The 144,179-nt window shown below is 34.3% G+C and overlaps 2 protein-coding genes across 2 annotated transcripts; one reads left to right on the top strand and one right to left on the bottom strand.

Moving 5' to 3' along the window:
* Nucleotides 1-34,496: 34,496 nt before the first annotated feature.
* On the bottom strand, nucleotides 34,497-113,673 carry LOC149566699 (uncharacterized). The gene is made up of 13 exons (XM_089820020.1): nucleotides 113,238-113,673; nucleotides 102,070-102,331; nucleotides 101,871-101,968; nucleotides 101,694-101,743; nucleotides 93,449-93,510; nucleotides 90,398-93,327; nucleotides 90,022-90,154; nucleotides 89,692-89,828; nucleotides 82,376-84,930; nucleotides 58,315-58,348; nucleotides 38,454-38,565; nucleotides 38,122-38,272; nucleotides 34,497-34,936 (listed from the first exon to the last, which is right to left on the bottom strand). Exons 1-13 carry the CDS (start codon nucleotides 113,359-113,361, stop codon nucleotides 34,838-34,840), a joined length of 6,747 nt encoding a protein of 2,248 aa, XP_089676146.1. The 5' UTR covers nucleotides 113,362-113,673; the 3' UTR covers nucleotides 34,497-34,837.
* On the top strand, nucleotides 78,806-80,302 carry LOC149566700 (uncharacterized). The gene is made up of 2 exons (XM_089820021.1): nucleotides 78,806-79,235; nucleotides 79,360-80,302. Exons 1-2 carry the CDS (start codon nucleotides 79,030-79,032, stop codon nucleotides 79,910-79,912), a joined length of 759 nt encoding a protein of 252 aa, XP_089676147.1. The 5' UTR covers nucleotides 78,806-79,029; the 3' UTR covers nucleotides 79,913-80,302.
* Nucleotides 113,674-144,179: the final 30,506 nt, after the last annotated feature.

Here is a 144,179-nt window from a genome sequence, read left to right as displayed (position 1 = left end):
ATTCCTCTTACATCCCTCTTACATACTCAACCCCACTCATCATGCCCTTAACCAACCCTTAACCCTACCCTCTCACACTCATCCTCCTTGTGACAAGTGTCACCTTCCCATTGGTGCTAAACAAGCACAATCCATGTGCTCCCCTCTGAGTGCATCTTAGCCCTCCTTAAGCCTTCATCCATCCTTGCATCTAAGCCCTCCATCCCTCTACCCCTTAGCCTATAAATTGAATCCCATCCCAAGCCATTTCATCAACAATATTTGAGCTAAAGTTACCATGCTATTTTGAGAACCAAAGCCATCAACCATACCCTTATAATGCCAAATTGAGAGCTCACAAAGCTACCAATTTGCCATTACCCATCTCTATCGAAGCAGCTTCTGAGCATCTTGAGCATACATCCACAGCAAAAGGACACATCTACAGAATCAAGAAAGCATGGAGTGTTTTCTCTTGTCAGGTTTGCACTTCTTATTTTCTTTCTTAGTCTAAGCATATATGTGAATTTAGTTTTTGGTTTGTGAATGTTTACTTCATTTGTTAATGTTCTTTGCATACTGATTCTGGTTCTACACCACTATCTTCATCATGAACTTCAATATCAAGCTCGAGTCCCACTGTCTGTGACTCAGGTCCATTAGACTCAGTTTGAACTAGCTTAGTAGCTTTTGACTGTGACTCGGGTCCTTCAGATTGTGACTTGGGAGATGAAGCCTCCTTTCTTTCAGATAGTTTTGGCATGGTATTAGGTTCATAGTAAACAAATATTTGTAATCCTATATCTCCTTGTTGCTTTCTTCTTCACTCTTTTCTGCAAACTCATCAATTCTAACATGTGCACTTTCTATTATTTTATGAGTAGATAAATTCAAACATTTGTATACTTTTCTTCTGCAAGAGTATCCTAAGAATATTCCTTCATCACCTTTTACATCAAATTTTCCTTTTCTAGACTCTTTCAAGATATAACATTTGATGCCAAATATTTTCAAGTAACTTACATTTGGTTTTTAGCCATACCATAGTTGATAAGGAGTTTTATTTGAGTCTTTCTTCAATGTACTCTATTCAAGATATGAATTGTAGTGCTAATAGCTTCCTTCCAATATTTGATAGCAACATTCTTTTCAATAATCAGGATTCTTGCAGAATCCATTATAGATCTATTTCTTCTTCAGCTATACCATTTTGTTGTAGTGTACCAGGGGCTGATACTTGTCTTTTAATTCCTCTTTCAATGTAGAAATCATTGAATTCATTGGAGATGAACTCACCACCTCTGTCTAATCTTAAACATTTCAATCTCTTTCTAGTTTCTTTTTCTACTCTTGCCAGATACCACCTGAACTTTTGGAAGGCTACTAATTTTTCTTTTAGATACATTACAGCCATCATTCTAGAATAGTCATCAACAAAAAGAATGAAAAAAATTTCTCCACTATAACTCTCTGTTCCAATAGGTCCACATAAATTTTTATGAACAATTTCTAAGACTTCTTTTGACTGATGGTTTCTGCTTTTGAAACTAGTCTTTCCCATCTTACCAATTTAGCAATTCTTGCATAGACCCATATCAGGCTTCTTCAAACTAGGAATACTCGTTACTCTTTTATGTTTTCTTATCTTAACCAGATTATCAAAGTTTACATGACATAGTCTTTTGTGCCATAACCATCTTTCTTATACTTGAGCAATAAAACACAAACAATCACTGAGATCAAGATAAAATAGATTACATTTTGTTTACTTGCCAGATCCAACCAAATTTCCTTTTCCATCCAGTAGTTTGGCCTATCAATTCATGAATTCTAGTTTGAATCTAATGTTATTCAACTGTGCCACACTCATTGGATCATCCTTTAGTCCTTAACGCAATAAGCATTATCACAGACAAGTTCTTTAGTCAATGAAATACAGCTTTTTCCTTTTATGTTACAAGGTTTATTATTTCCAAATCTCACACTACCTCCATTATAATATTCCATGTGCTCAAATTTTGTTTTATCACTAGTCATATGATGTGAATAGCCACTATCAATAATCCATATATCATATTTTCTAACATGATAGATAAGTTCCATCTTATCTCCTTCATCGTTAGATTCATCTTTTACAGCAATATATACCATTTCATCTTCATTGTTATTAGAATCTTTAGCTATAATAAAAGATTTATGACCTTTGTCCTTGTAGTTCTTGTAGTTCTTAAAATCCTTCTTGTCTTTGTGCTTATTGCTTTTCTTTTCATCTTTTATTTCTTTGTTTGGACACCTTGCAGCAATGTGACCAATTTCTTCACAAGAAAAGCATATCAAAGGAACTTTACCTTTGAACTTTCCTCTCCCTTTGGAATACTTTCTTGCAAGTAGGGTTTCAAAAACTACAAGATCATTGTCTAAAATTTCTTTTGATTCTTCTTCTTCACTTCTTGATTAACTAGACTTTGATTTGTTACCCTTTTCTTTGAGTGGAGTTTAGCTTTAAAAACAAACTCAATAACCTTTGAACTAGGAACATAGTTATCAAAGTTATCTAACTCAAAAGTTGTCAATCTTCCAACTAGAGCATCCAAAGTTATTTTATTATTTGGATAACATCTCATCTCTTGAATAGAAAATACTCTAATTGCATAAATAGGATGAATAGTTATAAGTACCTTGCTTACACCTATTTTCTCTTCAATATCTCCTCTAGATTCTTTAATTGCATTTACACTTGCTTTGATTTTTTCCACATATTTTTCAATATTCTCATCTTCTCTCATTTTCATCTTATCAAAATGACCTCTAATACTTTAAACCTTAGCTCTTCTTACATTGTCATCTCCTCATTATATGTCTTTTATTTTGGTCCACATCCCATGAGTTTTTTTGCAATCTTTGACTTCATCAAATTTAGCATAACTATGAGTAGATGCAATATCAATCATCATAATGTTATGATTTTTCTTTTTAGCAACATCTTCAACAGATAATGTTCCAATGGGAGTCTTGTATTTAGTATCAAGATATTTTCATCCTGAATCACTGATAGTAGCCAGATTTAACCTCATAAGTCCTTGCCATGCTGCAAAATTATCTATGTTCAGCTTGGGAATCTCTCTTCTATAAGTCATACTGATCTTTAGCTTAGGTCCTTGAAACCTTCTCTACAAGCACCAAAATCTCTAATACCAATTGTTGGAAATATAAGAGGATTAACTATGAGGGGAGGGGTGAATCATTTACTAATAAAATAAATCCCAGATCCCTTAGATGTTAATACAAAATAAATTATAAAAATTGAATATTGTTGATGCTCGCTAAACACACATAAAATGAAGTAACTCAGTAAGTGTTGATTATAAAAATCTTTAAATGTTATATGTTATTAACATTACTTTAACTTAGTTACAAATACATAAAATAAAATAGCATGAACACATTTGACACCAGGATTTAACATGGAAACCCAATTTGGGAAAAACCACTAATTGCAACTAGTTATTGTTTTCACTCTTCTAAAGTGTGCCCTATTAGGAGCCAACCCTATTAAAGGTTACAAAACACACTATTAGGTGTGACCCTATTAAAAGATTTAATCACCCTATTAGGAGTGGCCTTGTTAGAGGTCTTAAGACACTTCAATAGAACTGCCATCTTATTAGAGGAGATAATAATAGTAGTTAAGCCAAGTTTGTTAACATATTTAGATCACTACTACAATGGTTAGAGAGTAAAAATGAGATGACCTGATTTGAATGCAACTAAATTTTTTATTACAGATCTCTATTTTGGCTTGTACTTGATCCTTCTTAACCAAATATAGCTATTCTGCTCCATAAAGATATTCTTCGTATCCTTCAAATTTTCTTCCTCTCTTCATTAGTAAATCTTCAATACATTCATCACATCTTCACACTTGCACACTTTAAAATTCACAACTTGACCTTATATCTTTCATATTATCAAGTCGGCTCATATGCAACTTAGAATAACTAAAATTCATCATCATAGTCAACTAGAACCAATGGATAAATCAATTAAGCTTAATATGCTAAAACAAGGAAATCCTTTGTTAGCTGACCCAGCTTGGTAGACACTAACTAAGAAGTGATTTCCTATGTTAACCAATAGAAACTCATTTAACATACATACTTGCAAAGATCCTTTGGTAATTGAGTGAGCTCGGTTAACATTGGTTTTGTCCAACTTTTCTTCATTAACAGAGTGAGCTTGGTTAGAACTCATCTTTTAGTAGACGTTCCTACAATGCCCGAGTGAACTTGATAGACACTGCCTTCTGAACTAGGTGAACACAGCAATGCTTGGTAGACACAGAAAATTGTCTTCAATGCTCGAGTCTTCAACAAATTCTGCCAATAATGATATGAAATTTATGTAACATCAAAGACAATACAAAATTAATCAATTGTATCTAACAATTTCATATGCAATGAAATGGATCATATGAAAAGATATTGCATAGGTAAGTCTTTTAAACCTATTACTAATTTCTATTGTTATAAATGTCATGGTTATGGAAATAAAGTAGTAGATTACAAGAAACATAAATTTGATAGTAATAATGCAAATAGTAGAATGTTTAGGAACACTAACCCTGCAAGTAATGAAAGAGAAAAATCACAAAGTAGATCTAATGCTAGAGGAAGATCTGATGGAGAAAAGAAACAATTTTTATGTTACAAGTTTAACAATCTTGGACACACTGCAAGGAATTGCAGAGCACCTAATAGTCAGAATGGAACCAATCAAACGAAGAATGCACCTATACGTTAGTTATGCAATAACTTTAGACACATAATGAGATATTGCAGAATGGACAGAAGAAATTTCTACAACAATGCTAATCACCAAAGAAACAATAATAGAAATGAAAGAAGGAATAATAACAATAGTTATAACAATCAAAAGGAAGCAATCAAGGAATGTGTTGATGAATTTAAAGAAGCATTTGTGAAAGCTAAGGATTCATAAAGCTCTTATACAATTTTGGAGCAGTGGTATTTGATACACCTCATGAGAGATTGAAGTTAGAAGTTATTTGTGACTCATCCTATCTAAATTAAGAAACTTTACAAAAGGTAGAGCATCATTTAATCAGAATTGATGTCAGAAAGAGAGTTAGAAGTTACACAATTAACAGAAGGTAAAGGGCATAGAGAGAAGGTTGTGGTCGAGTACATAAGCTTAGATATGATCATGGTAAGCTGGAAGATTAAAAAAAAAGTTTACTGGTGATAAATGTCGTCAGTATTTGAATTTTTGGTAGATATGTATTTAATGCAGAGTCTGATTTGAAGTGATTTAAAGATTGCAAGCAAGATTGTGTGTACCATTTGTTCATGCGAAGAGTGATTTGACAGCAAATTAAGTGCGCAAAGAAGTTCTTGAAGTTGAAAGTTATAGAAGCCCTAAAATGTGATATTTTAGGTATTTTATGAAGTTCAAACTAAGTTTTTACTACATACAATTAGAGATTCAATGGCTAGTCAAATAGTATATAATTTTAGTGAAAGGTTGAGGTACAAGTTCAAGAAAAATCTATGCATTTCTCTTGTGGATGATGCATTAGGCACATTTTCACAAATCTCATAGAATGTGCTTTATGTAGAAGATGTAAGGAGTTATATTCACTATAAAATTGAAAGTATAGGAAATGAGGATATACACAAGAACTTAGGAGTAATGTGTAATAATGATTTATCTTTGAAATCTAAGTACGCACACTTAAATGAGTTAAACCTAGTGAACAACATGTTCTATATTACGTTTGGCAATCATGACTAGACCAGAATAATTCTGAGTAGGGTTCATGATGAAATTTTTTGGCTAGGTGATGTGCATGTTGCAATTGAAAATGGCCTAATTCATTAGGTTGTGGGTCTAAGTAATGAGGGGTGCAACCCTGTAAATGAAAGAAATGTAAGTAAGTTGGTTGAGACAAACCTATTTACTCAATTTGATGGAAGAAACATGAAGGTAGATACAATTCAGGATAAAGAAGTCAAGCTATTGAACAAGATTTTAGGGTATAAGTTTAACCATGGTTCAAGGGTTAACTCAATACTAGCTAGATTCTTGCATACAGCCTATGTAATGGCAGTTGAGAGGAGAAAAGTGAATTTATGTGAGATAATCTTAGTATAGTTATTAGATAACATTTCAAAACTAAAGAAGACCGATAATGCATTCTTCATATTTGAGTCCTTATTAACACTTTTTTTTTCTATACAACATAGAAATTCCCAAGGATGACAAATTTGGAAATTAATGAGTGCACAATGAAGTTGGTGACATGGTACTACAGGGAAAAGAAGGAAAATGTCACAAATAATGACATAGATATAATGGTGAAGAATTTTCAAACTAAGATGAATTAGAGGTAAAGAATACCTCCTTCTATGGTAGAGAAGTGCAAAGGAAATTTTTGCTTCATGGTGGAAACTGATAGCACATGCATAGAAGTAGTAGAACCCAAGGTGAAATTCATTGAGCCCATGGGATATGAGATCAGTGCAAAACTTGTAGAAGGGTATGCACAGATTATACTCCAGCCAAAGAAGGACACTGAGTGCTCTAGATGGGGTACATATGAAGGGAAAGTGAGAGAAGTTCATTCTGAACTTCATAGCAAGGAAAAAAAGAAGAATGTTGAGAAAAAGATATATTCTATTCTTAAGGAATTTGGCATGACTAGAGAGGATTTCAATGAGGTCAAATAAATTGCACTAGAAATGAAGGAAAATGGGCAATTTGAAGGTGATAGCAGCAACAACTATTATTGTTGCAGCACCTTCTAATAGTGTAACTATTGCTAAACCAAGTGTTCATACACCATATGAAGCAGTTGTGCAAGTGAAACTAGTAACAGTTTAGCTACCTCAAAGGAAATCAAAGGTTATCTCACCTATTGTGCAAAGGAAGTCTAAAAGATTGGTAAAAGTGGAACAAAAACCTACACCACCTACCAAGAAAAGTGTCAAAAAAACTACTAGTGGACCTAGAAAAAGAAGAAAAACTCTACAAGTTAGTGATTCTGAGGAATTAGAGGATGAAACTAAGTATAGAATAGTAGAGCAAGTAGTGCAAGAAGGAAGAACACCAGTAGGAAAGAAAGCATGGAAACCAAAGATAGAAAACCTTAACATGAAAATTATAAATGTTGATAATTGTGTACAATTAAATAAGTACTATAGCTTGTATAATAATATGGATAGAAGGAAACTAGAGAATGCCATAGTGAGGAATATGATTTTGAGGAACAAAAAATTTGATAAAATTCATAATAAGATTCTAGAGGACCTATATAATAGGTTATTGAATGGGAAGAAAGGAGTGAAAAAAGAGGAAAGTAAGTTGATAGTATCAATGATTAACAAATTGTGTGAAGTTAACTCTAAGGATGAAATGGACCTAACTTTGAAGGGTATTAAGCCCTTGTTGAGGAACAAAAGGAGAGAAATTCTTCTGATGGGAGAAAATTATGAGGATGTAAGAAAGGAAATAGAAGAGGCCATAGTGAAACATATGACCCTAGTACCTTCAATATCAAAGGAGAGTGTGCAACCACAACCAGATAATCCAATTTATGTTGAAGCCAATACTCCCACCGATGATGAAGAAGAGGTTGAGGAGACATAGTAGGTACCCTCACCACCTCACATAACTATAAGTATTGAATCCATGCAAGTGGATAGTATGCATATAATAGTGGATGAAAAGGAAAATCCATTTGTAGGTTTTAGCACATCTATTGTTGGCAATATCACAACCTACACTAGCTCTGATGAAGAAGATTAGGAACAAGAAAAGAAGAAATAGGCAAAAGAGAAAAGGAAAGAAGAAGTAAAAATGCAAGAAGAAGAAAAGAAGAAATAAATAGAAAGGTTAGAAGAGGAAAAGGAAAAGAGACAAGAAGAAAAAGAAGAAAGAAAGAAAAACCAAGAAGGAGAGGAAAGAAAGAAGAAATGAGAGGAGGAGGAAAGGAAGAAAGAATCTGAGAGACTAGAAGAAGAGAGGAAGAACATTGAGGAAGAGAAGAAGATTGTAGAACTAAAAGCAATTACACTCATTCCAATAGTAACTGCAATAGCAATAGCAGAAGTAGTAGTAGTACCATCTAATGATGATGATGATCAAAAGGGATTGATGATTTCTTTGAGTAAATTGCTTCAAAAGAATAGGTTAGTCAATTCTTTGGAGAAGACGTTATTAGAAGTCTTGGATAGGATGTAGAAGATAGTTACTACAATTGTAGTTAATAAAGGCTTGCAATCGAAGGCTAAATAATTGGTGAAACTCTTTGATGAAGAATTCACAACCTTGTCTGAAGTAGCTTCAGCACAAGCACAAGAAAAGCATTATGTAGCACTTTTTGACACAATGTGCATAAATATAATAAATGATTGAAAGGCACTTAATGTATGTGTAAAGGAGTTGATGAAACATATTGATGAGAGAAAGAAGTTGTATGGATAGTGTACATTTTCGTACAAGTATGTAACAGATTTTGAGAATCAAATAAAGGATCAAATGAGTGAACTTTATACACTCACTACAAAGTTACAACTCCTCGAGGCTAGTATTAAAGACTATGGGAAAAAAATGGAGAAGATCCATAATACAAATAGAGGTTTGGAGCATGATAAAGAAAAGGTAGTAAAGAGGTTCTCTACTCTTAGAGAAATCTTGTCACCTAAGATTAGCATTTTGCAGAGGCAACTGGAGGAATGTCTTGAAGCAAAGACTTCCTATGATAGGTTTGCCTATACTGATTTGAGTGTAGTCAAAGTGGCATCCTATGCGCTATGTGCACTGATTAGTATTTCTGATATAGTTAAGGAGAACTAGATGGAGGAAGTGGAAAGGTTGAAACTTGTATATGTAAATTGTTTTTCTAGGATATCAAGTTGATTAGCAGTAGGCTACTCAATTTTTGTATACAATTTTAGACAACTTTTCCATTGATATCAAAGAGGGAGTAATATATGTAAGGAAAATTATATGAACTAAGGAGAAGAAATAGTATATGTGAAGTAAATTGTATATGTAAGTGGGAGTACACTTATGTATCAATGTAAGGAGTGATAAGAAATGTAATGATCCATCAAAATATGAATAAAATGGTTATTTTTTGAAGGCAGTTTTGTGTAGTTTCTTTTATTTGTTTTGTTTTGTATGACATCATTTTGGGACTTAGCTAATTTTCCCAAGTGTTGCCATCAATGCCAAAGGAGGATATTTTTGGCAATATGGTCAGTTAGATGTCTAGTGAGTTGTCATTTATGGCAACATGTATTCAGCATTTCATTTATGCATTTACATATAGAAAATTATCTTAGTGTTAGACAGTTTGCAGTAGTACAGAGATAGATGTGATGTGTACACATGACACACTTCGAGTTAACTCACACACAGCTGAGGATAGTTGTATGAAAATTTCATGATGATGTAGGTATGTGTGTAGATGTGTATAAATAGTATGACACAAGTCATGGATATAATACCAGTTCAGGTATTTGACAGAATAGAGTATATTAGAAATATGAGTTGTACGACTTAAGGAGTTTTTTGTTAACAAAATAATTACTAATCCATGATGAGCCAACTTTTTGGATATTAATCCATAAGTGATTTTATATTATGTCAAGTGTGTGAAGACATGAAGGCTGACTGAGTAGAGAATTATTAATGTGCGAGGTATAACTAAATATATTATCTTATGCAAAGAATGTGAAGTTGATGAGTAATTGTATGACATGCGAACTATTATACAAAAAGATTAAAATATATATGAGCCTTATGTGATGTGAGATTCGATGTATGATCAAAGGAAGTGTGAATTATAGAAGTGAAAAAGCATTGTATGTATACCTATACTTGTGAAGAACTTAATTGTATAATTGCATGTTAGGGTAGTGGGCTCTTCTTGCATACATTGTATTTGATCTACAAACTCATGACAAGGTTGAAGAAACTCCTAACAAGGTTGAGGCTTCTAACAAGGTCTAGTCCTATAACAAGGACTCAAGACATTATATGTACTTCATAGACTCCTAATAGGGTCAATATCTTTAATAGGATTCTTTTGTTTAGTGTATCATCTAGTGGGCATCAACCCCACTGGGGTTTTCCCTTGGCCAGGGTTCCCCTAGTTAACAAATAATGGTGTTATGAGTTCTCTTTGTGTATGGTTATTTTTACTGTTCAACATTGTTGGTTTACTTTCATATGCAAGTTATAAAGTAATTAACAATATTTAGTTGTGGGCAAAATTTTGTAGAATACTGATTCACACCCGACCCCCTCTTAGTATTATCTATTTCTAACAGGACAAGGTATGAAAAATCTTCAATTATCTAATTTTGACTCATGTAAAATATGTCTTGAATAACTCTATTTCAAAACAAAGTTTTGAATTTCTATAAGAACTGAGTCATAGGCTTAGGGGGAATAATATTATTTTTGTAATGTAAAGATGTAATCATGACAAAGTATTTTTTCTACTAATGTCAAAGGGGGGATTTTTGGTCTCTCTAATTTTTGTTGTCTATTAGTGTCAAACACTTAGTCATAAATAAGGAAGAGTTAGTCGGTCATTGTTGCGAACAAGTTACTCTATATAGGTCAAGTCATGTAAAGACTTGTAAGTAATCATGTATAAGTTAAGCTCTATAGGAGCTTAGCAAGTCTTTAGTCACGGGGTACTTTATATACAAGTTGAGTATAGTTAATGCCAAGAAGACAAGTGCATATAGATATTGAGTTATACAGAATGAGTCGAGTCGATTAAGGTTGAGAAACAACAAGAAGAACAGTTATGACCAAGCATCGAAGACAATATGTGTCAAGTAACACAGAGTGAGTAAAAACGTTTGGAATGGTACAAAAATTTGAGGTAAACTATTCCGAGATGACTTGTACACAATATCTAATGATTGTAGAGTTTTTTACAAAGGTTGTTAAGCATTTTGATGTGGATCATCAATCCCTATTAGGGATAAACAACCAATCGGATGAGGAGGCAAAAAGGGAAATATCTAGATCATTGATCTTAATCTAGAAGAATCTACATATATCTTGATATAGGTAGATCCAAACCCTATTTTGATATGTGGAATGTGATATTGCATAAGATAGTGTGAATTGTGCAAAGAATGTGAAGGAGTTAAGTTTTGGAGGTTGCAAGAGAAAGTTATGAAGCAAATAGAATTAGTGACCTAATGAAGCAATGAAGGACAGAGAAAAGATATATCAGATAAGAGATCATATCATAGATTGGAAGGAGGACATCCATAACTAGCAACTGTAAGATCATATTAAAGGATCAAGTACTAAATCGGTTTTGACAAATTGAATTAGGAAAAATCTCTTAGCATTTTGGTTTTAACAGACCTTTGGAAATCTCTTAACCAAGTCCTTACTTCAATTTAATTATTAAATCCTTTAATCAAGGTAGACCTAACAATCTTAAAGCTTTTAATAGGGAAAACCCCTAATAAGGTAGATCATCAGAAGTGATCAAAATTATAGTCCTTATAGGCTAACTTTGTTGTTGTAGTAGTGAAGATTTTTGGGTGTCATCCCCACCCCAATTCTACCTTGACCTTGGAGGGTTTATGGGTTTCCAAATCTTTGTGTTATGTGTTTTCATTTCACGAATGTGATACTTAGCTAGATTTATTTTAGCAAGTGATATTTCAAGTTTTATGCATAAGCTAGATATGATATGGTTAATATGGTGAGTTTCATTAAGTTATTTTAAAGGATAAAAAAGTTTATAGATCCTAATACATGCCTCCCCCCCCCCCCCCCCCCCAATCTCAGCATCTTGTTTCCCAAAAATACTTCCAACAACTTTATACCATGACAAGGCCTACTACAAAGGGCAACAAAAATTGTTACACTAGGAATAACTCCTACTAAGGATGTAGGAACAAGTGAGTTTATGATTTCTAATGATTAAATAAGAATGGTTAAGGAATAAATCACATTAGGTAAGGGAGATATATATCAAATACAAGGAGATATTCAAAGCATGGGGTTAAATTTATGCAACAAAAATGTTAAGAATGGTTAGTGAAGACATCTCATTAGTTAACGGAGCTATATAGCAAATGCAAGTAGATATGCAAAATATGGTGTTAAATTTATGAAAAAAACAAGTATGTTATCTATGTGTATATGAATGCATCAAGAAAGGATTTTCCAAGAAGAGAAGGTGAACCATCTAGGTCAGAAAATATTGATTCAAGTTCTAATATTCTTTTGAGATTTAAGAACTAGATATGTGAAAACTCAATTAAATGGTCCACTAAAATGGATAAATCAAATTGACAACTTTTTAATGTGCACCAAATATAAAATAGGTGACTATTTCATCCTTATATTTGGATCTAAAACAATTCATTTGGTAGCAATCACTATGTACTCAACAACACAAGAAAGGTCACTTAGTCTCTTGGTCTATTTTTACAAAGAAGATAAAATCACAATGCAATAATACTGTGGTAAATAAATTCTTCATCCAACTAGATATGAACTACAAAAATTGTGATGCATAAAGGATTACATTCAAAAAAATCAAAATATATCTATGAGAGTGGATATGATTACAAAGAAGAACTTGAATGGCTAGGGGAGGTCTCAAAGACCACATTCACCGTAAGGTGTGTATCTTTAAACCTATCTCTACAAGCCAATCTTTTTTTGTAGCACATCAAAGACCACATTCAATGTAAGGTACACATCATTTCAATTATAAAATATAACATTGTGATGGAAATAGCGATGGTAGGCATTTTAATTTGGTTAGCTTGGACAATTGCTCGTCCATATGTGATTATTTAGTAAATAATTATTTTACTAACTAATTAGTTAGAGTAAGGACAATTATTTGTTAAATAATTGACCACTTTTATAAGAAACTAGAAACCAATTTATTTATTGGTTGTTAGGTTGTTTTAATCTCAATTGTTGATTGAGAATCAATCTCGGATGTTGGTTTTCCAATAGTAGTATAAAAAGGGATCAAGCGGGCATTTGGAGAACACAATTATGTGAAGTATTTGCAGTGATAGAAAATAGTCGTGCAGTGTTAGCAAGGCTATAGTGATAGCATTGGAGATAGAAGTGGGGAATATCAGCAAGAGAAATTGGGAGGTTGTCGGAGTTCTTCTAGTAAGAGGCAAGGAATTTTGCATCTCTTCATTTGTTGAAGATTAATATAATTCCTCATTTGTAGAACCAACTTTCTCTTAGGGGTTTTTCCAAGGATGATTTGTTTGAAAATATTTTGTCATTGTGTTGATTAGTTCTTTCGATGTTTTGTTGGTGGGTTGCAGTTGTGTTATTTTCTATATTAGCTATAAGTTAATTTTTTGCAGTTAAATAATTGTTTAAGATAAGAGATTTATAATCAATGACCGCAATAGTAGATTTCACATAGTATCAGAGAAATGTTGAGGGTAGAAAAGTTTTTCCCTAGAAAGGAATTTGAGGGTTTATAAAACCTAGTTTGATCTCTTTATATTTAGTCTTGTTCTAAACCCTTGAGATGGCTTCAATTGGTTTGAGAGATTAAGATAGATTGGATGGTGCCTTGAATTTTGGTGTCTGGAAGGCCAAACTTTCTTTATTGTTGGAAGAGAATGGTATCAAGGATTATGTTACCAATGTTGTAGTTGTACCTATAGATGCAACACAACTTGCAACATGCAAGAAGGATGATGCTAAGGTTAGGAGGAAAATCCTTGATGGTGTCAAGGATCATATTGTTCCACATATCTCAAATCGAAACATGTTGAAGAAGATGCAGGGTGCCATTTTGAATCTATACCAAAATGCTACCGCCAATAGGAAGACAATTTTTAGAGAGAAGTTAAAGAATACTCAAATGAACCAAGGATAAGATGGCATAGACTTCTCAAGGATGAGTTAAAAACTATTGGATATAGTCACAATGATGATGAGCTAGTATGAATAGCCCTAAATGGATTTACTAATAAATAGAGTCTGTTTGTTCAAGTTGACGATGGATGAGACACCTTACCAAGTTGGGATCAACTATGGAGTGATTTCACTCAGAAGGAGTTTAGACTAAGTCTTGTTAATGGGGACAACAAGAGTTAGAAAAGTGAGGTGAAATGGGAGAATGTTTCCCTAGTAGGGAAAAGGAAAGCAAAGAAAGGGTCTAGCAAAGGATTAAGTTTAGAAAGTGAGAAGAAGAAGAAGGACCTTTATAAGATCAAGTGCTTTGGTTGTCATGAGTATGGTCACTATGTTAGTGATTTCCCTGAAAGGAAGAAGAGAAAGGGGCGGGTAGAAGCTCTAGGAAGTGTAGGAGAACTCTCTAGTATAATGGAAGATGAGTTCTCACTCATATCTTGTGTGGTTAGCTCAACCTCACAGTGTGTCTAGTATATAGATGGTGAGGTTTCATTTCATGTGACAAGAGTTAGAGATTACTTCTCCAGTTATAAGGAGGAGAACACCAATATCCAAATCTCTATGGGAAACTTGTCCAAACTCAACCCAATTGGGAAAGGGATTGTTTAGTTTTAGAGGGAATGGAAAGATAATTCCACTTCATGATGTATTCCATGTGCCAAGCTTAGGTACGAATCTATTATTTATATTTTTCCTTTAGGATAAGGGGTATAATATACTCTTTAGAGGGGCACATATGTTGATCAAGCATAAGGACTAGAAGTCACCCATAACTATTGGAATTAGGGGTGGTTGCCTTTATAGGTTACAATTTGATATTCCTAAGGTACTCATGAAAAGAAGAAATCCTAGAGATCTTGGAGAGCTATGGAATAGGAGGACGGGCCATATTCATCATGGAGCACTTAAATTGCTTCATGAGATAGTCACAGGTGAGCATAGAGCATGGCAATTTATGTAAGGGATGTGTGTTGGGGAAGTTTATGAAAGTGTCTTTCCAAGGAGTGGCATTGTCTTTCCAAGGAGTGACACCACATCTAAGGGTGCTCTTGATCTTGTATATTTATATGTTTATGGACCAATGTTGACAAAATCTATTAGAGGATATTAATACTATGTTAATGTTATTGATGACTTCTCCAGGAAGACCAAGATATACTTCTTGAAGACCAATGATGAGGTTTTTAGTCACTTCTAAGAGTTCAAGGCTCTTGTGGAGAACTCGATAGGAAGATAAATTTTCTTCGTTTAGCCAATTAAAATGATTACAAAGGAAATATCTTCTAGGAGTTCTATACTAGGGAAGGAATCAAAACAGAGTGGATTGTTCCTTACAATCCACAGTAGAATGGAGTTGTTGAGAGGAAGAATCATTATATATCAAAGGCAACGAGGAGTATGCTACATGACAAGGACATGCCTTATTACTTATGGGAAGAGACATATAGTATAGTAGTTTACATTCATAATAGGTTTCACACAAGGTGCTAAGGAAGATGACACCAAAGGAAGCTTTCACGGGGAAGAAGTCATATGTTGGTCACTTTAGGATATTTGAGAGTTTTGCATATTGTCATTTTCCAAATGATACACATACAAAGTTAGATCGAGCTATGGAGAGAGGGTTCCATGTTGGGTATAGTGAAACCTCAAAGGCATATAGGATTTTTATCCTTGGGTCCCAAAAGAATTATTGTCAGACGTGATGTCAATTTCATGGAGGTAAAGACATTTAGAAGGTCCAAATAATTTCCAATAGATGATTAGAGTGAGAACATAGCAAAGATCAAGTATAGTTACCAATACAAGTGTAGGGTCAAGTGGTGAAATAGGAAATGCATCAAGAAGACATAGAGGTTGATATTTCATCCTCTATAGTTGGCATTAGGAACCATGAGGCTCAAGATACACAAAGCAATACTTAAAATTTTGTGGGAGCTCCTCAGAAGAGTAGTAGATAGTAGAGACAACTAACTAAGTTCAAAGATTGTGGCATTAGTTAGTTAGTTAGTAGATAGTGAGTCTTCCAACTATCAAGAGGTTGCAAAGCATCAAGTATGGTGAGATGCTATGGTTGAGGAATATTCCTCAATTTTGCAAACTAGTGTGTGAGAGGTACTGCCTAGACCAATAGAAGGGGAGTAGTTGGATTGAGTTGGATCTATAAGATAAAGCACAGTGTAGATTGTAGCATTGAGAAATAAGAAAGATTTTTGGAAAAGGGTTTCTCTCAAAAGTAGGGATTAGACTATGAGGAGACATTTGCTCCAGTGGCTAGACATACTTCTAGATGAGCAATGATCTCATTTGTAGCACAAATGGGATAGAAAATCCATCAAATGAGTGTCAAGACAACATTTCTTAATTGTGAGTTGAAGAAGGAGGTATACATAAAATAACTAGAAAGATTTGTAGCACATAGCAAACAAACCCACATGCGTAGATTGAAAAGAGCCTTGTATGGACTCAAGTAGGCTCCTAGAGCATGGTATGAGTGCACTGATACATACTTGCAGGAAATGGGCTTTGTGAAAAGTGAAGTAGATGCTAAGCTCTACTACTTGGTGATTGGGGGAGAGGTTCTCATTCTTGTGCTTTATCTGGATGACATGTTTCTTATAGGTTCACTAAGTCTTATAGAGGGTTGCAAGAGGGACCTTATAGAAGAGTTCAAGATGAAGGATTTGGGACTTATACACTACTTTCTAGGCATGGAGTTGTGGCAGACAGATGGAGAGATTTTCCTTGGTCAAGGGAAATATTGCATTGAAATCTTGAAGAAATTTGGGATGGAGGATTGCAAAGTCATGTCTACACCCATGATCATGAACTAGAGGAAGGTAGATACATCTAGGGAAAAGGATATAGATACCACCTTTTATAGGTCGTTGATTGGTTTTCTTATGTGTTTGGTCAACACTAGGTCAGATATAGCATTTGTAGTAAACTCTCTTAGTCAATTCATGGTTGAAACAAAGAGGTTGCATTAGATAGAGGCTAAGCAAGTGTTGCATTACTTATGTGGTATAGTTGAGTATGGGATCAGATATGTTCGAGGTGAAGGTATTAGGTTGATAGGCTATACTAATGCAGATTGGGTAGAAAGTACAACAAACAAAAGGAGCACTTCAGGGTGTTGTTTCAATTTGGGATCATGAGTTGTATCTTGGTTCAGTAGGAAGTGGGAGTTTGTGGCTTTGAGTTTAGCAGAAGAAGAAAACATAGCAACTAGCATGGTAACATGCAAAGCTATATAGCTTTGGAAGTTGTTAGTCACCTTGTTTGGTCAGAAAGTTGAGACTATTGTGATACACAACGATAATCAGAGTTGCATCAAGTTGTCTAAGAATCCAGTGTTTCATGATAAGTCTAAACATTTAAAAATCATATATCACTTCATCAAAGATTGTATACAATGGGGGGTTGTTCAGCTATAGTACATACCTACAAAGGAGTAGGTAGAAGACATTCTAACTAAGGCATTGGGGAAGGTGAAATTCTTCTTCTTCAAAGATAAGGTTGGTGTCATACAGAATAGCTTCCTTGTTAAGTGGGAGTGTTAGTTTGGTTAGCTTGGATAGTTGCTCATCCATATGTGATTATTTAATCAATAATTATTTTACTAACTAATTAGTTAGAGTAGGGAAAATTATTGATTAAATTATTGATCACTTTTAGAAGCAACTAAAAACCAATTTTTTATTGGTTGTTAGGTTGTTTTAATCTCAACCATTGATTGAGAATCAACCCCTGATTGAGAATCAACCACGGTTGTTGGTTTTCTAACTAGAGTAGTATAAAAGGGGGTCACGGAGCCATTTGGAGAACAAAAATTTGTGAAGTATTTGTAGTGATAGAAAATAGTCTTGTAGTGTTAGCAAGGACACAATGATAGTGTTGCGGATAGTAGTGAGGAATATCAACGGGAGAAATTGGGAGGTTGTTAGAGTCTACCAGTAAGAGGTGAGGACTTATGTATCTCTTGATTTACTAAAGATATACCTCACCTATAGAACTAGTTTTCCCCTAGGGGTTTTTCCAAGGACAATTTGTCCAAAAATATTAGGTCATTGTGTTGCCTATTTATTTTTGTGTTTTATTGGTGAAGTTGCAATTGTGTTATTTTTTGATATTAGTTGTGAATTAATTTTCAACAGTTAAATAATCATTTAAGATAAGATACTAATAATTAGTGACTATAATAGTAAACTTCCACAAGGCAAGGGAGTTTCTAACCCTATTGAATATGCTCATAGCAAGTTTGCAGCTTCACTAGGATTTTAAAGAATTCAAAAAAAAAAAGGCTCTTGGATTAATACTTAAAAGCCAATCCAGGAGGTCCTGTTTCTGACTTTGATTGGAGCACAAGTTTTGATGTTGTGTGCACTATAGTTTTGATTACCAAGGATCTTGTTTCCATTCTAATGATGCTCGTGGGGATGGCCTTGCTCTAATAGTGGGTCAAGGTGTGGTGATTAAAGTGTCTACGGCTTTCATTTTAGCTAGTTTTTATGTGTCAAATATTGATAGATCGGCTAGGGGGGATGTTGTGGTCTATCAGGTGTCTAAGGAGACCTCTTCTTAGGAGGGAGTTTTTTTGGGTCTCATTTTGCTATGAACAAAGTTATCTTGCAAAATTCTAGGTCTTGGAAGGCAGTGTGAATTTTGCATGGGCCCTCTTACACCCACTCCCTACGTAATGGTGGCAGTTTGGAGGCCCTCACTAAGCTAATCATCTCTAAAACTTTTTCTATATGTAGCCCTCTTTTTGTCAAACTAAATAAAAATACATTTTTAGAAATGCAAAAATGTACTTGGTCTCTTGAAGTGGATGTGCTCATTTGTTGATTCAAGGGATTTTGGTCCTCTCTCAAGGAGCTCCACACTTAGATCTCAAAGCACTAGGATCAATACCTCACTAATTATATCTAGGTCTTTCTTCTCATAATGGGTTTCTTTATTGCCACATTTTATAATGTGAATGATAGGAGAGCAATTTTATGTGATCTATTTTTCACTTAGGCTAATTTCTTCCATTTGATGGTTAAAACTTGGTGCAAGGACTTTAATCCTATCACTAAAACTTTTTACAAAATGCCCATCTAGGTTCGTCTTCCTAATCTACCTCTTCATCTCTCATAATTTGGTGCTTGAGGAAGTTGGTGAGGCTAGTTTAGGTGATTTCTTAATGGTGGATTGAGATTCCTCTAATATTTTGTACTCTAGATATGCAAGGCTACTTGTTGATATAGATGCCTCTAAGGGCCTATCGTCGAAGGTCAAACTTTGTACCCCTATTGGCTCTTGGATCTAGTCATTAGATAATGAGGATCTCCCATTTAGATGCAAAAAATACTTCAATACCAAGCATGTAGCAAAAAATTGTGTGATTGGAGATATCAAATCCAAGAAGCCCATTTGGTGGTTGGGAGCTCTATGGAAACATTATACAATAGTCAAAGAGCCTAATTTTGATGTGGATATTTTCCAAGATGTTGTTATTCTTCAACATCAGGAAGTTGATTGTAATATCTAATTTTCCCAGGTCTAAATTTACAACTAACACACTCATAGAAAATTAATTATTACTTTATTTCATATGAAGACAGTTATATCATTCATATTCATGTGAATAAGATTTACCGTTAAAAATAGTTAGACAAAATTTATTAACTAACAACTTGAAACACCATCAAATGAAATTACTACAGAAATTGAAAACCACATACCTCAAAAACTAAAATCAAAATCAAAACTAGGGATGCTTCTACAACCACCCAGGTTAGTCCACAAATACCTCTATGATAATATCACGAAGCACTACTATTCAATATTGTTAAAACAAAATCAAATGACGATTATCATTAAATACCACTTCATAAAATTAGGGCATCACTTACCACCAAAATTATTAGGGCATCAATTACCATAGAAATCTTTTAGGGCTTATGACACTATTGTATCACATAGGGCTTCCAATACCACTGATTCGAATAGGGCTTCTGATACCATGGATTCAATTAAGGCTTTTGATACCACTGATTCAAATAGGGCTTTTGATACCATGGATTCAATTAGGGCTTCTGATACCAGTGGATTCAATTAGGGCTTTTGATACTATTGTATCATTTAAGGTTCCAGCTATCACTCAATCAATTAGGGCTTCAGATTCCTTTCCTTATGATTACTTAACTATGATAGTATCTCAAGATTAGAAATATACTTATATTCGATATTCATATAAATGAAAAATAATCCATGAATCTATCTCTTATATATAGGTGTAAAATAACAATAACAATGAAATAACGCAATTTAATCTTACCTAAATAAAAGTGATAATACATATTTTTGATAACAATTGAATGCATAGCTTATCTCTGTTTGATGTACGTCAAACATCTTGGGGAGAGGTGAAATATTTTCAGGGGTTTTACCACCCAACCTCGGACCACAACTTATCCCCACACGATCTCTAATGAGAAAGGCCCTCCCTACCCAGAATAGACAGGGGACATCTTGCCATCCACTAGTCATTCTGGTATTTAACTCGCCATACGACTTGGCAGCAAGAGATCATAAAAATAGGAATATGCATGTGTTATTGATTTATTTATATTAAAAATGATAATTGTAGTTATGTCATATCTGATACTAGTTCATATTATTACAAATTTCTCTCTTTCACTTCGTCACCCTTTCTCTTTACTACACAATCGGGTGAATTCTAGGTGTTAGGAATTCTCAGAACAACCAGTTCTGTCAATTATACATGCGTCCCGCATTTCACATGTTCTTAAAAGATTTCAAAATTGAATGTTTAATTAATTAATTTAATCATAATAGATTTATCTTCTGTGTTCTTGCAAATTAACTCCACCTCTTCAAAATTTCATGGCTTCTCTACCAGTGGGTTCCTCAGTGTTAATAGTATTTTAAATTTGTTTGGAAAATTGTGATAACATATGCATTGATGTTGATTCATTTAAACAATCAAGTTTTTAAACACTACTATTTGAATTCATAAATGATGTATTCTCAAGGATACTCGAAGATTGATCTCTTATGGACATTAGGAAACCAACAACTAGTATATAATTTGTTTTCAATTATTATTCCTAGCCGACTAGGGATGGATATCCAATCAATAAAAAAAATTAGTTGAAACATATTTGATTCATTCTTTGATCTATAATTATGTACTGATTGTAAATAGATCTAATACTCAGTGAAAAACAAATCAAGAATTACAATACTTTACATGGTGTTGGAAATGATTTAAACAACTCTACATAACATGACGATAACAAAAATTGATGCAGTCATATGTAAAAGACATGGGACGGTAAAAATAAGAATTTTACTGTCATGAACTATCATTAAAGGTAAACATACAAGCAGAGCACTAACTTTTGGTACAACAATGAGAAAAGAGAGTAAAGAAAGACTAAACAAACATCAGATTGGACTTATCAAGATTCATGTGAAATGTTTGTGCAGACTCTAGACACTTCCTCACCATTTCAGGCTACCATGTCGATGATTCCTAGGTGCTCACGAATTTATATCCACTATATTGATTAACACCTCTTCACCTATATTGGCATCATTGCCTAGTGAATTCCTTGGTGTTTGGATTTTAATCACATCTATATATGGGTATATTGAATGAATTAATTTCAGAGTAGAGTAAATTGTTATCATTGCAATTCCATCCTTTATGCACATGGTTGACACTCTAATAAGAATAAATATTATCAGTGAGATATTGGACAGATTAATTGGACTAGAATCTTCTCATAACCATCTCGATTTCATACTGAAATATAAGTGGCTTCAGTATTGAATATAATACAATAGATACACAATTGGAATAGAAATATTATATATATATAGGTTCAAAGTTTAGTATATATAATAGACTCTATGTATTCCAACTGGAAAACTATATAAAAGTACACTTCATTCAGTCTGTATTAAACTTGGCAACAGTATTTAGTTTTTTTATGAAACATAATGAATCTAGCAGAACACCAATTGGCAAGCATTATGAATAAAACATTTAACAGATTCCATACATGATTTGACAGAACTCAGTATGTCTTACGTGACTCCACAGTCTGCTCCTTGCTTTCTGCAGTTGGAATGATAGACTTCGTCCTTCCTTGCACTAATCCTATGGAATAAGGAAGCCATAATGGTGAAATGGAAAATGAGGAAACACATTAATGAATCCAACAATCATATTCAGGTTCTCCTTCCTTTGTTCAAATGTATATGCAGAGAAAAGAGAGCCACCAAATGCAGGGAGGAAATAGACTATCCCCAATGCGCTCATTGAGACTCTATTAAAAAGATGGATTTGGCTCTTCGGCTATCTTCAGTTATAAAGAAAGCCATTCGAATTCCCAAGATGACCATTCGAATACATAAAAAATTCAAATTAAAAGATAAAAAAAAAGGTTGGAAAAAGATTGAAAAAAAAAACAATTCGAATTTGCCAAAATATTAATCGATTAATCATGCCAAATATTAACTGCAAGGATATTAAAAAGAAAGAATAAAGTTGGAAGATAATAATTTCATTATTATTAAAATTTGAACGTTATAATTCAAATGTTATTATATTTCAATTATTATTATAATCTTATATTTATAAATATACATGAAAAGCATCACTTTATTAAATTATTAAAATATAAAGATGCCAAATCATTTTTATATTTAAATGTACGTATATAAATAATTATTTAAAATAATATGACAAAAGATAAATTAAAATCCTTTAAGATATGTTTTATATTTTAAGTCAATAATTTTAATTAAATTATTTATTAAATAACTCATATGAGTCCCACAGATGTATCCTATTTCAAGTCACTAAATCCTCTACCCTTCTGCCCAATGATGGTGATGCTCCTACCTAATTCTTTTCTGACAATGCTTCCACCCCCATTAACATGTTTCCTACAAGAAAAATCCCTGCAATTAAATTATATTATCATAATAAATTATTTAATCTTAAGTAATCATAACGGTTAACCATCTTCTCAATTCCATGAGTTCATGATTAACAATCAACTAACATGTCATCTTCACTTGAAATCACAATGACTATCTTACCATTTTGCCAGATTATAACAAATTAAACTACCAACTGACTTCATGCAAACCACAACGGCTATATTTCAAGTTAGGTAAAAAATGGGGACATAACATACCATTCCCCTTGTGGTTCATCGTCCTCGATGAACTTGAAATTGCAACAAACATTATATAGGAGTATTTTAAAATTGGAATGTAAAGTACCATTCCCCTTGTGGTTCATTGTCCTCGATGATCTCTACAAATTAGACACTAAAAGAATATTCCATATACAAGATATAAATATAACATTGTGATATCATCTCTTTTCTCAATTAAGTTAGAATCATAATCATAATCAAAACTCAAGATCCATTCTTACTTTAAAGTTTCTAGAAAGATACTTGCATGCTCACATAAAATTAAACACATATTCACCTAAGTTCACTTTACCGTACTTGTGGTTGTCTTAGCTTCATTTGAGTTGATTCTATTTCATGTTCTTGTCATACTCATGTAGGTACTCACCATATCATTAGTTCAATTCCATATTGATATCTTCGTTTAAGAGAATTTTCAGGGTTCAAGGACAGAAAGTAAGATAAACATTCCAAATTGAAATTCGTCAACTAACAAGTTCTCAATCTTAATTTAAATCACTTATACATACCATTTGGCATAAGGCACTTATTAATGGGTAGATCGTCTTGGTAAACTTACAGATCACCTGAAAAAGATTATTAGATCCATCTTTTTCCATTTATGTAACCTCGGCCTCTTTGTCCATCTTATCACAATAACATATCATTATAATAATCATTTCATGATAGAATATACACTTCATCTCCAAAGAAATATACAACACCTCAATATGTAAAGTCATCATTGCATGTGTATTATACATGTATAGGAGTGTGTCAAAGGGTACAAACATGATATACTATGCAAGATCATCATACATCAAATCAAGATCATAAGCATCTGAAACAATTCATAAGATTCTTATCGAGTGGTTCATCATTCATCTGTATTATTTGGAAGTTAATCTTTTTTGTTTCTGTGATTTAGGCTTCCATGCCCATCTCGTCAAGGTTTACATCTGTAAACAAGCATTGATAGTTCCAATTATGCAAGTGTGTTTACTCCATACTAGAGCACAAGATGATCTTGTCGTTTAATCAACATCAAAAAGGATCATGGTTCATAGTTTTGTTTTCATTCAATTCAAGTTCAAATAGGTAACAATTTATTTATGTCATTAACTACATAAAGAATTATTTAGCCATCATGATGGATTTTGATAACTTTTTATCAAGATTATATAAACTGTGTTTGGATTGCACAAGTCTCGGCCTTGAACCATACTCATCCCTCACACATTCTAACCTTTTAGAATGGCTTCCTCGGAATGTTTATATGTTCAACAGTTATTCTCCAAAATAAATGAAGCATCTGGACAATCAACAAAGATCACATGTTTGGCACATCTGCCCATATCTACCCTGGCCAAGGATATCAAATTGGGTCTACAAACCTGATCTCCACCATTCAACTTGCCAATCATTTTTATCTTCTTAATTAGGTTTCTTCTTTATGATATTATAGTTTATACATTTGTCCATTTTATATCATCTTGGCCTTCCTGGCTATTCTGAAAGATTTTCTAGTGTGTTTTTCAAGTTTGATTGCAATATCCGTTATGCAAAATAAATCTTTTTTAACATTTACATTTTCAGTTTCTTAGAAATAGTGTTGGACCTAAGGTTTCAGCATTGAACCTAGTGCTCTGATACCATATGTAACATCTGGTTTTCCCAGGTCTAAATTTACAACTAACACACTCATATAAAATCAGTTATTACTTTATTTCATACGAAGACAATTATATCATTCATGTTCATGTGAATAAGATTTACTATTAAAAACAATTAGACAAAATTTCTTAACTAAAAACTTGAAACACCATCAAATGAAATTACTACAAAAATTGAAAACCACATACCTCAAAAAATGAGATCGAAATCAAAACTAGGGATGCTTTTGCAACCACCCAGGTTAGTCTACAAATATCTCTATGACAATATCATGAAATGAATACTATTCAATATTGTTAAATCAAAATCAAATGATGATTATCATTAAATACCACTACATAAAATTAGGGCATCACTTACCACTGATATCATTAGGGCATCGATTACCATTGGAATCTGTTAGGGCTTCTGATACCGTTGTATCACTTAGGGCTTCCAATTCCACCTATTCAAATAGGGCTTCTGATACCATGGATTCAATTAGGGCTTCCAATACCACTGATTCAAATAGGGCTTCTGATACCATGGATTCAATTAGGGCTTTCGATATCGCTAGATTCAGTTAGGGCTTCTAATACAGTTGTATCATTTAGAGTTCCAGCTATCACTCAATCAATTAGGGCTTCAGATTCCTTTCCTTCTAATTACTTAATTATGACAATATCTCAAGATTAGAAATATACTTATATTTGATATTCATATAAATGAAAAACAATCCATGAATCTATCTATTATATCTAAGTGTAAAATAACAGTAGCAATGAAATAAATCAATTTAATCTTACTTCCTCATAAATAAAAGTGATAATACATGTTTTCGATAACATTTGAATGCATAGCTTATCTCTGTCTGACACACATCTGACATCTTGGGGAGAGGTGAAACATTGTTAGGGGCTTTACCACCCAACCTCGGACCACAACTTATCCCCACATGATCTCTAACAAGAAAGGCCCTCCCAACCTGGAATAGAAAAGGGACATCTTGCCATCCACTAGTCATTCTGGTATTTAACTCACCATACGACTTGGCAGCAAGAGATCACAACAACAAGAATATGCATGTGCTATTGATTTATTTATATTAAAAAATGATAATCATAGTTATGTCATATTTGATACTAATTCATGTTATTACAGATTCCTCTCTTTCACTTTGTCACCCTTTCTCTTGGCCACACATGCGACTGAATTCTAGGTGTTTGGAATTCTCAAAACAACCAGTTCTGTCAATTATACATGCATCCAGCATTTCACATGTTCTTAAAAGATTTCAAAATTGAATGTTTAATTAATTAATTCAATCATAAAAAATTTCTCTTCCACGTTCTTGTAGATTAACCCCACCTCTTCACCATTTCATGGCTTCGCTGCTGGTGAGTTCCTCGGTGTTAATAGTATTCTAAATTTGTTCATAAAATTGTGATAGCATATGCATTGATGTTGATTCATTTAAACAATCAGGTTTTTAAACACTACTATTTGAATTCATAAATGATGTATTCTCAAGGATACTCGAAGATTGATCTCTTATGCACATTAGGAAACCAACAACGAGTATATATTTTGTTCTCAATTATTATGCCTAGCTGACTAGAGATGGATATCCAATCAATAAAAAAATGAGTTGGAACATATTTGATTCATTCTCTGACCTATCATTGTGTACTGACTGTAAATAGATATAATACTCAGTGAAAAACAAATCAAGAATTACAATACTTTACCTGGTGTTGGAAATTGTTTAAACAACTCTACATAACATGACAATAACAAAAACTGATGCACTCATATGTAAAAGACATGGGACGATAAAAATTAGCATTGTACTGTCATGAACTATCATTAAAGGTAAACGTACAAGTAGAGCACTAACTTTTGGTACAACAATGAAAAAAGAGAGTAAAGAAAAACTAAACAAGCATCAGATTGGACTTAGCAAGATTCATGTGAAATGTTTGTACAAACTCTATACACCTCCTTGCCATTTCAGGCTACCATGTTGGTGATTCCCAGGTGCTCATGAATTTATATCCACTATATTAATTAACACCTCTTCACCTATATTGGCATCATTGCCTGGCGAATTCCTTGGTGTTTGGATTTTAATCTCATCTCTATATGGGTATATTGAATGAATTAAATTTAGAGCAAAGTAAATTGTTATCATTGCAATTCCATCCTTTACGCACATGGTTGACACTCTAATAAGAATAAAGATTATCAGTGAGATATTGGACAGATTAATTGGACTAGAATCTTCTCATAACCATCTCGATTTCAGACTGAAAAATAAGTGGCTTTATTATTGAATATAATACAACAGATATATAATTGGAAAGGATATATATATATATATATATATATATATATATATATATATATATATATATATATAGGTTCAAAGTTCAATCAGTTCTATTGTATAATCAATATGTAGCCGACAGCAAACAAGAAAGAAGAAAAATTGTCAAACAAAAACGTAAATATTAAAATTAGTTAGGTTCTTTAATTCATGGTTATCATTATTGTTTCGTCTCCCATATCCATAGTTGATACAATCTCATAGTTTAAGAATAACAATGACAAGAAAATAGACTCTATGTATTCCAATTGGAAAACTATATAAAAGCATACTCCATTCAGTTTGTATTAAACTTGGCAACAGTATTTAGTTTTTTTATAAAACATAATGAATATAGTAGAACACCAACTGGCAAGCATTATGAATAAAAAATTAAACAAATTCCATACATGATTTGGTGAAACTCAGTGTGTCTTATGTGACTTCACAGTCTACTCCTTGCTTTTCGCAACAGGAATGATAGACTTCGTCCTTCCTTGCACTGATCCTGTGGAATAAGGAAGCTGTAATGGTGAAATGGAAAACGAGGAAACACGTTAATGAAGCCAGCAATTATATTCAAGTTCTCCTTCCTTTGTTCAAATGTATATGCAGAGAAAAGAGAGCCAATGAATGCAGGGAGGAAATAGACTATCCCCAATGAGATCATCGAGACTCTATTAAAAAGATAGATTTGGCTCTTCGGCTACCTTCAGTTATAAAGAAAGTCATTCGAATTCCCAAGATGACCATTTGAATACATCAAAAATTCAAATTAAAAGATAAAATAAAAAGGTTGGAAAAAGATTGAAAAAAACAAATTTGAATTGCCAATATATTAATCAATTAATCATGAAAAATATTAAAAGCAAGGATATTAAAAAGAAAGAATAAAGTTGGAAGATAATAATTCCATTATTATTAAAATTTGAACGTTATAATTCAAATGTTATTGTATTTCAATTATTATTATAATCTTATATTTATAAATGTACATGAAAGCATCACTTTATTAAATTATTAAAATGTAAAGATGCCAAATCATTTTTATATTTAAATGCACGTATATAAATAATTATTAAAAATAATGTGAGAAAAGATAAATTAAAATCCTTTAAGATACGTTTTATATTTTAACTCAATTATTTTAGTTAAATTATTTATTAAATACCTCATGCGGGTCCTGCAAATGTATCCTGTTTTAAGTCGCTAGATCCTCTATCCTTCTGCCCAATGATGGTAATGCTCCTAACTAATTCTTTTCTAACAAAGCTTCCACCCCATTGACATGTTTCCTACAAGAAAATTCTCCATAGTACAATTATATTATCATAATGAATTATTTAATCTTAATTAATCATAATGATTAACCATCTTCTCAATTCTATGAGTTCGTGATTAACGATCAACTAACATGTCATCTTCATTTGAAATCAGGATGACTAACTATCTTACCATTTCCCCAGATTATAACAAATTAAACTGCCAACTGACTTCATGTCAACCTCAATGGCTATATTTCAAGTTAGGTCAAAATTTGGGATGTAACATTGATGTTGTTCCTTCTATTGTATAGGTTGTTGAGGTTAGCCAAAAGGATGATTTTTTGGTTCTCTTTGTTAGTGCATCTTCTAATGTTTCTATTCCTACAAATCAGATTATGGCTAATTATGTTGGCTCATCCCATCAGGTTGTTGCGATTGGTAGTGGTTGTATGGTGGCTATCACAAATCAAAGTATTGCAGCTAGCCTTGTTTGTAGTGGGACTGTAATGGGCGGTTCATGTGTTGTTGGAGTTTCTTATGTTTCTGTATATGGTTATGTTGAGCCATTGGCCTAGCATTTTGTCATAGCTAAGATCGAGGAGGGATGGATCATGGTTACTGGAAAATATTCAAAAAAACTTCCATCTCGTTCTTCTTCTAATCCCCACAAGTTGGGGGTTAAGGGTAATCTTAAAATCTAATTTCCTAATGGGTGGTTTGATTATTAAGTGTTTATCATCTCTTGGACCACCATGTTGTTTGTGGAATTTGTGAATTGTTTTTCACCCACTTTTGGTTTAAGTTTTGTTGTGTATGTCTCATTTCTCTTTATAGTGTGTAATGCTATCTTTCAAGTTTGGTTTGCTTGTGTTTAGTTTTACACCTAATTGTATTCGGGTCTCAAGGCCCCTTCAAAACATATTTTTGTAATCAAAAATGTAAGGTACACATTTTTAAATCTACATCTACAAGCAAGTCTTTTGTCTTAGCACATCATGCAAAGGAGAAATATTTAAGTTCTAGAATGTAAGGGGTTAGTGGGATAAGAGAAAGGATCCTTGACACCTTTCCATCCTCAACCCATTAGATTAACACCACAACAAAGTGACGAGAAGATAGAAAAGGTCTTATGTTCTAGCTATGATAACAAATAATGTCAACATAAATCCAATGAGAGGAAGTTGTTTATATTGAACTTTTGAGTGTGGAAGAAGAGGAAAGAACCGTTATCCAAAGTGACAAAGAATTAGATGATTCTCAACCAATCATTTCTTATCATGCACTATTTTGTGGCACTTGTCAAACAATAAACTAATGAATTTCTTGAAATAGAAGAGAATAATAGTTTTGATAAATTTGAGTAGCACTACTTCATCAATAGAATTATTTTATATAGCTATCCTCTAAGTTTCATGTTTTGATCAAAAATGGCAATATTGTTAGTTTTTGAGGAAAATGTCATGGCATTAAGTTGTCCATGGGAGATTATCATCTTCATTACCTAATGTATGTTGGTTGTATGGGAAAAGTGTATATTAGTTTAGTAGTGAAAGTATTAACACTTTGAGAACAATTGAGATAAACTTTAAAGAACTATTCATGAAACTTAAATTAGAAAGAAAAGATAGTGGAGCTAAGTGCGATTTGTGCAAAATCCCTAGAAATGATAGTTTCTTATCAAATGTAATAGGTGTTCAAGAAAGGGGTTGATGGATTTGTGGCCCAACTATTCATTGGAAACCTATTAATAAAATATCTGTATAAATTTATAGATCTACAAAAGAATATTGATCGTTAACATTTTTTGGATAGATTCTTAAAGAACTTTCCCTGGAGAGGGATCATGGTAATATTGTGTAACTAGCATCTAGCAACCAACCTCCCAATATTAGGTCTTACATGAACCTATATATACAAAAGTTGAAATGAATGTTTGAGAGATCTAAAAAGCATGAATTACATGATATAACCAAAGTGTGTACACCTCATCTTATGTAGCAATGCATAAAAAGGATTATATATGGTGCATTTTCCTAGACAATAGAAAGGGTAAGAATCAAATCAAATCAAGCCTATTTAGAAGGAGATGTTAGATTCTTCATGCTGTGAAAAAATACAAGTCATATTTAATGGGAAGACACTTCAAAATAGAGACGGATCATGATAGCCTTAAATAGTTTTTGGAACAAAGAGTGTCTTCCAAGGACCAACAAAAATTGGGGACTAAGATGTTGGGGTGTGACTTTGACATCATATACAACAAAGGAAAGGAAAATATTTTAGCAAATGTATTATCTAGAAAAGATTTAAAAAGATGAATATTTATTTTGTGTCAATTTAATATTACAAGAAAATGGGTAGAAGAAACTAAATATGAGTGGCAATTTGATGTTACTACTACCAATTACAAAGTGATTTTAGTAAATCTAAAGTTTTGTTGGAAGGGATGTGTTTTCTTAGTATAAAGAGTGGTTGCACTTATACAAGAACTCCCCTCTCAAACAAAATATTATTTTGAAACTTCGTGAGCCTCCAATAGGTGGTCATTTAAGATTTTTGAAGACGTCATGAAGTCAATAAAGGCTTCCTAGGACAGCAAAAATAAGGGATGTTCAAAAAAAATTGGTTGAATATGTGGTTTTTCAAAGAAATGAGTAGGGACAATTAAAACATCATATCTCTTGGAGCTCTTAGCAATTTTTAGCTAGCATTTGAAAGAGGTCTACATGGATTATAATATAGATCCCCCAAGATGTAAAGATGAAGGTATCATTATGGTACTGACATATTGCCTTACTAAATACGCATGTTTTGTCACATTATCACGTCCTTTTATAGTAATTACGATGGCAAATAATTTTTGGAAAATACAAAAGTTACCTAACACGCCTAAGGTTATCGTTAGTGACCATGATACTGTCTTCTAAAATGGTTTTTGGAATTCTTTATTCTCATGTTTGGGATCTTACTAAGTTCATAATTCTTCACATCATCCTCAATTTGATGGACAAACTGAGGTTGTTAATAAATATTTGGAAGGATGTCTACATTGTTTCTTTTTAGATAAGCAACCACAATGAGTAGATTGGATGCCTCTAGCAAAATGGTGGTATAACACTTTCATAGCTCATCAAAAATGTCTCATTTTATGGAGCTATGTGGATTTCATCCTCCTTCCATTACACCATCATTTTAGGTTTTACCGAAAGTTCAAGATGTGGAGGACCAAATAACACAAAATCAAATGAAGCAACAAGAAAATCAACATTGTAGCAAAAGAAGTTTTGAAGCAGGGGATTGGTGCTCTTGAGATTGTAGCATTATAGGAAAATATCATAAAATCAACAGAGTAAGTTGTTACCGAAATAGTATGATCCCTACCAGATCATGCAAAAGATAGTGTTGCCTACCAGTTGGACTTGCCTCCAACAAAGATACATCCAATTTTTCATGTTTCTTTTTTATTATCAATAATTTTTCATGTTTCTTGTTTGAAGAAAGTGAGAAATAACATACCTACATAGACAATATTACTAGAGCTAGATGAAAAGGTATGGATCATTTTAAACCAAAATTTATTCTCCAAACGCATATAAAGAAGCTAAGATCTAGAACACTCAAAGAATATCTTATTCAATGAAAGAATTACCAGTTGAAGATGTCACATGGGAAGGTGAAGAACTTATACAATAGAATCCTCACTCAATTAGAATTTAGGACAATGCTTCTCTAAAGAAGCAAAGCATGCTTACACCCTAAATCTTAGTGGATGCATATGTCTACCTTAACTCTTAATTGAGGCATTAACATTATTATATTATTATTTAGTTAGATGGGTCGGATATATGTATGTATGTATGTATGTATGTATGTATCCTATTCAACATATTGAGTATTGAAGTCTTATTGAAGATTATTGCAAGTATCTGCCTTGAAGTGGATAATGAGGTTACCCACTCAAAGTGGCATATTATTGTTAAGTATATGAAACATACTTAATATTATATCTCGAATTGTGCAAGTTAATTCATTACATAAACTAATAATAATCACAACAATTAGCTATATACATTAATCTAATTTATCTCCATGGGAGTTGAATTCTTAGTTCAACTCAATGGCACACAATAATTGGGCTACACAACAAACATAATTTAAAGGTTCAATGAGTAGGTTTAAGTCTACAATAACCATTTTAGACAATTTCAAACCCAAATATAAGATTAAGGAATGGAATTAAAAAATATATGCCTTCCAAAACGATTTTATTAAATGGCAATCAAACTATCTATTAAATAACAATCTATAGAGATTTGATGAAATAAATGTTTAATTAACGTGAAAATAAGAATCCATATAAGACATGTTGGAGTCACTTCTGTTGTCTATGATCCATCTCCTTCGCATACTCTCCCCCACAATATATCTAGAACTTATCCTTTGCGTATACTCTACCTATAACATCAAGATAACCTAGAGTCTTCTTTGCATATTCCACCTATTCTATCAAGATCATCACTCTCCTTACCATACTCTATTGATTATTATTATATCTAGATTGTCCAAACAAGAATAAAAAATAAAGTCTAATTAGCCCAAAGTTCTAACATTTCGTCATTAGTTATTTGTTTGGATTATTCACATCAATGAAAGAATTTGTTTGGATTGATTGCATTGATGCAAGAAATATAAACAATTTGATCATTCTTAAGAAATTTTATAACCAAAGACCTAATATCAAGAACATGAAGATGGCTTAAGATATGATTCTTAGACTTAAATTGTTGGCCGTGTACATTTAAAATTTATTCCCTCAATCATTCATCTCATATTGAATTATTTGACATTGCTACAAAAATCAGTGCCCTCAAAACAACGATGAAAGAAATATAGACTATGTTTGAAACGATTGTCATACTGCACCTTATTCGTAATAGAGCATCTTATTTAACATTCATTTTAGACACAAATTATTTTCAAAAAATATAACAATATTACCTTAAGCTACATCTCAAGTCCTCTGTAATTGTATCCAATATGATCCTTATGTTCAATAAAAATTTCATTAAAACTAATATTATATTATTGTGACACTAATGAAGCCATTTTCTTATTGTGCCACTAATGAAGCCATTTTCTTATTTTCCAACATTTATTTATAAAACACATAACCCTCACCAAATGACTAATATGGAATATTTGATTTGTCTATCTTTTCCTTCACTCTAATTACGCATATGTGCAGAGATTAATGCAACTTGAAAGTCAACTGTGTTACGTTATGTTAATTTTTTTAGATTAAATTTGCAAACTAAAATCTGTTTTATCATATTTACATAAACCAAATTTAGATCTGAAAATATGCAATTTATCTCATTTTTTACGTTGTTTAAGTTCTGTTTAAATTTAAATAGCTAAAGTATTTCCATGCAGATTTTCTATTATGAAAAAGGATAAATTAGAATATTGTTCAATTATAATTGATTTTCCTCCATTTAAATTTAGAAAATTCATTATTAATAATTAAATACTAACCTTAAAAAAATAAAAATAAAATTGGTACCATATTTTTTTCCTTATAAAAATAATTACTCAGCTTATGAAATTTTGAAGGCAAAATAAAAGGACAAGTAAATTTGTTGTTTAGTGGTTTCAAACTTTCAGCCGCCTCTCCTCGTCGAAGACAACTATTTAATAAAAAGATTCCAAATTAGTAATATGCAGTATGTACTAAATAACATTTAAAAATTGGAAACAAAAGTTGTGGGGGTAGTAATGCAAATCACTGCCATTTTATACAAGGATGCCATATTGCACCCAACCAATTACTTACAGAATTCCAAATATTTAATCTTACATACAGGAAGTTCGTCAGGAATTCTTCCAAGATGGCGTTTCGAGGATGTATGAACATGCGTTGCATAATTCAAAGTGAATCTATTAATCAATAGAGCCAGTTTTCCTTTTAGTAAAGTACAATACAACACAGGAGCATAAAAACAAACTAAGGTCTCGTGCAAAGTGGAACATCGAACAATCTGATAAAAACATACAACTGATACATTACTTTCTGAAATAATACACATTTATTATATATGCTACATACAACTTGTTTTAATAAATAAATATTTGATCAATTGCATAATTGAATTAAAGATCGGCAGAATCCATTTCCTACATTTTTGGAGTACAAATTTTTACAGAGGATATTGTCCCATAGTACAAATTGCAAACTGCAAACCTTATTAATATCAAGGTTACTGCAGTTGCAAAATATGCTACAACAAACCATTTTTGATGGCATGTATTCATTAATCATCAGGTGCATGATGTGATGAGAATAAAATGTAAAAGATCTAAGCGGGGGCGAACAGCTTTCTTCAAAAGTTTGTTTTCATGAGCTTTTCCCTTGGATGTATTCTTATGTCGTCATAAGAATCCTTCTGGTCCACATGGACATAATCCCTCGTCTTCAAAACCTGAAGTAAAAGAAGTTTTCTTTAAGTTTTCCCCCATTGAGAAATCTAAGTACAAGAATCAAGTGTCATGGCTTATAATATGAGCACCCATAAAATTACTCTTTTGTACTCAATGGACTCTTACAATGTCAATACAAATTCAAATTCATCATCACGTGACTTTTCTAACCCAGTAAAGTACATTTTGGTAGCAAGAATATTAAACTCAATTTACTAATGAAGCTTTCATTTAGCTTAAATAATATCGGCTAGTTGAACCATACCAGATGCAATGTCACCTAACATATATGGTCATGAATGATTCAAAATTTATCCTACTCAAAGAGATCTGTTATTTTGAAAATAAAATAACACCACAAGCTCATTGCCTGCACAGTATGATGATACAGTTTGCACCACTCTTACCAAATCCGTAGACCTAATTCCTTCTCATTTCTAGATGTAGTCCTTATTGCCTTCAATTTCTACCCTACACATTTCAGTGCTAACTCATCTCCTACAAAGCATTTGAAGGATAAAGAACCTACTAATACACACCTCCTGTATCATTTTTTTTCTGAGGTCAACAAGCGGAGCCACTCTTTTTCTACAATATTATTATTTATATTATCGATAATCACTATTATCAATAGTTTCACAATCAAGGTTCTTCGCTCAATATGAGTATAACAAAATTTTGCATATTTATCTTAAATACTGGATATAGCTTTATTTTTCTGTTCATCTGATTTTCTGAAGCACACATCTTCTCACCTCAGTATCCTTCTGCAACAACTCTAGAGGAACCTCATTTAAATCAGGCAGAAACAGTAACGTATTGAATGTCGAGAGACATTTAACTGTGGAAAACAATAAGATGAGCTCAAAGTAGTGCTGCAAGCTTTCCTTGAACATAGTGTCATTAGAGATAAATACTACAATAATTTAGCAGGGAATAATCTATGCACCTCACAAATCATGTACTAGCCTTAATGATTTTTTGGGGTAATATAATGCAGCCCCTAAAAATTCGGATACTTTGACTACCAGTAAACCATGCATCTCCAAAACACGGCAAATTTCTGAAATCTTATTATTATTATTATTTGTAATGGTTTGACAGCTTATTACTCCTCATTCTCCCTCATCAAAGTTCCCTCTTATTTGAGTACGTGAATATCTAGGGTACGCTTCAACTTTTGCAATCAAAAGTTCCGCTACTCCCATAACACTGCCTTCTTGTTTCTCCTTGAGAAAGTACCAATTTGATGTCACCGTCCAATATCCAATCACATGTACAACAAGATAAACTGTCAGTCAGAGAGTGAGCATTAAACCAATGCCTGACAACAGCCAAGTGCATGGAAGCAAACAAAGCTAGGGAACTAAAGAGCTTAGCAATGGAAGATATTCATCATTTGGTATTCCCCATGATCCTTCTCCAAGATGCAAATAGATTCATCATGGATTCATGATGCATCTAAAGGAATGGCAGTACCATTCTAGCTTCCACATTCATCAATTGAGATGAGGTTCAAGAATCTTTGATCAATAAACGAGGATAGTCCTGCTGCTGCTTGCCAGCTACAGATAAAAAATTGACTCAATAAACAACGAAAATAGTCTACTCAAAACTCTTTGATACGCCTGAACGCGTGTCAACAGAAACGAATTACCACTAACAATGTAGTAGACAGCATTCGAAAAACATAATAACATGAAAACAGCAAAAGGAAACGTGAGAAAGTACACACACGGACTAAGAATAGTATGCCTACCCTGGAGAAACTCTAGAAAGGGAAAAGATCAGAAAGAGTGAGTAAGATGCTTCTCAAACTCCTACAATCCAGTCCAATATATTTTAGTAATAGAACATATGTCGACGCAAGCCACAAAAATGTTTACTTGGCAACCTTACAGGGTTGGCTTCTACCTCCAAACTCTGTTCCACGAAGCTGAACCCTGCAAATTGAGTTTACAAGAGAAATATAAGAGGTAAGAAATTTTTTACTTGTACAAACAAGAATTATATACCTCATACGACTATAGTGGGCACTGAGACATGTTCTTCAATGATTAGGAGCAGAAATGAATCGAGAAAACCCTTCAAATTCCACTTTACGTTCTGACAATGACAAATTTGTCACTTCGACTATATCAGTGTTTGCGCACATGTTCATGCATTCGTCTATTAAATATTTAACATTGGTGTATTTTACTGTGATCATGACAATATCACTATGTTTGTGACCTCGCAAACTGCAAAACTCAACAAAATGCCAAAATTGGAAATTCAAATTGCCAGTTGTCTTCTCGAGGATCGTCCAGTCTGGACCCCACGTCTTCATGTGGCCTATATACAAGGTCCTATTCTCAACAAGTCAAACCCAATCAGACCCCATCTCCATATTAAGGCATGTCCCATTCATCTCTCCCTAGTAATATTGAGTCAACTACCCATTTTCACGGATTATCGTTCATACCTCCACAATAGGGATTACTAGCGTCCCAGAAGTGTTGGGGCTCATTAAATACCCCACGTTCTCTTTTAGGTGCCATTTCGCTAGTTGGCCCTTCAAGCCAATCAGCTAAGTCTCATGAATCCGTCTATAAGCTTGTCTCTCCTTTCGGAGAGTTACATCATACTCTAATTAATTCAAGACCCCAAGAGAATGATCCCCAACTGAAGGCAACACATCTTCCTTGTCGAACAACATAGAGGGCTCAAACAGACATGAGTTTTCAACATTCACAACTACATAAATCTTCAGGTATTGTGGTAAATCAACGTGAAAGCAAGTTTCCCTGTCTGATTCAGACTAAGAAATGGGCCATATCTCAAAGGTTTCAACTTCTTTGCTTGCCCATGCTTTACGAAACATCTTACAAAGCACTGTTCTATAATAAAGTTTCCCCTGTTGCAATATGATGTTTGCATCATTTAAAGATTAACATAGAAATCGCACAATAAATAAAAACTTAAGCAAAGTGCAACTATTATGACTGATGTACAGGAATGTGTGTACATGATCTATAGATAATCCAACTTTGCACCACATTTCAAATTATTGAATATGCTTATGGATCATAATGATGAATATGATTAAGGATCACAAAGATACATATAGATGAATAAGGTTATCCTGCTTCATCCTACTAATTTCCGAAGAAATGTGAGAAGAAATGACAGGAATAGATGTTCTTACCAAAGTCTCAAAAAACATGCGGGCTGCTTCCTTGCGTTTCTTCCCCACAAGAAGTTGATCAAGACTAAGGTTTTGTCGATTCTCAGCTTCTGATTTCTTTAAATCATAATCCATGCTCTCAAAGGCAAGTTTCAGGTATCGACTAACAGCCCTGCAAAGAAATAACTTCAACATAAGAATTTAAAACATGTTGATAATTTGCCACTAAAAAATTCGTGCAATGCATTTGCAACTTCCAGCTATACGCTGCAATTCAGTCTGAGTACCTTTATGAAATCAAACTGATCTACTTAGAACTTACTGTAAGAATACACAAGAAATACTGAACGGACCTTGTTCTTGAAGACCATCCACTATTTTCCTGAATCTGATTCTCTTCTATTTCAGGAGCTTTGCTCTTACCATCGAACTCTTCTTGTGCAGTATTATCAACTTGCAATAAGTCTACAAGTAAAGCAAGAAATGCCATGATTCGATAATTTAGAATCCATTTCTCACAATCAACAACTGAAAAGTAAAAGCTCAAGGAGACGTAAAGGAAGATAAAAGCATTAAAAGAAGGTAAAGAAACAGAACCTTGATGTTGTTATTAGAACACATAATTATATATTCTCTAACTCAAATAGACCCAAGCCTTAGCTCACAAGTTACAAGCAAGTTACTGATATTGATACTGGTCTGGGGTCGGTTTTGGCAGTTCGATTGGCAATTCAATTAAGAAATTAATATAAAAGAAGTTAACATATCAAAGACATCAAAAGCTAATCTGGGACTCAAGCTTTCACGAATGGATAAAGGTAAAGCATAAGACAGTAGAATGAGTTGTATGTAAACAAGAAATAATGGAAGACTTTAATTGTAAATTTACTAAATTGTAAATGTATCACCTTGCCTTGTTGGAAGGAGATGTAAGATCCACTCAGTAATAGATCATGAATGTAACTAATCATCCAGAAAAATAGATGAAGGATCTGTTTATGTAAAATTAAAAGATTGTACAGGAGGAATTCTAGTCCTCATCTGATACTAGCACCTCTGCACCTCTGATTAAAGAGGTTCAAGGGATACATTTATAGAATACTAAATGTAACTGTCATTATTATAATATTAGTATATATAATTATAATATTAATATATATATATATATATATATATATATATAGTTATAATAATAATAAATTATTATAAAATAATTTATTAATATTGCAATTCATTTATAATAATTCTATATTATAATTATAATCTTAAGATATTTTAAATATTATAGTAGTCATTTAAAAGCTATAGGAACGATGGAACCTGTGACTGCATAAGATTTTATAGAAATCTTAATCATTCATTGGATAGGATGGCGAAATAAACCAATAAAGAATAAATTTTATTGGAGTCCAAGAGTAAACCCCAAATAAATAAGAGTTATTATTATGATTATAATCTTAAGATAATTTAATTATTATTACTAAGTTGTCAACTTAAGTTCAAGTTCAAATACGGGTTTGCAGAATCGGTTAATCTGTATGATAAAATTTTGAAAATGGGTTTCGGTACAAAAACATGTTGAAATTATGTATATATGTATAGATTAAAATGTTACATAATATCATATAAATAACAAAAATACCATAAACTTGTAATCATAACATCATCATTATAGCATCGTAGCATTATATACTTCAAGTTCAACATCAAAATATTAAAATGATAATACCAAGTGTCATTATTTCTACTTCCAACAATTGATACTTTATACTAAGATACACAACAAAAGGAGAGCAACTTGGAGAAAGTTCAGCAGGCTGCTCAGCTGTCCTTTTGGTCTCTTAGACCGGTGGTCTCGTGGAAGTCATAAAAACCTTTCATTTCAATCATCTAATGGATTATTATTTTTCTTCTTCTTCAAAAGTAATCAACAAATACTGTCAAGGCCAATGGGATCAGCTGCACCAATAACATTCTTGTTGTCCAAGTCCTAAAATGCTGAAACTACAAGCTGGGAAGTGGAAGCATCAAAGCCTGTGTGCTCGGCATTTATATCCCCCATCTTCTCCTTCCCTTCCTTGTATCCATTCTGCATGTGTGAAAGGAGTCGCTATTTGGAATGCACATATACTAAGTTGTCCACTCTCTTTGATTACAAGCTATTGCAGCATCCCCTTTGAATTTTTAATAGTGGTCATATTTTGTATGTGTGTCTCTCTCTCTTCTACTTCTCCGTGCTCCATGATATATTTTAATGCTGTCTCATTTGGGTGAGCATTGCATTTCTTGACTCATATTCCAAGGAATCCACACAAATGGCCTACCCCCTATAAATATGAACTATTCCTTTCTACATCACAACTCCAACATTTCCAATAGAACCCCTCACCTTCTAGGAGGAGTCTTACAATATCAGCATACTTCCACAAAGGACAATTAGAATTTGGATCTGCTCTTTGTTGCTCATTATTGCCTATGGAGGAAGAGGTAGATGCCTCATAGTTCCTATGGCAAGAAATTTTATACACATTCAAAATTTAAAAAACAAGAGAACGGAAAGAAAAACAGGTAGATTTTATGGACAATTAAAGAGTAATTAGAAAAAGTTTGAAAACTTTAAAAAGAATGAAATCCAGCTTACCTCTTTCACCCCAATAGAAGTTTGTAATGGAGTAGGAATGAAACATAAACACTTGATCAAGCTTCACAAATCATTTGTCAACTCCCCTTTGCTCGAACAATTTTTTGCATTTGCTCCACCTCAAGAGAAATAATCCATTTGCACACCGAATGAGACATAAAACCCAGCATAAGTAGTGTTAAGAGGGAACACATCCCCAGCCTAAAAACCCACGTCCCTATATTGGGGACATTTCCACGATTGGTGAATAGCCACAGGACATCCCCACCTCATTCCCTTTTCTCCAAAATTTTGTAGGGGGTGTCAAGAATTTTATGGCGAGACGGTCCAGGACGCCTTGGAAATGTCTGTGATGGATGGACCGTCCCCAATAGAATAGTCCAGTGACAATTACCTTGTCCATACATTCCTGTCCATTTCATCACATATTTCTTCCACTGCAGCCTCTAAATTTGCTTTGGCTTCATCCTTCCACGTCTGCAGTGTCTTTATCTTTCCATTCTTGTCCAAAATATAAGACAGAAAAGTCTCTTTCATCTCATTGAAGTTACTATGTAACTCCCTGATTCTATCTTCAATATGATCAAGCAACATATGAAAATCCTGCAATGTTTTCACAAACTGGAAAGTGGGTTGGATTTTCAAAAGCTTCTATTTATGGTGCTCTGATCCTAGATTGATCAATCTCATCTTGTTAACTCTTTGGATCCACCTATCATAAAGTGGGCTTGCTACCTCCTTGTCTTTATCAAAATTGTGAATTGCTTCAAAAAGCCGAGTATGGCAGGCATGAATACCTACCAACTTCTCATCAACCTTCTCATTCAGATGTACAAAACTGACTGTACCATACCGCTCTTTTTCTTCTCAAAATGTTCATGGTCTCTAACAACAGACCTCTCCAACTCATCAATCTTTTGATATAGTTGAGCTCTAGTAGCTTCAAGCCTTCAACAGAGCATTCTGTCTCTTCTGGTAATTCCCATGCTAATGGTGGTGGGGAAGTGGCCCTATCAATCACATCTGGCTGAATTGTCAGTTCTTTTGTCCCCCTTTCTGATGTAGATGATAATGTAGTACCTAATGGTGAGGCCCCCTCCAAATCCTTGATCCTTTGTTGCAACAGTGCAACTTGTGTTTCCAGCTCTGCATACATCTTGGATTTTCTGACATATTCAGGGAAAAGGTGTTGGTTTCTCATTGCAAGGTCCTCCTTTTCTCTCTCGTCTTTCTTTGCTACATCAAGGATGAACTTAGAAGTCTAAGTTTTGTCTGGCTGCCTGCATACCTCTTGTGTCTGCAACTCTCAAAATCACATTGCCCTTTAATCCTGGGTAGATCTCATACATGTCCACTCTTCTTGATAGAGGTGTGAGGGTCCAAATAGCCAGGGTGGCATAATCTTTACTTTAATGTGCACCCTTTAATGCCATCTCAACTAGCTCTGCCTCAGTGCCATGTAAACTCTTTTTTTTTTCTCAAAGCATCTGCAATATCCTCTCAAGCAAAATTAGGACACTGACCTCATTCACAATTCTTCTTCCTTCTTCTGGTGTCAGAGACTGGAACTCCTAATGCATCTCTAATTGACCTTTACTAACAAATCTCTTGTTCAGACACACTGTTTTATGAGCCTTTCTTTCTTCCAAGCTCCTTTAATACTCCTTAATGTTCCTTCACCACATGAATTGTTGGAAGGCAGAAGAATTGACAAGTCCCTCATCATTCAAGAACTTTGCACATACCTCCATCCTCAGTTCCCTATGAACTAGGCCTTGTATCTCTAAAAGATGTAAAATCTGGGAGGGGGGTGATAGGAAGGGGAGAAACATCAACCTGCAGACCTGCCTCAAGAACAACAATAATGTCCTCCTCGTCGGTGTCACTACCACTAGACACTTGCACAAGTGGAGTAGATTTGTCATCTTTGCAATAATCCGCTCTGCAATTACCTCTGCAGGGGGAGATGGTAGCCTTTTAGATGGTGGGGATGGCTCTATCCTAGGAGAGTCATGTGGCTCCGAAATACTTACTCTCTTTAATGGCTTGAGAGGAGGGGAAACTTGCGTATATCTAGTCATGATTTGCTTTCCTTTCTTTCTCCTCCTCTCCTCCTCGGAGTCGGAATCGCTAACTTGTTCACTCCTTACTCTCTTGAATGCTTTATCTAATAGTGGGGAAATCCTTGTGGGAGGTCTCTCTTCTTCTTTCCTGCCCTCCCCTGTAAGTCTGAAGCTTTTGTAGCAGCAGAAGATGCTAACTTATAAGCTCTGATTCTTCCTCGTTTTTCCCTCAATGTGGCATATAGATGTCATTGAAAAAATTCAACAAAGTTGTCACCTTTACAGTTTTACTGCAAATACAGTTAAAGGCTTGAGGGGATCATAGCTTGGCTCTGATTTCTTTGTTTCAACCCATTCTGCTTTAAAAGCCAGCCACTTCCTCTTATTTTCTTCGTGTTCCTCCTCATCATAGATTTTTCTGACACAATCCTCTGGAAGTGGAACTGATGAGGCATATCCTTGACTCTTATTCTTCTTCTGAACAAATTATGGAAACCCTCTAGGTCACTACATCTTGGCAAACTTACCCTTATATTGTAAGGTTGCAGAATCTTCATTAAGTGTGACCATCCTCCCTTTGTGAGTACAAAATGATGAAAGACCGCAAAATCAGGGAACAAAGTACCCTTGCCCTTGCTCATAAGCTCACTATCCTAAATCCAACCAATCTATCTGATGATCTCCACAAAACCCAGTCTTAATGTAACATGAAATGGAAACACAAAAGGATGACCCAAGAAACCATATACTCTGATGAAAATGCTAACTTAATATGGGATTGCATTCCCCAAATTATGCTCAATATTCAAATCAGGGCTTTTTTCCTTTGGCCTCAAGAAATCTAGTAATTCAAAAGGGATTCTAGGAAGGTTCAAAACTAACCTTGCCCTAAGCCTAGATGCAAAGTTATTGTCAAAGAGAAGATAACTGGACCCATCCCAATCCTTGGATATCATAGTGGTCAAGGTCTGTACAGGCGTAGGTTCTCCATCCAACTCCCTATTCAACTTCCATGTATTTTGCAAAGTAATCAGCATTTTTAAACAGAAGCATATGTATCAAGAAAGAATACCAGAAAAACATCTAATTTCCTCTTTTCTTCAGATCTAACAAACCAGCATGAATCTTTTCTGCAACATAGGTTGGATAATCGTATATTATTACAAAGCCAAGCTGCTGGATCTGGATGGCCATATACATATATTTTGGTGGCATACTACATGTCTCCCTAATAATTAACACAGAGAACAATATGTATCTTGAAGATGCTTAGCAAAGGCCTCCATAGAAAAAGGATCCCGACTGAACTCCCTTACAAAATATTTGACTGATTCTTCCTTGGCCAAATGAGTAGGGAGGAGTTTACCCGACTATACCTTTAGTTTTAGTATATTGGGCCAGAAACCTATCCAAGTCTATATCTTCCAGAGTGGAAGATAACAAAGTGGTGTCAAACATTTCTCTAATTTCTCCTCCTCATATGCTGAGCAAAGCTTCTCCACTTATATCCCTAATAACTCTGGCTACCGGGTCATGTTTGTCTACAATGATCAGGAGAAGATCCACATCTAAATACACATTTAGAACAACTAGCTTACCCAAGTCAAATTGCCACGCATTTGATTCAGGATTAGGCAAATTAGCCTAACCATACCATTGCCCAAACAATGCAAGCCTTGAAACCGGAAGTCTAGCATCCTCTACATACCCAAATCTATCATACAACCCTTCACCAATTTTCTTACCCCTAATCAACTTTGTGCATGTGGGCTTGTTATTCATAAAGAGTTTTCACTGGTCTAAGAAATCATCGTAGGGGTTCCTTTCAAAGTAATTGATCTTCCCAGAATGCTCTCTAGCCTGCAGCATGTTGGAATTAGGGATTGGACTATAGTTTTAAAAACAAATGTATTTTTACTGAAAATCTTTTAGTTAACAACGAAACCCCTCACAATTTCGACAGCACTACACCAATTACTTCAGCCTAACTAGGCAAAGAAATTCCCCACCAAAACCAAGCAGAAAAGCACCCCATAAACATCAGAAAAAACTTGTAAAAGAATGAACAACTTACGGGTTTCAATTTTGCCCTCAAAAAGCTCCTTTAAATCACTTGTTGGTTGCAGAGCATTTCAACAATTCTTGGAAAATAGCAGAATGAAGAAAAACATTAGCTTGGCGCCCTTTTAAGCTCATTTAGTGCAGTCTTGTCCGACATTAACTTCATACCAGCAACAAACGGCTTGAAAATACAACTTCTGCAACTTCAAATTCTAGTTGTCGACCTTCATCTACCTTGCTCCATCAGACGGCAACAAGAGGTCCAACTAACTTTGACTTACAATGTGTCACCTAGGTCCACAAATCATATGGGAAATTTTCAACAGCAGCAAAAGCCCACAAAAGAAACTCTGGCAATATTTCTGTGTTCTCCAACGAGCACAGACACGTGTCATCATCATGTGATCCCGCAGTCTAACAATCGAGCATCTTGGTTCACAAGAACACGATAACAGTTGATCTTTGTAGGAAATTGATCTCCATCAGCGCTAAAGGTAGGTAACTGACATGTAGCATTTCTAACAAGATGAAGGATCGTCTCAAATGCTCAAAGATGAAACTGTTAGTAGCGTGATGTTGGAATATTAGGAAAGGTAGGATGTTGAGAGGGGGGGCGGTGAATCAGTATCCTCAAAAACTTTTTACATTAAACAAATTCAGTGATGCCCTTATCCTTTTCGCAACTCAGTAAGCTCATAACTATAACCAAAATACTTTGTAATTGAAATAGTTTTATCTAATCTAATTTGTATCAACCATGTAAACCATAAACATAGAATCATAACACATAACATAAATATTTGGTCACGCAAAAACCCTTGGTTAGGGGGAAGTTGTGGCAGGGATGGTACCCGCAAATTCATCATTACTGCAATAAGAGGGTGCCTTGTTAGGGCTACAATGTCTTTGTCACTTTTGGTGACTTACTCTATTAAAGTATACAATCAGATCTGCTAGGATCTACCTTCTTCAAGGATTTTACAACACTATCCTAAGTGTGTACTTAGTTAAGAGATTTTGCATAAGACTATTAAGTCTACCTTTTTCAAGGCTACTAAATGATTAGAAAGTAGTAGAAAATTATTCGTATGATAGCAACTTACTTTCTTTGTTCAGATCTCACTTTTGCTCATCTATTTATCACCTCCTATGACTGATCTTCAATTCCTCTTTACACTATTTGAATCACTGACCTTGGATATACTAAACAGTTCACTCTGTCATAAACTTTTCTCAATAGCAGTAGCAATGGTACCCCTCTTTCTCACTCCAACTTTATAATGGTTCCTTATAGGTCTTTTTATAGTTTTCTTTGGTCTCTTCGATCTCTGTCCTAATTAGGGTTCAAGAACTCTCTAGAATGTATCATTGATCAAAATCAACAATCAAGAATAAATCGCATTCCATATTTTTCCTTTTGCTTTATCATTGGCCTTTTCTTGCCTTGAAATCATACAACAATCAAATCACATTCTTCAAGAAATATTTTGAAATCTTCTTCTTGATCTCTGGGAATCATGTTTCCCACTCGGTAAGATCATTACACATTGTTTTATGTGCCAATTCATTTAGATGTCCTATGTTTCACTCGGTAAATGCTCTGATCTTTATGTTCTCACTCGGATGTATCTTTGCTCAGTGATCTTTGTCTAGCTCGGTGATGTCTTTTGTTCAGTGTATATAGAAACACTCGGTAAGTACTCAGCTCGGGTATAACTGTAAAACTCATTCTGCTCCTCCTTCATTGCTCGAGCAATATAGTGACTCGGTTACTATGCTCACCAACTAACATATTCACTTCTTCACTCTTTTTGACACTAATTGGAAATGTGATTATATATGGGAGTAACACATGAGACTTAACCAGGGGAGCCACATAAAATAATATAATTCTGAAAACATAGAACTTGGTCCCACTAGAAAACACAGGCGGTAGCATTTTGTGTTCTCGCAATCAACCTGCAACATAGAATGACATCATCACAAAAGCATGAAAAATGACAGATAGCCCACACTTGGAAAATGTAAGAAGCCTTAGTTTGGTAAATAATAAGGGTCGATCAACTTAGGACAAAGATGTGGAGCTTAGGGAAAATAAAGGGGGACATGACATTAACAAAGATAAATCGTTAGGAAAGTGAGTCCATGGCCCAAACATATAACAAGACAACCCTTAGCTTGAGTGCCCAAAAAAGTTATGACAGATTGTAACATTGAAGGATAAAACAAGGGTGGTGCGGGATTTTCAAAGAAAATAACTAATAACCCTAGGGAAAACTAGGTTGCAAACAAAGCAAGACCGGGAAGAAAAACTGCTCAAATCCCTACCAACAAATTGGGTGCACATCAACACCTCATTGCCAAGGGTAAAGTTGTCTAGACCAACTCTTATGTTGCATGAAGGTATATTAGAGCTTTGAATATACATCTTGTTTTATTAATCATTTCAGCTCACACGCATCAAGAAACTTGCATATTTCATAAGGTTGTTTAATTGGAGACATTACAAACTTGGAGAGATACAACACTACAATTATAAAAAAATGTTTGTGACTATATAACTAAAAGCATGCCTAAAGCAACAGGCACAAACTGCAATATCAATTTGTATCATATGAAGAAATAACAGGACACAATATGCCATCAGAAACTGGCTGAGTAACAAAACTTTCAGATATGACCATGTCACAAGGTTCAAGTTCGAGTTTGAATTCGACAACCATGAAGTTCGGATGAAGTTAAGCAAGATCAAAAAAAATCAAAAAAAAAGTAAGATAATAATAAATAAATAAATAATAATATATAAAGTATAAACATACAAAATTTTAACATTTTGCTAATAAAAAAACATAAATAAAATATACATTAAAATGTTTTACTATTCATAAATAAATAAAAATTACATATATTATAATAAAGTTATAAAATACAAGAACCTAAAAATAAAATGAAAATGCCGCTGCTGCTAGGAAATTGTCGGGACATACAGTAGGTTATAGATGGTCGGGAGTAACTTTTTAAATCTGACAAAGGTCGATTCAGTGGATATTGATCCAAATCCAGCTGTCAGAGGAGAAACTGCAACCTTTAATATCACCGCAATTTCTGGTTTTACAGCCATGCCAAATGATATCAGAGGAAAGACAACAGGCTGCAACCACCAGAAGCTGCAACTTAAATATGATTTCTGGAAAACGACAACCAAACTGTTTTCTTACGAATTTTAAGCCAAACTTCAGCGATTTTTTTTCGTTTTTTATGAGTTCGCCAAATTTTGAACCTGAAGCCGAAAATTCGGGCTAACCCTGTGACTAAGGTTACAGTAGAACTAAATAAGTGCATAAAGTTTCTTAATTCATAAGCTTTATCAGAGATCCAAGAAAGATTATTAATTTCCGAGGGCTTCACCTAATTTTGATGCACTGTTGAGAGATGGAACTTAGGGACAGAAATGAAATGCACTTTCTTTTTTTGTAATTTCATATTATAATTGAAAAAGAAACTTGTAGCCGTTGGGCAATTTGCTGTGACTCATATATGATTTTTTTCATTTTAGATGCTAATGCATATTGACATTGAATTGAAAGTAGTTTGAATTTAGTTCGACATTGTCACATTTGCTAATTGTTTGACTTTGACTCTCATGTGAACTCTCAATTAAGCACAAATGTATTAAGGTTCTGCAATGTATATGTGGTTTTTTTCACTCGGTGATGTATATACTATATAAGATTTTTTTATAATGTTTTCATATAAACATTTAAAATTTTCCTATATAATTTAAATTATGGGTGTTTTATATTGGATTCCCCTTTGCCATCCCCTTCTGTATCCAAAAATGGCCCAAAAACTCAGGGACCTTGAAACGCAATCCACTGTCATTTGTCATGCCTGTCCAGAAACTAGGGGTAACATAGTTAACTGGTCATTTTGGGGTCTCCAAGATACAGCAAACTTCAGTTGTGTCTCTTGGTCAGACATGCAAAATGATGTCTCTAAAATCAATTGAAATGATTACTGATGTAGCATTGAGCAAGCCAAAAAAACTGGAATTTCAGACTGAGCCAACCACTATCAGTTTCTATATGTTCTTGGGAAACATCTCATTAAATATTGTAGGAGGGTTACCTGTAATGAAGTAAGGACATGATTATCTTTCTTTGGTGGTGGATCAGTTTAGTGAGATGTCCGAATGTACTCTAATTTCAAGCAAGAAGCAAGACATAGCTGAGTTATATTTACACATGTATGAGTGATTTTAGATGGCTAAAAAGCGTCATTTCAGATCACAACTACACATATATGAGGAAGTTTTAGTTTGCGTTCAGGAAAAGATTGATTATTTCAGTGAAAAATATATAAAAATTCCATGGTCAAAGCAAACTGATGAACCAAATATTGTACAGCTGTTAAAGGAGTATAAGTCAAGGCACCTAAGAATGCAGTATGCAAACTTAGCATATAGTAAACACTCTTACAACAGGGTAATTCGTATCTACACTAATTTAACAAATTCTGAGAAATGCTATAAATGTCTACCACATGGTTTCTTAGATGGTTTGCAACAATCACACAAATGAGTAGAAAATGTAGATCAAAGGACTGCCAAATCAAGAAGTGCATTAACAAGACTTCATAAATCCATTTTTGAGTTCAAGAAAGATTGAGGGAGCCACAAGCAAAGTTTAGAATGGCATGACCAATACTGAGCTGAGCACACGTTCAAAATCAGAAACCAGGTGTGGTTGTACTTGGGCAAAGCAAGAGTCCTAGGCGAACAAGAAAACTGAATGTTTAGAGTTCCATACCTAATGAGGGAGGAGTATTGGTGTATCTAATTGAAAAAAGTCACTCCAATCATGCAAATAGAGTTGAAGACTTGAAGAGGGTTACGTAAAACTTGCTTGCTTGGTCCCAAGAGCCGATTTCCAAGTGAGGTGAAATGGTATTATTTTGATGGTGCGAAGAAGAAATTTCCTCACATATTGAGTGCCTACATAATGGGGAAGTGTAATCTATAAATCACACAAAAACCAGTGGTAAGAGCAGGTTCCCAGACTCAGACTTGGCTCAAACTCAACAAGGCTGACTCAACTCCTGACTCAGCTACAACTCGGCAAAATGATAAAACCATTGAGATTATATAATTTTATAATTATATATATATATATACGAAATTATATAACATATGTAAGTTTTCTGCAAATTCTGAAGATATAATACTGATATAGTATTATTACCTTGCTAAAAATCAATCTACTATAATTCTGGGCTGAATGTTATTGTTCTGGAGGTCTGCAATAAATTCTGGAGATCATATTTTATTTCTGCACTAAATAGCCAAGGAGTAGATTGCTAGAAAAGCAGACTTAAGATTGTATTGTGTGTCTTTTATCCACAATCTTGCTCCTACTTATATATTACCCAAGAGTCTTGCCTTTTCAAATAGACACAACCCCTTCTAGGTCGGCCCTCCATGAAACAAATTACTCCTCCAAAAATTGGCGCCCTTGCTCATTAACTAATAGTTAATACTTAGTTAACTACAATAGTCAATAGAAGGCATATAAATATGCCTAGCGAATCACCAATCTGTTATAAGGGAGATGTCATTATCATGACATCATATATAAAGGAAATGACATGCATTTAGATCTGTCTGATCTGAAAAATCAGAACATTAATATGATCAAGTTATCAGGATTTAACATCATATTCCACGACCCAGGCAGTGTCATAAAAACTTGGCAAGGTCTGCTCAACTCGGTGACTCAAACTACTTGCACAACTCGCAAAGAGTCATGAAGCTCTATGTGTGAGCAACAAAATTTGTCATTTTCAGTCAAAATTATCAAAAACTTGTTTTTCCATGTAATGGTTTCAAAGAAATCATTCAACACTCTGGGGTGGAAGTGACTTTGGGTTGGTTCAGAAGATCTCATCGAAGTCAAACAATCAAGGGAGCGGATTTAGAAATGAAGAATTTTACATTTGGTTACAAAACCACCAATTGTGGCGAGGAGCAATTTTCTTATCCCCCTGAAAGTTTTCTACAATCATCATCTCATGCAATAGACAATTGCCTAGCCACCCCAACAATTGATTAAATGGCCTAGCAATTTTGTTTCCAACCCAACAATGACATAAGCGCAAATTTGTAGGAACTGACAATATCTTTATTTTGTCTCCTAAGACAATCTAATGACTCGTGTCGATAAGTCTACAACTCTTCTATTATGTATATGACTATTCAATGGAAAAACCTATTGAGAAGCATGACTATTTTCAATGCAGTGCTGGGCAAAAATGCAAAGCAGATTGTAAAGGTAAGTTAAAAAGTTAAGTCCTAAACTAAGTTTTGTTAAGTGATTGTTTTTTATTTAAGTTGTCAATCTCCATTTGGGTTCGTATGCAAATTCGGGTTCGAGATGTCGATGTTATTGTAGCTATGGTTGGATTCCTTCAGGTCAACATAGGTAACAAAATGGTTGTGAATATAATTATATTGTTGTGACAATTTAATTATATTGATAATATATAATTATTGTGATACAATTAATATAATTATATTAAATTATATTTTAATTATATTATTATATTGAGTGGTGGCCCTTGGTGAAGGGGCACCACAAATAAGTATAAAGGAGGAAATAATTTTTCCTCTCTTTTACCCAAGAAATTTATACAATCCAACACACATACAGTCTAAAAAATAGCATGGTATCAAAGCAGGAACAAAACTATGCAAGGCGATGTAACAAGGGATTTTTCCATCTGCAATTGCCCATGTTTAGCAATCATCAAACCTAAACATTGTTTCAATAGAAGTCAAATATATGTCCGCATTGCATTGGTGAAGAAATACTAGCGTGAGCGATCTCTTATTTGGCATACAATCGGCAGCAATACAAGGGGGGAGGGTAGGTCGCAGAATCAGGTTGATAGATCTGCAAAGTTACAGATGGAGAAATTAAGTTTCCTATAGAATCACTCATGTTGTTCATATATATTATGTGTAATCAACGTCTCATTCCTGTGTGATTCAATATGCGTCTATATTTTTCATCAAAGGTTGTATTCTCGTACCAAGAATCAAAAGCCCTCTAAAACTACTGGCTTGGCTAACATGAATATTTCTTTTTCTTCTTAACAGTTTTTGGTGATAGAGAATTGACTAGGCAAACACAATGCACACAATGAGTTGAAACTGACCATTATCGTATGTGTATTGGGTGAGGAGATTCAAATTATTTGGTTTTCATATAAGAAAACTCTCAAAGAAAGTACCTTCGGGTTGTCATGACAGTTTTCTTCCAAAATACCATTCCAACAGCACTGTGAGCCTTAAGGTTGTTTGAACAATTCTTGTTAATCTAGTGGTGGCAGTTGTGTGTAGATTATGTGAAAATGGAGACGAAGTTAGTTTTGTTTCCTCGTGATAGGGGTAAGCATGAATAATTGGCAGATTACCTCAAATACCAAAGAATTCATTAAGTAAGAGTTTTTTTTGGGGGATACGCATGCTGAAGGACACAAACTATTATCATCGCCTGCGAAGGGGGTGGGAGCTAACAATTGATTGAACCAAGGTTGCAGTGGAGTATAGGTATATAATAGAACGATATTCTACTCATTCTCATACACCACTTGTTGGGTTCTTTCAAATTGTTGGTCCTCTGAAGTTGACACTCTTTGCCCTTTTTAGCCATGAGAACTTGGTATTCTAGATTTAAGAAAAGTTCTTCTAACATGAGCAGCTTATAGTTGAATGATTTCATTGTGGTAGTTAAGTTTTCTGGATTGTTGAAGCCAATTTCCCAGCTCATAAGTCTAACCAATAATTCACTGTTAATGTTATATTGAGGAATCATTTGAAGAAGAAATCATTTCTTAAAACTCATGGCCCTATTTACAGTAACACTCGGCCATATGAGGAATTAGAGATTGCCTAGAGTCTCTGGGGCTAAGCAGTGCAGAATTGAAGACTCGGTCTTATCAGAGAGCATCAAAAACACTGCACAACAGTCTAGGGGAACTAGAGTTATACTAGAGATGGAAACTGAAGGAAGTTCTCATTGTATTACGCTATTAAAAGAGCCTTCTAAGAAAATTGACCTCAACTCCTTGTTAGAAGAAAGAAGCAAATTACATCAAGAAGGATGTTGATGAGGGCTTGCTCCAGAATAGCGAGATAAGTATCCTCTCTTGAGTACAATTTTCCATATTTTATAGTTAGTCTCTTATATGTATCCCTATATGTACTATAAGAGTCATTTGCCTTGTTATGCTCTTGTCCTTTTCCTTGGTCCCTGGGAATGTTCTGCAAGAAAAGAAGAATGATGCCTTAGGAATGTTACCGAGGTAGTTATGCAGGTGATGGTAGCATCAGGGATTACAAAGTAAAGTCAAGACAAGAGGGCTCTCTTAGTGCAAGGGAGTAAACCATGTCAAGATGGTTTCTCTACTGATCCAAAGAAACTATAATAGTCAGAGGACTATGATTCATGGGATGTAAGTTCCATATGCGTAGGTTGGAAGGTCGTTATGTGGACATCCAGATCTTGATATTCCTGGATAGATGGATATTTGTTGGATCAAGAAAAGCATTCAAGCGAAGAGTCTAATGCACCCTGTGTGAAAGTCATGCAACCTGAAGACTAAAGACACATCTAGCTGCCATGAAGCTGAGTTGGCAGCAAATATCTAGATCAGTTATTTTCAAAGAGGAAGAATTAACATTCAAAGGCAGTCCGACTATCCATCATAGGCAACCCTGGACAAGGAGGCCAAAAGGTTGCTATCTCGTAGGAGATAACCAATGCCAAACCATCTCTCAAATGAACCCTCTAGAACTAACTCATGTACGATAGCTCAAGATCCATATTAATGAAAGATATGCATAAACATAATGCACTTGAGATAAACAATGGGTTATACCTTTCAAGTAATAAATTGCTGAATATACCAAGAGTGGGAGACGATAATGCTCATCAAGATATCGAAGTCTCCAACCAAGACTAATCTAAGAACAATCTCCTCTCAAGCCCATATCAGGTGAAAGCCCCTCAGACTTTCTGCTGAAACAATCAACTGTCCCAACAAATACATCTCTAATCACAAGAGAAATCAACATCACCACCATCTCTAAGTATCTATGAGCACCTAAGTCAGACCATGAGCATTACCACCGTCTCTAAGTATCCATGAGCATCATTGACAGTTTCAACAGGAAGTCTAAGGGGCATTCTTCTGATAGGGACTTGAGAGGAGATTGTTCTTAGATTAGTCTTGGCTGGAAACTTCGATATCTTGATAAGCATTCGCATTCCCCACTCTTGGCCTACTCGGCAATTTACTACTTGAGAGGTATAGCTCATTGTTTCTCTCAAGTGCATTATGTTTATGCTTATCTTTCATTTATATGGATCGTGAGCTATGGTACGAGTTAGTTCTAGAGGGTTCATTTGAGATATGGTTTAGCATTGGTTATCTCCTTGTTTAGCAACTTTGGATTCACTTCTCTAAGATGTTGTGAGTAGAATGGTTATAGATTTGACATTATCGTTTGCAGTGAGAGCTTCTTGGTGTATATGCGGCAGGTACTGCTCTTGATGCTTGTGATTGCAAGTTACAGATTAGATATGTTGACGTTGTGAGATTCACTCAATATATCTTTGGAGGTATGGATAGTTGGATGGGCTAGCACTTGTTATAGGGGTTATTTCAGCTATGGATTTTGATAGCTATGAATACATGTGATTACCTTGGATCAAGTGTTTGTGCTTGGCATTTCAGTTGGTACAGGATTTTATGATTCTTATGTGATAGGTTTGTTGGCTTTCTCTTTGGATGGCTTCTCTGTATGTCCAATGTTAGTGTCATAATAGGAGGTGGGATCATTCATGTTTGACATGTTCGATACTTTGATTTTGTTGCTCGTACCAGGATGGAGCGCATAGTGTACTTTGATCCATTATGGTGGATGTGCTAGGAGGCACTGTTTCCTTGTTCATTTATGTGTCTACGGATTGACCTTATGCAATGTATACAAGAAGTGGGAGATTGTTGAGATTATGTGTGTTGCAAACATTGCATTACATTGTTTATATTGTATTATTTTATTTGGTTATGTAATGTTACACGTAGGAGCACTTAGATGGTCGTGCAACATGTAGAGATTCCCATGGGATATAATGAGTTGTATTGTAATATTGTGATAATATTTGATGTAATTATTTAATATTGGGGAAAAATATTAAATGTGGGGTCAATAGGGGTTAGGTAGCACATGGTTTATGTAATACCACTTGGTGGTTTTGAGGGAGCTCGGTACTATAAAAGCAACCACAGGGTATTGTAGAAGCAAGCCACGAAAAGGCAAGAAAGGAAAGTTGAGCAAGACAAGGGGAGACAAGTTAGCCAAGGGAGCATTTGTGAAATTGGAAGCATAGCATGGGATGTGTGGATTCGTGCTTGTTCACATGGATTACTTGGTCGTGACTATGGCTTTGAAGGCTTCCATGGTTGTATTGCAAAGAATACATGACGATGGATGTTTTTGGAGGATGGATTTTTTTTCCCTCAATGAGGGTTTCCCAAGATATATCTTGGGTCACATTTTGTGAGTATGTTGTCTATTCTCTTGCATGTGGATTTTAAGTGGTTTTTTTTCAGATCTATTATAGGTTATGTGGAAACCTAAGTTGTCGATTCGGGTTCGAGGACGGATTCAAGTTCTTGGGTTCGGGCAATTTTTTTTTCCCCATTTGAGTTTGTGGGTGGGTTCATGAGTATATATATTATATATATGTATGTGTGTGTGCATTATATATGCAAAAAAATAAGAGAAACCCGCGGGTCCTCCTGGGTTCATCGTGGGTCCTCCCAAGCTCACTATGGGTCTTCCTAGATTTGCCACGGATCCTCCCAAGTTTGTCGTGGGTCCATATGGATTCGCTACAGGTCCAAGCAAGGTCCTTAATTTGGACTATGTGTCTGCTCGGGTTTGTGCTAGGATCCTTAATTTAGACTGTGTGTTCGCCCAAGTTCGCGCCAACGCAAACATAGGCGGACCCACAGTCCAAAATAAGGACCCTACCCGCACCTACAACGATCCTAGGCGCGAACCTGGATCCGGATCCAAGCAGCAGGTTCCGAACCCGGTAACAAAGGTGGAAACACTAAAAAAAAAAATTGTTGTGATTTTCCTTACATGAATGAGAGAAATTCCACAACTAAGTTTAAAATTATGTACTTCAAATCTTAATTATACACTTTTTTGATAAATGCAATTTCAGTTTTAACTATATAATTTGGCCCATAGTTTGCAGACTCAAACTCAGAGAGTACTCGGCAAGCCCAAAATTTTCAACTTGGCAAAAACACACCATATACTTGACAAAAACTCAGGAAAAACTTGGCAATTCAGAATGTACCAACGTTTAAAATCTCTTAAAGAAACATATATTTTTTGTAGACTTCAATTACAAAAATGTATTAAATTAATATTTGTCATCTCAATAGACAAAATGCGTAATTTTATAGCATTATCATCATGTGAAAAATGCATCTAATCTAATGTTTTCTCTGCATCCATACTTTTTACCCACATTTTTTTACATCTATAAATACACAAGAGTTAAACTTGAGAGTACTCGGCCACCAAAAATGATTGAGAGTACTCAGTAACTCTGAGAGTACTCGGAGAGTTTGCAAACTATGATTTGGATGCTAAATTTGTAGATTTGTGATGGCAGAACTATGGCCCTAGAACGCCAAATCTTCAGAGATCTGTTATTTATGTTTTGTTGCCGCCCTATGGTGCTAATGAGTGTGAGCGCAAATAGACCTACTTGATAACATTCACACTAAAGGAAAAAAAATTAAGCTAAAAGTGACTCAATGAGCTAGTCTTCATCCAATACAACCTTCCCAAAAAAACAAAAAAGGTAGCAGGTCTTTCTTAAGATGCCATCAACTTTAATGGCCTTAAACCATATTCAAATTTGACTGTCAAAGATGCAGATGCAATGTTCAGTAAGGAAGATCTTGCTGAATTGAAGAGAGAAGAACAACAGCAGAGACATCGAAGGAAGAGCTGCCTGAGAAATCATTCACTCCAGATTCTAATTCATCTTCTAGTTCAAGGCCAGATAGTACTAGTAGCAGGAAGTGTAAAACATAGTAGATGGATTATTAGTAGCTGCCTGTTGTACTTGTGAAATTTTTTAATTTGCACATGTTCGAGAATCAAATGTATTATAAATTTATGACATACATATTTTTTTATTAATGTCCTCATATCCTTCATTAGGATACTGATGTACTAGCAGTAATGCTTCTCAAACTATATGGGACTTTAAAGAGGGGTAGGAGGATGCAGGCAATGCAAAGAAAAATTATCTGACAAGGATTGATAATATAGTTTTTGAAGTCCATGCACCCATAATATATACAAATTATTTGTTTATGTGAACTTTACTCATGAATTCTTTACAGCATACATTGATGAAACAAAATTGCATGGACACATACAGATATGGTATTGGATACAGATACAGCCAATTTTTAAGACCCCCAATATGGATATAGCTCGATACGACATTCCTAAAAGAACAGATACACGTATACTTAACACAATTTTCTAAGTTATTAGAGGGAATTTACATTACTTCAAAAATTATATAGACACATTATTGCAAAATAAGTAGAGTTGCATTGGAAGATAAGCCAAAAAAATGAGTCACTGAAATAGAAGAACATTTCATTTGTCTTTTTCATCTGAAATAGATTTTGGTTACACTAATTTTCTTTTCAACTGCATGATAGAAGATTTTTTTTCTAAATTTAGTTTAGGAAGATTTATGTGAAATTTTAGAAAAATATCAAAACACAATCTAGCATGGTTGGAAAATCTAGGTTTCTTAGGCATGCATGGGTCCAGTATCTGACATATATCCAAACCGTATTAGATATGAATCTGTTTTGAATATGAAAATAAGCATGTCCAGGGAGGGACAAAGGAGTCTCTGGCTTGTGTGAAGATAACAATTAAAATAATAACAAATGGCAATGACATGAAAATTAAGTGGCCCACAACCAACAAAACAAAAGTACTGTGAGGAATCTAGTTCTCAGTAGAAGACATAAGATCATCATATTATGCAATAAATTTTATGTTTCCACTTGATTGGAGTAACTTACAAATTCCCTGCTTCTGTGAACTTAGTTAATGTACTATAGACATTATTCAATTATGAAACTAACGACTAACACGTTGAACAAAAATAACAAATGGCAATGACACAAGAGCATCAAATGACCCACGATCACAAAAGAAATGTACTTTAAGCATGCTAATTCACTGGAGAATGTATAAGATCACCATATTATGCAATAATTGCTTCTTAATAAATTTAAGTGCTCAAAGACACAAGTAGACCAAGTTACCTGTATCATCTGCATCTCCAAGGAAGTCGAATTCCTATATCACAAGCAAAAATTTAAATAGAGGTCAATAAAAGACTACAACAAAGAATAGAAGCGAGAAAAAAACTCCTATAAAATAAAGATTTGAATTCTATCACAAAAATACAATCACATGAATTGATTAGATCAACAATAGCAATTAGTTTTCTAAGCTTTAACATTCCGTAAGAATGAGATTGAACTAACAAAGCATGTCTTTAGCTAAGCTGTATTCTCCGCACACTTATTACCATCTATAATAAGTATCACTAGAGTCAACCGGCTCTTGTCATGATACATGAACTGTAAATAAATAAATAGTGTAAGATATAGGCTTGCTTCAATAATGTCTTCCACCTCATTTTCTTGAGAGATTTCAAAAATTCATGTGGTGGTGGTAAATATTGCCAGTGTCTGTATGTTCTATCATTATTCCACAACATCTATCTTATTATTGATGTTAAAACAAGGAGTTTTTGCTGCTAACCTCTAATAGAAAATATATTCAAAACAAGAACATTAATCCCTTTGAACCAGCTGGACATGCTGATAGAAGCATTTTACAAGTTAAGTAGGAGAAATATTTTTGAGCAATGAATACATGATAAATCCAACTAGAAGCTAGATGACCGTTATCTTTAATGGCAGTAAAAATGAAACTGTATTAATTTACACAAATGACAAAAACAGTCAATGAAACTCATAAGGTACATTAAGCTATACTAGACAAGTACTACAGTAAAAAGTGTATTCCTTATGAGCCAGGTTACCGGTCACGGCACAGGTGCAGGTGTGACTGTCTGGATGCAGGTACCAGGCAATAGTGGTATAGCCAAATAAAAGATTCCTTGGGTATAGGTACCGATGCATTACACACACAAAGTGTGTTGAAGATTGTAGCTGTGATAGAGAGTTTTATCTCTGATTTTATGAAATAGAATTATTACCATTATGGTCATCTTCAGCCGAAGAAGACACTTGTAATAATATTTGAAATAGTATTTAGTAACATGTGTCATGTGAAGAGGCATGTGCATGGAAATATGAAGTGTTGTATATTTGGAATTATTAAGTGTTTTGTATTTGGAATTTCAACAGACCTTCGTGTGTAATATGAGGGGTCTCATTTCAATCTATTTATGTGATTGCTTAGTGTATTGTCAAGAAATCAAGTGAAAGCTTTGTACATGAACATTTCTTTATCAATAAAAGATATATTTTGTTGATGTGGCTGGGTTTTTCCCTCTAGTTGGAGGGTTTTCCCAGGATAAATATCTTATAGTCTTTTGTGCATTGTTTAGTTTCCTCTTTATTGTTGTTTATTTTTATTTTTTGGGCAAAAATTAACATGGTATCAGAGCTAAGGTAGATAACAGCATTTGAGGGTTCCTGTCTCTATCCTTATTGTTCATTATTGGATGATTTATTCATTTTAGAAGTCGTTGATGTAGTTTTCTTTGTGCTCATAAATGAGCACCATATTCTCTTTACCTCTTAAAATGGTGTATTTTTTTCGCATGTCATCGATTTCTTCATTTATAGATGACCACATCTTCACAAATGATGTTAACTTCTTCTGCAAAGGATCATGGTTGACCAATTAAAAGAGCACCATTTGTAACTTCGAGATCAAGTTGACAGTCAAAATGAAAACCGCTTTCTGCCAGACGCATTGTTAAGTTGAATATGAGCACAAAGGAGCAAAGCGGATGGATCACAATCACTACGCAAAACAAGCATATTCATTGTTCATGCACATTGTTTTATAAGAATGCACACATCATGTGAAAGCTGAGGAATATTAGATTTCACAAACAACAACAATGGCAACACATGCAATATCCTGTCAGGGTTTTTCTTCACAGGTGATAAATGTGTCAGATTAAGTGAAACTGCCTTTGAAAAATCGCATGCTTTCCTGTTTAAAAATCAACATGTTTTCTCGGGCTTATTGATTGCCCCTTCCACACTTTTATGTGTTGGGTGGATATTTTGCAACTGACAGTTTTGTGAAAATCCAATTGCAAAATAGGTAGACCAGCCACAGCATATGAGACCGAGTCTCACTTACATTAAAGGGAAGGCTCCCCCTTCTCACCGATCCTTGGATCAACTCAAGGTAAGCAAGAAGTTGAGAGATTTTGTAAGGGGTGTTACCAATATTCTTTCCTCTTTAACTTTCAGGAAAGAATCCACTTACCCACGAAGCGAGTAATGGGCAAGATGAAATCTCTAACTAAACTTTTCTCTGGTAGCTGGAAACAATGATCCCAATAAACCAACACCAACTCAAAGGCTGATTGAAAGCGTATTGATTTGGCTCTAAGTCCTGTTTGTCTAATTTATAATAAAAATCACTAAATCACTACCATTGGAGCGCAAAGACTACCAGAAGTAGATGATCTCTATTCTATAAGAAAAACCTATACCATTGGGGCACAAAGACTTCCAAAAGTAGGGAAGTTCTAACTATTTTTCGTGAATCTGAGATGGTAACACAAGCTACAATCAAAGCTTCTAGTCTATGTATTACCATAACCGCTCCTAGTCAAAGCTTCGGCTCCAATTGCTTCTTAACGCACTATGCTCTATTATTGAACACACAATTATAACATGAATCAAAGACAATAAGCACAAATTACAGTCAAAGTTTCTAATTTGATCTATCACAATTGCTTCCAATCAAAGCTTTGAATCCAATTTTTTTTTATTCACTTTTCTCCAAAATTGCTACTACACAATCAAACTTCTGCTTGCACAAGTTTGGCAAAGTTGTCTTGCATACAACAAAGATGATTTTTACAATGAGGGGGCACTCCTTTACATAGGAAAAGGAGTTGAGAAAAAGGCGGAAAAAGTGGGAGCAACTCAACCAACTTTGACCGGTCTAACTAACAAGAGAAATTATTGGATTACATGTCATTACACGCGTAAATCGTATTACATGTAATTACACATATTCATGTAATACATCCTCTTTAATTACAAACATGAAATAAGAAGAAAGATGGAAGAGAAATGAAACAATCCTAGGGATTGTTCTAAAGGGCCTTGTACTTGGCGATGCTATACTAGATGATCATAGGATCGGGAGTTCTAGTATTTTGTGTCGCTGCATTCACCTTGATAACCATGGTGTTGCGTCTTTTGATAGCCTCTGACTCTATTTGATGAATTGTCCATTGTCATTTGAAAACTTGATGTGATCAAGCTTTTCTCTATCAAGTTGTTGTGAATTCTCCTTTGTAGATTGGCACGTTCTGGAATCTTTGACACTTTGAAAACCTTCTTGAAGGTGTCCGGATGTATACTCGAAATAACTTTCTATTAGTGCCTTTAATTTTTTTCTTTTTTTCTTTTTAAGTAAAGTGCTTGGCGCATTCCCACACAAACTCAAGTTCTCGAACAATCATTAGGAAAATGGTGACCAAATGAATTACCACTTCTTTGATTCAAAGCATGCCTTCTTTACTAGAGTCTTCACTCTTTATAGAAATTTTGGCATATCTCTACTTGCTTCAACTTGAAAGTTTCAATAGGATTGAATTCATCATTGGAAGATATGGATTCTGATTCCATGAGAATATTGGCAAAATGGATCTCTGAGGAACAGTATATTCGAAGTATTGATTAGATACTCATGGAACATAAGCAATGAATTGGACGTAATATGGAAAGTACATGTGAAGGGCTAAAATGGGACTTAGGAAGATGGATGGCATGTAAATGCATATGGGAAAAGGAAGAGTTCTTATAAAGATGCCTTGAGGAATGAAGGCTAGGCACATGGGAATGTGTGCAAATGATAAATTTTGACTTTAAAAGTGTGAACTTTAATCAAAAACAAGTTCTTTGGATGTCATTATACATAAAGTGAATTACATGTAAAATGAACATGCATTTAGGTTCGGAAGATGGAAATGCGTGTAATTGTAGATGAAGGGTGAGATTACATGTAATTGCATATTACGAAGTAATTGGAAAATATTTGCTTGATATTAACAAAGACCGAGATGTCAATTTATACAAAAGGTTGAACAATGTTTCCGTAAGAAACAATCGGAAAGAATAGAAACATTCTATTCTAAAAACAAAAAACTAAATATTAGAAACATTCTAATATTTATAGAAGATTACAATAGATAACCATTAGATACTAAACAGAGATAATAGAAACTATTTATTATCGTAATACCCTCCCTTAATGGTTAATCTATCCAGAGCACAAAGCTATCAAAAAATGTAAAAGGCAGATTTTGTCTACTCAAGGGGCTCCGCACTGTTCACTATGGGCTGCGAACCAGATTGCTTAGATAGGACAGCTAAGCACTTACAACATTCAACCTTCAGGTGCCCAAACTTGTGGCAATAGTTGCATTGAATGTTCTTCTAGAAGCCTTCTAAATTTGGAGCATAGGATGTCTACTGAGAAGACTGCTAATAGTACTTTGGATAACATTCCAAAACTTTGCAGATGGGTATAATGCTCCAAAACAAACTACAAAAAGTCATGATTGTCAGGAGAAAATCGAAAGAACCAAACACGATTTATGGGGTGAAAAATCAATCAAAACCGAACATGATTTTTGAGGTGAAAAATCAATCAAAACCCAACATGATTTTTGAAGTGAAAAATCAATCAAAATCTGATATGATTTTTGAGGTGAAAATTCAATCAAAACCCAACATAGTTTTTGAGGTGAAAAATCAATCAAAACCTAACAAATAATTTTTTAGGAAAAAATTAGAAACCTACACACAAAGGAATTTGACACAACTTTGTAAATTACAAAATCATAAATTTTTGAGGGAAAATTTATAGAAACCCACCAGAATTTTTGTTTGAGGAAAAAAATTATAAAAACCCATCAGAATTTTTAAGGGCAGCAAAACACAAGACTCTACATGGTAAAGGAACACATGCAAACAACATGCAAGTACATGCAACAAAAATGCGAGTACATGCAACCCCCAAAAAGTAGAGACCCATAAAACTTGAAGGATGACCCAAAAGAGAGCTCAAAAGTTCCAAAGAATATGTTATCGATTTCTGGATCGGCTGGCTCGAAAATTGAGGCACAAAAATCGAGGCACCCAGAAAAATCTGACAACCTAGTTGAGCTCTCGTAAAACCCACTAAGAATTTGGAATTAGAAAAAAAATTCGAAGCCAAAAATTAGGGTTTTGAACAAAAACGGCCCTGCTGCAAAAAAACCACAATGGCAGAAAAAATAGATGAATCTGGACAAAAATGGGCTGCAGAACCGAACCAGAAGTTGGTGAATTAAGATCTCTCAAAACAAAAACCCTAGTCGAATTATAGAGAGAGTTGGAAGCAAATGTGCATGTAAATAATTTCGAAAATAAAAGGTAGATAATTTCAACCAAGAAATTATAATAACTTTAAAAAAAATTTAAAGTGCTAGATTTGATACCATATTACGAAGTAATTGGAAGATATTTGCTTGATATTAACACAGACCGAGAGGTCAATTTATACAAGAGGTTGAATGATGTTTCCTTAAGAAACAATTAAAAGAATAGAAACATTCTTTTCTAGAAACGAAAAACTAAATATTAGAAACATTCTAATATTTACAAAAGATTACAATAGATAACCATTAGATACTGAACAGAGATAACAGAAACTATTTATTATCATAATATTGCATGTGGAGAATGAGATGCAGTGTGTCATAACATGGGAAGTGCAATTAGAATTACATGTAAGTGCTCTTGAAGTGTAATTGCATATGAAAGGAATGGATGCAATGTGTCTTGGCATGTAATGGCGAATATGGAATGAAACAATGCACTTGCATGAAGAGGTGGAAGGTGGAGTGAAGTAAAACATACTCAAGTTCTTGGGAAAGAACTTGCAATTTCTTCCAAACGAAGAAAAACGAAAAAGCAAACAAATAAACAATGAAAACAAGCACAAAAGAAACACGTACTTTTGATTTTAGACTCAAAAATGCCAAGAGGCAAGTTTCTTCAATATGCAAATTCGAATTTTGAATTTGGAAAAAAACCATAAGTATGAAAATGAGAATTTTCATCATATTTAAAGGCAAAATGCACTTTTCATAGCATATATATGGCCAAGTGTACAACTTCAAGCCAAAATATGCATGGAAATAACAATATAAGAATTAATTGATAAGCAAGTTTGAAAAAGTCCATTTACTTGGAGATCAAAGAGCCAAAATAGCAAGAATCATAGACTTTGAAGACCAATTCTTCTCCAAATTCAGGTTATCAAACAATAATTTGACTTCTTCCACACTTGTATTCAACAAATATTAATGAGCAATGAAAGGGTCGAATTTGACATGAGAATGCCAAAAATGTGGTCTCCAAAGGCAATAATGTGCATTAAAACTCAAAAACAACCTCTATTGATCCAAATATATGGGCTGGAAATGCAAAAACGTGGCTCACAGATGCATATAAATTGATCGCTTTTGGCTTGGGAATGCGAAAACGACTTCCCCAAATGCTAATACATGGATCCAAATGCAAAAAACGTGGCTTTAAAACACATAAAAGTGGATTAAAAAACCCAATTTTCTAGGCTTTTTTAGCAAAAACGTGATTCATAGAAAGAATGAAATGAAACATTTTTGACATCTAAAGGCAAAAATGTGTTCTTCAATAGCAAATATATGGATCAAAACCTCAAAACGACTTCTATTTGAGCCAAATGTGATCAAAATTGCCCCAAATCTAGACGTTTTTAACAAAAAAGTGGCTAAAAAATGCAAAAATCTTAGTCATTTTTGTTTTGGATATGCAAAATCATGAACCCCAAATGCATATATATGCATTAAAACTCATAAACACCCCCCTTGTGATAGATTTCAAGCCATTATATGGACAGATCTAAGTATTTTTTATGAAAAACATGTTCTTGGAGGAGGAAAATATCAAGTTTTTTGCCCTTGAATCTTCAATTTCGTGTTCTATGAGGGCATATGCATGTATTAAAGGCAAATCACACCTTTGGGAAGAGATTGCATGTTTTAAAAACATATAATAGAGTCCAAGAGCAAAATCGCACCTTTTGGGGTGCATTACATATTTCAAAATATGCTCACAAATGATCCTTAACCCCCAAATTTTGGAATGATAAAAGACTAGTGTAAAATCGCACTTTTTGGGGTGCATTACATATTTCAAAGACATGTAATAGAAGACCAAATGCAAATCGCACCTTTTGAGTGCATATGCATATTTTAAAATGTGCTCATAAATGATCCTTAGTGCAAAATCACACCTTTTGGGGGTCACTACATGTTTTGAAAACACTTAAATATGCATGTCTCACCTTTTGGGAGTCCCTACATATTTTAAAACATATGTATTTACATGTTTTATATGTTTTAAAATTGCCTTTTCATTCAAAATCATGGTTTCTAGAGGCAATTACATATTTTGATGTAATTATGCTTGTAGACATGTTATGCACAACTTAAGTGATGAATTAAGCACACATGCCAACTTAATTTTTGAAGAAATATTACTTAAATGGGTCATAAATAATATTTACACTATATAGATAAATATATAATGTGTAAATATCATTCAAAAAGTAATATTTACTAAGATAGTTAAATTTAAATTCAAAATTTAAATCAAATTATATAGTTAATATACTCAAGTGAAAAATTAAAAAGCAACTAAACTTAAAAATATAACATAAAGTGCTCTATAGTTAGTTAAGTGAAAAAATTAAATGATAAAGTAACTTAAAAACATAAAATGAAGTGTATTTATGCTATATTTTTCAGAAAGTGATGTCAACTTCAAAATATAACATGATATTTTAATTCATGCAGTTGCACCTAGAAAGCAATGACTTGAACAAAACCAAAAGACTAAAAGCCATCAAACACACTAAAAAATGCGAAAAGGGCTCAACAAACAGAATAACTAAAAAGACTTGATGAAAGCCTTCAGTAAAAGGATTCATTATATCAATTGGAATCGATTGGTTGATCAATACTAACCAATTAAATAATAAACTAAACTTGGAGAAATGAGAAACTAAGTTGACAAAGTTTCATACTATTACCTGCATTTTGTGGTGACAAAATGTAGGACAACATTATGAACAACGATGGTCATTGTCGAACTTCAGTTGCTGCTGACTTTTCCGTTGCTATGATTTGAGCCAAGAAAAGGCCTCTTGTTTCACATCAAGGTTTCTCTCACTATGTGGGACAATTAATTTTCCTTGCACCATTGGGTTTCTTCTCTTGCCAGTTCCAGTCAGATGTTGACTTAGCATCATCTTATAATGGCCATTTATGGATCACCGATTAAGCATTGTACATGTGTTTCTATCCTTGTTGTCAGTGTCCTTTATGATGGTGACCATTCGCAGTGGATTATAATCTTGCATTTTTGTAACTGACATTCATTAAAGTGATCGAACATCTCTTCAATGGTTGAAATTCATATATCTTCTCTGTTATCCAATCTATTCTTTTCGGCTCAGTGTTGAAGGCTTTGGAGAACTTTCTTCTATCTACTTGACTTTTCCAACAAATCAAATTCAATCCAGAATTGTCCTTCATTTTCAATTGTTTTTTTGGGCCAGATTTCAGGGTTTCTGCTGTAACTAGAGCAGCCAAAATGATGTCTATGTTTGGAGAGAAATTAACAACATTCGAGGACTCCGTGAAGGAGAGCAAGTATGGAATGTTCGGAAGGTATTTTTATTCTGATCCATTTTCTTCACTGTTTTCTATTCATTGGCTTTAAAATGTTTTGTTTTAAGTGAATTATAGATGACAAGTAAGGATTTGGGATTGAAGTTTTAATGACCAGTTTGTGTAGAAGCCAATGAAATATTTTTAGAGGTAAAATTTGATTTGATCTAGAATGGTTTTCAAGATTTTTTCTTTCCTCAGGGTATTTGCAATGCTAAATAAATGAGTAGAAGCAAGGATTCCTTGGTTCATTCAACAAAGTCATTCATCTAAGGATAAGCCACAAACATCCTAGCATTAAAGAAGCTTGGAAATATAATTGAGCAGTGAAAGATCAAAGTAGCAAATTCCCTTGCGATTTATCGTTTCAGTTTGGATGCTACACTGTGGGATACATGTTTTGAGAACAATTAAAGTTCTTTTGTAGTTTTGTGTATAAACTTTTGACACTGCCATGCCTCGAGCATAAGTTTCATGTAAAGTATAAGAGCAAGTCTGAGGAAATCCTTTTTATCAGTATCTAATGTGAAGTTGAGCTATATATATTTTTTATGTATCAGCACTTCTGTATCAAGGTTAATTCTCAACAGGGTCATTTGACGAGCATCTTTATGATTAGTCAATCATAGCTTGTTGCATGTACGACATGATTATCAGGAAGGATGTTTAGAGGTTGTTGACATATATTAAGTTGTGGCTTATAGGCGACAAAGTTAAATGGCAATCTACAGGTTACTGTGGTGCTCAAGTACTTGCGAGTAGTTTGTATACCAGCAAGCAAGAAATTGTTTGTGGTGAATTTCCCATTACTGAAGGAGATGCATAGTGTAAACGACAGGAGTTAGGTGTTGGTGGAGGCTTTGCATCTTCATTGGTGCATCTGCATACACAATTCAGCTGACAGTGATTACTCTGTTCTTCTTCTAATGAGAGGAAGAAAAGTTCAACATCAATGTTTGTAGCAAGATGGCTACAACGGTTGTTAAATGGCTTTTGGTTTGGCACCAACATAAAGATAAGCATTGTATTTTGTATAGTTCATGAATTTTATATAACTAAAGGTAGTTTCCTTTTGACATTGATATTTATGATAGGCTGATTTTATCTCTCTTGGCTGCAGTACAACAAGAAGCAATGAGATGAGGATATTGCTTTGATGATTTAATGGGAGATTTTCAGCTTCAGAAGAGGGTTACATCAGCTATTTTATTGTGGTGATCAAAAGTTGTCCCTGCTGAGAGGGAGTCTTTGTTGAGAGAAAATCTCAGTCATTCTTATACATGTTGTTAATGAGTTTTTCTCTATGACGAGTTAGGTATTGTAGAGATTCTTGTTGGAAACAAGTCTCAGCTCTGATTTTCCTTCTTGTTAATTATGAGTTCTTATTCATGTAAAATTAACGAAGTTGTATGGACAGCTATGATAACTCTTTCAATTATGAGAGAAATCATAGTGAACATCATGTAGAAAGAGTCCATGATGTCATCACGTTGAGAGATTCCATGATGGGAGTTGGATGTCATGTTGAGAGATTCCATGACAACATCACGTTGAGAGTCTATGATGTAAGTTGGTTGTGATTCTTGCAAGCCTATCATGTTGAGTGATTCCATGATTTTTAGATATTAGTAAGTTAATTGTTCTTTTATTGTCATGTTGAGAGAGTCCATGACTGACAAATTTAGTAAATTTCATATTTGCTAAGAGGAAAAGCCCTTGTACCACCCTCTGCATGGTTGAAGTTATGACTTTAATTTTATGTGCTTATAAAGTAACTATGGTGAATTATGTTAAGCTGAGATAACATGATTTAATGAGAATCTATATGATGGAAAAATTAATATTAACATCTTTGGTTGCAGCTATGAGTGCCTGCTTTACTAAAGATCTCACATGTATCTTATAAATACCTGTTGTATAAATTCTATCCATCTACATGGCCCAATCCACTGGAGCATTTTAAGCGCATATATACTATGCATGATGCTTGACCTTATCCTACTAGTGACAAAGCTACTTAAAACCCTCTAAAGAAAATGTCTTTATACAACTTGGGCGTGGTTCTCTCTCTCTCTCATATATATATATATATATATATATATATATATATATATTCTCCCAGTCCAACTGCATAGCTATAATATAGGTACTATTTGATCCAACAATAGCTCGCAACTATGCCATGTAACTATCAATTCTTGCACTGTTGGAGATGTAACAACCTCTTTAAAATAAGGCTCATCAAAAGCAGTTATTGTGTTATCATCCAATTCTACAAGAACCAAGCCTTATTGATGTTTAACTCAACACCAGACGTCATTCAGTCATTGACGTTATCCAATCTTATGACTCTAACATCTCTCCAGCATTAAAGTGAGCTTCATCATCAAAAGCTTCCTCCTCTTCAATCCCAATACAACATGTTTAGCATAAAAGAATGTTTTAGCACCACATTAGCATTTAATAGTACTTTTCACCAGCATTTATCGGTATCCAAATACTTAAGAGTTTTCAAAGACCCAATGCTTCACAAATTAAAATGTCTGAATACACAGAAAATGAATGTACCATAGCTCTATGAGCATGTCTGAAGAAAAATACAATCCAAAAGCATCTAAATTGTTTCAAAAACAGCAAAGAGCGCAACTAAATAAAATCCCTCCAGTATGAGACTAGCGATCTGTGGTAAGCGTGAAAAGAGATGCTTATTGCCTCTCTTCCATCTCTTCATAACTTAAATGAATTTTGCAATTCTATCTTTAAAGTTCTTTCCCATTTCCCTAGGATTTTTTGTGGGCTTCAAATTGGATTTAGTACCAATTGTATAATGAGCGATAAATAATAAAAGCTATGGAACTATCAGTATGCTAGAGACAAAACTTAAGTTGTTGATTCAGGTTCTAGTTTGAGTTCGTGGGTTCGGGCAACACACAAAATTCTCATTTGGGATCGTGGGTGGGTTCTTGTGTGTGTGTGTAAATAAGAGAAACGTGCCTAATTGCAAAACTAAGTCATTTCGTAGTATGAATATATGTTGCTTGATCATTGATCAATGCCAAATGTCAAAGATAAACATTACATATTCACTCATTAATCTATGTTCATGATAGTAAAGAGAACATTAAATACTCCCTCATTAATCTATGTTCATGATTGTAAAAAATATTATTTAAAAAAACATTCATTTAAGTTGTTTTATTTCACTTTTTGGACCTTATTGCCAAGGGCCCTCTCAGGTTTGTCGTGGATCCGCCCGAGTTCGCGGTAGGGTCTAAACCCAATATAGTGGGTTGAAACTAATGAAAACAAATATCAGTACAAGATCAATGTCATAAAACAAATTAAACTAGCAGAGTGGGTTTAACCGTTGAGGAAACTCCATAGTTACGCGTACTCGAGCTAGAGTAGAACTGAGATGGGTGACCTCCCAAAAAGTATTGGTGCTTCGCCTCTATGAGCATCACCTAGATGCAATAAGCGTTGAGTGTTCCAATTATTCTCATGCGAGATGTGTTCATATGAGCCACTACTATGAAACATAGGTCAATGAGTTTAACTCGATAAACTACAAAGTTAAATCCTGATGGCGATATCTCAATTTGACTTTTTGTGGAAAATATCTCTGACTTATCAATTGATGAGCTTAAGGGGCTTTCTACTGAATGGCTAATAAGGCACAACACATGTTGAAGGTTTTGCAACTGGGGTTGCAAGTAGAGTGGGTTCAACCATGGAGGAAACTTTGTAATTAAACAATCTCGAGCTAGAGTAGTACTGGGATAGGTGACCTCTCGAGAAGTCTCGGTGCTTCACCTCTGTGGGCATCGCCTAGATGCAATGAGTGCTAAGTGTTCCATTTATTTTCATGAAAGATGGGTTCGTATGAACTACTACTCATGAAACAAGGATCAATGAGTTTGACTCAAAAAACTACACAAGTGATTATGGATAGCAATATCACAATTTGGCATGCTATGGAAACTATATCCTACTTAAAGACTAGCACTACTAGAAATAGAGTTGATGAAAATAAATATCAATACATAATCAATGTTACAAAACAAATCAAACTAGTGCAAGATAGCACAAGCACAGTTAAGCAATACATGATTGATTGTACTCAACTAAATACCCCACGAAAACAAATATCATGGCCAAACAGTATCAACAAAAGGAACTCGAACAATATTCTTAATTTCATAAACTTCATAATCATCCCTCTTGTTGTGAATCTGCACTGCATCACTTTTGCAACACATTCTTATCAAGAATTATTTTTAGAGTCGAACCAACTAATTCAAACACATAAATTCTCCCAATTACATAGCATAGCTTAACCTCTAATCTTAACAACATTTAGTCATATCCAAAAGAAAATCCATCCCAAATGAAAATGGACACTGTAAGTAAGAAAATTATTTTCCTCAGAGCAGATCATCATATCAGAAATTTCAAAATAGACGGGTGAATCTATTTTAAGTGCCAATGTTTTATTGCTTCCATATATGTTTCACACATTTGTTGTTGTAAAACTAGATTAGGCTTTCTATGCTTCCAAATGCTAAGTAGTTGAATCGGCCCTCCCTATTGATAGACTTTGGAAATGAATCAATTCAGAGTCTAAAACGGAATCAAATCTCTATGGGTACGAACAGGGTTTGATTTTTTGGAGTATGAAACCTCTCAAAAAAATTGAATCGAACCAAAATGATTCACAAATTAATGATGTGATTCAGCATCGACTCAAAGTCAGTAAAGTTGTAGGTTTGACTTTAAAAGGAGAAAACCTTGAAATTTGCTCTTATCATGCTGCTGCAATTTCCTTTGTTTCATGCAGCTGGAGATGACATCGTTGTTTCACATGACTACAGACGACGGACATACACAAGCAACCACAAACATACATCCGCAAGCAACCATAGCAAACCAGCACAGACAAAGAAAAGCGAATATCAAAGCATACAAAGGATAGCAGAGGATACGCAGAGGTGACGAGTATATCAACTAAGCTATTTCATTTTAAATTTATTTTGTTTACATAAACTTTAAACATTAGAATATATTATGTAGGAATAATAAATAGGGATGCATAATATGATAATGCTATGAATTATTTTGTTTATAGAAACATTGAGCTTAAATTTCATATTAAATATTAGGTATTAAGATGACAAGGAAAGAAATTGCTCTAATAAATTTCTTATAATATAATTTATTTTGTTTATTAAAAAAAAAATCCAATATTTGTGATTTTAGTAGTATTTCTATATAGTAATATGATATATATTAACAATAAACTAATAATTAATTTGTTGTATATTTTAGTCTAAGATTTAAACTTAAAAATTAAAAATAAACTTGAAATATTTTAAGTTTATAGATTTCCATTATTTTTCCATGTAAATTGTAGTATTACATTTATATATCAATAATTTATTATGCATACTTATTTAAATTTAACTGAAATTATTTGTTTTAAAAGCTTTTCTAAATTTATTGCAGGGTGCTATTTTTACAGAAGCTATTCAAATTTACCATGGCATTCACTACTACATTCACTATCAATCCAGCTTCACCAATATGGAGAAATACAAAAATATTAGAACATGTTCCAAGTGGAGGGACATGTATTTCGATATGTTGTGAGTGTGATGTGATGTGATATGTACAAGTTCCTAAAGCCAAGTGAAAGGGCACTTCTGTGAAATCATTGGAAAGAGAATCAAATTTTGTCCAGGAAAAGATAAAGTACATACACCAGCTTCCAAAGTAGCAGCATCCATTAAGGAACACGAGGACGCAGATGAAAGGGTTTAAAGTAGGTTGAGGCATCCATTGCCTAAAGGAATGGGCTCACAGAAGTCACATGCTTCATCTTCTCATTGTCACACAACTAGTGTTGCTCCTGATATTGTGATAGAAAGCCATCCATATATGAGAATAAATGAAGATGAGGCTAGTTATCCAAAGAGATCAAAAGGGCATTAGAGATAGCATTTAATAATCATGCTAGAGATATTGTTGACCAAGCAATTGTTAGGTGCCTCTATGCAACCAGTTTATCATTCAATGTTGTTTGATCACCCTAAACACAAGACAAGGTAAGAAAAATAAATGAAACTCCAAAGGGGTACGCAAGCCTAGGTTATGAGGTGTATACCACTTTATTGACGATTCAAGTCAAACACAGAGAAACTTCAGTAGCTCCCATTAAGGCCTCATGCAAAGAAACAGGTATCTATTACTTCCTATGGGTGGAAGGATGCAATTAAATAGGTCCTGCATTAATGTGATTGCAATGTGCACTAAAGGGGCAATGTTTCTAAAAGTTGTTGATTGTGAGAGCCAAGTGAAGGATGCACAATTTAGTGCTGACATTCTTATACAGTGAGTAATGAAGTGGGTCCACAAAATGTTGTCCAAGTTGTTACGAATAATGCAAAGAACTGTAGAGCAGCTGATATTTTAGTTGAGACACAATTCCCACATATATTTTGGACACCTTGTGGCATACCTTCACTCAACCTCATGCTATAGAAGTTGGGTACTAAAATATCTCGGGTTAAAGAAGAGTGTGATAAAGCTCAAGAGATCCAAATGTTCATAACAAACCACCACTTCTCCCAAGCTATTTGTAGATCATTCTCACGATTAGAGCTATTGAAGGAAATTCAAATTTCAAACAATCCAATTTTATATAATATTTTAGTAATTTAGCTCAACAAAATTATATAAATACATATTATTCTTTATTTTTAGTTACTTACTTTTCTATTTTCAAATAGGTTGCTGAGACTAGATTTGCATCAAATTCAATTGTCTTGAGACAGCTTGTTAATGTTTGAGAGGCACCTTATGCTATGGTCATCAACCAAGAATGGAACATATGGAGGCAGTCCATTACTGAGAGAGCAACAAATGTCAAGCAAAGGCATTTGGATGACACTTGGTGGGATTGTGCAGAATACCTTCTTAGTTTAACAAAGCCCATCTTAGGTATGATTCGCTTTACTGACATAGATAAGCCACACCCCACTCCATCTTCTTGCTTTGAGTCCCAAAAGTTACATTGAAGAAATTCTTACTATGCCAACAAGGGTGCCACCATATCATGATGCAAAAGTAGGTGACGAGTTTAGGAAAATTGTTACAGACCTCTTCCTTGATAATGAAATGGAGGATGCAATTACAAGTGAATTTGTTGATTTTGCATCAACCATTGGTCATAGTCCTACCGCTCTTCGTAACAAGTATAGGAAGGATGCTCACTCTTGGCGGTACCTGAATGGCCACAAATCGCCACACCTTCAACTTCTCGCGATCAAAGTTTTATCACAAGTTTATGAATTTTTATCCACTCTCTTAACGAGGTTGTCATTTTGAATTTACTATTTGTCATTTGATTTACTAAAATTTTAGAGACTTTAATGAGATTCACCTTTTCTTTAAAAGGTTGCTAGTTCATTTTCTGCTGAACGAAATTGGAGTACATACTCCTTCATCCATTCAGTGAAGTGCAATTGGTTGGCATCAACCAAAGATGAGGATTTAGTCTCTGTGCATTCAATCTTGCACCTTCTTACTCACAAAACTGATTAGTACAAGGGGCAACAAAGTTGTGGCTTGTAGAACCAGAGAGTCCTAACTTGCATCTCTCTATTGCTGCACAATCTTTAAAATTGCAGGATTTAAGTAGCCAACATAAGTAACAGTGAAGTTCAATCGTCTAATGTCAATGTTGAGGACAATCTTGATATTGATGATGACCCATATGGTTTTTATTAGCAAACCAATTTGTTGCATCCCAAATTTTGACCTAATTTTAAATTTATTTATAGTCGTTAGATTGAATGGATTTTCTTTCATAATCATGTGAAGAGGGTAGTTAAATATATCCGTTGTATTCATTATGTTAATTGTTTAATGAAGATGGTCGTTATCCATTGTTTGTCATGTGATGTTTAGCAGTTGCTTGATTTTGGAATTATGGTTGATAATTAAATTCTTTATCCATATTAAATGGTATTATAGAATTATTATGGAACTTGTTACTATCGTAGAAATATTGCACGGGTGATTGCAGGAGAAGATGAGGGGGAGAAGCCTTGCTAAACGAGATCAACAGAATGGGATACTAACTTAGTCCAATTATCAAGTTGACAGGTATGACCTTTAATTGCCATGAAAGGTCCTAAGAACTTGAACATCAGGATAGAATCGATGGAACCACATGAGCTATTAAATAAACATTTAAAACATTAATTATTTTAATTAAAAATAATGCATACCTCAAATGGTTTTTTATTGATTTTTCCACCACATCATTACAATGTATACCTATGTACGTGCACATGGATATAGGAATAAAAGTGACCATAATATTATTTTAATAAATAATATGATACCACCTCATTAGTACATCTACGTGCAAGTAGATAGATATATATTATAATTAATCTTGATTTATAACCTTCAAATCTTTTTCCATATTTATTCAATTTCATTATAAACCCAAAATGCACATTTGGCATATTCTTGGCAATCAAGAGCCAAGTCTTTTCTTTATAAGTTAAGGCTTCTTGGAAGCCAAAGAGACTTCAAATACCTTTTTATATTATGAGCCAAGAGAGATCATGAGCATATAAACATATCACCCAATTTCTTTTCATAGCACCCGATTTCTTTTCATATCATCTGATACTCTGCATATATCACACGATATTCCTACAATACATCACCTGATAACTATTGCATTTTTCTTTGCAACGTTTTGCCTTTTTATTGATATTTTGCTGAAGACGTAATTAATAATCACACTGAGTTTGCGCCTGAAGATTTATTCCGTGGAAGAGCTGATTATTAGCATCCAGCAAGACTCCATTTTATTTCCAGATTTTACCAGGTTATGTGGTTGTCCATATCCCAAGCATTGCAATATGTTTTATTATCAGATATTACTGCATTCCGAATATTATAGCAGTAAGATATTGTTCCAAATTATGATATAAATCATCTTTGCTTAAATATCATCAGTTAGACCCTCTCTAGGACAGAACTATTTATGGTGAATAAAAGTCAAGTATCCATGACATGATATCATAATTTATTTATGCCATTGAAAGTCAGAATCAAATGATATTTATTCTGTAAGTCTTAAAGATTACATTTCTCAAATCACAGATTGTGATAAGCTAGAAACATATAATATTCTTGTATTAGTTGAGTATCAACAGACAAAGCCGACTGCTTAGAGATTCGAGCACCTAGGACTCATCGACTGTATATCCATGGAAAAGGTGAAGAGGTGAGATGGAATCTGAAATAACATTGAAATAAAAGTTAAATATGACATAACAATTTTAAATTAAATTCATTTAATAGCTCTTGCTTGTTCATACTATTGTTTCCTTGTTGTCAAGTCGAGCGGTGGTGATCGGGTCATTGAACCCATCAGAAAACCTTGGCCAAGGTCATTAAAGGCATATTTGTCATCTATGATCGCTTGATGTCAGTAGTGTCAATTATTCAAACATGTCCGTCCATACTTGTGCGGACATTCTAAGCATCGAAATGCTCAGGTGGTTGGACTAAAAGTATTTCAAGCCTGATCCTAGGGTAGGGAGGGCCTTTCTATTCAATAGATTGTGTGGGGATGAATATAGTCCGAGGTTGGGAGATTAAGCCTAAGTTAATGCTTCTCCTCTTACCGAAAGCCGAGGCTTGCACAACCAATTAAAGACTCACCAGACACTTCTCGTATATTCTTCTTTCTATTTCATGAATGCATTTACTTTACTTGTATACAAGGAAAGATAGTAAATCGTTATTTCAGTTATTATAGTTATTATAGTCGATCATTGTTATAGTTATTTCAGTTGATCATTATCATAGTTATTTCAATTAATCGTTATTACAGTTGACCATTGCTACAATTATTTCAATTGATCGTTATCATAGTTATTTCAGTTAATCGTTATTACAGTTATTATAGTTGATCATTGTTACAGTTATTTCAGTTGATTTTTATCTATGTTCCCCGGGGACGCGTACCCGGCCTAAAACCCCCCGTTTCGGAGACGGGGACGTCTCGAGGACAGGGGGACGGGTATGGGACGTCCCCCAGCCGTCCCCAAATTCCCTTTTTTTGCAGGGGACGTCCACAAAACTTGGGGACGTGGGGGGGACAAAAGGGGGACGGCCAATCGTCCCCGGTACGGAAAGGGGACGTCTAGCCGTCCCCCGACCATATCGGGTACGGCCGGCCGTCCCCCTTTTTTGCAAACTCAAAACATTAAATAAAAAAAACATTTGTTGTGTCTTTTTTGATCGGCTAGTGGGCCCCACTCCTCCAAAAACCCTAAAATGTATATAACTCAACACATTTAAATTGTTTTAACCATTCTTTGGTTTTCATTTTATGTTGCAACCGGCTGAAGTTTTCATTTTGCAAGTAGAGGAGGTAATAGTTTTGCTTCCAAGAGCTTGACCAAGGGTTTGATCTTCTATTTTGTCCACCAAGTAAGTATAAAACTCTTTGTGCTTTCATTTATCATTTTTTTAATAAATTTGTAGCTTGCAAAGTCTGATTTATTTTTATTTTTTTATTGTTTCAGCTCATATATCTATTCAATTGCATATTTAAACACAATGAGCAACAGTGAGAGTACAAGTAGTAGTAGTGAAGAAGAAAATGTAGAGGTTGATGTTGTTACTAGTGACACTAGGCAAAAACCCAATCCTAAAGCTGATTTGTTTAAATGCCCTTCCAACATTATGAAGAATTTTACAAAGGGTCCTTTCAATAGAAAAAAACCTCTTTTCCAATATGTCACACCTAGGCCAAAAGATAAAAAGAATTCGGGAGGGACTAAGGTGTGGGATTGTCATGTTTGTCTTGATGATTTCAGGGGCAGCTATACAAGAGTGAAGTCACATTTTTTAGGTGTTACATGCCAAGGAGTCGAAGCTTGTCCTAACCTAACCGATGAACAAAAATTAGAATGTCAAAGATTGCACTTAGAGGCTGAAATGGAAAGGCAAAATTTGACAGTGACATCACCATCCATTCCCTCACAATCATCTAGGCATATTTCATCCACCATTGGTACTAGTGGCAGCCCTAGTGGATCTAGAGGGAAGAGAAAGATAAGTAGCAGTGAGAACGGCTCGGTGGAAAGTATGTTTAATGCACAGGCAAAGGAGAAGTGTGAGGCATCCATTGGTAAATTCTTTGTTGCTAATGGTATCCCATATAATGCAGCCCGTTCCACTTATTATAAACAAATGGTGAAAGATATTATGAGCATGAATTCCTCATTTGTGCCCTCCGGTGAGCATAAGCTACGAACCACTATCCTAGATGAAGAGTACTTAAAGGTTGTTTTATTATTTGAGGATATGAGATGCACTTGGGTTAGGACAGGCTGCTCTATTGTGATGGATGGGTGGACCGATGTTAGACATCGGCCACTCATCAATATCATTGTCACATCCCCTGTTGGCTCTTATTTTTTGAGAGTCATAGATTGCTTAGGAAAGAAGAAGGATGCAGATTTTCAGTTCACCATTTTGCGAGATGCCATAGAGGAGATTGGGCCCTCTAATGTTGTACAGGTTATCACAAATTCTGCACCTGTGTGAAAATCAGCAGGTTTGATGATAAAGGGTGCTTATAGGCACATATTTTGAACCCCTTGTTGTGTTCATTCCTTGAACAATGCATTGAAGGACATAGGGAAGATTGAATGGATGAAGCAAGCGGTGCTAGAAGCTAGAGAAGTGCAAATATTTATTTGCAACCACCACACTTCACTTGCTCTATTCAGGTCCTTCTCTAAGAAGGAGTTCCTCAAACCAGCCGAGACAAGGTATGTCAATTATAATTATAGTTTACTTTTAGTTTGTTTTAACTTTAAGTTATTTAAAAAAATTATTTATAAGTTTACTTACATGTGATGCTTTTTGTTTTAAATTTTAATCATTAATGTTTAAGTTTAAATTTTTAATTTTTAATTGTTGCTATAGGTATTGCACATATTTCATCTTGATGGAGAGGATGATTGAGGTGTATGAGGCCTTTCAATTGATGGTAGTGAATCCAAAGTGGGGACGATGGCCTCATTCTAAGTCCACTGAAGGAAAAGCGGTGAGGCAAAGGATCCTTGATGAGAGTTGGTGGTCCACAATGAAGTAAGTTGTTGGTTTTTAAATTTACTATTAGTCTTTTGCTTGCTGATTTTCCTACTAATAATCTTAAAATTCTTAAAATTCTAATTCTGATTTTTTTTTTTTTTTTGGCATTTTGATCTTGCAGATACATTTGCTCTGTCATAGCACCCATTGTTGATGTCATTAGATATGCTGATACTGATGCTCCTAGTTTAGGAGAGATCTATGAGACTATTGACAGCATGTTGGGTAAGATGAAGAGAATTGTTGCGGCAAAAGATCCTACATTGGACTTTTATGAGGAGCATATTAGGCCTATTGTGACGCGGAGGTGGAACATAATGAATGCCCCGCTTCATATGGCAGCATTTGCTCTAAATCCCAAATGGTATGCACAGTTGGGTGGAAAGGGCCTCCCATGTGATGATCCTGAAGTTTTGGATGGCTTCACAAAAGCAATTGATAAGATGTATTCAGCTCAAGATGCCTCTACTCTTCGTGCACAGTTCCTTGACTTCACCAACCTTCGTGGCCCAAACTTGGGTAAGCCACAAGCAAGGTTGGATAGAGTTGTTTTGGCACAGAGGAATCCTATTGGATGGTGGACTTGGCATGGGAGAGATACACCTGAGTTAAAGATACTTGCCGGTTGCCTCCTTTCACAGGTTGCTAGTTCTTCAGCTGCAGAGAGGAACTAGTCCACATATTCATATATCCACTCTATCAAGAGGAATAGACTTACCTCTAAAAGAGCGGAGAAGCTAGTGACAGTGCATCATGCTCTTCGACTTGCCGATCACCAGACTCCAGAGTATAGGCAGACACCAGCTTTGCGATGGGATGTTGAGTCTGAGGATGTGGCCCAGATAGATGAGGATGACATAGCACCAGGACTGGTTGGGGTTCCATTAGATGAGACTACGCTTCCTGTGGAGGATGACAATGAGGAGGATTCTGATTTTGATGCCATGGATTAGTAGAGGCAGAATAAGAGCAGCAGTTTGCTTCATTTTCTATGTTTTGCTTTTTATGTTGAACATGAACATGATTATGATACATTGGTTATATGATACTTATTACTTTATGGCAGCCTATAGCTTTGGACATATTTTGATTTTGATTTTCAGATTTATGATTTATCATGCTTATCATTATGAGTCTTATGATATTGACAATGGTTAATAACTTAATGTTCATTGTTCAGTGTTCTCTGATATTGTATTGATATGCATTTTGAGAATTGGATACTAAAATACTAAATAGTAAAATACTAAAACCGGATATTATTTCATAGATGGCATTCAAATGTTGGATGTTATGGTTCTATAATGTTTAAATGACATGCTTTGTGCTTAGTTTCATATGGATGACATGTATATTTACAAATTTCAATATATATACTATATTTTAAAATTTTCCTATATATATAGCCGTCCCCGTCCCCCCCCCCCCCCCCCGTTCCCAAAATCGCCAAAAAAATTTTCCGTCCCCGAAACCCGTCCCGCTGTCCCCTGCCGTCCCCGTACCGGAAACTTGGGGGAACATAGATTTTTATCATAGTTATTTCAGTTAAGTTTTGCTGATCATTGGTAGTTAAAAGCAATTAATGTCTCATGAAAAGGAATTCAATATATTTTGTTCAATAATTAGTTGAGAAAAACTCTTTCTAGATCACCTTTATTTTATTATGAAAATCTGTTTGTTACATGATCAGTGATTACTAGTATTATTTCTATGTTAAACAACAATTATATATCATGACACTCTAATTTGATCTTTTTGATATCGAAAACTGAATTTCAATTTAAACTAGTTATGTTTCAAAATCTGAAATTTGTAATGGTTTTGTTTAGCTACTAGAATATCTATTGGTATGTGAATTCAAAACTTCATTTGTTTTTTTGCAGCGCGTATATTTATAATAACCTGCCATATACATGCATTGGTGTTGGTATGTTTTCTAACCACGCGTACAGTCACACACACACACACACACATTAAATGGATGTTCCCAACCCCCTAAAAATATTTCTGCCGTAACAGTGTTTCGTACCTGTTCCCGTTCCCGTACCTGATTTGGCTATTTAGATCAAATGTAATAATAATCTAAATACAAACTTCAGTTTTAGACTCTCTTATCAGCAGGGGATTACCACTTGATATGCAAACTGCAGATTGCAAACTTCTCTTACAAAGCTAAATACATTAAGTTGCAGCTTAAATTTACTGTGCATTAGTTCTGACATCAGGTTTCATATTTCCAAGCAAAACAAGTTTAAACTTCTCTTTTATGGATTTGATCATTCACACTTATCCATGTTATCTCAATCTCAACTCCCACATTGTGTAGAATATTGAACGAACAAAGAAGAAAGAAGTAATTTAAATATAGCCCTTTCTCTTTAAGACACAAAGTTAGGTGTGGAATTGGTTTGATAGATGTAGAAAACTTAATTGCTTCAGTTTGATATTAACCAAAGTTCAATATTTTTTATGAAACCAGGTAGACATTGAGAAATTTCATCACCTTATAATGAAATTAGCAACATCTCAATGCTTTTGAACAAAGTTAATGAAACATGGACGATAGGATAGAGGTACACTATGAGATGGCAAACAAAAGAAACAAACCATACCAAAATCAACAGGAGACATGTGGTTAGCAGAACAGGAAAAGCCAGCTTCATATTTGGTATCAAGGAATCTTCAGTCAAGGTTGCCCAAGGTGCATTAGAATTACATGATTAGGCACTGGGAAATGAAAACCTAATTGGCTAAAAAAAAATAGCACTCACACATGTAGTATGTCAGATGAACTGTTCACCTGCATGTCTAAATCTTCCAAACAAAAAAGTATTACTTTATGCTTAGCAACTAGGTCTATAAATTATAACATCAGAAAGAGTGAACTGCTGAAATGGATTTGAATGGCTGGATCTCTATTTGATTGACAGAATCAAGACAAGACAGTGAAGCGGGGTGAGGTGTTGTGAGTCCTAGAAAATTAATATTTGTTTATCAAAGATCAAGCATAACTAACAACAGCAAATAGTTGTTAAGTTAAACCAAATAAGTAAGCTGAAAATGATGAACATTTGAATAAGCAAAATAAGAGGCTTACACAGCCCACTACATCATCAGATATTAAACTATATCAGTACCTCATCATCCTCTGGAGCAGTACGATCTACTTGGTTAAGTCCATCTTGCTCTTCTCTATCCATCAAAGTCGCATCTCCAAGAACTTGTGCTTGATTGAAAGACATCTCTGTTGACTTTTCATATGATAAAACATGCCCATCTTGCTTTGCATTTTCTGCTTCAATATTATAAAGAGGGGCTTTTCTAGACATGTTCAAATACCCAGGATCTCCATTATGAACACTACTATTTGGAACAGAATCTGTTCCTTGCACTGGTATAAAAGCACTATGCCACACTGTCTGCCTTTGGGATCCAAAGTTGGTTGTTTCTTCTATTCTTCCAATAACCGGCGAATTTTCAAGAACAGCAATTTCTTGACTTTGATTTTTTCCATCTTGGGCAAAGTTTGGTTCCATGTTCCTTTGTTTACTTGCAGGTTCCAAATCAGCCCCATCTTTGGCATGTGCCACTTGATTTTCTACTATGCATTCTGATCCATGTTTCTTCATCATGGCTAGTTCAAGAGATTCAGAGAAAACAGTTTCCCTTTCATTCACCATACGATTTTCACCAAGACTCTGTGATGTTTGCAAGTCCTGTACAGCTCCTCCATACTTTTCAGCAGGGGCATCTGGCCCTTTTTCAACCTCCAATGGCATCTCATTGTTTTTATAAAAGCTGCTTGATTTCAAAGGATATTGCTGACTTGCCAAATTAAAATCTCTAGTACTATGAAACCCACTCTCAGGAGCAGAAGAATCCAGTGGACCTGGCACCGGACAACCTCCAAAGCTGTCATTCTGTGGAGCAAATATTTCTTTAGAAAATGCACGAACTTGAGGCACCACATTTGAGACTAGAGAGTTGATTATAACATTAGTAAGATTTTCTGGCAAAGCTCCCAAAGAGGCTTGCTTCTCCTCTGGGACTGGCACCTGAGGAATTCCAGAAGTATTATCCTGTGACCTAAATACTTCATTACTAAAAGCATGGCCTTGGGGCACTGCAGAAGATTCGATGGATTTTTCTATATTTGAGACTTCAGATCCAATTACAATGTGGTTAGGGTTTTCTGGCAAAGCTTTTACAGATACATGCTTCCACTGAGGGCCTGACACCTGATGAATTCCTAAAGTACTATCTTGTGTCACAAATATTTCATGACTGAAAGCATGACCTGGTGGTGTCCCGGAAGATCCAGGAGTCATTCCCACATTTGAGATTTCAGAACTAATTATAACATTATTAGGATTTTCTGAGCCTTGTGGTACTGCAGAAGTTTCAACAGCTTTCTTTACGCTGGAGACTTCTGAACTAATTAGAATGTGATTAGAATTTTCTAGCAAAGATTCTATACCCTGATGACCTGACACCTGATGAACTCCAAAAGTATTATCCCGCATCACAAATGCTTCATGAGGTAAAGCCTGAGCTTGTGGCACCCCAGAAGATTCATGAGTTTTCCTCACGTTTGAGATTTCAGAACCACCTGCAGCATTATTATGACTTTCTGCCAGGATATTTAGAGAGGCTTGCATCCCCTGCAGGCCTGGCACCTGACAAGCTCCAAAAGTGTTATCTTGAGGCACAGAAACTTGATTAGAAAAAGCATGGCTTTCTGGAACCACATAAGACTCAAGCGATTTCTCTACATTTGAAACTTCAGAACCAATTACAACATTATTAGTATTTCCAGGCAGAGCTTCTATTGGGACTGCTTGCCCGTGGACATCATATGAATACTCTCCATTAGATTCTGTTTCTATTGGACTCTTCTCAGGCCTCTTTTGTTCCTGTCCTTGCTTCCACGGATGTTCAAGTGTATGAGCTCTGCTAGATTCTGTCTCAGACACCACAACTCGGGGCTTCCCTTGATCTTTTTCATGAAAAGCAACTGTAGGAATGCTGCTTGATTGTATGCCAGATAGTCCTCTGTCTGATTCTCTATCAGAGACTACCATCCATGGCATCTCTTGCTCTTTTTGCAGCTGACCATCACCTGTATGAGTTTGATTTGGTTCTGCCTCAACTACCTGAGGTTCTTGTTCTTGTCTCTGGTGAACATCATAGGCATGAGCTCTGATTGATTCTACCTCAGATACAGACTTCTGGAACCTCTCATGCTCTTGTTGTTTGTGGATATTAGCTCTGGTAGACTCTACTGCAGTTCCCATTTCATCAGGCTTCTCTTGGAGTTGTTTATCATGGACATTATTCACACGTAAATTGCTTGATGCTATTTCAGACACAGTGTCAAAAGGCCTATCATGTTGTTTTCCATGATCATCACCCTTATACACTCTGTTTCCATAGTTATAATCCATATGCATTGCGTTCACATGAAAGTTACTCGCTTTTTGTACACGAGATTCCGTCTCAGATGCCAACCCACGCATCCTCTCCACTTGTTCCAGTTGTACCACTTTAGAATTGTTTACTGGTACCGAGCTGCCAGTGGGCTCTTTTTCTTTTTGCGTTTCCATCAAGTTATCAATTTTGCCAACTTGGGGAAGCTTCGTCTCAGCTGAACCAAAAACCTGACTGTAAAGATCACGCAATTCCATGCATAGCCCTGCAGAATAAAGCTCATGTTTATCAGTCAAACAAGTTAAATGGCACAAGCTAATTGAAAGGAGAGTAGAAAGAATGTTTATTATTATAACTTTGATGTAAAACACGACATCAAGGATACAGGGTTGAATATTTTAACCAGGTGCATCAAATAAATACATCTTTTAAAATTTATTTCAGTGAAGAGATCTTATTTTCTACCTTAGGCAACAGCCCATATAGCATTGTTATTTAGATATGGAAGAAAATACATCTTTAAGAGAAAAAAGATTTTCCTATTTTATTAACGAAAGATCCTAACAGAGAATTGTTACAAAATCATATTGATGCATTATGCAAATAATTACCAGATTAAAGATATGTGTGAAGACAATCTATAGACTAGATGATTACATAATGACGTTGGCAAATTCAACCATTCCCTATAAGTCCTAATCACATATAATAAAGGAGGAAGCAGTCAATGTACTTTCATCAAGCCAAATTATCATCAGAAACAACTCTTCTAGAAGCTTGTTCAATAACACATCAGATATAACTACCCACATTAACATGAATAGATACACAGAAACATATATTTTAATGTGCATATACATCAATATAAATGTATACACACAATTCAAACTGGATACTCATTTTATTATGAATCATCCACTGAATTGCTTGAACATAAGGACAAATACAAAGAAGTCCTGACTACACTAATGTCAGCATATAAACCCAACAATGTTAGAAATTAAAACCTCAAAGAAACTATATGTAAACAGAATGCTCATTCCATTATATAAAGTCCAATTGATTAAAGAGAAAGAATTCCAATCAAATTATGCAAAGAAGCTGTCCTAGCATAATTTTAAATGTGTAATGTCCCCTACTAGGTTTAGGCCTGTTTTAACCCAAATTTAATCGATTTAGTCTCTTTAGTCAATTTCTAATCAATTTAGTCTCTTTTTGTATCGCTGCTTTAAATGTGCCTCTTCATTTGTAATCATTGACTACTTATTGATATAGTATCTCCTCACCACGATAACAGTTAATATTGTTGATTGTTGATAAGATCACTTACTTTTGTGCATAGCACATACTGAGTGTGATCACCATCTTGCATATGTCAAATCAATACTATATCTCCTAATAATTAATGGCTGATGCTTAAAAAAAGTTGATACTCTTAATAAGTAATAGTCAGTGCTAACTATAAGAACAATACTCTATCCACTGTCATTATGGTGTATTGATTATATGGCAGGTTATGACCTAAGGTCGTAAAGAAATATTAGTATCATTGACTATTGAATAGTCTTAATAATATTATTATTAACCATTCAACATACATATGTTATAAGTCGTCATGACTTATTCAACCTAGCTATTTAATATTAAAAGCTTGTATTTGATAGTTTCTATTAGCCTTTAATTCCTTCAACCGTCTGTGTGTATTGGCAGGCAACTGTCTGGAAAATATCGTCAACAGGAGCCCCTAGAAACCCTTTATTTATTGACTTTATTCATTAATAATTGTTTGTTTATTTATTGATTAATATTTATTTATCAAATATATATAATTTATATATTTAAATAACTACTCAATTATTTACTTGATGTTTGATCAATAAAAATCAATTATCACTAAAGGTTTTGGCTTAGGCTTTATACTGATCACACAAAAAAAAAAAATCAATTATCAATTATTATTTATCACATAAAAAGGACAATAACTGAGAAATGCCCCACCTATATAAGCCATCCCAAGAAAAGCTTTTTCATGAGAATTTAGAAGTTTTTCACATTAATAGTGGTTCTGAATCCTGATATCTAAAATCCAAATGATGGTATTAAAAGAGCATTATTTACAAATGTATTTTTATACTATCCTGCAACTTTGAGATATAGTTCTGATTGGAACTACAGGGGTTCTAACACAAGGAATCTTTTATTATGTATAGGGTCTAAAAAGATAGACTATAAAGACGGGCAGATCAATGAAAGGAAAACATATGAAGAGATGCAGATTTCAGACTCTTCATCTCAAAAGATAAGGTAATGATACAATTGTATAAATGTCTATGTAATCTTTTAACACCCTCGTTAAGGGTAAATTTCAATGTAAAAAAATGTATGCCTTTGTAAAAAAATTGTATGCCTTCTGAAGACCCCATATAAATACAGGGCACTTGTACAATCTAGAACAGGACTTTGGTCCCAGGCTATACAGGGGGTTTTCTTCCCCATTATTTTCACTCCAATGCCCACACTTTGAACAGGGAAAAACTGTAAATTTGTTAGAGGAATATAATATGTACAGAATATTAGCCTTTTACTGATCCAACATAAACAAAACAATTATTATTTATTTATTTATTAAATAATTATACCTATTTTAATTATTATGATTTAATAACGAATTTTATAACTTGATGGAGATATTACAGTAGTGATAAAGGAGCAATGTCTAAATCAAAATTCAATGCTATTTTAAAGTAACTTAGATGTGAGCAATTGAAATTTGTTTGTTTTTTTTAATTTCGCATTGTTACAAATTTCAAAATGAAGTGACAAACTTCATCAGTAATAGTCTAATAGAGGATTATTGCTTTAGGTCTTCACTTTGGTTGAAAATGAGGAGATAAAAAATTCGGTTCATCTAGCCTGTACTATAGAGAAGACTCGACTACATTAAGGTTTTAATGTGCTTCGAAAAGTTCCAACCCAAGAAAATACATAAAATAGAACAATATACTACATATCCATAGTCAAAATCATTTCCAGATTTTTTTAATTAAACAAGTTATAGGTTATTGCAAATGTTCCAACAGCGAGATTATAATTTTTTTTGTTTCGTACAATTATTGTAAATACGAAACTTACAAAGAATACCCTGGTTCTGTGTATGAAATGATCTCTATTACAAACTTCCTCCCAGGAATATAGATGCCTTCCCCACCCCTTCCACCCTTGTAAGGAGTACGTAATTATATCCCCAATCTAGACAAGTGCAAGCAATCTCCTGCTATAGGAATGGAGGATCGAGTTGTAACTATATTTGTCTTTGTCACCTAGTCTTGGCTGAATTCTTCTGGTCCAAATCGTAATTTTACTCCTATGTGATCTTTGTTGCTCCTCTGTTCTTCATGACTCCCCACAATTCTCTTTCAACTCAATCAAAGTCCAGTGTTATACTTCTGCTACAAAATAGGAAGAATCAGGAATAATAAGGCATCAACTAATTAGAAAATCTCGTAGCAAGAGCAGCAACAGTGTCCCACCTCGCCAAACCTCCAAGATTATCATCCCAGTAGATCAGAATCATGTGCAAGGCATTTTCCAATTTATCTAAGCCTCTCTTCACTTCACACAATCTTGGCATATAAAAATATTATGTTTTGCTAAATTAGCCAAGTCGGCTCAAAAAAGAAAAGAATTAATAAGATTATTCTTAAGTCAGCTAAGGCTGACTCTCACAAAACTATTTTTATTTCATAAATATTAATTATAAAGTACTAAAATTTTGTTTATTTAATTATAATATGGAAGGCAAATAAAAGGGGTGTTATAGAGTACCATATGGCTGGGTTTACCGGCACGATCAATTCAGGCTCATCACAGTCCTCCCATCCTCTAAATTGCTTGAACTCGAGCAATTTCGAGTTGGGATGCTAAAAGACTTCAATCCCCTCCCATGTTGCACCTTATGGTGGTAGCCCCTTCCACTTCACGAGATATTATCAAATCAGCTTAATTCATACCCTCTCCTCCCTCACTTTAAAGACTGTTTCAAGTTCTAATATCAATTTGCCCTCATAGTCAAGTGATAGCAATTCTGTTGAAGGCAAATTGATATTAGAACTTGAAACAGTCTTTAACCTCTCCTCCCTCTCCTCTCCTCTCCTCTCCTCCCTCTTGGCCTCCTCTCCCTTTAACCCTTTTTGTGGTCATTTTTTGGACGTTAATAAACTTAACTCACAACTACTCTTTCTGCAAACTACCAGTTGTCCACTCTTCTTTGCTAAACCAAGGAACAAACTGCCATGAATGCTGAAATATTGACTAATATATTAGTATCACATCTGGCTTTGGAGAAAACAAAAGGATGAACAAATACAATTCCATTCACCTTCATCTATACCTGATATTTATCGTGGGTGCATGCATGTATTATTATGCTACATCTACCTTTGGAAACAACAAAGGGAAGAACAAAAAAATTCCCATCAACCTTTGCAAATACCTTTCAACAAGTCCAGGATAAGAAGGTAAATGTTCTTTCCTTTAGAATTGTATCACCACAATAGTAAGTAAATATGTCACTGAATTCATTATAGCATGCATGCAAGAAAATTACTTCCACCAGAGGCAATCAAATAAAAGCACAGCCTACTGTAAACATTGTTAGCTGCCAAACAAGGGATAATGAGTTCAAAAATAAGATAGAACCTAATGCATAAACAGGTGCTTCTGATCAAAGATACAGAAGCAAAGAGTCGTTAAGTGCCATGCCAACTAACCTTAGGGCAGTGACATCTACTACCAGTCAGCCATTTGTGAAGATGAATCAGATGTCAAAAAGGCAGAAAAGGGACTTCATTCAGAATTTATGAACAAGTAACACTACAAACACAATAATTTCTTTTACAGAAATTTAAAACCAACACATTTTATCAATATATGTCTGCTCTGTGGCATGCACGTGAATCCAAAATTCAACAGCTATAATGCATTGGAGATAATTTAAATATACTGGTTGTTTCTCATCAAGTCTCACCAGGTATTGATGGTTCAAAAAATATATCATGTGCTTGTGATTCTTTTTGTATCATCCGAATTTCTTGTGGAGTACAAGGAGCCTTCTTGCGCACACGACGAATGTCTTCAGTATTTGCCAACTGCTGCCTTATCACACTAGCAAAACAAAAGAAAGTAATTGGCCATAGAATAAATATATGGAGTCTCTTATAACCAAATGGAAACAACTCTAATTCATGTGTGCCAGAGTAACGAGTTTCAAGAGGAATGTAATTTCACAACATGGAAGCAAACGACAAACATAAACACAAGAAAGTAAGATAACTATAATCCAGATTGGTTTACTTACTCCCCATGTATGACCATGGCAATGTCAATCAATGCCTTCCTCTTAAGTCCTGTTCTTCTAGGCGTAGGTTTACGACGCTTTGCAGACATGGTTTCAGCTGGAGTGGGCTTAAGTTTAAATGATGGTGTTCTTCCTACACAGCAATTTTATCTATTAAAATGAAATATTAAAAATAACAACCACCAACATGGTCAGTCAGATTTACCCAAATCAAACAAACAGAAGAAGAGATGAATCAGAGAACTGAAACTATCTGGAGAAATAGCATTAACACTAAAAAATTAGCAATTTGAGCTGCCACAAAGACTAGTCACGTATACATAGTCCTGAAAACAAGTATTTGATGAGATGTTTCTTCTACAAATTACTGCAGTACCTAAAATGGAAGCCAAAACATCGTCATCATGTGGAATGTAATCCATGCTTCTGGCCGACAGAGATAATCCACTTCTTGATTTAGCAGTGGGTTCTCCTAAAACAGGTGTTGTGTCAACCATACGACGTTTCCTTCCAACACTTTGCTCTGAACTTAATGTAAATTTTTCAACCTCCCTTGATGTTTCCTTCTCTGTCATTGGTTGTCTTAAACCAAAAATATCAACCCCACTCCTTCCAACATCATAAGATGAGCGAAGAATTTCATGGGCAGGGATCTCGAGTTCTGATCTCATAGTCTCGCGATGAGCTTGCATGGTCTCGAAATGATCACCTTTGGAAGCAGTCACATCCTGTGCATGAGAGATGGACAATGCATTTGAAAGCTCGTCGGAAGCATTTGAGAATACATGATGTTGATAGGTTGCAGGAGCTGACTTTTGGATAGCATTTACATTTGAAGGGAATCCTCCTGATTCTGTAACTTTTGAAAAGTAATTATCTTGCATAAGCATGTTTTCAGATGGTAAATTTGTGTAAACTCCATGTGTCCCTAAATGATTAGGAAAGCTACAGGGCTGCAAGATGCTTCTAGAAGGTACATTCGCATGAGTTCCTAATATTGGTGTTTGCAATGGACAACTAGTGCCCTGTAAAGTATTTGCATCCGGTAACCCTTTAGAAACCCCTTGCACCGCAGTTGGAATGGCAAAACCTGAGCTTCGTGGATAAGTACTTTCAACAGGAACATTTGTAGCAATTCTCTGGATGTCACTAGATGGAAAACTGGAAACAGATTCTCCAGTCCTAGAAGCAACATGCTGTACTCCATGAAGAGGAGGCATAGATGTACTCACAATATTTGAGACCTCAACAGAGGTTGCTGGAGCATGAAACCTCTGAGATGACCAAAACTCCTGAGATGCAACATAAGCAGGCCCAGAAGTATTCCCCAGTGTAGGAATATGTTGAGTGTCTGACATGGTAGCAGCAGACTGATAACCAAAAGACTTGTTTAGATACTCACCCGATGGAGTAGATGCTTGCATGGGTTGGTTAAACTCTTGGGCAGTTGATTTCATCATAAAATTCTCTCTCTGTTTCAGTTGGGCACATTCTTGACTAGCAGGTTCTAAACATACCTGCTGCCTACTGCCTGCCACTTGATCAAGATGTTGAGAGTTTCTCACTGCAACCCTATCTTGTGTATTTAGAGTTGCTGTTGCTTGAGTTGGTAGAGTATGAATAGGAAAGTCTTGAGAGTTCGATATACCCACAGCAGAGAGGTCACCTGAATTAAGATTAAACTGTTGACCAGATAAGCATGTTGGGGTTGTATGCATGGCCATAGAATGTTGATAAACACCTGTGTCCATCCCAGAACTATGTGCATTTATCACCTGAGCATATTCTTGAGACCTAGCCGAAGACTGTAATTGCTTTCGTTGTTGAATTTCTACTGGAGAAACTTCTTGCACATATGGAACTACATTTGCTGAGGCGCGAGGTTCATAATTTGCCAACTGCTGATTGCCTGAAGCAGGATTAAACTGTTGACCAGATAAGCATGGTGAAAATGTTTGCACCATGGCACTTTGCTGAACAGATGCATTTGGCATCTGCTTCTCTTGCACTGGGGAAAACTGGACCAATCCTTGTGACGCTGATGGCAAATAGAATTGCTGCTTACTTGGACCAAATTTATTTAGTTGTTGAAATTCTATTGGAGATAACTCTTGCATATGTTGAGATAGATTGGCTGGAGTAGGAGGTTCGTGATTTGCCAATTGTTGAGTTGCTGATGTACCAATCGCAGGAAGACCTGAGGAAGAATTTAACTGTTGACCAGATAAGCATGTTGAAAATGTCTGCACTGTTGTGGAACTTTGTTGAAGAGATTTTTTTGGCATCTGACTCTCATGCATTGGTGAAATCTGAACCAATCCCTGGGATCCAGATGTCAAATGTAATTGCTTATGACTATCTCCAGCTTCTTTGAGTTGCTGAAATCCTGATGAAGAGTTAGACACGCCAAGTCCCCTAAAAACTGCATTTGTGGAATGCATAGAACTTGTTGGAGCCTGGATTTCATGAAAACGTAGCTGCTGCTGGGATAAATCTAATTCATAATGTACACTTGATGGTGGAACTGTAGGCATTGGTGAACTACAATTAAGAGGTGCCATAGAATCTGAGTTGGAAGCCACTGCGGGCACTTCTTTACTTGCTTTTGTCATCACTTCTTGCATGGAGCTTGAGCTAGGAAACAAATTTACATCTTCATAAGTGTGAAAAGTCATGGAAGGTTGAGAAACTTCACTAATGGATTGATTCTGTAAGTAGTCTTTAACTGGTTGAGCCTGTTTGTTGCTCATATTTTTAGTGCCAGCTTCCTTTCTTTCTTCAAACTGAAAATTAGGTGGCACGGGCCTACAATCTTGAGATAGCATTGACTTCTCAACTGGTTCAAGCCTTGTTGGCAACCCAGACACTGAACTGGACCCAGAAACAACCATTTGAGAGGTCACTAGAGGAATGATTCCTTCTGTTGAGTTATGTTTATGAAAATTCTGCAAAGTGTTTGAATTTAAAACCTCTTCAGCTTGGGCAGTTAATGTTTCATCGAATAGCAGAGGGGTGGATGGTCCTTGCAATGTTGAACATGGTAAAATCCCCTTATTTAAATCAGGGGTATGTGCTTCCTTGGATGGTGCACAGCCTACATCTACAACAGATGATGGAAGCACATCAGGAAAGTCTACCTCATTCTGTTTTCCAGAATTATCGACCAAAGTTTGCATGGCAGAAAGATCTCTTGTCATGTCTTCATCCAGATGACTGGAACCTGCGGCTGGCATGCGGCACTGCTGTCCCTTAATTTCCATCTTTTTTGAGGATCCATCTTCTGCCTCAAGCACAGAAGGAAGAACACTGACAAGCAGAACATATGTTTACATCCTCTTAGTTATGCATTAGTATCACAGGCTGCCAGTTAAAAAATGCATCAACCATAAAACGCATACAGATAAGGCTTAAGGTGGCAAGAACTCACTCTTCTAAATGTGTGACAGCAGGAGTTGGCCCAGGAGAAGACATCTGCTCTGCAAATAAATCCTAGTTGTAATAACAATAGGGTCAGTGGGCATTAACTAGAAGCACATATAACAGTAGAGATGGAAAATGCAATGTCAAAGAAACCAAATGCTCCAACTTGTGATGAATTTAATTGTTGAACAATTTTTGTGAAAAAATTAATTGATTAGTGATAATAATTATACACAAATTCAGTGAAGATATTCATTTATAGTCTTCCAGTGTTTTTACAAAAAAACATTGAAAAAAATTCACAAATTCATTTTTGTTAAACAAAGAGAAGTGGTGGAATTAGACATAGGATGCCATCTGTAAGTACAACAGATGAGAACAAAACTAAAAGATCTGTCAGTGCAAAGTATTTAATAGCGGATAGGTACTATTACAATAGATGCTTAATAAATATGATAAGCAGATATAGCATACACTGTAATATTATATACTAATTAATTTGTCTCTTAAATTGTATAATTTAGTGGTCTTTCAAAATTGGGTTACTTTTTTGTTTTAGGTGTTTTTTTGGTTAAATTTAGTGGAAGTTATTGTTGATGTTGGACAAGGTTCAAATCCCTAATGTTGAGGATACAAAGAACCTGGTTTTGAATGAAAAGGTGATAGATGTTAACTGAAGCATAGATGAACTATATGAAATGTTATGAAAGCAGGGTTTTTCCATCATGTCAAATGATTAGACAGTAAATTTCATTTTTTCTTCCTCATAGGTACAGCTTTCCTTATATTCATGTATGTGAAGGTGGGCGGTGCTTAAGCCATGCAAATCACATTAAAAATGCAGCAAATTAAATTTCTGGAAGTAGGCTTCACATGGAGATGTAAACATCAATTTTCTTGACTCCCTATTCAACACATTTCATTTAGCTTAGATGAATTCCATTGATCAAAGAAATAAAAACCATGGTTAAAGTATCAGTTTATACATATAAAATCATACCTAGATCCTGAACCTAATGAGAAAATACATGGAGGAGTTGGCTTGTCTGACTGTACCCCATTTTGAAATGAATTTTATCATGCTGTAAATTATGTTTTAATCAAAGATTGCTCTGGAATCCGTGTCTATTAGTGAACACTGACATTTATCCTTGTACTAGAGGACAACTGTCAAAGTTCAAATTGCTGATTAGATCTTTACCAAGTAGAACTTTTATCTGCCAGCTAATAAGATTGTAAATAAAAGATTTTTTTTTAATTTCTCTTATGCCTATTTACTAATTTTATGATATTTTCATTTGTTATGACTATGTAATTTCTTTTGTCCAACTTCTTATTTATGCTGTTTCTTTAACAGGTTAGTGTCTTATTTGTAATGCCCCTTTTTAAGATATTCCTAATTTTTGTCCAAAAACAACAATTCTTACATCAAATTGATAATGACTTATCAAACGTCAAAAATTCAAAGATATTAATCACATCAACAAATCAAAACACAATCCTCAAAATCAATCAAATCATGAATTCTTTGGAAATTTACTTGCCCAGAGCATGAAAGTGTCCACATAGATTCCAACTACTAGCCCTAGCATATGAAAGGGTCCTTGTACCCTCCAAATCCTAGCATAGAGCATGAAAGGATTTCGATCTTACAACTCCTAGCCGAAAATACGCAAGACAAACACCCTTCAAATCCTACATTGGAGTAAGAAAGGGTTTTCAACCTTCTAACTCCTAGCCCTAAACCATGAAAAATTAGGTCCTTCCAACACCTACAACACTCTTCCTCCATTTCAAACCAACTAATGAATTTTCTTGATTGATGCTGATTGAAAATTCTTGATGGATTGAAAAGTTTAAATTTGAATGGGTTTATGTTTGAGTGGTTGATATCTAGATGTTTGATATTTTGAATTGATTGATGAATGAATTGGCTTATTGTTGCTTGCTAGTTGGTTCGCTTGAATGAATTGATTGATAACAGATTATGTATTGATGTTTGCTTGGAGTGATCTTCCTTATGGAAGAGTCACAACCTTTTTCACATTATCACTAGTCTTGAAAACATTTTTTAATCTACTTGAAAAGTTACATAATGTTTTATCCCCTATTTATTGATTAAATGTTTGTTTCCTTCATGAATTTATGATTCATTCAAATGATTCTCTCAATGAAATCATTTGCCCTTTATATCCATTTTTTGAAGGACTCGCCATCTATCATTGCTACCTTGAGAATAACATATTATTTCCAAATTAATTCCTTCATTCCCAAATCAAGGCTTATTTATGCCTGCCTTGATGATATCCTCCCAATAAAATGATCACCCTATTATTCTTGAGGATATCACAACTTCCATGATTTTTTCCATTTGATATTGTGACAACTATTCATCCTTAATTATTGTTTTTTCATGATATTCATTTATTTCCAAATTGATTCCCTGCTTCCTCCATGTTCTCTTCTCATAGAATGATTTCCTTTATACCTTAGCCCTACTTTATTTCATCCCTTTTGAATTTTTATTTAACTTAATCAAATTTAAATTATGTTTTATTTATTTAGATTTTAATTTTTTATTATTTATTATTTAAAAAAATTTCAAAAGTGCACATTCAATTAGCCTCCTTCATGTTGATGCAATTAAGCACTAGATGAGCTATGCAAATGAGGGCACAAACAAGGCCAAGGAGATCATTCACTAATCTATGGTGGGGTTGAGCACAAATAGTATTTGCTAGCCATTAACCTATTGCATACACTAAACCTAAACACAACACTTTTGAGACTCTCATGCACTAACTTACCAATCCATAACCACTCACACAAAGCATAGTTGAGTCCACACACTCTCTACATATGTGCATATAGTAATTCATTGACAAACATGCACATAAGACATTGAGTCGCAATTCTGAAAAGACTTCACTACTTAATTTATCACTCATCTCCTACCCTCACTCAACCATACACTACACTCTATGCATACAATTCAAGGGAGATCAACCTTCTTTTCTACAAAGTGTGCCTTAACGCATTCTTGCCACTCAATTGTGTTCAAAAACAACACCCAAAAAATTGCACAACATTCCTATCAAAAAAATTGCATGTTGCTTTCAAGACCACCAATTGTGCAACCAAACCCTAATGTTGCTCTATAATCTTCCAGGTGTCCTTTCATCCTTGTGCTTCTTCATTGGCTACAGCACACTTTCATCCTCTTTGAATGATTTGTGTTCCCTACCCTCTTCTTCAAATACAACTTCAACTTGTGTAGTGTGTCAGAAACTAAATCCTTGTCAACTTCACTTCACTATCAAGCGAGAAAGTGCATCACTAACTGTAGTTTTGCCCAATTTTGACTTTAGCCAATTGCTTCAACTTTCCATTGCAGAAAGATCCATTTTGATAGCAATGCCTCAACCTACATTTATCTAAACACACTACATGCCAATCATTCAACGACTCCTCAAACTGTGATTCAATGTGAAACCATCATAGAATCCACGTCAGTACACATCATGCAACCACCCATTCGTAACTCCATGGTCTAACACCGATTTCAATATTTATTAAGCAAGTTTTGATCAAATTGCATTGCTTTTTTACTTTTTGTAACCCAGTTTTTACAACATCCAACTACAGCTTTATACCCTCATTAAAGGTGACATGAAGTTAATTTAAACAAAAAATATATCATTATATTCATGCATCATATAATTACTCCTTAGTTATTTTTTCATTACATTAATGATAAGCACTCTCTTCTTTAACTATAAAATCAATAAGCATCCTCACGCAAACATGTGGCAATTTAGGTAGATTAACAAGATAATGATGTTGTCAATTATGTCAACATATAGCTCAAATCAAGTCAGCAAATCTTGGAGATGATGTTTTGGGATGTAAACTTAGAAAATTGTCTAAGTGTCACAGAATACATCTATCAGCATAGGAACCTTTTTGGTTAGCGCAGTTCACAGAAGCAATATTGACATGTGCGCAATTAGGTACAGCTAGCAGAGACTATGAGGATGACGTATGCAAGTACACAAGACAGTATGGACAAATATTTTGATTTTACAGTGATAGTGTTGAGTCTACAGAACAGAATAAAGATAAAGAGTTAAGTATTTTGGGTTAAGGAATTATTTTGTTTATCGAAATAATTACTTAACTAATTCGGGACAACATCCTAGATGTTAACCCTGAGTTAGCAAGATTCAATTTTGTAGCAATTTATATTGTAAATAATACCCACATAAGTGAATGTTTCTTAAATTATTCTAATTATAATGGCATTATTGAATCTAAGCATGCTCAGATTCTTGATATTACTGCCAATTTAAATTATGGATGGTCAAGGAACAAAATCAAAGAACACATAATGAAGAGGTGGTTTATAGGCATGCTTATGCTGGAATTTCTGAAAGTGATGATTTATATCTCATTCTCTAGTGAAAAAATACATATTTTGTTAATTTTGGTAAGGAAATAATCGCTGCACTGAGCAACCCTGATTGGAGTACAGTCATTGATAATCCAGTTAAGTTTCCAAATTGTCTTTCTAGGAATAGCTATAGTGTTTCCTGTTATCAATGATCATTTTGTGATTGTGAATTTAGTAGATTGTTTTCTGATTTCGGAATAGGAAAAACTACAGTGGTAATTGGTTTAAAGCCTAAAACTTAATCCAACTTCGGTATCATTATCTATAAGATATATGAATAAATGGTTGGTGTTCTAGTGCCTTCTGCAAGTGCATTGACGATTCAAAAGCTTTCTACAGGTATCATCATGGCAAGTGGTGAGGAATATTACAGCCCTTTCACTTCACTGTACATGTAAACTTATTTAAAATATATTGAAGTTTTAAAAACCAATTAGGGAAAGAGAGGGAGATTATAAACTTTGAAAGGTCAATAAGATGTCATTTTATGGCTATTTTTAAATAGTATCTTATGGATTGTAATTTTTTGTTTTGTCATTATGCCTAGGCCGAAAGGGGTATAATATGTTGATGACAGTCATGAATCTGCAATAATGTACAATCTAACAATGCCTTCCCTCGCCTTCTAAGCTAGTGCACTTCATGGGCTTAGTTTGATTTATACTTTTTCATTATTCATGTTTTACCAGATTGTAATGTCCCCATTTTTGGCGAGCTCCTGCAGTGGATTGAATCAGATTATTATAGTGAGCTAACAAGGTGATTTGGGGGTCTCAGTTGTGGACTTACTATTTTTAGTAAATCAAATTTAAGCAGTTGCCATATTTGGCAATGCAGATGGTGGCACTGACAGTTGGTCATCACCTATATCGGATAGAGCTATTTATTGCACAAGTTCACATTTATTAATTATTTAATAAAGTTTCATTATTATAATATCACTTTATTATGATAATGTTATAAAATGATGTTGTGTTGGCGAAGCTTCTTAAGTGAAGTTTCATTTGTGCCTATGGGATTATAAATATGAGCCCATCTTGATGAGGGATGCATTCAATTATCTAATTTGCTTTGTTTTCTTGGTGATATTTATGAGGTTCTGATTTCTAAACTCTGGCTGAGGTATAAGGGTTTGCTTTCCTGAGAAGTATATTGCATCTGCTGCTGAGGTATAGCAGATCTGAATAAAGAATTTGATAGCATTGAATTGGAAGTCTGCTGTCTGTTGATTTACTGTACTAAGGAGACGTCAATTGGCTATGAGGGATTGCAAGTCTCAATTGGTCAGTGAGCACCTGAACAAATCTGGACTTAGGCATTGGCTTTCTCTCCAAATTGGGAGGCCATTGCTTGTTCATATCACGCCACCATAACTGTGTAACCTGTGACTTGGTGGACGGCATTGTGTTGGGGGTTCTGAAGGGCTGCAGTTCCATACTAAGGCAGTGATTTGATTTGTTAATGAGCTGCGATTTCCTGTAGAGGCCCGTGTCTATTCCCTGGAGGCCTGTGTGGACATTATGGAAGCTGTGAGTATATTTCTGGATTCAATTGTGTGTGTTTTTAGAATCATCATTTCAGATCACACTCAGTGACCCATCATCAGGAAGAGAGAGAGCAAGAATAGAAAAAAGAAAGGAGTAGACCAAGCCTGACTCAATACCTATAAGAAGACAAAAGACCCCGGAAACCAAGGTAGATAGGAAAAGAAATAAAATTGAGAGAAAGGAATGTCAGGCTTGGTCTACTCCTTTCTTTTTTCTATTCTTGTTCTCTGTCTTCCTAATGATGGATCACTAAGTGTGATCCAAAATGTTGATGCTAAAACCACACACAATCGAATCCAGAAATATACTCACATTTACTAATGGATTGTGGAAATCTGATAATGTTAATTATGGAAGCTGACAAATGCCTGACAAGGTCTTATTGAAGAATTAAGGACCTGTACTTATTAATTACAGGCCTGCAATCTACTTTCCTGCCCTGCATTTGAGTGCTGGGGTCTGAAGTTGCACTATCGGGCATTGTTTCTTGCATCACAGGAACCAGCGTGCACTATAGGAGGGTGACGAACTCAAACAAGAGCCTTGCAGCTGGAGTTTAAGGTGTCCACAATCTGCATATTTCATTCTGGAGCTGAACAACATATAAATTTATTCCAAAACAGGTTCTTTGTATGCAATGTGAATTTCAAATAAGTTCATCTTAGAACTGTATTTACTCTCTATCAACTAAATTGGTAGAATTGAAAATTAATCAGCTATCCTTGTCATTACATTTTCTTTATCATTTCTAAATTCAAAAGAGAAATTAAATACAGGCAGAACATTAATTTTGGTTATATCAAAGAACACTAAATTTTTTTCTGCATTTTCTAAATTACACTGCTGGAGAGTTTGTCTGCCATTATGCCAAACCATTCATTTGTAATAAGAAATTGGTGAAATCCGAACTGTTCAAGTAATAGCCAGGTCAAGGGTTTTCAACAGACTATCAAAAAATGTTAAATCAGATGTATCATACATGCATCTTCAATAAATGCAAGTAACCTAAACCACAAAATACAATTACCATTTTAACTTGTCAAAAAGATATCAAAGATGTATCCCATTCATTAACTATTCATACACAGTAAATTTATGCAGCAAGGGAAGTATCATACGATGCATACACATGCACTTTTACTAAATGCAAGAAACCTAAATCACGAAAAGCACTTCCCATTTTAAATTCTTAATAGGAAATAAAATATGTACACATTCAATAACCATCCTTACACAACAAGTTCATAAGGCGAGGAAAATGGAATCTTCCATATATGATAACTGGGTGGCATTGCTCCATAGGAATTACATGCTATTCTTAAGAAAGTTCCTATTCACCAGCTCACTTATATATAAATCATTAAGCCTGATTTTAAGGCAACATTTACTTTACAGCAAATCTATGTAATCATCAATATTTTAAGATACACTTTATTTTCCAAAAAAAAAAAAACGAATATGTTGGTGATAAAAGCTTGTATTCCACCAGAGAAAAACATGGAGGGATGTTCTAAATATAAACAAAAAACCAATCCTCGAAATAATGATGCATAAACTTATTTTGAGCAACTGCAAGTCTGCATCTAAAAGACCCTTTTGCGTAAAATATTAGCTGTCATTTACAGAATGGAACAGTAAGTTGTAACACACTGGCCCAGTGTGAGAAAGCTTCCTGATTTGAACTCCTAATGCCTAGATTATGGGAAAAAGGGAGTACTTGACTGCAGGGAACCTTACCCAAGGATGAGAAATAGTAAAATTGAATGAGATTCTGTACCCTCCCTACTAAAAGAAAGGAGACAACTAATATAAAAGAACTGCAGAATCATGGCTTCCGGATAGAAAACATTAGCCATCTCCATGAAATTATGATTTATCCCCTTCCAATTCCAAATTAGCAAACTCTGCACTTTACTGTTAAGTTAGGGATGTGCATTATAAATTTCAGGGAAATGACAGCCTCTCTTTACAACTTCCAAAACAGTCGATAACAACAAAAGTACTTTCTTCCAAAACTTGAGACTGGTTTAAGGCAAAAGGAAACCAAATTTGTCGTGTTAGAAAAAGTGCAAAACCATGCAGCTAGATTTGGAAAGTAAAACTATTTTGATTGAGTAGTATAGAAAGACCACTTTGCACTACAGGATGAAATTAATTCATTTCAATAAGAAGTGCATAAAATACAGACAGAAATATCATGCTATAATCTTCCAACATGTACTATTTGGCATTTTGCGTTATCTCTTGCCACAAACCTCATCAAAGTCCAGGCCTATTTGAAGAGCATCCCCATCACCAAACCTCTCTGCAGAAAAATTTAATAATACAAATTAATGTCGTGGTAACTCGATAAGGCTACATTAATGGATAAACAAAGGTTGCATCTCTTGTGGCAATTGCTTTATGTTAAATCAATGAATACAAAGGCTTACCATCCAGTCCAAACTGAGATCCCAAATAAGCAGTATCTTCCACTGGATCTTGGAGAGTGATTTGCTCACGAGTAGTAACATGATGATCAACAAAGTTCCTACACCCCATCAAAGGAATAAAGATCTCATTTCAAACACTTCCATGGACTCTAAGAAACTTTTAAATACCAGGGATAATTTAGTAAAATCTAATACAAACCCATGGGTAAAAGAGCTCTCTGGTAACTCCAGATCATCAAGATCAAAAGTCTCTGGAAGAGTAATAGAATGATAAGGTGCTGTTGATGCCTCTGGTGGCAGATCTACTGCAGTGGAATGAAATGCTTGCTTTATCTTTACCAGTGTTTCACTACAATCATTGAAGAGGTAGTTCACTTTTCGAGAATATATCCTCACCACCCCAAGCAACAAATGGCTGGATAATCTAAGTGCAATCGGCGCTTCGGGAAAGAGAATGGAATCTATAAAGAACCACATACAGAAACCATAAGCCCAACATACCATCATTCAACGTGTATAAAAGATAACTAATAATGCTCTCAGAAGATGAGAAATTAAATTAAACTCTTTAAGAATTCAATAAGAGGTTACCAATGCAATCGATTTTCTTATTACATCTAGTGAAAATTCCAAAATAGAAGATCCCAGTACAACACTTTTAAATAGAGCATATGCAAAAATAAAAAATAAAATAAATAATAATGGAAACTCAAGATAAGTAACACTGTTAGGCTCGCAAGCACTGGTGAATAAATCCTTTTAGTAAAAACGCACATATCAAATAGCCAAAACAATATTTGGATCATTCACAAGTGCCAAATAATCAAATATTGTAAAACAATAAGAAGCCAATGTGCAAACTGTACATGGTAACTTCAGCCAAAGAGGATGCCAGCCTACACCTACAGATACAGCAAGTCCTTTTGATAGACATGGATTCAATCAAATGATAAAATTTCAGAGGGTCAAAAATAATTTATTTCAAATTTTCAACAGGTATTTCCCTGGAACATGTTTAATATGCTTATTAAACTACTATATCCATATTAAACTACTATATTAATGAATTATTTATTATACAAGGATTCATGTTGTGTAAAAATGTACTCTTTGGTATTTAGCACATAATGTCAGAACTAAAGATGTTTCACTAAAACAGTTGCTAATATACGCCTGTCCTCATAAGTGTAAAGCACACTTCACAAAACTAATAAGGAAGACACAATGGTGAAAGAATGAGATCAATGTATGGTGACATTGGGCAAGAGATGGAACACATATACCACCCGCACTGCTTGTGTTTCCTATTTATGACGCCTTCTACATTTGGCAATGAGATTTTTATAATTTGTTTTTTATTACTATAGTATTCCTTGTATTGCAATTAAGTAGGTTCACACAATGCTTGGGTGCTTTCCTGATCTAATCTAATATGTATATGTCCAACTTCCGTATAAACAATGGAAGCAACATAGCATACTGTAAAATAATGTAAATTGATCTGAAATGGATCAAGTAGCTATCAAGATTTTTAGTATTTCAGTTAGAAATATGATTGTCTGACAAATATGTCCATAGCTTTTTGTAATACCCAAAATTTGTACTCTGCTATTTTATGTGAATAAAACAATTCTTAATAGATTATTTACTACACGTGGATTCATGTTGTACAAAAATGTATCCTTTGAAGTTTATCACATTATGTCGGCACTAAAGATGTTTCACTAAAACAGTTGCTAATATACACCAGTCCTTGTAAGTGGAAGGTACACTTGATGAAAGTAGTGAGGAAGTCACAACAGTGGAAGAATGAGACCAATGTATGGTGATACTGGGCAACAGGTGGAACATGCATACCATCCATACTGCTTCTATTTCCTATTTATGGTGTATTCTACATTTGGCAAAGAGATATTTATGATTAAGTAATATAGTGTTCTTGTATTGCAATTAAGTAGATTCACACAATGCTTGGATGCTTTCCTGATCTAATTTAATATGTATGCATCCACCTTTTGTAAATAAACAATGGCAGCAACATAGCATAGTGTAAAATTATGTAAATTAATCTGAAATGGATCAAATCAGTAAAATCGGATTAGTCATTGATAGTTTTTGTGCAGATTCTCCCAATTAAAAGATGTTATAAATACTAGTTTTGTAAGTACTGGGAATAATATCAGAAGCAGGGTTGTAGGAGGAATGGATCAATTTAGTGAAATCTGAATAGTCACTAAATACTTTCTATGAAAAATCTCCTGAGCACAAGGCACATTTAAGACTGATTATGTAAGTACTAGAAATAATATTAGAAGCAAGATTATAGGAAGAATTAATTAGCAGGAGTGCTCTTAGTGATCAAGACAACTCTGGACACTGCCATCAAGGAAACTCTGGATGCTGTCATCAAGGAAGACATGTATCAATGGTAATTACAATTGCGACAAGAAACATTGTACTAATTCAGCTGGGACCAAAATGACCACTGTGAAGTTTGAAGGTGTCAGTGCACAGCAAGACAATTCATCCACTATCAGAACTGTCCCAGGTAAGACAAAATAACAGAGATTAAGGGATGAAAGGAAACTGAGGCATTTGGAATACATCATTTTGATATCTGAGATTCGGAGATCTTCTGTAATAGCTCCAAGGGTATTCTTCTTCTTAGCTGTCTTCAGTGGGACTGAGTTTACTGTTTATGTTGCTTTAGTATAAGTCTAATAGGAGTTGCGGTCTGATTGAAAAGTGTTGAGAGCACCTGCAAGGCTTGCATGGTGGTTGGACACTGTCTTTTGTGCAAGGAATGTCCACAAAGGTCTCTAGAAAGTGGTGAATTATTGTAATAACACATGACATCATGGCTTGACAAGGAAATCCTTTACATTTCTGAGGTTTTGTCCCTTTTAGGGTTTCCCTAAGTCCATTGTTCTTGTCTACTTCATTTTATGTGCTCATGTTCTCTTTGTTTCTTATGCACAAACCCTTTCATATAATTAAATGCACCTGTCATCATACTTTGAACATAGGAATTCTTTTGCCATCGCACCGCGAAGACACCAGGGCATCCAAGCATCCCGGGACATATGGGGGACGCTCAAACGTAGCTTGACCATCCCGGGAAGTCCAAATAATTTTATTTTTTAGTAATTGGTAATTTGATATTCAATGTTGTTCAAGTATAATGTACTGTATTCTCAATTATGTGTTGGGTATGTTACTATGTCACAATTTTGCTATGTTCAAGTATAATAGTTCTTATACTATTATACATCATTTCATAACTAGCACCTCAAGTACTAAATGTATAGTGTATTACAACACCACCCCATCCACGTCATCGTCCCCAAATTGAAGCCCTTTTTCCTCTATCCCAACATCCCAATGTCCCTAGTGCCTATGTTACACTATATTTTTTAACAAAATTGTTTCTTTTCAGAATTGTGAAGTATTTTGAAGCTGATCTCAACATCTTTAGATAAAGGTAGGAATAGCTTTGTTACCTGACATCATGTTGGAAGGATCATGGTAAAATTGGTCATATCAAAAAGTTCTGTGGCACCACGCAAGGTCAGCGGTCTCATGTCACAAAGTGTTTTAAAGAAAAGGGGGAAGCCTTCTATGTATTCATAGCCAAATGACTTACAGATTATGTAAAGTCTTCTATAGGGTAGTTAGAAGAATTTTTAAGTAAAAACTACTATAGGGTAGTTAGAAGAATGACAATTAAGGAAGTTTGTTATAGTAAATAATGTAATGTTTCTATAATGATCATTCAATTAGGATGTTTCCATTTCATAGTTAGTTATTAATTAGAATGTTTATTTTCGCTCTTTTGTTTCTGTTTTAGAAACTTTGCTTGTAATCACTATTTAAGGAGCTTGTCTCCTTTGCAGTTATTGAATATCAATCAATTATCATTTCAAATTTTTGCTTTGAAGTTGTCTAGCTTGAAGAAGCTATATATCTAGGGTTTTTAGAGTCAACTACGTTTGTGATTTTTTGTCTAATGTTGCAAATCTTTCTCCTAGCCCATTTTACAAGATTTACAAAATGAAGCCTATGTAGAGCTTTTTTAAATAAATTTCTGGCAATACTTGAATAATTGGTGTGGTGTAAGGGAGAAAGGATTGACTGACCAAGATAGATACATACATGAATTTTAAAAATATGTTAATTAGTGAGTTCCAGGAAAATGTCAACTAACTAAAAGATAATCTATTGATTTAATTAATTAAGTAATTGATGTTTTACTATAGCTCAAGCCAGCTGGTATGGATCCAAAGTGATTGTCTAAGGCATTTCCTGATGGGTCAATAAGGAGTAGTCCCCCAACTATAATCAAAGGGAGTAGCACTAACCTGCGATGATTTTGTGGCATTTTCTAGTGGATGTTGGCACGTAGTCAGAAAGCCCCTCAAACAATGAAGTGGAGTAGCATGATGCTCCATGAGATAAGTAATGGGCACATTATTTATGGTTGGAAAGGTGCTTGGCAAAATAGGCAAGCCCAAGAGGGTGTGTTTCTCTCTAGGATGCAATGATGGATTTGTGTGGAGTTGAATGGATGCATGATGAAGTTGGCTCTAGTGCGAGGCACTCACTCAAGGTTGCCTAAGTGCAAAGAATGCTAGAAGAGGTTAAGGATCTCTGTCCCATAAGGATGGAACAAAGTGGTTTTGCAAATGAAGTCCCAATGTGAAGGTCTTAAGAATAGCTCATAGGTATTCATGTAGAACAAATCAAAAGGCATGTCCAAACTGAATATTACGTCGTTATATGTGTTACAGCCATTGAAAGCATAGTCCAAAGGTGGGTAGCTAAAGGCGCACTAACAAGAAGTGTGTTATGGGATCGAAAGAATCTAGATGTGCCACAAAGTTTGAGTTCCAGGAACTCACCAAGGTAAGCATGAATGTTAAAACTTAATGGTAATCAAGGCAAGTGATCAAGTGAAGCAAGTTGAACTTACTCACTAAGTCAACAAAGGAGGGGCTGAAAAGGCATTTGGGATTTGTTGACCAGCCCATGTGGGGAATGAATCAATTAATCAATTCATGATATATCACTAATGTATCCTAGAAAGCCAACTTTAATCAAATCGGTTAAATGCAAATGATGATAAGTTATAGGTTGATTAATGTATTTGTTGATTAGTTAATTTACCTGGACAAGCCCCAACTGGCACAAAGCTTAAAAAAACTTTCTAAAAAATCCAAGCAATGTTCAACTTCAATCCATCACACCTATTTAGGACCCAGGGTCTCTTCTCAATTTTAATTGCCTCTCTACTCTTCCTATCTTTGCATCGCCCTTCAAAAGCCAAGGTTCTTGTATTTCCAATATCAATAGGTTGGCTAATGTTGTGCTTGTGCTCCACCAAAGCTGATTGCTTAATATTTCTCCATTGCAAATATTGGGTGTGTGCTCTTTGATTCTCTATTGAAAAAAGGAAAACTAAATCATTTCAGCTGTTTAAGGAATCCTACATGGGCATGGAATTTTGCATGCCCCTTTTCTAAGTTTTGGATATAACCGATCTTCAACACTTCTCAAGGTATTTTGGTGGTTCTCGTTAGTTTGAAAAATGTCTCAATGCTATTTCCTTTAAGTCTTCTTACTAGTTTTCCTGTGGTTACCTGAGCATGAGATAAGTAGGCTCTCTCTTAGTTCTCTGATCAAATCACAAAATTCACTTCCTCTTCTCACTATTTACTTAAACACCAACAAACGCTCACATCTGAAAAACGGTAAAACCATTTACTGAAACACTGGAAGCATGTCACAGCCCTTTTTGTAACTACTATATTTCCGTCATGTATTGTTTTGTGCCCTAGATGGTTGTCCTTACATTAAACAGTGATTTTGTAAATGTGCTCACAGTGATTTGCAATTACTTAAACAAAGGTTTTTATGCCCTAAGCGGTTTGGTTTTACATTATGCAGTGGTTTTACAAGTACGCACTAAATGGTTTTACTTGGACTAAACCATGGTTTTGCAAGTTATGCCCTAAGCAAGCTCTGATTTCTGGTTTCATGAATATTGCTTAAATGGATCCTACATTATCTAAATTACAATTTTGAAATATTATTGTTGTAATAAATGTTATTAAAGAACTAAATTTGATCTAATGATGTAATACACATTGAAAACCATTTTTATTGAGTAGAAGTAAATTTTGATATATGTCAAAGTTATTAATGCCTTGTTAATCGTTATTGGTTTAACTACTGTTCTGCAATTGGACGCAGGAGTATCAACGCCAGTTATGAAGGGGAAAAGATATCCAGTGGGAAAGGGGGATTCCGAACGGTTGTGTCCGTAGACAAATTCAAGGGTTGGTAAGATTTGACATCATAGAATTAGTGTATCTAGGTGGCCAAGGGCATCAGGTCCTAATGTACTTTCCTTTCTTTCAACACATTTGTTGTTTGTTTTAAAAAGTTAAGTAGTACAATTTATTTGAATCTCGTTACTTGTTTCATCAAAAAACAAGAAACTAGTTGTTATCTATTCGAGATGTTTAGTTACTATCTATTTGAGATATTTAGTCATAGCAGTAGATCTAGTTACATGATTGATCATATTAAAATATGGAGATAACCAAGGGTATTATTTCACACTAGGTGCAAGTGTGAGGATAAGTGTTGTGATGTGATCATCGATAGTGGGAGCATTGAAATTTTGATATCAAAAGAGATGGTCACAAAGTTAAAGCTCAAAGAGACAGAGACACCCACATCCATACCAAATTGTTTGGGTACAGGATGACCACAAGGTCATGGTCAATAAATAGTGCTTGGTGAAGTTCAAGATTGGAAGCTACCATGATGAGGTACTACATGACATCATACCTATGGATGCATGTCATATGTTGGTGGGAAGGTCGTGGCAGTATGACAAGAGTGCTATATATGATGGTCATGCAAACATCTATTCTCTGACAAAGGATGGAGTTCATCATAGCTGAAACCGCTAATGAAGGAAGCAAAGCTATGCAGTAGCACTAGGGTATGTCTTGTTGATGGAAGAAGATTTATGGATGGCATGAAACATCACAATTGTGTTATACTTTAATTCTTAGGGTGAATAAAGAAGGTAGTAGAAAATTCCAATAGAGATTGCAAGTCTGTTAAATGAGTTTCAGGCCATCGTATCTAATAATGTTCCTGAGGGGTTGCCATCAGTAAGGTGATTCAATCATCAAATAGACTTAGTCCCTAGAGCCAGTTTGCTTAACAAGATTGGTCATCAGATGACTCCTACTGAAGGAGTTGAACAAACAAGTTCAAGAATTGCTAAGGGTGGGTTTGATCTGGAAGAGCCTGAGTCCATGTGCAATACCTGTAGTACTAGCACCTAAGAAGGATGGAAAGTGGAGGATGTGTATAGGCTGTAGGGCCATAAACGAGATAATCATAAAATACGGATTTTCCCTGCTAAGGATGGATGAACTTATGAACCGCAAGGTTGGAGCTCAATACTTCACAAAGATAGACCTCAAGACCTTAAAGTGGGTGTCACCAAATTTGGATTAGAGAGGGCGACGAATGGAAGACTGCATTCAAGACTCAGGAAGGTTTGCATGAGTGGTTAGTCATGCCCATTGGGCTAACCAATGCACCAAGCACCTTCATGTGGCTCATGAATGAGATATTGAAGAAATTCATGGGAACATTTGTTATTGTGTATTTGGATGATATTTTTTATTTTTGGTAAGGGACTAGATGAGCATTTAATGCATATTCGTGGAGTCTTTGAGAAGCTAAGGAAAGAGAAACTTTTGATTAATCCAAAGAAGTGTAGTTTTGTAAAGAGAGAATTAGTATACTTGGGGTTTGTTGTCTCGCTTAATGGTCTCGTAATGGACCTAGAAAAGGTAAAGGTAATCCTAGAATGGCCTACCCCAAGGTCTGCTACTAAGGTAACGTGTTTCCATGGTTTGGCTAGTTTTATAGGAAGTTAATTAGAAACTTCAGCAGTATTTGTGCACCCCTAACTGAGACAATGGGGGAGATAAGAAAAAGTTCAAATGGATTGCAAGAGTTGCAAGAAGTTTTGACTTGTTGAAGAAGGTGGCAGAGTACCCTGTGTTAGCACTCCCTAATTTCAACAAGGTGTTCCAGGTAGAGTGTGATGCTAGTGGCAGTGCCATTGGAGTTGTACTGAGCCAAGAAGGTAAGCCTATTGCATATTTCAGTGAGAAATTAAATGATGCAATGAGGAAGTATTTTGTTTATGACCAAGAGTTAGATGCGATAGTTCAGGTGTTAAAGATGGAAGCATTCTCTATTGGCAAAAGAATTTGTTTTGTATATTGATCATCAAGCATTACAATACCTAAATAGCCAAGGTAAATTGATTCAAAGGCACTTGAAATGGATAGAGATCTTGCAGAGGTATATATTTGTATTAAAGCACAAAAGTGGGCAAACTAATAGGATTGCAAATGCCTTAAGTAGGAAACAAATATTACTGACAAAAATGCAGATCGAGGTGGTTGGGTTTAATGAGCTTCAGACTATGTACCCTGAGGATCTTGATTTTGCAGAGGCTTGGAAGGCTTGCAAAGAACTTGTTACTCTAGATATGACAAGGTGGCTAGACTACATGATCCAAGATGATATGCTATTCAAGGTGAACCAATTGTGCATTCTGAGGAGTTCCATGAGGGAGAATTTGATCAAAGAGAAACATAGTGTACAAATGGCAAGGCAATAAGGTCGAGATAGGACCATTGCCACTGTCAGTGAACATTAATTTTGGCCTCAATTGTCACAAGATGTGAAGAAATTTCAAATAATTGCAATTTCCTTTTTTGGCCTCAGTTGTCACAAGTTGTAATAACTTCTTATTTCAAATAATAGCGATTTCCTATTTTGTTGTGTTAATTTTGTCTCGAGTCACACCCTCATCAGTCATAGCAGTAAATCTAGTTACATGATTGGTCATATTACAAAATGATCCACTTCTAAAGATGTAAGAGTTCATAAATTGCACTCATTCTCTTCATTGTGTATTGTCAGTAACAAAAAAATTGTGAAAAGTTGCTCCCAAAGCCAACTATATACTAATCTAGATTTCCCAACAAATGTCTAATGGCACATGAGATTGCTCAAATTTAGCTCAGCATGATTGCATAATTTTCCTGATTGGTTTTTATGTTTTAATGTTTTTTTAGTTATGGAGAACCAGAAAAATGGCTCAATTTTAACAGCATATGACTTGAGCAAAAAACTTCAAGGAAGAACTGTGCATATTTTATCAAGCTCTAGATAAAGTTATAGGTACACAATTGTTTCCAGAACCTCTTATCGCATTCCCATGAACTGCAGAAACCTCACATTTAGCAATTTATGACTTCATAAAGTCATAATTTGCTGTGTTGCTTCAAATTGTATACTGAAATCTTGGGGGCAGTTGAACTCTTTATTAATGATGCATCAGAAAAACTGTGTATATTTTATCAAGCACTAGATAAAGTTATAGGTACACAATTGTTTCCAGAACCTCTTATCTCATTCCCATGAACTACGGAAACCTCACATTTAGCAAACTATGACTTCATAAAGTCATAAATTGCCGTGTTGCTTCAAATTGTATACTGAAACCTTGGGGGCAGTTGAAGTCTTTATTAATGATGCATCAGCTTTTGCACTTTCTCTTCTCATTATGCACTATCAATAAAGTTGAGATTTGTGATGACCGACTGCCAAAAGTAAAATATCCAAAATCAATTTCCAGACAGCTACTAGCTTCAGTCAAGATTACTCAAATTTAGCCCCATGTGATCAAGGAATCTAGTCTTTAGAATTCTAGGTTGAGCTTTCTGTTCTATCTGGCTTATCGTCACTCAAAGTTCAGATCCTGCAAATAGTTTAATTATAAGGGCACGGAACTCAAGGTATTGCATCGTTTCTTCATTCTGCAAGCGCAATCTGGAAATAGTTCAATTGTAATGGAATAAAATTTCGTACGTTGTACCATTTCTTCTCAAAGTATACTGAAAAGCAGTAGCCTTTTCAATTTTAATGATATGAGACATCAGAAAGTGCACTGTTTCTTCACATTATTTACTGGCTGCAACACTGACAAATGAGCAGACCTGCCATCATAGGCAAACATATACTAAGCTAGATTTGTGAACAAGTACATCAAGTGGTACAATTACATAAAGTTAGCTCCAACAGATATTCAAGTGATCATGCCATGTTCTATTATACTTGATTGGAATCTCCAACCCCTGTAGATTTTCTTTACCCAAAATCTGAAAATGGTTCACTTCTCAGGGAATTGGACATCAGAAATTGCACTACTTTTAGCAGCTGTCTGATTGCTGCAAAACAAACTTCCAAAATGCCACTCGATGTGACCAAATTCTACAGAGATGAAGCCCCTTAGGAGCTGAAACTAATCACTGCAGCTGATATTTCAGTTTTCTTTGTTAGACCGTATATTAAGTTTGGCACCAAGACACCGTAGACCCAGAAAACAGTTCAATCCTTAAGGCGTTAAAACTTCAGACTTCCGGAATGCTCTGTTACTTAATATTGTATACTAAAACCCCGGAAAGTGTTGAATTCTGAAGGTATAGAACTTCACAAATTGGACCGTTGTTTCTCTGTGTGTATTGTCATTGGCGTGGAAATTCGAGAGGATCTCCTCCACATGAAATTGTGCGAGTTACATATATATAATTCACTGTAATCGCAGCAGATCCGAGTTTTACCATTTTCGGTTGCACTTCCGATCCATTCGGCTTTAAGTTGCTGATACTTCGAACCAGTGTCATAAGACATCAAAAATTTGTGTTCTATTGCACTGTTTATTCTCACTTGGTGTCTGGCCATATCACAACCAAAGAAATTACGATCCCCGCCACCATAAGCAACTATACGTTACTAAATTTCCAGCTAATACTCAATCTTCCATAAGATTACTCAAATCTAGCTTCAATTAAGATTCTCTAGCTTATACGTTACTGAAATTCCAGCTACTACTCAATCTGCCATAGATTACTGAAATTTAGCTTTGAGTAAGATTCTCTAGCTTAAAAAGTGGAGCAAGGAAGCGCAATTATCAACTCTCACCGTAAAAAACACGGAGCCGCTAAGTTTCCAACTAATAATACTAAATGCGGTACGCAGTCAACTCAGGGGAAGCGACTTTAGCAAAGAGACACTAAAATACTACTGAATTTAACGTAGAGGGGGTCATTTCACTGGAACAAAATAGAGCAACAAAAACAATCAAAAACTGCTGGGACGAGAAAGGAAAGAAGAACGCAGTGGCTGCTCAATTTTTGCGTGTCCTAAACCCTGTCAAATTTCCCCAAAAAAGGCGTCGTAAAGAGCAATAGTAATACTGACCGACAGAGACGCCGATGTCTGTATCGGCAACCTGGTTCTTCCTGAGTTTCCGCTCCAAATGCGCAGCGATCCATATCGTCCCCAAAGGCCCCTTCTTCGCAAGAATGAACTGGGAGTAAAACATCCTGAGAAGCTTAGAAAACCCTAAGGAACTTTAAACATCTGTCTGGCCCTGCTGAATTACTTAATTTCCGCCTGCAAGTCCCTGCCGGTTGGAGGGATCCGATCTCGAGACCTGTGATCTGGTCCTGCTTGAGACCCCGTAGGGAACAACAAAGTGTAAACAAACGAACCGTGCGAAGACTGGATGAATCGCAAAAACAACTGCCTCCAAGAGTCGGACGTGTAAGCACGCGATTACCCCTTTGTGCTTCTGACCCGACTTACGCGGACTCCAAAACATTCAGTCAGCCCGATTTAAATTTCGGTTTTAATTCCCTCCCTATTGGAAAACATTGCGTGCTTGGGATAAAAAGGGATGCGCTTAACGAGTGAGCACGTAGATACGTTGCGACACAAGCTTCTCCGTGAGCAGTACGCGCGCGTTGAAATTTTAGTTCGAAATGTTTTTCCATCCGTTCTTTTTTGGGCGTCGTGGAATTTTACTCCGGCGCGCTGTGGAAAGCATATCCACAGTGGGTGTAACTGTAAGTAGCCTCTATGGTTAGGTGGGGTTAAGTGTGGAATCTTTTCGAACTTTTAGGTGTGTATTTGGTGTTGGCATTTTATGGGGGCCAATGCACTTTGCATTATCAACGTAACCTTCAATTTTTTTCTATTGTTCTTCTTTAAGTAATACCTTCAAGTAGCAGCTAAGTGGCACATGCACAGCGGACATCATAGCCCATCGCCTTTAGTTCAAATCTAAAGATCAAAAGGGGTATTTATTTTAGTCAAGGATTGAGGATATTTATTTTATCAAATTTATTCATCGTGTTGATGGGCTTTTGATCTATGGATGAAGTTGAAAGGTTCTTTAAAAAACATACATAAGATCAAGTCTTGAAGAGTGGGAAAAGGGATGAAGTGAGGATTGTGCCATATATTTTGTTTTCTACCATGTAAAATAGATTCAAAAAGACTTACTACTAATAGATTCTTTAATAACTATGTAATTACACTTCACCATGAAAGATATATGAACTTTTCCTTAATTTTTTAAGAAATGCTTTTTGGTATAGTTTTTAAGATAATTAGATTTTGTATTTAGTGGAAATAAAATTTGTGAACTATTAATTATTTTTGTTGAGCAAGATAAAATAGTTGTTAGCATATGTCTAGTTGTGAATTTAATTTATGGCATCATAATTTTTGAATCAATGATGTGTTCAACCACATTCTTATGGTGTCATTTTTTTTTGGATCAACAATATGGTACCATGTGGTGTATAATATGTAGTGGTGATTTGGTAAGTGAAATTGTAGTGAGAGTGAAGGAAATTGGTTAATAGAATACATAATGGTAATTGAAATTGTGGTGAGGATGGAGATCATTCGTATTACACACAAAGTATGTTATTATTGTAATTGCAACTTATTTATCATAGATGTCTGAAAATCTTATTGAGAATCATATTTATGATGATATGTTAATGCACCTTTGATTAGAGTCGTGAACTAAGTGATTCAAAAGATGATTTTGAGATAACCTCTTATATCATACCTCTACAAAGTTTGAATGTTGGTGGATGGTGTCATCAAGGAGCACATCATCAATCTTGTCAATTGTGCTTAAAAAGTAGGCTTCAAAATTTTATTAATGTTTACAAATATATAATTAAATATATTAAATGCATAAGTATATTAAGTGTGCATTTTTTCATAAATTCAATAATCTTAAAGTCGACAAAGTAATTTTCTATTAAAAATAAAAGGTTTCACTAAAGACATTTAAAATTTATATTAATCTATCTTACCACTTCACAATACAAGAGTGATAGTTATAATAGTGTTTAGTGTCATTTAAGCATTAATAAAATATTAATAATAAAGTCAAAAATTGAACCTCAAATTATTATTAAATAAAACTTATATGATTGATATTTTTAAAGACCTATTATAAGAATTTGATGCATTAAAAATATAATAATAATTGTATTTATAGAGTTCAAACAATAGAAAAATGGGTGAATGACATTTTCAAAGTTATTAAGAGAGAAAAATAATTTGCATTTCATATACTTGTTTGTATTCTTACATTTAATGGGCATAAACAAGGCATTATATGATTACATTATTTGAACTACGGGGAATGCATTCAATGGTGAAGTGCATTCTATGGTTGCATTTCTTTATTTATTTTATTTTCAAGTTTGTTCTAATAAGTCCTTTATTTTTTCAATTTTTTGTAATGTAGATATGACAATTGACTAGTGTCTTTCTCATTCTTTTGCATCATTATTAATTAATTTTTAATCAAATATTTTATTATTTAATTAAGTTGATAATCAATCAAATTCAGTTTTTCTTCTTTCATCTTTTTTTGCTTCGTAATATGTAATTTTATTAAAAATAAAAGGTCTTTACAACATAACTATATATCACACTAACCACTAACCTATATCCAAAACCTTACATAACACCTAATATAAACATTAACACCAAAATTTCCAAATCTAACTTGTCAATAGTTTCTACTTCTTCGACTACTACAAGTTGCTTCACATTAATCCATCCATATAGACTAACTCATACGTGTTTTGTTACATAACAAAATTTTCAAGCCAACCCAAAGAACAATGTTACCACATTACATATTTTCCATAGTTATCATTTATGGAAGTCAAACCAATAACCAACACTCAATCAATGAAAAGCCAAAAACATGCTTTAAGGATCAATATTCATCATCATGAACCTCTATTTGTCACCCTAGTTCTTGGTCATCATGGCTCCTCTTTCTGGAAAAGCTAAATTCAATGCATTCATTTCAATTTCATTGCTCTGAATTTTTTAGTTTTAGATCTTGCCATTGTGATGAAATCTTCAATTTATATTCTTCTTTATCCACCTTTCCCTTCCAATGGATGAATGGTATGATTCTAAATTATTTGTCTTCTTCCTCATTTGTGATTCCTTCTTAAATATCAATTTGTATGCCCTACATTGCTCATTCTAAAATAGAATCCAACCTTTATGATAAATCATCTTCAAATAAAGAATTTACCAACGAATTACGTCAACGTCATTGTTGTCCTGCATTTTCACCACAAAATATAGGTAACAGTACGAAACTTTTCCAAGCTAGTTTCATTTTTACCTAAGCTTATTTCATTATTTAATTGGTTTGTATCGATCAATCAAATTACACCAATTAATATAATGAATCATTTTACTTAAAGCTTTCGTCAAGTCTTTTTCATTATCTAATTGTCGAGCCTATGCTTGATTTTTTAGGCCTTCAAAGTCATTTTCTTCACTTTTTAATGTGTGATTGTTGTTTTTTAGTCCTTTGGTTTTGCTCAAGTCATTGCTTTCGATTTTTCCTTCAATTTGGTATATCTTAGGGCTTAATCAGAGTTGTCAGTCAAAAAAATGACCATTTTAGTGCCCAAAAAGTGGGTCTTTTTTATGCAACTTCACGAATTAAAAACATCATGTTATATTTTTAATTTGACTTTCATTTTTTGAGAAATATGACATAAATTCACTTTATATTATGTTTTTATGTTACTTTATCATTTTGATTTTCACTTAAGTAACTGTAGTGCACTTTATGTTATTTTTTTAAGTTGAGTTTGTTTTTTAATTTTTCACTTAAATGACTCTATTAACTATATAGTTCAATTTAATTTTTTATATTTAAATCAAATGCTCTAGTAAATATTGTTCATTAAATGATATTTACACATTATATTGTTAATATAATAATTTAAATATTATTTATGTCCCATTTAAGTGATATTTCATAAAAATTAAATTGACATGTGCTTAATTTACCGCTTAAGTTGTGTGCAACATGTTTACATGCAAAATATGCAATTGTACCTAAAAGGTGTGTTTTTTATGAGAATGCATGTAATCTCAACTTAACTATGCAAAGACATCAAAAAGTTGAGATGTTTATGTTTTATGCGTTTGCACCCAAAAGGTGCGTTTTTGGGCAAAAAATATATTTTTGAAACATGCAATATCACCCAAAAGGTGTGTTTTGTTCTTGAGAAAACTCATTGCATGTTTTTAAAACATGTAATAGCTTCTAAAAGGTGTGTTTGGATCTATGTTGCATATTTAAAACATGTAATCACGTGAAAAAGGTTTTTTTTTGCATTCAACTTCATGTGTTTGCCTCTCTAGAACCCGTTTTTTAATATTGGAGGCAAAAATTCATGTCATTGGCCTCCGAGAACCTATTTTTGGTGATTTCTCTTAGATTCCTCCAAGGAAAGACTTGAAATATTTCCCTCAAGAGGCATTTTTTCATCTGCATGCATTCCCGTGCATTTGGAAACCTCATTCATGCTAAAAAAAAATTGTTTCAGCCTCATTTGGAGCCACGTTTTGGACAAAAATAACTAGATTTGGGCCTTTAAAATTCACATTTTTGCTTAAGGAGGGGTCATTTTGGAGTTTTGTTCATTATAGATGACATTGGAGGGCACATTTTTGCATTTCAAGGTGAAAATCGATCCATGTAATGCCCTTTTAGAACCACATTTTTGACAAAAATGGGTTTCTTTTCTTGAATTTTGCCAAAAACATTTTGTGTTTTGGTATTTATTGATCACATTTTTGGGCACATATATGAAAAATGCCTCCTTAGATGCTTGTTTCAAATTCATCATTACAAGGTTGAAAGAGGTCCAAGTTTGTTTGAGAAGTTTTGAACACTAGAGTTTCTTTCTCGTTCATTTTTGGCATACAATCACCAAGTAAGTAGACATTTTTCTTCTTGTTAATAAATTCATGCTTATCGTGATGATTTTATGCATGTTTTAGCTTGATGCTTCCATTGGTAGAATTTTGGCAAATAAATGACTACTTGACTAAAACTTTTAGTTACATGACTAAACATTATCAAATTCTCGTAATATTTTGTAATTTACAAGTATAAGAGACTAAATAAATGATTAATTTGGTCATCGAGTAAAATTGCAAGGTTAGAAAAAAATAAGTGACTGAATAAATGATCAAATAAATGACTAAACAATTAGGCATTGATAATTAGTCACCCAAACAAATGATTAATGAATTTTTTATGATATTAATACATTCTTTAACCTTTTGATAACTTTTATTACTCAATGATGGAGTTTGTGACATATCAATACATCATGTTACAAGTTAACTTCCTAGAATGTTCTCTCAATTGATATTGAAGTAGAAATGAACTCAAAATCATCGCAATTCCAACTCAAACTCTTAAAAATCTATCTATTCTACACAAATCATGACACAATTGATGTTAACTTTTATAAAAGGCCATTATTAATTCATGGGGTTTGTGGATTCTATTTTATTTTTTGATAAATTATTTGATTGTCTATTATGTAAAAAATTTCAACCAAATTATATAATATCTTACTCAATAAAAAAATGTAGCCTGAAAAGTACAAGACCTCGATGGCAGAAATTTAAAAAGACAGTTCATGAGTTAAGTCGAGGTCAAAAAATTATTTGGTATTAAATGAACCTTTTTTTATGTTGAAGAATGTCAAAAGAAGGAATAGAGAAAACATAAAAGATATTGTAGAGGTTGGACACTGTCACTTCCTCTCATTTGAACAATCACAAAGATGTAGACATGTGTTGCATAATAGTCACTTAAAACCATTTGGGATTCTAATGCATTGAATAGAAGGGTGCGAACATTAATGGTTCATAAATTAATTATCAAAATTACTTCATATTTTTTATATTTTAATCAATTTACTTCATAAAAAATAATTATTGAAAAGATATATATTAGAAATATTTAATTAAATGCAACTGGGAGGAGTAGAGCCAGAACCCCACAATCTTTACCAATATCCTCCAAATGAGAAATATTAAGAATACCAAATTTCTTTTTTTTTTTTTTTTTTTTATATTACTCTGTATTGTTTTTAAAAGTTCACAATATTAGATAATTTAGAACTTAAAATCTAACTTATTAGAATTTATTTTAAGTTTGAAAAATTGAAAATTAAGAAATATAATAAAAAATTAGAATATCTAGAAAAGCCCTTCATTATTTTACTTTCATTTATTTCTCATACTTTTTTAATTCATAATTTAGTAATTATTGACTCAAAATTATAATTAAACTATATTAATGCTTTCAAAATAAATGTTCAATCCTTTTAATTTTTGGTAAACACATAATATTATTGGGAAAAAATAATAATTCTTTTTTAGTTCATTTGAACTGCATATTATCCTCTTTGTAAAAATAATAGTTTAGATTAATAATTATAATTGTTATATAAGAAATTGAGATATTTTCCAATTTATGATATTTATTTTTAATGTCATTTTAAAAATATTATATTTAGTAAAAATAAATTATTATTATTAAAAAATATTAAAAATTAAAATGATATAAAAATTATTTTGCAATAAAATTGATTAAGAAATTCATAATACTATTTTATTAGAATATCTTCTACAAATGAATTACCATGTTCAATCTCATATTAATATTATTCAATATACCAAAATTAAATGATATTTATCATCTTTTAATAGATTAGATTTATGATCTTACTATTTTAGAGTACTGACAAAGATACATCACAATACATAAAAAACTATCAAAAAAATTAAATACAACACAATAAGTCTCACAATCCATTATACATGAGATACAATACATAAACATGCCAAATGATATTAGAAAATTATGGACTAAAATTAACTTATAATTACACACACAATATCCACAATTAGCATTATGATGTAATGATAAATGGTTAGAATTTACAATGACAAAAATTATATGAAATTTTATTTTTTAGAGTAAATGCCTACAAGGGCATGTTGCCTTTAGACACCCAATTGGCCATAGTGTGGGTGTCACAAGGGGGAACCCCATAGAACCATGTTGTTGAAGGAAACGGCTCAAACCCTTGTCTCTTTTGTATCAACGATAACATTTTATTATTGTAAAGTTGAGCTACTATTTTTTAATTATTTTAAATCCTAATCCTTATTCTATTACCAACCCTTGAATCTAATTATAACCCTCAATTCAATTTTGAACATAAGTGGAATCCTAACATTAACATTGACTATAACTCAAATTCCATATAAAACCATAATCCTAAACCTAGCAAATAAGATATTAATGATCAATAATAGTTAAAATTTACTATTCTCATATATTATACACAAGCTTTTTGTGGTTTTTAACTTGTACTCATCTAAAATATTATATAATCTATAAATTAATATCCACTAATTATTACACCTTTCTAATAAGAAAATGCTAATAATTAATATAATTTGTGAAATAAAAAGATGTAATTTTTACCTATTACAATACACAATTGTGCAACTTAAGAACTATTTGGGGAATTTTTATAATCAAAACTTTGTGAAAGTCTTAAACATGAAGCTCTATCAATCACGAACACGAAGAGAACTTGGAAATTTTGGAGCTGGTTTTAAAGGTTGATTCAATGGTGTGCGCACCTCTTGGTTTTTCAAGGGTTTTGGGATTAATCCAAACAAAAGAAGTAAGACTCAACATAGTTTGAAGACCATTGGAAGTTTTGATATTGTATACAAACAAAGGACATCAAATGACCTCCAAGATTTTCAAGATCAATGGTACATCTTCATGAGAAAATAAAGGAGATTCAAGTTAGAGATTTCAGAGGTAATTTTTGAAAATTTACACCTTCTTAGACATTGTTTCTCTCTTGAGTATAAAAAACCTAACTAGGGCATAAATGGATAGCAATAAATGTCTTGTAGTGATGGAAAAGGGTTGGATGACCATTTAAGTCGCAATGGCCATTGGATATCTCAATAGTGATCCGTTTGCATTTCCATGGAATTGGAAGGTCAATTCAAACAAAGCACAGAATTTTTCCATCCCAACACAGTGCTTTTGATAGATCATCTTGCACTAAGAAATTGCGACACATCTCTAGGAGGAGTACTGGGCAAAATATAATTTGTGCAAGTTATATAACTGATGATAGCCATCATTTTGGTTGTGATACTCTAAGACTATCCCACACCATGCCAAATTTAGCATTGATAACTCATGTTTGATGGGTCGATCAAATATTATGAATCCATGAGGTAATTCTGAGCTTTATACATGCTCACTTTAGCCTAGTTTTTGATGATATCATATTGGTGGTTCTATTGCACATTGTAGATGGAAAATCTAGAAGATGGTGTTATCAATCACCTTCTTCCATATTACCCAGGTGAAGGAACTACATATTCATTAGGGTTGGAAGTTGTAAAGAAAATGTTGATGAAATTTGGAGCTTGCCACTACCTTATGGATGTTAAAACGCCAACAATTATCTTCCTATGTAATGGATGAAACAATTATGGAGGGATCCCCTGTATTACATGGAAGGGATGAAAAGAGAAAATCCTAGAATGATACTTATACAAAAATGTTTGGTAGGAATCCCATAGTAAACATCTTGATTGAAATGGAAAAGAAAGGAAGCAAAACTTTGAGCAAATGTTGAATAAGATTCAGCTAACCCATCACTTTGAGCATCTAGCCAATATTTTCTAACCCCAAGTTGTGGCATTGATGTTAGATTTTGTAGTAGAAACAAAACCTGCAGACATATATGTGAAATGTAGAAACATAGACAGGGTATGTGAACTATTTGATGAAATGCCTAAAAGAGAAAACGCTTTAGAAATTTCCAATTAAGTGGAATTAGAAGGTCTAAAGCTATAATCCACAACCTTTTCCATCATCCTAAATGCTCGTGCCAAAATGGGAGCTTTGAAATATGAAACAAGCATTCATCAAACCATAAAAGATAGATGGATTGTTAAGATATTATACTTGTTAACTACTGTTGTATGCAAACTGTGGAATCATGGACATGCCACTTGAACTGTTCAAAAAATACTTGAAAGAAATGTGGTATCATGAACTACACAGATTGCATGATATACTCTATTTAGAAGGCTTAAGGAACTTCTAAGACTTTATAGGTAAAAATCCAGACTCCATAACCTTTGGTAGCTTCCTCTTTGCACGTTCCAAATTAGAAGCTTTGGATAAAGATATGGATATCCATCAAAACAAAACAAAAGGAGGATTTTTATCTCATATTGTAGTTGTAAATGCTCTAGTGCACATGTATGAAAACTATGCAATGCCTCAAAAAGATGTCATCTCTTGGACTACAATTATTGTTGGATATGCACAAAATGGAGCTATTGAAAAGGCTTTTGAAACTTTCATACAAATGTAATTGACAATTGTAAAGGCATATTCCACAACCCTTACCATCATCTTTATGTCTTGTCCTAAAATAGGGGCTTTGGAATACAGTATGGACATCTATCAAAGCAATAATAATAGATAGATTTTGTCAGATGTAGTTGCAATTGTTCTAGTAGATATGTATGTAAAATGTGGAAGAATAGAAAAGGCATATGAACTAATTGATAGAATGCCTAAGAAATATGTCATCTCATAGAATGTAAGCATTTCTAGATATACAAAAAATGAATTTGCTGAAAAGGATTTAGAAACTTTCGAGAAAATGTATTTAGCTAGTGTGAAGCCAAATTTATCATCTCATTGAATGTACTCATTGCTAGATATACAGAAAATAAATTTGTTGAAAGTGCTTTAACAACTTCCAAGAAAATGTAATTAGCAAGTGTGAAGCCAAATTCAACAACTTTTCTAGCAACCTCTCTACCTATGCAAAATAATGAGATTTGAAACATGATATAAACATCCATCAAAACATAACGAAAGGGGAACTTTTTTTAGATGTTATAATTAGAAATGCTTTTATTGACATTTATGAAAAATGTTGAAGCATTTACAAGGCATATGAAAATTTTGATGTAATGCATCAAAGAGATGTAATCTCATGGAATGCAAATATTGCAACATGTCCACAAATTGGATTTTGCAAGGAGACAATATCTCACATCATAATGATCCAGGCTTTGTATCTTCAGAATTCATGCCCTTCGTACAACTTTGGCTATGTTGGGGAATTCCACTTAGACACTACTAGTTTACAAAAGACTTGTATTTTGAAATAATCATTATATGCGAAGGATCAATAGAGGAAAAGCTTTCTTATGCTAAATGGTAGCTTTGGAACAAGCTATGGACATTTACCAAAGTGTAAAGGAGAGGATAATTTCATTAGCTATTGTAGTTTCAATTGCCCTCATATACATGTATGCAAAATGTGGAAGCATTAATAAGGCAAATTTTAACAAATGACTTAATAAAATATCATTTTTAAAAATACCATGCTTGCATGAAATGCACAAGGGTTTGGTAAAATAAACTATAGAAACTTTAGTGTGCAATTGATATTTCAAAGAGATGTGACTATATACATATATACAGACACATATACACCAAGGTATGTTTGCTAGTTTTAAATTCAATCTTGCAGTTCCAATTCTAGAATTAGAAACAAGAAAAATGATTTCAACCTTCAACAATGGTGACATGATCTATGGAAAAAGTTCTTTAGCTACAAAAACTAGCAATGATGATTCACCAGAATTAACTAATGATTTACTAGTTGTGACCATCATTAAACATGACCCGGTTCAGTAGAGTAAAACAACTATAGATGAGAAAATGTTTTCTATAAAAGTTATAGTGGTTGAAATGCAAGACATTGAGGTAAATGCAAAGGAAACTATTAGTGAGATTCCTAAACTGATAGAAGATCTACAACCATCATTTGGAGAGAATGAAAGCATGCATGAAATTTATAAGTCCAATATTATAGTTCCACTTTTGGAAGTTAAAGAATGAGTGGTTGCCACAACCTTTGAAACTAATGTCATCATGACACTTCCTCCTCTTTCTAGTAATAACTTTATCAGAATAGAGGAATTGTGCCTGTGGGAAGCAGAGAGGTGCAAGCTTTTGTGCCTGAAGACATTAAAGGTATCTAAAAATAGGATTTCATGAAATGCTTTTTATGCCTATTTTAAAGGTCTATTTGTAATTTTTTTTAGGATTTTAAGCTCACAGATAGAGAAGTTGCAAAGTACGTGATAATGATATGAATAAGTTATTGGTGCAGGAGCACCTTCAAATACATCCATTGCAAGCACATCGGGAGGATCAAAGACAAAGAATTAGGGTAGTAATTGGATCTTGAATCCAATATTAGAAATAATGTCCTATTTTTAAGGCAAAGTGACATTAGGTGTGTTATAAACCTAGTTGTCTACCTTAGCCATTTATGGGAAATTTCTAAGTTAGAAAACGGTAAAAGTAGTCTAGAAGGTTTAATAATGGTTAAATTATGATCATAACCTTTCTAGGACTCTAAGTAGAGTCTAGGAATTAAAATTTTAGAAAGTTTGTTAACATTTGACAACTTTTTCAAAAAGTTGTCACTCTTGCTAGTGTTGCATAGTGCAACTTTTGTGCAAAAAGTGCAAGATTTGAATCCCAATGTTCACAACCATTTTTGTCTGTTGGAACTATTTGGGAAATTATAAGTAAGGTTGAGAAACCTTTCTCCAGTAGAGGGGAAGAATCTAATGCATTTTTTGCATTGAAATCAATAAAAATTATGTTGTTTCATATATAAACTGTCTGAAATATCAATTGTACGAATGCATATGTGCCACTGAAGGATTGGAAAAGTTGTTCTAATTTATTATGAAGGATTTTCAAGTGATTTGAAGTCTTCAAGCTAGATAGAATGCAAGATAGCCATTTTCGTGTGCTTGTTGGTTGGAGGAAGGCCCTTACTAGGGTTTCGAGAGAAAATCTCTCTTTCCCAGAGATTCCACCATAGGAAAAATCTAAGCCTTAGTGGAAAGAAAGGGGAAGATTTTTATGGTCTTAGATCAAGAGGCAAAGCATGTTGAGAGAAAACTTTAAACCCTCTGGACAAGCATCTAAATGTGACTATCCATATTTGGGTTTTTGAGACACAACTTGGCCCAAGAGTGGAGTAGAAACCTAAATCCTTGTATTTAGACATTTTGACATATTCATAAAGTATCAAAATTGTTTTGGTTGAGTGATGTTTTGAAATTCTAGTACTTTCTTTGTAAAAGTGACCTAATAGCCTTATTAGGCCAAGGAGAGAATTGTAAACAACTTGAGTTAGGGGATTGATTAGGAGTCCTAACTTGGTAAGGGTTGTTGATAAGTAGATCGAAGAGTCTGGAGGTGGTTAAGACTTTCTATTGTGGAGTTCCAAGTAATTTTCCTTCACAAATCCAAGATTTCTACTTATAGCCCTTGTTTTGAGGTTTGAGTGTCTAGTTTGAATGTCAAAAGCATTTCTTGTGAAGTTGGTATTTTTAACACTTAAGGTTTGAGACTTAGTGTTGGTAGAGACCATATTCCATCCTTGAAACATTTGGTCTTAATATTGTGTCATATTTTGGCCTAAAAGGTGTTATAGACTTTGAAATAGATCTAGTCTAGAGATTGTGGGCTTTGGGAACCATTGTCAGAGCCCTAGATTGTATTGTGAGGGTGGTATTGTGAACCCTTGAAGTGACAAATTTGATATAGTTTGGGGACTCTGCTCCAAGTGGTATCAGAGAAAATAGTAGATCTTTGGAGAAAGACAAAGTTGTAACCATGTCTAATGGTGGAGAAGAAAATGATAATAAACTTCCTAATAGAATGACAAATGTTGAACTACTGAGGGTGGTGAAGGAGCATGATGCAGAAAGGAAGAAAATGAAGAAAGAGATGGAAAAACTAAAAGAGAAATTCAAGAAAGGATTCAATGGTAACTCTTGTATGCACCCTAAAATGGTCGCCTAGACTATGGGCCCCCATTCTTCAATTTATCAATTTCCTGAATCAATACATCACAATATTTTATTGAATTAATTCAAATCATTTTCCTTGATCAAATTGCACTTAATTTAATTATTTCAATATTTCCTAAGGTTTGATCATTTCATCAATAATCTTATTTAATTAAAAGAAAACATCCCTTTTAGATAAATAAAATAATCTTATTTAATTAAAAGAAAATCTCTCTTCTAATTATATTTATTTATTTATTTATTTAAAATCTCTCTTTTAATTAAATGATCTTATCTTATTTAATTAAAAGAAAACACCTGTTTTAAATAAATAAAATAATTTTATTTAATTAAAGGAAAATCTCTCTTTTAATTAAATAAATTTATCTTATTTAATTAAAATCTCACTTTTAATTAAATAATCTCATCTTATTTAATTAAAAGAAAATCCCTCTTTTAATTAAATAAATAAATCCTCAATTAAAGCTTCCTTTTTGATGAAAAAATAAAATAAATAAAATAAAATCTTATAAAGATTCTTTTTTTTTTTGCACATATCTCTAAGTGGTGGGCTTTTTCCTCTTACTTTCCTTTTTAGGAATTTATCCCACATTGCTCTTGTGAGAAGCCTCCCAACTCTACACTTTCTTTATAACAAGCCCTCTTCTTCTCATTTGGATAGATGTTTGTTGCTATAGTATTATTATGCTGCAGGTTTGGAGCATGATTTTGGAAGAGGATTTTGAACATTAGGGTTTGGACTCTAGAGCTTCATTGCAACTTATCTCTTATTGTCTTCTTCTCTCATGCATCCATGGCTTCCATCATCATGCTTCATCCTTACATTTTCATATCGGCTTAGAGTCATATTTTCTTTCATAGATTAATCTTGCATTGTTATTTCCTTTCATAGATTAGATTTCCTTTCTTGCATTGCTTTACATTATTATCATTTAGATTATCTTGCATCTTCATTTGCATGCATACTTGATGATCATGGAGACTAGAACTCTTGCTTTTCCTCTTTGAATCTCTCATTTTATGGTGTACTTGCATGGGCACAAACTAGGTCAAACTGAGGGCCTTCATTACAAACCCTTGCACTCCATGAATAGAGAGCTTTGAGTCACCATTTGAGATCTTGTTCTTGAGCAATCTTGGATATAATGACTCATAGAAGTGTGTCAACATTTTAGCACACATTTTTGTGCCCACCATGGGGCAACCCACTTTTACATGCTAGTTTTGGCCATCTTTGGAACTAACCCCCTTGTGCGGATTTGTTTGGAGACAAAAAACCCTAGATCTTAAAGATATGATCATATCTCCCAAATAGCTTCATGTTTTGGTCTTATTTTTTTTTGTAGGTTGGTGACATATCAGAGAAGCTTCAATTAAGAATTTAGATTTTTCTGAGGTAAGTTATTTTTTATAAATTTATCTTTATTTTTCATGAAAAATCATTTTTGGGCACAAATTAGCAAATTTTTCAAAAATGTCTACATTTTTGGAAAGGTCTCTGAATTCTAAATAGGGCTCTTTCTTTGTGTTTTGAGTTCAGAGCTCATACGAGGGCTGAAACACTTGATTTACAAAAAACTGGTTTATTTTGACAAAATGGGTCCCTAGGGCACAAATGAAAATATTTTTTTCTGAAATTCTAACATTTTTGGAAAGGTTTCTATTTTTAATAGGGGTCTCTTTTCTATATTTAGGGTTTTGGGTCCAAATTCGTGGCATATAGGTCCAACCTTGTTGACTAGGTCAAAAATTAAAACTAAAAAAAGGGCATTTAATGATTAACTTGAATTTAATTTTTTACATGGTTCAATGCATGATGTGAGTTTTCATTTGGGTTATTTATTGATTATCATTACTCTTAACAATCATATTTTGAGATCCAACCCTAGGGTTTGCATAAGACATATTTGTCTTGTATTGTTTTGCTTGTTGTTTGCTTGGAGCACTTGCTTGGTCCGTTAGATCAGTAGAGTGATACGCACACATTGCTTTTGATTTGAGGTATTCTTATACATCTCTATAACATTTGGACTTTGGAATTAAAAGTAAACCTCTAATGTGTTTGGCTTGAGTGTTTTACATGCCTTTGTTATTCACATTTCGATTGGTGCTCTAAAATTGGACCTAGATTTGCTTTCTTGCATGCATATTTCACATAGTAATTAGGCCCTGTAAACACTATTTGTGGTGATCTTGAGAGAGTGGACTTCATTCGCTTGCCTTACATGTGAATCTCTTCTTAATGATAGATCCCCTTGTAGGTAGGGAAGGATTTTATATTATTCCATTGTCTCGCTTGGTTTGTCTTCAACATTTACTGGTATTTTCTCTCTTGAGATTGGTAGTGATTGTTGTTGGCTTTCCAAACCTTGGTGAAGTGATTTCAAATTAGCATGTCGATGAATCTATTTGTTATTTTTTGGGTGAGGTGAAGAGGCTAGAGGAGTATGCTCTGTTCCTTTTTGGGCACATCAGAAACTTGGAACCCTTGAATCCAAAATAATTCCCCATGTGGTCCAATTTTATGAGTCTTCCTTGGTTAGAAAGGGTTAACCGTAGTGGACACTCCCTTTATTGGGTAAACCACATGGATGGAACCTCAAGCAGTAGTAGCCACTTTCACTGTGGTAGAAACACCTGCTATATAAATGTCCTTGTGGAATAAATCTCCACGAGTGTAGTCTTTTGTTGGGCTGTCAGATTTTCTCACATATGTGATTGATTAAATTCTTGAAATGTGTCAAAACCCTAGTGTGCTAGGATTGGATTTTGACCACTTGAGATTGCAAGAGTTGTAGAGTTAGCCATTACTAAGAACCATAGTGCAACCCAAATTTTCTTTTCTAGGATTGTGTGTGTGATTGGAAAATATTCTAAGAACATACATAGCAGTGGTTCTAGGGATTAGATTTATATTAAGACAATATTCTTGTTTATGTGCAAGGTTGCTTTGTCCCTTTCCCATTGCTTGTAGACGTTTGCTTGAACTCCCTGAGTATTTTCTCACATTCCTAATTTATGATAAAAAATCTATTGATGCATCTAGTTGGTCAATTAAAATGAACAAGAAAACTGAGTTCCCAAGTTGAAATCTTTATCGATTTTTTATTCTGTCATTTCCAATCCTCCTTGGTTGATTCAGGTCAAATTAGGTCACTTAACCCACTATTGGAAGCTTGTTTTCACCTTGGATTGTTGTGTTTTGACATCTTGAATTAGTAATTTTTGATTTTATGAGTGACCTTGCTTGGAGTCGGTGAGTTAGAAATTGTCCTTGTTGAGAGGATAAACCTTTGGATTCTTTGTTATCATGCTTGGAGAGTCTTAGTAATCTCTTGTCCATTCGCTTCCATTCAAATTCAATTTCAATTAATTATAATTTGGGTAAATCATCCTCCTGATCCATGTGTGTTAGGGTATTCACCCTATTAGTGGGCACCTTTGTGGTAGTGTTGGTTTATGCCTATTGTAAAATTTTTAACTTATCATCTCTCTTTTGGACAAGTGAGTACTTTTACTATCCTAGTTTGGTACTAACATTTCTTAAGGTTTTCCTATTACCTAGCACCTTTTCTTTTATGTCAGTTACAACAAGATATCAAGTAGATCAAGGAAAGCAATCTCAAGTAGTCTTTAACCAATTACCCTCAGTTCGAACTTGCCAAAGACATAAGGGAAAAGAACCTGTATTTGATCAATCACCTATGAATACCCCAAAAGTTTGGTTTGATCCTAATAGTGATCTTAGTGAGTTGAGTACACCCTTAGCACCTTATTGTTCAGTTATGGATATGAGTTATACCATGACCAAACAAGATAAAGAAGAAATGGATAGACACAATGATGCCAATTTGTTTGGTGGTCCCTCTCTTGAGAATAGGCCAATTTTGCCCTCTATTTCAAGTAGATATTTGGATGCGTACCAAAAGGCTGAAAGGGTTGAGAGACAAGCTTATAGAGAAAACCAATCACAACATGAAGACCAAGATGATGAGCCTCTTAGTGCTCGCATGAATGCAACATATACCAACAACTTGTTTAGACAGTCAAAACCAAGTTCACCACTCAAATCATTTGAAATGTACACAAGTGAAAGACTTAAGAGAATCAAATGTGAAAAGAAAGTCTTCCTAGATGAAAAGGAAGAGAAATTTAGACTCCTAGAGTTGGAGAGACAAGCCTTGTTGGAAATAGAAGAGACATATGATCCTACTTACCCTTATCTCCCTAAGAGCATAATGGGAATGCAATTTGAATTTGAAAAATTATTAGAGGAGAAGATTACATCATTACATGAATCATCTTCGTTAAGGTCTACATCTTCTCCTCCAAGACATCAATTGTCTTCATCTTCTAGATCCAAAGATCTCTTGAGAGAGAAAGCGAGTAATAACTCCTTTGAGCATATGCCGACATTTCATGATGGAATTATCTTTGACCAAGATGAGAATGACAAAAATGGCCCTAGACATACTTTTGAGAGAACTTTTACTCCTTTGGGATTTTTCATATGGCATGGTGCTTGAGACCTTAGTTTCAAACAAGATAATTACTTTACCATACAAATCTAGACTTTATGAACCTGAGGTAAAACCTGCATGGTGGAGAGATGATCACTATTATGGTTACCATAGAAATAAAGGTCATAAAACTAAAGATTTTAGTACATTGAAATGTAAAATTCAAGATCTTATTGATGATGGAATCATTGATGTTGAATTTCCTAAAGACTTATATGATGAGGATACTTTTCTTGACCAAGATCATGTTGATGAACCTATGTCAAGTGATGGTTTCCTTAATACCTCCACTTCTTCTAACACTCATGAACTTCCTAAAACTTTAAATCTATCCAACATACCTCCATCAAACAAAGAGCCTAATGCTTTCCTCCTTGAGTATGTGTATCCTCAAGGGCTACCTCTAAAAGAAACTCAAGCTAATCTACACTTGGCTACAAACCTTTTTCATGGTACTAAGACTAAAGATGCCCAACCTTCATGTGATGCTATGCCTACTATGATCACTTCAACTATCATTCACTATCTCCTCGAGATACTATCATGCAAACCTCATATTATCCCTTGTCCTTAGAAGTCAATCCATGACAAGAGGACTCTCAAAAGGCTAAAGATAAAAATGTCAATAAAGATCAATATCAAGAATCCTCCATGTCATCCAATCCTTTTTATGATGCCTATTATCCATTTCATGGTTCTTTTGATCCTGCACACCCTTTCTCATTCATTCCACCATGTCTTAAGTCTTCTCCTAAGCAAGATCAAGCTACTACTTACACTATTGAGCTTATTGATAATCAAAATAACCTTACCACACTTGCACTTTCCATATATGATACTTTCATTGAGGTTATTAAAAATGGTGTTGTTACTTCCAATGTTGAGCTTGTTGAAAATCAATTGAAAAATTCTACGCTTATGCTATCCGAAGATCCTTGTTAAGATCAAAGTATTCCATCGTCTTGTTCTACCACTCTATGTTTGCTTTTTCTTTCTACTCTTCCTAAGTCTTTTCAAGTTCCAAACAATCCTATCAAAAAAATTGTTCCTATTCAAGATGCTCATTATCCTATTGAAAATCTTAATTCTCACTCTAAGGATGTTGATGTCCTTGGTTGTCATATAGATGTTGATGGACTTATTGATTATCCTTTCTCATCTTCCACATCCATCCTTGGACTCCCTCCACTAATATCAAGGGCTTTACATCTTGTTTCCATCTTGGGTCCTTATGTCCCTTCATTTTTCCCTCCTACCTCTCCTAATTCGTCATCCATCTTGGGTCCTTACATCCCTCCATCTCCTATCTTTCCTCAAGATAAACATAGATGCATATCCTTTTATCCTTTTCATCCACCCACCCATCTAAACTACTCATATCCTCCTTCTTCTTTCACAAGTCTCAAGTCTTTTGGAAGTAACTTGAATTTTCAATATAGGAAAAAAGAGAAATACAAGAATCCATCTAAAAAATAAGATCACCATGTCTCCTCTAATAGACACAGGGGTATAAAGTCATAAGAGATATCTAAGAAGAGAACTACAAAACAAGTATGGGTTCCAAAATCCATCATTGAAGATATTCTCTCTAAATCATAAAAAAGAAATGTAAAGCCTATGACTATATGGATTCCAAAGTCTCTCGTGAAAGTGTCTAATTTTGAGCAACAAGTGAAGTTGATATTCAAGCTTCCAAAGACTTCCACTTCATCTTCTTCCAAAAGCAACCTTCCATTCCATGCACCTAAACCACAACCTCTTCTATCCATTCACCATATTCCTTCAGTTATTCCTTCATTTATGTTTCCTCCATCCTCTTGCCATCGCTCAAGGTGTGTGTTGACGTTGATCTCGCTTTCCTTTTCCATCTACCCTTTCAAAATCCTTCCATTTACTATCCTTCTACCTTCTATCATTTTTCCTCATTTTCTTGTTCCTCATATTTTCCAACCTCATTTGCTTTGCATAAAACCTTACCCTCCATTTTTCTCTTCCATCTTCCTTTTCCTATCAAAATCTTTGAGCATATCATTTTTATTCCTTGGAATATCATGGTTTTTCCTTTCAAGGAGCATTATCTAAAAAGATTGCCTTCTTCCAAAAAAAAGAAGAAAAAATTGAAAGTGTGCCTTGGTGAAAACCTAGTAATAAGGCACCTTGCTAGCAAAATTAAAGAGAAATAAATTCATCCTATGGTGGAAACCACTCCCTTGTGGTGCCTAGGATAAGTACCACAATAAAAATCTAGCAATATTACATCATGTGTAGTTCTTCTACATCTTTCATCCATTTCATCGTCTCTCTTTGATCTTGACAATGTTGACTTATACACGAACATTTGGCTATTTTGTGAGCTATCTTACGATGATCTTACTTTCATTCCTTTCATGTTTAGCCTTCATATCTATTTTCCTCCATTCATTCTAGCCTTTCACTATCATTTTCTCATTTGGTCTTCATCTAATCAAAAAGAGTAAAACATGATGCTATGAAGTCTCTTGACATTTCTACTACTTTGGACTACATCCTTTCTTGCTTTTGCATTACACTTTCGTGACTTATCCTATGCTAGTCTTTCTTTGCTTGTCCAAATGTGCTTTACATGACAATTTTTCTCTAGATTGGGTACTCTTCAAGAGTTTTCCCTTGAGGATTTCTTCTCTTCATTCTCCTTGATTCTCTTGTCTTCCATCTTTTCCACCAACTTGTTAATCCCTATTGTCCTCCACCTTGCTAGATATTGGGACTACACAATGTGATCTTGCTTGGGATTTTAATGTCCATTTTGTCTAGGGGCATCCTTTGTATATATTTATTGATCCTAAAAAAATCCACAATATATATCAGTATATATATATATTTCCAAAATCCAAAAAAATGATATATTTCAAAAAATTCCCAAAAAATGATATATTGTTAAAAATTCTAAAAATCAGAAAATGTCATGAAAAAATGATCATCTTAGTGAAAACCTAGCAATAGGCGCTTTGATGTATCTCCAAAAAAAATATATATTCCAAAAATACAAAACAAAATCTAAAATTCAAAAAAAAAATTTGCAATAAGATCCAAGTGGTGAAAACTTGGAAATGGACGCTACTTGAGGCCTTTGCACTCCTATTTCTTAGCACGTGCCCTTGACACTTAGGTTTTCTCCATCATTCCTTGTCCTTGTTTCCTTGGTTTGGAATTAGTCTTTCTCTTTGTTTAGGGGGCATAACTGTGTTAGCTTTGGTCTCTTGGCTACATTAGTCTTTAGGACACCTTGCAAATGGTGTTTTTCAACACCACCCCAAATGTATTTTTCAATACAATCCCTGCCATCGAGTTTTTTTTAACACTTATTGATTTGGTCCTACCCAATTTTTTCATGTGATCTTACCTACTTGCAAGCATTCAATTCTTATCCTCAAAACTCAGTATCAGATAACATACTTAAATTTTTAAAACATAAATACTTAATGCTTGAGCTATGTCATGATCTTTTCTTTGTGTATTAACTGTTACTAGTTTTTGTCGAGTGTCCTTGTTTAATAAGTCTCTTTGGTATACATAGCTAGAGGACTTGGGGCATGGGGCATATTGTTTTTCTTTCTACTTGTGGGTGTGGTCTTAAAACTCTAGAGTGTCTCTTTTTGTCCCCTTGAAACACTTAGGAGATTTGAGGCAACATCTTTGATTGTTTTTGCACAACCATTCTTATGGTTCTCCCAACATCTATGCCTTGATGTGAGTGTGGTTTTGCTATATTAAATTGGGTAAGCTAACATCCAAGTCATCTTGACATTTATGTCTTTGATTCTTATGTTAGAATCTTTCCACATTCTAATATGATATAAATCACATTCATATCTTCATAGTTGCACTTGTGGTTGGTGATGATTGTGTGATTTTTTGATGTCCATTAATAATGGTCCAATGATGAAAATAATTTCCTTCACATTCTTTCATGAATGATGAACACAAAATCCTATGTTACAATTGCTCTATTGCAAGTACATCTTTGGATTTTCATTTTTTAGGCTACAATATGAGTTTGAGAGGGTTTTCCTTCCTCTTTCTTTTGAACTTTTAATCAACTGTAGTCATCTCTTTATCTTCATTTCCTTATCTTCTTTCGTGATCTCAATCAAAACTTTCTATCTTAAACAATTGATTAATTTTGAGGCATTCTCTTTCTTGAGGCAAATTCTCTTTCTTCTTTCCATTTCTTTCCACCTCTTTCAAACTTCTATCTTCAATTTGATTTCACCCCACTTCTTTTCTTCTAATTCAATGTTGGGGCATAATCTTTCATGCTTGATGATCTACCTTGGTTTTGTGATCCTTGTTTTTTTTTAAATTTTACATCAAGAACCTTATCTTTAGTTCGATTTGATCAAATTTATCAATTTTTTGTTTCTCCTCTATTTTATTTTGATTTTGATCACGAGGGGACAATACCTATCAAACTTCAATCCTTGATTCATCTTTATCAATCTTTGTTCCACTTGGGACAACCTTGTCTTTGTCAAGACAAAATTGCTATAAAAAATTGTATTCTTTGTCCTGATGTGTTCTTAAGTTGACCACACATTTGTGTTATTTTCTGATCTCAAATCAACCTCACACTTCAACAGTAATCTTTGACTACATGTGTTCCTAAAATGATCACACATTAGTCAAAGAGGGGCAAATGTATGCACCCTAAAATGATCACCTAGATTATGGGCCCCCATTCTTCAATTTATCAATTTCCTAAATCAATTTATCAATTTCCTGAATCAATGCATCACAATATTTTATTGGATCAATTCAAATCATTTTCCTTGATCAAATTAAAATTAATTTAATTGTTTAAATATTTCATAAAGTTTTTTTTTTATGGGTAAACGGTCGAAGGCTCGATTAATTATTTTTATTTATTATAATTAATTATTTTATGTGTTAAGTGAATTCGAACGCAAGACCTCCCACATGAGAGGCTCACAAGTTACCGTTGTGTTGTAGGCTCTTGCCTATTTCCTAAGGTTTGATCATTTCATCAATAATCTTATTTAATTAAAAGAAAACATCCCTTTTAAATAAATTTAAAAATCTTATTTAATTAAAATAAAATCTTTCTTTTAATTAAATAATTTTATATTATTTAATTAAAATATCTCTTTTAATTAAATAATCTTATCTTATTTAATTACAAGAAAATATCCCTTGTAAATAAGTAAAATAATATTATTTAAAAGAAAATCTCTCTTTTAATTAAATAATTTTATCTTATTTAATTAATATCTCACTTTTAATTAAATAATCTCATCTTATTTAATTAAAAGAAAATCCCTCTTTTAATTAAATAAATAAGTCTCCACTTAAAGCTCTCTTTTTGATGGAAAAAAGAAATAAATCAAATAAAATCTTATAAAGATTCCTTTTTTTTGCACATATCTCTAAGTGGTGGGCTTTTTCCACTTACTTGCCTTTAAGGGATTTATCCCACATTGCTATTGTGAGAAGTCTCCCACCTCTACACTTTCCTTTATAAGGAGCCCTCTCCTTCTCATTTGGATAGATGTTCATTGCTATAGTATTATTATGCTATAGGTTTGGAGAGAGATTTTGGAGGATTTTGAGTATTAGGGTTTGGACTTTGGAGCTTCATTGCAACTTCTCTCTTCTTGTCTTCTTCTCTCATGCATCCACAACTTCCATCATCATACTTCATCCTTGCATTTTCATATCATCTTAGAGTCATATTTCTTTCATAAATTAATCTTGCATTATTTTTTCCTTTCATAGATTATATTTTCTTTCTTGCATTGCTTTGCATGGTTATCATTTAGATTAGCTTGCATCTTCATTTGCATGTATATTTGATGATCATAGAGACTATCACTCTTTCTTTTCCTCTTTGAACTCTCATTTTATGGTGTACTTGCATAGGCAAAAACTAGGTCATACTGAGGGTCTCCATTAAAAACCCTTGCACTCCATGAATAGAGAGCTATGAGTCACCATTTGAGATCTCATTCTTGAGTAATCTTGGATATAATGACTCATAAAAGTGTGTCAACATTTTAGAACACAATTCTAAGATTGAGATGGAGGGGAGTGATGAAGAAACCCCTTGGAAGGAGGAAAAGGAAGAGATTCCTACATAACATAGGTTGTTCCTGAAGACTTCAAAATCCATGGAGAGAAGGACCATGGACACCAAACTTGATCTTCCTGTTTATAGTGGGAAGATGGATCGAAAAGAAGTAATAGATTGGATTGATGCACTCACTAGTTTCTTTGACTTTGAGGAGATGTCAGAGCATCAGAAGGTTAAGATAGCCAAATCCAAGTTGAAGGGGTCAGCCCTAACTTGGTGGAATTTCACTCAAGCAGAAAGGGTGAAGATGGAGAAAAATCAAATAAGCACATGGAATAAGATGGCGACCTTGGTGAAGGAATCCTATGTACCTAAGTATTATGAGATTCTACTTCACAAGAAGAGGCAAAGTCTAAGATAAAAGGAGATGGACATCTCTAGTTACACTAAGGAATTCCACAAACTTAATATGAAATCTCAGTTGGTGGAACCAGAGTGTGTCCAACTTGCTAGATATATGCAAGGGTTGAGGATGAATATCCAAGATGAATTAAGTCTATGTACCCCTAACACAATCTAGAAATGCTTTCAATTGGCATTGAAAGTGGAGGAAAATATTAAGAGGAAGAAAGATCAAACTGGAAAAGGAAGAGGCCAAAGAGACTTTGGCAACAAAAGAAGAGGATCAAGTAGTGGTAGAGGACAAAATCCTAGAGATTATGGTGAGACCAGTCAGGAGAACTCCTTTGGTGAGAAAAATTCTAGAGGATCCCATAGAGGGAGAAGAGGAGACTCAAGGGGAAGATTTGGATGGAGATCATCAAGACCTCCAAGGTATTACATATGTAACCAACCCGGGCACTTGGCATCTAAGTGTCCTGAAAAGGAAAAGAATTAGACTGATAGGAGGGAAAATTTGGTTAGAGAAGAAGGTAGTCAAGAAGAAGATACACAAGGGTCTTATGCAACACATGGGAAGGAAGAAGCCCTTATGATGAGGATCACACTATTGAATTCTCCAAGCACTCATGACCCACCTTAGAGAAAGAATCTGTTCAAATTCACTTGCAAGTGTGGAGACAAGGTTTTTAGAATGTTGATTGATAGTGGGTCTATAGACAACTTGGTGTCTAAAGAAGTAGTAAAGAAGTTGAAGTTGAGAAGGGTGACACATCCAAACCCTTACAAGGTGTCATGGCTCACAAAGAAGCAACAAACTGTCATAGAGGAGCAAGCTTGGGTGGAATTCCAACTTGGAAAGTACAAAGACAAAGTCCTCTATTATATTGTTCCAATGGATGCCTATCATTTTCTACTAGGGAGACCTTAGCAATATGATGTGGAGGCATATGATGATTAAAGGTTGAAAAGATACACCATCAACTACAAAGGTGAAAAGGTAACTCTCTTACCCTTGCCAAATTCTGCAGAGGAGCAAAAAGATCCAAAAAAAATTGTGTAGATGGAAAAGAGTTTTTAAAATCTGTGAAACAAGAAAAGGCTCCATACTATGCCCTAGTGATTTTTCCTAAAGATGATAGACCTAATAAGGTTGTGAAGGAAGTAAAGCCCTTGAGATATGTAGGTCCTAAAGAAGTTGTAGACCTATTGGACTAGTATAAAGACATTATCACTAAGGAGTTTCCAAATGAGTTGCGCCCAATCAGAGATAGTCACAACATAGATCTAATCCCAGGAGCAACATTGCCTAATAAAGTCTAGAGTAGAATCAAGAAATGGTAAGACAAATACAATAACTCCTAGATAAGGGTTTGATAACAAAAAGCCTCAATCCTTGTGCATTACTTTCCCTTTTAGCCCCTAAGAAGGAAGGCACATGAAGATTGTGAACTGATTGTAAAGCAATAAATAGAATCACTATTAGGTATAGATTCCATATTCATAGGATAGAAGATCTATTGGATCAATTAGGATGAGCAAGGTACTATTCTAAGATAGATCTCAATAGTGGCTATCACCATATAAGGATTAGGGATGGTGATGAGTGGAAAATTGCATTTAAAACTAATGAGGGCTTATATGAGTGGAGAGTGATGCCTTTTGGCTTGTCAAATGCTCCAAGCACCTTCATGAGACTCATGAATGAAGTGCTCAAACCATTTCTTGGGAAATTTTTCATAGTGTACCTTGATGACATCCTTATTTTTAGTAAGAGTAAGGAGGAGCATTTAGAACATCTTAACTTGGTTTTAAAGAAATTACATGGAGAAAAGCTTTTCATAAACTTGGACAATTGTGTTTTTATGTAGGAAGAATTTATTTACTTGGGATTTGTGATTTTAGAAGGGAACATCAAAATGGACCCTGATAAGGTAGAAGCCATCTTGAGTTGGCCTTCTCTTAGGACCATGATTGAATTCAAAAGCTTTCATGGACTTGCTTCTTTCTATAGAAGGTTCATTAGAAACTTCAGTTAATTGTGTGCTCCTATCCTTGAGACCATAAAGGGTGGGCAAAAAAGTAAGTTTGTATGGAACAAGGATGTAGAAGAAGCCTTCCAAATGTTGAAGAAAGAAGGTAATGGAGAAACCTATCGTAGTATTCCCTAATTTTCAAAAGATATTTACTATTGAATGTGATGCTTCTGACCTGGCTATAGGGGCTATCTTGAGCTAGGAGGGAAGGTTAATAGCCTTTTTCAGTGAAAAACTAAATGAAGACAAGAGGAAGTACTCCTGTTATGAATTTAACTATATGCCCTAGTATAATCATTGAAAAAATGGAGGCACTACCTCCTTCCAAAGGAATTTGTGGTTTTCATGGACAATCGAGCTTTGAGTTTCTTGAATAGCTAGGAGAAACTAAGCCACAGACACATGAAATGAGTGGAATCAATCGAAGCCTACAACTTTTCAAATTACAAGAAGTGAGTTGCCAATAAGATGGGAGATGCACTAAGTAGGAGGAATATCATTGTGTAAGAATTTCAACTCTAGAGTGTAGGGATCAATTCATTGAAAGAATGTATAAGGATGATAATGATTTTAAGGATATCTATAAGGTATGTTCTAACTTTTCTAAATCCCATCACACTGAATATGCAAATTACTTGATTCAAAATGGGCTACTGTTCAAGAGATACCAACTATGCATTACATAATGTTCAACAAGGGAGAACACCATTAGGGAGAAACATGCAAGTAACATGGGAGGAAATTTTGGCTTGGAAAAGACCTTGGAATAGGCAAGAAGGTTCTATTATTGGTCAAAAATCTAGACTGAAATAAGGAAGATTCTAGAGACATGTACAATCTGTCAAAGAGCCAAGGGTACATCCATTAATGTAGGGCTATATCAACCTTTACCTATTCCTACAAGGCCTTGGGAGAGCTATAGTATGGACTCTGTGATGGGATTGTCAAGAACACAAAAGGGAAATGATAGCATTTATGTTATAGTGGATAGATTTAGTAAAATGGCTCACTTCATCCCTTGTAAAAACACTAATGATGCATCAATAATTGCAAGTTTGTTCTTCAAAGAAATTGTTAGGATACATGGTTTGTCTCAAGCCATACTGTCAGATAGGCATGTGAAATTTATCGGTCACTTTTGGAGGACCTTATGGAAAAAGTTGGGAACCAATTTGAGTTTTAGTGCTGCCTACCATCCACAAACAGATGGGCAGATAGAGGTGATTGACAAATCAATATTGAGACAAGTGGGAGTTAGTCCTACCTCAAGCAAAGTTTTATTTTGATGACTTAGTTAACAGGAGTACAGGGAAGAGTCCCTTTCAGATTATATATGGAAAAAATCCAAGAGGCACTTTAGAACTCATGGAATTACCTTCAAACACTCCAATCAGTGCTCATAGAGAGGAGCTTGCAGAAAGTATGAAGGAGATTCATGAATCAGTGAGGTTGGCACTTGAGAAGAGTGCAGAGAAGTATAAACAAGCAAAAGACAAACATATAAGATATGTTCAATTATAGATTGGAGACTTGGTCTGGGCATATCTAAAAAAGAGAGGTTACCAAAGGGCAAGCATACTAAGCTACTTATGAAGAAAGTAGGACCTTGTTAGATATTGAACAAGTATGGAATGGATGCTTATGAGATAGAGTTGCCCTCACATATTGGTATCTCTCCCATATTTAAAATTTGTGAGCTAGCTCCATATAAAGGTGATGTGAATGTAGGTTTAGAAGTACAACTTGAAGAACTTGAAGAAGATGTTGTAGGAATACCAACTCATTAAACAAGGAAGCTTGACAAGATCTTGGAACAAAGATCATCAAACATACTAGGAAGAATGTGTAAAAGAAGTATTTGGTTCAATGGTAGGGATGTCTTAAGGAAGAGTATGTATGGATGGATGAGCAATAAATCCAGAAGCATGGCTTAACTTTGCAAGACCTTATCTCAAGAGGACTTGAGATCAATGCACCTCATGAGTAGGTGCAGGGGCACCTTCGAATACATCCACTACAAGCACATCAGGAGGATCAAAGATAAAGGTTTAGGGTAGTAATTGGATCTTGAATCCAATGTTAGAAATAATGTCCTATTTGTAAGGCAAGGTGACATTAGGTGTGTTATAAATATAGTTGTCTACCTTAGCCATTTATGGGCAGTTTCTAAGTTAGAAAAGGGTAAAAGTAGTCTAGAAGGTTCAACAATGGTTAAAATATTATTATAACCTTTCTAGGATCCTAAGTAGATCCTAGGAATTAAATTTTTAGAAAGTTTGTTAACATTTGACAACTTTTTCAAAAAGTTGTCAATGTTGCACAATGCAACCTTTGTGCAAAAAGTGCAAGATTTGAATCCCAATGCTCATAACTATTTTTTTTCGATCGGAACTATTTGTGAATGTTATAAATAAGGTTGAGAAACCTTTCTCCAATAGAAGGGAAGAATCTAATGTATGTTTTGCATTGAAATCAATAAAAATTATGTTGTTTCCTATAAAAAATGTGTGAAATATCAATTGTATGGATTAGTGCGGATGCATATGTGTCACTGAAGGATTGGAAAAGTTGATCTTATTTATTTTGAAATATTTTCAAGTGATTTTAAGTCTTCAAGTTAGATAGAACACAAGATATCCATTATTGTGTGCTTGTAGGTCGTAGGAAGGCCCTAACTAGGGTTTTGAGAGAAAAACTCTCATTCCCAGAGATTCCACCATGGAAAAATTTGAGCCTTGGTGGAAAGAAATGAGGGAGGATTTATTTTAAAAAATTTAGGGTCTCAGATTAGGAAGCAGAGCATGTTGAGAGAAAACTTTAAACCCTCTGGACAAACATCTAAATGTGACTGTCTAGATTTGGGTTTTTGAGACACAACTTGGCCCAGGGGTGGAGTAGAAACCTAAATCCTTGGATTTATATGTTTTAACATATTCCTAAAGTAGTAAAATTGGTTTGGTTGAGATATGTTTTGAAATTCTAGTACTTTATTTGTAAAAGTGACGTAATAGCCCTACTTGGTAAGGGTTGTTGATTAGTGGATTGAAGAGTTTGGAGGTGGTTAAGACTTTATGTGGTGGAGTTCCAAGTAATTTTCCTTCACAAATCCAAGATTTCTCCTTGTAGCCCTATTTTGAGGTTTGGGTGTTTAGTTGGAATTTCAAAAGCATATCTTGTGAAGTTGGTGTTTTTAACACTTAAGGTTTGAGACTTAGTGTTGGTAGAGACCATATTCCATCACTAAAACATTTTGTCTTAATATTGTGTCTTATTTTGGCCTAAAAGGTGTTCTAGAGTTTGAAATAGATCTAGTCTAGAGATTGTGGGTTTTGGGAACCATTGTCAGAGCCCTAGATTGTATTGTGAGAGTGGTGTTGTAAACCCCTAATGTGAAAAATTTGATATATTTTGGGGACTCTTCTCCAGTTAATACAAAAAAAAACTCTATTTAGATATCACCTAGATCGAATGAGTGCTAAGTGTTCCATTTATTCTCATGAGGGATGGATTCATGTTGAATCACTACTCATGAAATATGGGTGCATGAGTTTGACTCAAAATCACACAGTTAAATCCTAACAGCAATATCACAAATTGACTTGCTATGGAAATTATCTCCTACTTATCAACTCTATTTAGTGCTAGATCTAGATCAGACATTGCTCAATTCTTCTCATTTGGTTGAAGTCCCCCATAAAGAGGCGAGATATGTCACATAAACTTACTTAAAGGGCATATCAAATGCTAAATCAGGTGTGCTAATCAATCAATTACCTAGAAAATCTTTTAAATATAATTTTAGTCTTTGAAATGATTTCTTCTATAGTTGTAACAACTCATGCTTTACTTACCTATTCCTTTTCCTTTATTGCACCTTTCCATGTCTGTTAACAACTCTAATTACCTTTTTTGTTTATTATTAGTTAGTTCACTACTTATTTTTACTTGATTGCTGACTTAAGATTGCTTCCTTAGATTTATTTATTCTTATTCACTGCTACATGACTTGCAATCCTTTTCATTCATGATAAGAGTTTCTTCTTGAGGTGGTGCTATTACAATGTTCTTAATCCACCGTTGTAAGTTAAATGGATGTGATTTTATGTCATTTTCCTCTTGAATTTTGATTTCTGCTTTGTCAATGAGTGCTTATGCTAATTGGTTCAATTTGGATATTCAATTGATGAAGATTAATATCAGTAGATTATTATCCTTCTTTTTCTTCTATGCTTTATCTCCACCTAACATGTTGATTAGATATATTATGTCCAAGGGCTTAGAATATTGGTAAAGAAAATGTTTTAAGGTTAAGCGATTTGAAGAGAAGAAAAAATCTTTCTTCCTTATTGTTTTCTAGAGAATGGAGTTAGAGAGTGGAATAGAAATTGATTCTTTCAACAAGAATTTTCAGAGTAGAGATAGTAGAGTTTCTCTATCTCTTGCAGAAACTGCTGGTAAAATCATCACTTGCAAAGGTAAGATATCATCTTTCATTCAAAATTTGTATTTCTTGTCAATTTTCATGCCTCAAGATTCATGGGCTTTCTAAAGAATTAGTCCTATTGTCATTCTTTCTCTAGATTGTTTAGTTGTGGTGGCATGGAGGGATAAGGAGCTATTGGTAATACAAGATATTCAGGCTGTGTCTTTTTTAATGTTCCCTAATATTCTTATTAGGCTAATAATGATTTAACCAAGGTTCTGAATCTTGTCTTGGCAAAGCTTACATTTCCTGAACCTTTTTTTTCATTTTATTTTTTAATGAACCCTATTTACACCTTCTAACTAGAATTCAAGATTTTGTTCATACATACTGTAAATACGATGTTAATATTTTTTTCTTAATTATATTTGCTATTATGCCACATATATTTATAATGTCTTCAACAAAATTAATTGAGCCAAAGGTTCAATAGATGTTATTCAACACATTCATGTCTCGACTATTGTAATGGGTTTGGACTTGTCTAATAATGGAATTACAGGGACAAGA

This window comes from Cupressus sempervirens, chromosome 3 (genome assembly GCF_028749045.1).
Source record: "Cupressus sempervirens isolate cs-2001-9-10 chromosome 3, ASM2874904v1, whole genome shotgun sequence".
Classification (NCBI taxonomy): Eukaryota; Viridiplantae; Streptophyta; class Pinopsida; order Cupressales; family Cupressaceae; genus Cupressus; species Cupressus sempervirens.
The sequence above is the reverse complement of the archived record's forward strand: the minus strand, read 5'-3'. Positions and strand labels throughout refer to the sequence as shown.

Coding starts and splice junctions, on each gene's coding strand:
- LOC149566700 (XM_089820021.1), top strand. CDS start 79,030: ATGTTTAAGTTTAAATTTTTAATTTTTAATTGTTGCTATAGGTATTGC. Junction 79,236..79,359: donor AGTTGGTGGTCCACAATGAA/GTAAGTTGTTGG, acceptor TTGATCTTGCAG/ATACATTTGCTCTGTCATAG.
- LOC149566699 (XM_089820020.1), bottom strand. CDS start 113,361: ATGTTTTACTCCCAGTTCATTCTTGCGAAGAAGGGGCCTTTGGGGACG. Junction 101,969..102,069: donor GAGAGCTCTTTTACCCATGG/GTTTGTATTAGA, acceptor GATGGGGTGTAG/GAACTTTGTTGATCATCATG. Junction 93,328..93,448: donor GCTGTCACACATTTAGAAGA/GTGAGTTCTTGC, acceptor TCTGCTTGTCAG/TGTTCTTCCTTCTGTGCTTG.